The following is a 144,179-nucleotide window of genomic DNA, read 5'->3' on the forward strand; positions in this document are numbered from 1 at the left end:
ACTGCGACCAATTATAGTTTAATAATTAGACTTTAGGTACATAAAGGTCGGCCTACCTCTATAAACATATTTCATTTGGGATTAGGGGAATGAAATGTCAGCGATGAAATATTTGTCTCGTACCTCAGCTGAGTTGATTATGTATTCACCTAGTTTTGTTTGTTAAAAGTGAGACGATGTTGAATGTTTAAAGTGGTAATTTGACAGTTCATGAACTTTAAATGATTGATAACTTCCTGTTTGTAAAACATTTACGTAAACCTCTTTGTATTGCAATATAGAACTTAAAAAAATGATTTCCCATTAGACCAATAAAAAATATCAACTTTAACATGTATCACGACATCAATAAAGGTCATCAAATGCCTCGAAGAATAAACACATCGTACGGATGATTGTTTTTGTATCTACAGAATTTACGACTCCCATTGATCGTTAAATCAGATAGACACATACTTCATATAAGAATATAAGAATGTTAAGACGTCTATTATAACGACAAAACGAATGCAGTATATCCCTTGCTCTTTGTAAAAGCGGAAAACATGCAATGGTATTTGTTTATTATAGGCATATCGCTGAGATTTATTTGTGCACTTTTATCATTTCTACAGTAAAATGTCTGAATACAGGTATGAGCATAGTTTTACAATCTATATAGTTCAAGAACAAGCAAAATTTATTAGAAAAGAACTCGAATTCTATAGCTATAATGGAGACTACCGTTCAAGGTGGTTCATTGTTTGTACAGATACTTAGTCCTGTGTTTGGAATCGATCTTGTTATCTTGGTTTTTTAATGATTTTTTTTCATTTGTGTAGGAACACATTGATGTTACATTGTTTTAGAATTAGATAGGATTTGGCATGACGTATGACCTTGAACATAGTCCATGCTGCTATCTATATATTTCCACTAGTTCACATTCTGATAAATTTTACAACAGGTACAATAAAAATAACATTTATCAACACAGTTGTACAATACTAACTTTACAATACAATACAATCTGACAATAGGACAGCGATTACACTCGACGCTATTTAGAATGTTGCTACATATAGTAGTCAAAACTTGCCAAATCTTGTGATGATACTAAAAAATCCGAAAAAGATTAAAAAAAATAATAATGTTATAATGCAGTTTATACGTATTCAATTATATCTTTATATGTGTAGGTTGAAGCAAGTGAGAAAACAAGATGATTAATTTGTTTTTAAAGTTAACTTCAATTTCTAATTTTGCCTATTTCATAATTTATTGATAAATATTCTCATTAAATTGGACACTTGTTGGCTTCAATATATTGCCACTAAATATTCAGCACATAAAGTAAGGTTGTCACTAAATATTCAAATCAGAAAATGAGGTTGCCACTAAATGATCAGCACATATGATGAGGTTCCTACTAAATGTCCAACAATTATAATGAAGTGAATTTGACGTCGAAAATATCCGTTTAACTGGCTCCACGTCGCTAGTAAAAACTACATTTGCAATAAATCGTCAAAATGTCGGTGCCTATTCGTCAAATAACAGTACTGTTTTCGTTTACAAAAACAGACTTAAGGTGAAAAGAAGCATTCCTCTTCGTGGTATAGTTTGTAATAAAGAAAAACTGTTGACTGAATAATGATGCTCAAGTTAGAATTAAAGTAAAATAGGGTTAGTATTTATGCTTGTAAATGTATTATGTTGTTGAGAAAAGAAAGTAAAGAAAAATGTGTTTCTGAAAATAAATGTCATATTCACATGCACAAACCATTAGGAAAACAGGTAAATGTTGGCAATTTTAAAATGTAATATTATAACTGTTATTTACAAAATGATATAACTAAAAATATCCAAAGAAAGTTTACTTATTCATGATATATACTTTTGAAAATGTACATTTTGTGTTTTATCTTAGTCCTCCTCTTCGTCCATTATTGAAGAGGGTACAACAATGACATGACTGTTCATATATGGTGAATACTATTGTTAAGTTTTGCATGTTATTTAAGGAATACGAGCACTGTAGTTGAAGATTTGACGGTCGCAAATTCAGTTTTACTGAGCATTCAGAGTAAGTCTGAGTAAATATTGTGTGATATACGAAAATGTTTGATACGAAAACTTATCATCGTTTGTTTTTCTGTGGTGTTTCGGAACTACCTAATAATCCATTGCGGTTGATATTGCATTCAGTCATTTTACTGTACACTTGATAAAAGAAGAGAGATAAGTAAGAAATATATGAAAATCGTCGCCTTGTACTCCGCTTTTTCAGTGAGCAAACAATTATATTATATGTGTTGTTTCGGAGTAGAGACGTTTTAATTTCTGTTTTAAATCTTGTATATAATTGGAGTCTCGATTTCTTTAAATACATAAATATAAGGAAAACAAAGGAACACCAGGACCACTGAATTGCAACAAAAACAAACGCCAACATACAAAGAAATGAACTATTTGATAACAACTGCCATAGTTCTAATATGACATCGGTCAATTGCCATATTCCTGATTTGGTACACTACAAATTGAAAATAATGGTGGGTTGAACTTTATATGATACATTTGAATAAGATGGAGTTGCTACAGGTCTTATTAAAAATCACTTTATGAAGATCGATTTTGCAATATCGAGATGTTTTTAGTATTTATTAAAAGCTATATGGGGTTTGACTGATTCCTACCCTCCATAGGGACTTTTCCTGCAAAGTTTGCATTAAAATAAACAATGAAATACAATTACATTAATACACGACGAAACCATTAATGGTAAACATAATGATGATATTTCTAAAAAAATATACCCATCTCCTACGGATCAATAGTGAATCACCATATGCACGTAATGGCGTTTAATCAATCACAACGTAACTTTTTACACGTTTGCGATATATTTTACATGTAGGACAATGAAGGAGGTTATATTCATTTCAAGTTCATGAACTGTCAAATTACAACTAGAATTATTTGACATCGGTTATTTTGTAAGGTAAGCCCCCCCCCCCTCCCCAAAATTCAATCATTTTTGGGACGAAACAAGCTTTTCATTGTTAAACATAAGGTTAATTATATGTAGAAACAGTACAGCAGCGGCTTCATACGGAGTATATATCTCACAAACGATTTTGCTGGGCTTGTATTTCATATAATGATGTCCTTAAAAGATGGCTGAGATCACAAGGAAGCTATTAAACTAAGAGGTCCAAATGTAGCTTGAAATCATCCCTTCGTAAATTTTACGGACACCATTACGAGGTGGTTGTTCATTATGGATTAATAATGATTTCGGACGAACAGTCCTACGCAAATATTTTCATGGTGAAACTATAAGAACAAATTATGTCAACATCTTATGGTGTTTATGTATCACAACTAGTTCGTTATGGCCGTGGGGATCGTGTAGCTTAGTATTAAGTTTCTTTGTATTAAGTTGTTTTTTATGTACTATTATTTGTCTGTTTGTGTTTTTCTTTTTAGCCATGCCGTTATCAGTTTGTGTTTCATTCTATGAGTTTGACTGTCACCTTGGTATCTTTCGCTCCTCTTTTATTTAAGATCGCACATTGATAAATAGCGAATAACAGCGCTCTGAATTGACTTGTTAATCGAAACATTTATTTTATTAAAGTTTTACATCTTATGAGGCTTCATGATCTTGTTTATTCAATAGAGAAATCGGGGATTACTAAACACGCACTTGACATGAATTATATAAGTATAAAACTTGACATAACAATTTATAGTTGGAACTTCCTGTATTCACTTCATCGTGAAATCATGTTGTTAAATATGTCTGATGTTTCCACATCGAAAGTAATATACATATATTATTGGATTTTCTAATTTAGTATAAAATTGATAAGAGTTCCGCGGAACTCAGTGTCTCGCCTACATTTGTTGTTAGTCTCATGCTCAACAAAAAATTGGGAAAAAATTAATAAAAAGTTACCTCTAGATACTATCTTTTTATTGTAAGAAGCTTCCGTCCAAGTTTTGTAAAAACCCAGGATGGTTTATGAATCTTAATTATGTTTAAAAAAAAAAACAAAAGTCCGTTTGTAATATTACCTGGAAGAAAAACTAAGTCCATTTATAAGTAATATATGGAAAAACAGGAAATAAATGTTCACAAAAGAGATACTAGCTTTTGTTCATATATAGCTTCAAAAATCCAGGATAGTTAAAGAAAATTATATAAAAAAATCTAATCACAGAGTGAATGTAATGTTAACTAACAGACAAAAAAGTACACATGACACAACATAGAAAACTAAAGAAATATAAATCTCTCCTGGTCACTCATAATTTTCTATACAAAAAACAGATTTTTACGATTTAGAACATCATATAAACTACTCTGAAAATGACCTGCTTATTTCTTGTCTTTTCTTGAAGTAATTGAAATTGGGATATAAATAAGTAGTTCTTAAGTCGAAGTGGAAATGGCTAAAAGGTTATAAAAATATTTAAAAAAAAGTAGAAAAAATTGCCATGTGTATATAGCTAATTTCGGTAGTTATATTTAAAAAAAGAATATGCAGCTTTTCAGTTTTATGTATATATCGGATCTGAAGAGCTTGTTTTATGTTCACTACATCCACATCCAGGAGAAATATGTATTTGCTATAAAAAAAAAAAGAAAAAAAGCTTTTATGAACCAATCAATTACCGTCATCAGATGTGTGTTTTGTTTTATTGCCTTGTTTAATTAATTTTTCCCCCACTCTCCATTTTTCATATATGTGATATATAAATACATCAATGGTAAAAATTCTTTTATAGTACAAAGTCAAAGCTATTTATAAAAAGAAACATGCCCTCAGGGTACAAGCTTACACAAATTTATTCCATATATAAATATATACATAGATTGAGGCATCAATCTACATTGTATTGTTACTTGAGCTGTTATTAGTTGTTTGATTTTGTGTCAGTTCAATTTTCTACATATAACCCAAGAGAGTCTGGTAAACATAATGACATAGTTATAAACCAAGTCTCAGCGGTAACTACTCAGAACATTCTGGAACAATTGGAGAATAGTCATTTAAATTGTTCTGAATAAACTCATCAGAGATACCACGATTCAAATCTCATAATGCCAGACGTGCGTTAAACAAACGACAGTCACTGAATAGCAGGCTCCTGACTTGGGACAGGCACAGACATAAATAATGTTGCAGGGTTTATTATCACTATTTAAAAAAAACCGTATATTTAAAGCTGTCTATAAAGCTTGCTGATTTCAAGAATTGATTTAAACATTTACTGAGATGAATTCACTATTCCTTAATCATTTTCACTACTACCTCAAGAACATGTTGTTCAGTCGTTGTAGTCTGTGAGTGTGGTTCATATGTGTTTCTCTTTTTTTTATATATATTATTTAGACAGTTGGTTTTCCTGTTTGAATAGCTGTCAACAAGTCATTTTATGCCCCTTATAGCTTGCAGTTTGGTGTAAGCCACGGGCCCGTGCTGATGGCTGTACTTTGACCTATAATTGTCATTTTTCTATTCAATGTGACTTGGATAGAGAGTTGTCGCATTGGGCACGTATACAAATCTTATTTATAAGTATAGGTTTTAATTCAGTTTCTGTAATTCCTTTGCAATTTAACTTTTTTTTGACTCATTGGATAAATAGTTTTGATAAACGTGTTGATGGAGTTGATGTTAGACGATAATTGGCTGAGTTTCAGGTTCACAACCATTATAAGCTGACTGAATGTATCGAAATATGCTAAAAGTTGTAAGAAAATATTTTGGAATGTAAAAGGCACTTGAAGGAGTATTTCGTTTATTAAAAATGAAAATTTATTTGATAGCAATTAGAGAAAAATATTCTTGGAAAGTTACTCGTAGACTATCGGATTTATCGAATCTCGATAGTTGAATTATCAATTATACCATTTAGATAATCCTTATCTATAAATACAAAATGGTTTGCAGTGTGATATTTGTTATGTATATCTCTCAAATCTATGAATGGAATCAATTTATTTGGACAAACGGCGGTCGATATCTAATGTAATGATACTAAATATCTATATCATCTTTCAACGTATCTTGAGCATGCTATTACAAATACCGAGATAACTCCCTCTCTCTCTCTCTCTCTCTCTCGTTTCTCTTTTTTCGTTTTTATATTATTTAGATATATATCGGGTCTGAAGAGCTAGTATTATGTTCACGACAACCACCTCCAGGAGAAAGATGTATCTGCTATAATAAATTAAAAAAAGCTATTATGAACCAATCAATTACCGTCATCAGATGTGTTTTGTTTTATTGTCTTATTTGATTAATTTTTCCCCCGCTCTCCATTTTGAATAAATGTGGTATATATACATATCAATTGTAAATAATTTTTTTAGTACTAAGTCAAAGCTATTTATAAAAATAAACATGTCATCAGGGTACAAGCTCACATGAATATATTCCAAATATAAATATATACATAGATTGATACATTGTATTATTGCTTTAAGATGCTATTTATTGTTTGATTTTGCGTCAGTTCAGTTTTCTACATATAACCCAAGAGAGTCTGGTAAACATAATTACATAGTTATAAACCAAGTCTCAGCGGTAACTACTCAGAACATTCTGGAACAATTGGAGGATAGCCATTTTAATTGTTCTGATTAAACTCATCAGAGATACCAGGATTCAAATCTCATAATGCCAGACGTGCTTTAAACAAACGACAATCACTGAATAGCAGGCTCCTGACTTGGGACAGGCACAGACATAAAAAATGTCGCAGGGTTTATTATCACTATTTAAAAAAAACCGTATATTTAAAGTTGTCTATAAAGATTGCTGATTTCAAGAATTGATTTAAACATTTGCTGAGATGAATTCACTATTCCTTAATCTGTTTCACTACTACCTCAAGAACATGTTGTGCAGTCGTTGTCCTTTGTTGAAGTGGTTCATGTGTGTTTCTCTTTTTCATTTTTATATAATTTAGACAGTTTGTTTTCCTGTTTGAATTGATGTCCATAGGTCATTTTATGCCCCGTATCGCTTGATTTTCGGTGTAAGTCACGGACCAGACTGCCGTTATGACCTATAACTGTCAATTTTTATACAATGTGACTTGGATAGAGAGATGTTGCATTTGGCACGTATACACATTTTATTTATATGAGTAGGTTTTAGTCTAATGTCTCTAATTCCTTTGCAATTGAGGTTATTTTGACTCATTGGATAAATTCTTCTGATAAACGTGTTGGTGTAGTATGTAAGAAGATAGTTGTCTGAGTTTTAGGGTCACAACCATTATAAGGTAGCACTCCACAGTTAGAAAATAAAATTGGAAATGAGCCACAAAATGTGTTATCATCTCCTATTCCTGGATTTCTAATACATTAACCTAATTGTTTGTGTTGAACATGTGAATATGTATGTTATCAGAATCGTCCAGAGATTTCATTTTCAAAAGTTAAAAGGGTGAGAAAAAAATCCTTTTATGTGTATCCATGGCAACATTCGCATTTATTTACCATAAAATATTGCAAAAAGGGGAATAAACATGTCACATATCCCCCCAAAAGTTTGATCAAACTAGAATTTAATGCCTTTGAGTGATACCTTTTTAGAAACTGTTTTCATAAATCTTCTTTATGATAAAAAAAAAATGGGTGTCCTTCTCTTCATTTCTTTGTAAAATCTAATCACAAAGTTCGTGCGACAAAAAGTTGGAAAAAACATTACAATAGTTGCCGGACCAATGTATGGTATGGACATACAAATACGGACTGTCATACAGAAAACAGCCTATATTACATACATTATATGATCTTCATGTTCATATAAACCCAATACGAAGGTTATTTTAATACTCAGCAATCCAAAATGAATTTTATTGCACACTGGCTCTTATATTTGAAAAATCCACAGGGGCCAAAATCACTGGGGTAAAGCTGATGACCGTAACTGCATTCACGGTCATCCCAAGATGTCGGATGAAAAAATAGGTCAGTTTCTGTATTGTCTGTTAAAGTGTTTCTATATCATTTTCTTTACAAATCATACATTGAAACGATGTAAATTTATAAAAGAATCACTCGAAAATCACTAATTACTTCCGAGAAATGTGCATGAAACGGGAAATTCGATTTGAAAAAATCGTTAAGATGACCGTAAATCATAATCAAAATATTTTCAAGATGACCGTAACATAAAACAATGATGACCGTGATTGGTAAAAAGATGACCGTAACTTGTAAAGGATGACCGTAATGTAACGAAAATGGGTCATAGTTCATTTATTTTGATGTGAAATACCAGTTGTCTTTTCCTGTTAATTGTGTTTCTATATGTATATAAGTTTCTCCATAGTTGGAGCACCGTCTATTTGTTAAAACACCCCTAAATTTGGTATAGTCTTGATTTTCACCCCTTTAAGTATAATGGACCGTTCCATATGGTAGTATATAAGCCAGCTCAAGACAGAGAAACTTTGTCAGTTTTATGTGGACCGTTGAAGTGATAACATCAGGGATTATTTTCCAACTGGTAAGTAGAGTGAATTAAGTGATTCCAAAGGATATATAAATAGTGTTCGGATTTATATGTGAATATTGCAATAGTGATTGTGATACAATGTATAAAGTGAATCTGATATATATAAGTGGTTATTGTATTAATGAGAATACAAGGTGTATACTTGCTGGTGTTGCAAGTTGTAGTATGTGGAAGTGTGAATACTTCATATATTTGTATTAGTGAGAATACAAGGTGTTTACTTGCTGGTTTTGCAAGTTGTTATATTGTGAAAGTGTATTAGTGAAAGTGCACTGTGTTAAACCTTACCAGTTGGATAATATTCATTGTGTGGGAACTCAAAGGGATAGTTAGTGCGTGAGTTCAGCTGTGTTATATATATATTCCTTGTGAATTGAAACATTGTGCAAGTGTAATTGTGTCATTGTGTTATTGTGGTTAGTTGCAGACTAACAAAGTGATACTACATATTGGTGGACGTTGTAAATAGAAGTTGTATATATGTGATTTTGTGTTCATACGTTTTGTGTAATACTTACTTGATGCATGTTGCAAGGTAGTCTGTTGGTGACATGGTGTAATAAAGGGCCGTATGCATGTTGCATAATAATCTGTTAGTGACATTGTGAATAAATCGGTCTGATACATGTTGCATAGTGATTGCATAGTGACATTGTGTGTATATATTCTGTAATAAGGCATTGTGTGTATACATAGTGAATGAAGAACTTCACCCTGTAATTTAATTTATGTGCATTGTGTAGCTTATATATTTGACATTGTGAATTCATATAAGGGTGTGTTGATTGTTTTAAATAGGACAACTTGTTGTGGTGCAAATTTAAGTTGAACACTTGAAATCCTGATTTATTCAGATACGGATCCATTGATCGCCCGGTTACACGTTACAGTAATTTGTAAAGACTGACTGTAATTTATATAGGACGACCGTAACTTTTATAGGATGACCATCAATTCTAAGAAATATCCGTATTGTATTCAAAGCTTTTTTGTTGAGTTTGTCGATCTCAATAGGGGCTCGGTTAGCGGATATAAATATGTTTCATAAATTTCTTTTTTTAAACTATAGTATAATTGGCCATATTTAGGATTTATAACAATGATAGTAAATTGCATATTTCTCGTAAACAATGAAATATTTATTGATATCGACGTTAAAATTTTAACACAAATTTACAGCGATACGACGAAAATTTGAAGAAACATGAATGTGTCCCTTAGGCCTAGTACACGGATGCCTCATCTACAATATCATTTTCTATGTTTGGTGGACTATGAAAATGGGATAAAACTGTAATTTGGCATTAGAATTAAAAAGATCATTCCATAGGGAAAATGTGTACTAAGTTTCAATTTTATTTAACTTGAAGCTGGACAAACGGACAAACAAACAGACGAACGGACGAACGTACGCACAGACCAGAAAAACATAATGCCAATAAATGGAGCATTAAAAACATTAATAATACATACGAATATTTGGTAATCGAGCCCATGTGTATGGGTCCAGAGGAAGCAGATATATGCAGGCGGAAACACTTTTGAAATAGAGCAAAAGAATCGAAGCTCTGTGTTTATCGAGAAAGCGATAAAAGTTAACTGTAATGTTTGATATAGTAACAAAATTTTAAAAAGTTAATAGAAACAAATAAAACGACAATTTTTTTATTTTAAAAACACCATTTGCATGAGTTTTCAATGTATCTATTACATAGTAAATAAATGCAAAACAATAAGATATCAAGTCGACGACATGGTTCTTATCGGGGCCTTTTATAGCTGACTATGCGGTATGGGCTTTGCTCATTGTTGAAGGCCTTACGGTTACCTATAGTTGTTAATGTTTGTGTCATTTTTGTCTTTTCTGGATAGCTGTCTCATTGGCAATAATACCACATCTTCTTTTTTATATATAGTATCTATAAGTTGGATGTAGAAAATGCATAACCTCCGATTTTTTTTTATCACGGACGGAGAACATATCAATCTTTTAGTTCAGAAATTTTCGTGTCTGCCCTTCCATTATGTGAATCAAGAAAATATTCCCCAAAACAGGTAACGATTGTATCGAAAAGAGAAAAATCGAGTGCACCTTTTTATGTTAGGGCATGTTTGGGGTGTATATTTTGTCTTTAAAACGTACAAAGCAAGAGTATTTTATATAGCATCTCGCTTCAGATTCTATCATTATTATATATCAAAGCTACAGGTTGACTTTATAACGTAAAAAAATGACAGTACGAAAAGATGAAATATATGGGTCAATTGAGATACCTATCTAATGAATCACAAAAACAGAGTAGGTGTGTTCGAATAGCTATTTTTTCTAAAAGGACTTGACGACAGTCTTTTAATTTGGATGATGAAAATGTGTGTGTGATAACTAGGGTTTATAATCTTCAACCACTGAAAATGTTTAGTCTGCCCTTCCACGAAATATTTAATTAGAATTTTTTTAAATGCTTAAGAATTTTCAAAAATTCCATCTGACATCCAAACAGACAATATTTTTAAGGCAGCAACCATTTGATTTTCTGGGGGGGGGGGGGGGGGGGCTATGTTTTTTTTTGGAAAAAAAAGTTTGTTTCCAGTTTTTGGAGAAAAAAATAAATTGTTTTCGATCCTGAGAAAAAAAAATTGTTTGTTTCACCCTCAGCTGCCACTATATGTAATGCTAAAATAGAATGATAGAATAAAATAATTTGTCCAGAAAAAAAAAACCATAACTAATGCTCATTAGCTAATACTAGTAGATACATTTGTATTTTAAAATATAACTGACATATAACGATCGATCGTAATGGTGCTATGTGGATAAATTTATCAGCTTTCAAGAGCAAAATTGGCAGAGCGTCATCCCTACAATGGCTTCCATTTCTACGACTGTGAGCATGAACTGGCGTAATGGGGAGATAATTTTGAAGAAGTAGAATCCTGACTGTATGAATAACATTTCTGTATATATACAAATTGACAACGTTCCGCCTTGTGATACGCTTTTCGTACAATTCTATTTTAAGGATCTACTTTGCTGGAGCTCACCTTCACTAGATTATTCGAATGATATTTTCAAAATATTTCTGTTATTTTATTTGCACGACAAAATGAAAGACGATATAATATCAATGGGTGTACATGCAATTTTTTGGCATTTTTAAAAATGTGTATTATTATATGTCATTAAAAGGAATCCCAGAAACAAAAAAAAATCTTTTGTCGAGCAGTTGAAGGCTGTGCACCGCATGTCTTTTGGCAAATTCATTTTTGAACCCTCTACTGTAAAAAAGATACATATGGTAATCTTTGCATTCGAAGCACGTCTTATTTTCTTCTACCTATAGGATAAAACTTTCATATTAATATGTGTATACCAACACGATTAATCATTTGATACAAAAAGATAGTTATATAAATACGGATATTTCTTAGAATTGAGGGTCATCCTTTAAAAGTTACGGTCATCATTTACAAATTACGGTCATCTTAAAAGCAGTTACGGTCAGCCTTGTTATGAATCGCTGATTCTGTTACGGTCATCTCGATTGTGATTTACGGTCATCTTGGCGATTTTTTCAAATCGAATTTCCCGTTTCATGCACATTTCTCAGAAGTAATTAGTGATTTTCGAGTGATTCTTTTATAAATTTACATCGTTTCAATGTATGATTTGTAAAGAAAATGATATAGAAACACTTTAACAGACAATACAGAAACTGACCTAATTTTTCATCCGACATCTTGGGATGACCGTGAATGCAGTTACGGTCATCAGCTTTACCCCAGTGAAAATGCGAAACTACACTCCTAATTGTGGAGTGCTACCTAAGCTGACTGGATGTATCGTCATGTGCTAAAAGGTGTAAGAAAAAAATTTGAAATGTGAAAGGCACTTGAAGGAGTATTTCGTTTATTAAAAATGAAAATTTATTTGATAGCAATTAGAGAAAAATATTCTTGGAAAGTTACTCGTAGACTATCGGATTTATCGAATCTCGATAGTTGAATTATCAATTATACCATTTAGATAATCCTTATCTATAAATACAAAATGGTTTGCAGCGTGATATTTGTTATGTATATCTCTCAAATCTATGAATGGAATCAATTTATTTGGACAAACGGCGGTCGATATCTAATGTAATGATAATAAATATCTATATCATCTTTATACGTATCTTAATCATGCTATCAAAAAGACCGAGAGAAAAGGGTGTAACATATAAAACAAGATCTGTTGACTCTACAGGAGCACATGAAACCACAAATGTGTTTTGATTGGATATGTGCTGCTGAGTTTTCAGTTTACTCGGTTTAATGAAACGTTGCTGTCTCTTTGAAGTTTCTTATTTTTGCAATAGCATTGACTTATAATTTTGAATGTGTTTTTAGTATAGTTTGGCTTTCTTTTAAGTAGGTGCGAGCTATCGATGACACAGTGTATTATATTGTTTTATATCTCATTTTGTTTACTTGTGGTTTTTGCTATCTATCATTCCGTCATTCAAGATGTTTATCTTATATTGATTTTTATTCTAATTTTGATAATGTGTCTCTTATAGTTCAGTGATCGGATTAAAGATTAATATGGGACGGTAGAAGGTTATTTAAGTGGTGGGCTAAAGGTACCTCTCCTTGGTACCAACTAACATCCTGAGGTGAATTCGTATTATAAGGCAATATGGTGGAAATAGACAAACATAGCGTATTCATTACAACAGGAAGCTGATGACTTTTATGACTCTTTGTGTGTGATTTCTATTATCTTAGATGATTATTTGATAAGAATATAATATATCTGACAATATACTCGGAATTAATATATCATTTCATTCCTATATTTAGAATAACGATATATTTTTTTTCCGTATCGATCACGCACCTTGATAATAAAACTTAACCTGAGGCAAATCATGCTTACAATTGTTTTGTTATGAATTGTCAACAACAAATATGATATATGCTTTTATCATTAACAATAAAACAAAAAGAGTTAACAATATCAGAAGAAATATTACTTTCAACAAAAATATAGATTATACTCGTATGAACTGTTTGCCTGTAGCCAATTGGGAACTGTTGCCCGGCGCCTGTATTAAGCCCAGTTTTATGTCAATCTCTAATGTTATGCGTAGTGTGTTTAAAATATTTTTTTTGACTTTGTGTCCTTTTTTTTTTTATCTATGTCATGTATCTGTTTATTTTTTGTCTACCCTTTTGCTAAGATACCAGAATATTTGTCTGATCAGTATTTTCACCAATTTATGCCTTAATCCAGATTATGACATTTTCACCAAGTAAGAAAAATAAAAGATAAATTTATACCAACAAAAACAAATAAAAATAAAATTATTTACCATACACACTTTTATAAACATCCGGTTCCTCATTACAGTGTATTTATATAAAGGCAACAGTAGGATACCGCTTTTTTTTATAGTCATAAGTCGATTAATTAAAATCAAATCCGGGTTACAAACTAAAACCGAGACCAACACATCAACTTTAAGAGGAATACAACGGAACAACATAAACACTAAACTCCAATAAAAACAAACACCAACATTCGTAGAAACGGAGTATTTGATAACACCTGCAATATATATATGATATGGCATCGGTCGTGCATCAGGAATGCGACAGAAATTTTCAAGAAACTAAAAAGTTATCTAACATCTACAAAAAAGACTATTCCTGTCTGGACAAACACGTAAGAAAATCTTATAAACTTCTCTTAAATAGCTCCCGAACTTGAAAAAGGTCTTTTCAACTTGTGTTGAATTATTTTGATTTCAATGTGGAAATAATAATCGAAGCAAATAAAAGGACATGAATCCTGAAAACATTGGTTAGAACACATTTTTCTACCAAGTAAAAACAGATTTTCTTATCACAATGTGTAATTAAATGAACAGCTTTAAAGCTGGCGATGTTGAAAAACAGCATTTCAGAAGCCAAAACTTTCAATAATGAACAATCGAAACAAAAGAATAGTACCGTCACAATTCGGTTGCTGAATAAAAATAAACTCATCTTTGTAATGATATCTCTTGTTTAATCCATGCATGCTGAATGAAAATGATAACAAGCTTAAATATGATTATTTCAGTTGAATTACAGAAGTGATTCTTTCCGAGGAAGAGTACGGGGATGGATTTCTGCTGCGATGATTTTTAATGACAAGAACATTCCGTTCAACATTGTTTGTCATACACTCCATACTAAACGTGGCTTGTGGCTTGTTGTATCTGCCAGCATCTACAAAACATGAAAGCATATTCAAATTAGTAAGCGTAATAATTAGCAAATGATTATGAGGCTTCAATATTAATTGTATCTTAAAAGATCACCAGAAGACATTAAATGGTTTTACACAGACAACTTCTAAGTTCTCATATTGAAAATAGCGCATATTGATATACAAATGTAAACAAACTAGTTGACTGATCGGCAATCACATCTTCTTTATTATTTTTATAATGTGCATTTTTTCTTTGTTTTCCTTAATAGAAATAAGCAGATATGGCTTCCAATTGTTCTGCAGGTCGAATCAAAGATCTATAAGTGGTATTTCTAAACTCGATACTCTCTTTTATATGGTTTATCAAACTTAATTTCAATTTACTACTACAGTACTAGTTGGACAACAAGGATATCATTGTTGTTAGTGCATTAAGGTCAACATCATGCCCCATAACATTCGTCGTAATGGTATCTTGATATCTTTAGCTTGTAATAGATTATCTAATTCTAGATTGTTAATGAATTGTAGAACTCACAATATTTAAATTATCTAACTTTAGATTGTTAATGAATTGTACAACTCACAATATTTAAATTATCTCACTTTAGATTGTTAATGAATTGTAGAACTCACAATATTTAAATTTTCTAACTTAAGATTGTTTGGTGTTAGTGGGTTAGTGTTTCGTTGAAATACACGCTACACCTTTCTCATAATTCAAATCTTGAATGTTAGATTTATTTTTATTTATGGGTGTCATGACAACAAAAAGAAAATAAACAAATAACCCCATTTCTTGTCGATACGACTATAAAGTCCTATATAGGCGAATTAGTTTTGTGAGATGTTACAACATTTTTCATCTGGACATAGTTTTATTTCATTTTAATACAAGTACAAGAGGGCTAATTTGTCGACTTAATATAACTTTGTGAATGAGTAGACCGATTTTACACAAAATAAATTACTTCTTTATAACTTTTATCGCTATATTTATTTGAATCAATAATAGAAAGTAGGTCTATAAAAAAGTAAATTATATTTTCTTAAAGTCAGTTCTTCAAATTTAATTCATCCAATTACTGTTAATTAGGTACTGTTCAAGACTTTGCCTGTAGTCAATTAGACGTATAGTTTATATATTTTCAGAAAAATCAATTTTCTGTGAATGACTGTGAATATTGAATCTTACATAAAACTGGTGATCAATCTGAGGAGAGGTATTGGAACACGGGTTTACTTAGTTTAGTAATAAAGCTATATATATATATATGCTTATTTCTATCGAATAAAACATATATATATATATCTTTGTCTTTCTAGATTGGTTTATGAATAAATTTCGTGAAAGGTTAAACAAAGCATCAACACTGTGCAGTTCAAAATGTAGTGTATTTGGTTTTAGCTCTCTCTCGCTTTCTCACTTCTGTAGTTAATTACTTTAAAGTAGCCGTGTTATATTCTGTACATTACGTCAATTTAGTTATTGTTAATACATACATGTTTTTAAGAAATGTTTATTATATTTCAGATCGTATTGAACAGAATTTCGAAACTGTCTGATCGTCAATCAATGTTTTATTTGTTATTCAATTAGAAAACATTGCAAATATTCGACCATGAACATTCTTGATGACGTTAAATCTAGAAAAGCGTCGGACACATACACTTAAAATGTATTGTTTTTTTTTTAAATGAAGATTTTACAATCAACTGCTTGAAGCAATATAAAATGAAAAGCCACTTTATCCAGAAACTGTTCTGAGTATTGGGTCAACGTATGAATGCGAAAAAAACACAACTATTTGGGATTTTTGTTTAAATATTTTTGTCAACACATCTTAACCATGTCGTTTATGTGTGATGTTACACTATCTTGCCAGATAAGGGGGGAGATTTGGTACCATTAAAAAGTTTAAACCCGCTGCAGTTGTTTGCACCTTTCCTAAGTCAGGATGATGTTCAGTAGTTGTAGCTTGTTTATTTGATTTATAAGTGTTTTTTAATTCGTTTTTATATAGATTAGACCATTGGTTTTCCCGTTTGAATGGTTTAACACTTGTAATTTTTGGGGTCCTTTATAGCTTGCTGTGCGGTGTGAGCCAAGGATCCGTGTTGAAGACCGTACTTTAACTTATAATGGTTTACTTTTATAAATTGTGACTTGGATGGAGAGTTGTCTCAAAGGCACTTATACAACATCTTCTTATATCTACAAACTACACTATGTGGTTTCATAAAGAACATTAAAAAAAACTTTTTTAGGATAGCATTCCAATATGGAAAATAATGATAACAATATTTGATAAAATTTATCAAAATAACAATTTTTGGAAATATTTGAGTCTTAATTATTCTTTAAAAAAAACCCCGGAAATATGACATAATGATTGTCATAACAATAAGGTGGTACCCAACACCTTGATTAAAATTAATTTGGCTCGTTTAATTTTCATAAAATTTTGACAAAATATTAACTTTGACCCTTTGAAAAATATAAAAATTTCAGAAAACATGAACCAATCACTTTCTTGGAAAAAAATTTGTTGGATAGATTGCAGTTTGACAAACACTTATCTTGATCATTGAGAAGCTTAATATTTCCTGAACAATACAACGTGATTTTAACGTTTCACTGATTTGACAGAGTTATATCCCTGTAGTGTGAAGTACGTACCACCTTAAGGTATACCAATTAAGTCACTTTCTATGATTTTGTTTAGAACGATTCAAAGACACTATTCAAACTGAATATAGTATTATTTCATAGAGTAATATACCTCACTACTTATAGTGTATTTCATTTCTTAATAATTGCATACACCAACTTATGTGTCTATGGCAATGCTTATCTAAATATTTTGGAAAATGGTTTCTTTAGGTATCAAACTATGAAATATTTCCCCATATTTTAACTCTATTGCTTGTCGTAATTTCATACCACAAATATTTGTTCTATAATAACTTACAGTGTATGCATATGAAAAAAAAACTCGATTTATACATTAACCTAATTACATTTGTCATCTGGCCTATCGGGAATAGAGTATAATTGACCATTCAAATCATGATAAAAAATGAGGAGTGCGTTGAACGTAATATTTTTGAGAAAGCTGGGGATAATTATTACTATTAACATGATAATAAATCTTTTTCAAATCAAAAAGATCTTCATAAAACCAATAGTTGCTTATTTAAAATATATTTAAAAGTTGATTCTACAGTAAAATTTGAAACAAAAGTTAAATAAATGTGTTTATAAGTGCAAGTACGGCCACACATAACGGACGTCTTGCAGAAGGCTGGTCAATGTATCTGAGACTCGATAAACGAAATGACGATGTTTTGTACTTCTAGAATTTTAAAAAGTAAAAACAAGAAAAATACCTTAACGTACCACAGCTCAGAATCTTTTGGAATTCCCTTCTAAATTTAGCCGACATGGCATTATACAGGATAGGATTTATGGAACTGTTGATATAAACCATAACTCTGCAGAATAACAGGAACCATATGTCTAAATATTTTGTCTTGGCAAAGGAGTTGTATACCACCATTACACGATACGGAAGCCACATAGTAGCAAATACACTAACTATAACTATTAGCATTCGAACAACCTGAAAATAGAAAAAGACTTAAGTCTGAAATGTTTGTCTATTTGTATGAGTTATGACATATATTTACAAATAAGGTTATTATTATTGTTACAATATAAAACCATATAAAGAGGTAAAACATGCGTAGTACTGGGTACTTTTAAGAACTATTTTCACCTCGTCGCAGTCTGTCTCAAGTCATGAACCTCAACAGTGGCTATCTTAGCCCCATATATAGATTGCCGAAGCCGTGTTTTGAACAACATTTTTTGTTTAGTTTTAAGCTCTAAACCTTAATTTCTTTAATTTAATTGGCCTTCCATCTATTCTCAATCGAGTGTCATTGGTAAGTCTTATAAATGTGTATATGAGAAAAACAGAAAAATTAGAGTCAGTGAGACAAATCTCCACACGAGACAAAAAGGCTAGCAAATATATATTCACGTACGGCCAAGAACAATGAGCAAAACCCATATCGCGTAACAAGCAATACAAAATCCAAAAAACAAAAAAAGTAACAAAATGTCAAACAATTCAAACGATCAAACTAACGGCCAGATGTATATACAAAACAATAAATGAAAAACAAATATGATATGCAGCAACAACTGATAATCATTAAATTACATTTTTGTTACTTGGGAGAAGTACATACAAAGTGTGGTGGGGTTAAAATGGTATCCTTGTTGGCTTTTCAGTTCCAATTATTATTTAAAGAATCTTATACTAGCAGTTAAATCTGTTGTAACATTTCGAGGCGATATAGATATTATTCATTTGCACTAGACAGTGTGTACGTAGGCAGCTACAATAATAAAATAAAACCAACCAAACACAAACACAATAAACTAGAAAAGACATGTACCAAGTCATATGGTTTTATGACATCCGGAGATTAATAATGACAGCAAAATGTTATACTTTTATGTATTACTAAGAATTGTTATTGTTGCTCCTATCAAACATTACGATTTAAAATACCCATTTATGAACATTAAGAAAAAAATACGCACTAATATGACAATCATTTCAGTTTCAATTATCATTATAATTCATCAAGAATGTCGAAATAAACATCCCTGAAATTACTTTTGTATGTGACTGTTCAGTGCCAATACTATGATGGTCCATCGCCTGTTGCTTCAATAAGACTTACATTTTTGTATATTGAGTGATGTTTTCTGGCGGTCAGTGTATATTGACCTTATTTTGAAATCTTTATTATTGTACCTAAAAGCTTGGAATATATGGCTAACATTTCATAAAAAATGTATTCAATTCATGTATTGCATTTTTTTTTTAAAGTTGAATCTCCTTATTATTTGAATTCTTGCGTTTTGAACTATTTAGACAAAAACCATTCAATAGAAGTTATTTAACCAACTGCTGATTGATTCATTAAATCGTGTTTCCACCACAGCATAGCTGTTTACATACAGTAAGTATATTGTCTATAACTTAACCATCAAACTGTTGAATTCTACAGAAATCATCAATCTTTCAAATAAACATATTAATATTTTTGTATGGTATGCACAATTTGTACGCGAATAAACGCATTCGTATCATGTTTCTTTTGTAATAATAACTTAAATGTTACCACTTATGTTATATAGCAATACGACATAAACAGATACCCCAATATTAAGTTTCATATTCATTTCAAACAAAGGTATCTTTTATATCTGAAGAGCACTTAAGTATTCATGAAAATTACAAGGAATTTGAAAGCAGCTTGACCATTTATATACCATTTATTGTCATTATATTATAATTGTATTCTCTGATACATGTACTACTGTTCTCTTTTGTCATTTGTTTTTTTCTCATGTTATGTAAATAGATATGTTCCCCATAGCAAGTATTTTCTTCGTCCAAGTAAGGATTCCCCAAAAGTAGAAAACAAGTATCCTTCTATCAACAATATTTAGTAGAATTCCAATAGAATACAGATTTTAAGACCAACCACGCTAAGGATCTATTATTCTTACTCTACAACATATTGTACAATCAATTGAACCAACTATTCATTTATATCATGATTATTTCAAGTTAAGTTGTTTCGATACCGAAAGCTAACCCAAGATGAATTTTTTTTAACTATTTACAGCACATTTGTCTTATTAATGAAAACAAAGAAAAATTAAAGAAAGTAAATAGAACAGCACAATTTGATAATAATTGCCTCGATGTGTTGATATCATGTTAAAAACTATCTTGTGTCCATTGTTTGTAAGAGTAGGCTGCAAATTTCTATATTAGAACGTTAACGATGCATTAGTCCCTTTTTCAGTATATTGACCTTCCTTCAATTAAAGGTCGCACCTATCTTGATATGAAGATCGGAAAGTCTGGTGATAACCGCAATCGCTAACACACTTTTTCTAAACCACTCCTGAGAGACAACACACGTGTTAACTGTAGTAATTACAAATTATTGGTATTTGGTTTTTCTCTGTGAACAGCTGATTACCATAATCAGACGCTTTGATTGCATTTTCAGAAAGAATTGTCATGATACAAAGAAATCCCTATGCGTTCGACTTAATATCTTTGTCATTGTATTCATAGGATGACACGGAATCGAAATGAAGCAATTAGATGCCTAATAGAGACTGATGTAATCACAACGATAAATTACACTCTTTTCATCAATTTATCGTGCATTTAATTTATTGTCATGGAATGTGGTTGCCGGAAGTGATTAAATGTCTTTAACTTTTCCTGCGAAGTGTCAGTCATATGAAAATCCCATCGTTAAAGTGCACTTTAAATTGTTAGATATAATAGATATATTAGCTATTGAGACAATTTTCTGAATTGATGTAATAAGGATTTGAAAGACAGCGCGACAATTCATTCTCCTTTAGATAACATAAGCTACTTCGCATTTCATGACAGTCGACAACACGCGAACAAGTGAATCGCATTGGATGATTTAATCATTACACAATATTTCTTTTAAAGTGAGAATTTTTTTTTTTACTCGTAATAAATAGTCGAGTTGTAGTTCTAAAGTGCTAAGCAAAAAAGCTCAAAGGTCATGGAACAATGCAAAATGGCGCATTGCAAGATTGTATAAATATTTAGACAAAGCAATTGTGTTGTTTAAGAATGAATATAGTTGATGTATGGAGATCATTCATTGATAACACGTTTCTTTTAAAAACAATGGCATATAAAAAGCTGTTCTGTTACTGGTTTCAGAATTATGGTTAAAGTTAATAATCAGACAGAGTCACAGAATAAATAGTTCTTTAGATTCTTAGATCGATCTATGATGAGCAGGTACTAAAATAATCTAAATACGAATTTTAAAATTGAGAATCGAAACGGGGAATTTGTCAGCGACAACTCGACTGAAAACAAACAAAAAACAGCCCGTGTTTAAGACTGATCAACTGGGAGATCGAAGAGATTTTGTTAAACTAGGTATTTGTAAGAACTATGTGATATAACTTATCAAGTGTCATGAAAGTTTTTACTATAATTGATCGTTTGACCTTACAGGGAAATAGCTGTTAGGTAAAAATCGTACATATGCAGTGTAATATGGTAGTAAAGTGGTGCAAACTTTTATATGTCCTTTAACATCCAGTTGTCGATTTTTTAAAACACTTTAAACAATGCGCTAAATTAATTTCTTGCGTCTGAAACGCTATTCTGGATTTATTTTCATCAGATTGAGATAGATAGATCTCTGTAAATTTAAATAATAATCATAAGACTGCCTTTTTTGCATGTAAAACTCAAACTCATACTAATTTGAAACTACAAACCTTCGGAAGTCTTATTTTTAAAGGATGTCATATTTCACCCGTAAGGATAAACGTGAAGTTAAGATATATATACCAGGAATGTAAAAATATGTTTAAAACATTGTTCATCAGTAAAGAAAAGAAGAAGAATGCTAAGAATCATATAGGGATCCTAAAACTGAAAAAAATAATCCAAAAACATTTGTATTCCCTCAAAACTGCTGAATTCGTTTTTTAATTACGAATTTTGTTTTACAATCTCACCTCCTAATTATAGACATGGATGCGGACTGATTGTAATTTCCGTCCTAGATACATATTTTTTTCTATTAGTTGTTATTGTCTTTGCACTAACCACAATTAACTCCGAGTACTAGTACTTTCAGATCTGTAGTTAGCACTCGACCAAGTACACGTCGACGTCCACTTTGTGTTTTTGCTGAATGTATTTCTATTTGTATCCATCTGATGAGTTCTACTGATTTTTTTTTAAGTTGGGTCTTATGTTGTACTTTTACACCTTTGTCACATAATAGGGGAGGGTTGAGAACATGTTTAACCCAATTATATTCTTTATATAAAGGCAACAGTAGTATACCGCTGTTCAAACTCATAAATCCATGGTAAAAAAACAAAATCGAGGTAACAAACTAAAACTGAGGGAAACGCATTAAATATAAGAGGAGAACAACGACAAAACACTACAATGTAACACACACAGAAACGGACCAAGCATCAGACAAAATCCCACGAGAAAAACAAATATAACATTAAAACCAAATACATGATTTTGGGATAGACAAGTATCGTGACACGTCTTATCGCAATGTGAATTTACACTCAAAATTAAGAGAAAACATACGACGCAACGTTAAAATGTAACACACACAGAAACGAACTATAATAGAACAATGGCCATATTCCTGACTTGGTACAGGACATTTTTAAAGAAAAAAATGGCGGGTTGAACCTGGTTTTGTGGCATGCAAAACCTCCCCTTTCATAGCCATGTGAAATATAACATTAAAATGACAACTCAACACCACAGGACTACAATATAAATAAATTGGAGAATACAATTGACAAAAAAACACACGAACAACAGCAATCAAAAGGCAACAAGTTGAAAATTTTAATACGTCAGAAGTGCATTTTATCCACACAAGATCCACCAGTGACGCCCAGATACAAAAGTTTGAAAGCCGAAACAAGCACAAAGTCGAACAGCATCGAGGACCAAAAGATCAAAAAAGTTGTGCCAAAAACGGCCAGGGTTTTCTGTTAGTTACCAGAACATCCTTATTATTTAGAATGATTTATACTTTTGAAACAGTAAATTTATAGAATTATTAAACAGAAGCTGTACATGATAGAACTGAAATATTAACTAATTACAGGAAACAACTGAAATGCATTACATAACCAGACATTTGCAACACAAAATGTAGACACATCCGAACAAGCCCAAACCCCAACGCCAAGTGACGTCATATTTGAAATTGTAAAAAATGACAAAAAAATGATGACGTCATTTGAATTTGTAAAATAGATCATAAATGTCTGTCCCTAGTTTTATGTCGGGGCATTTAAAGACGACCACACGTTATGGGTTTTCTCATTGTTGGAGGCCGTGCGGTTGCGTTGCTTGTAATTGCCAATAATCGCTTGCATCAACTGCATGTGTACTTTGGTGAATAATTATCTCATTGGCAATTCTACAGCATTTTCTTATTTATTTATAGTTTTGTGTTTCAACGTCAAAAACATGTCGAAATTCATATCGAACATTGCCATCTCTAAGCATCATTTTTGATGAAATTGAATAAGAGTCAAAAAGTTATCCGTGGTAAAACCCTAAAAAAAGACATTTTTTTAATGAATTAATTGATAAGGCTTATATATAAACATTGACAAGAGCTCAAAAGGGTCTACTTCTTTCAGATTTGCTTTTACTGAAGTTGTGTACCATGAAAGATATAATTTAACGATATACATACTGCTATCTGAAACCCTGTTGTCTTGTGAACATGTGAAGAAGGTTATTTGGTATTAAACTATCAAAAACCTAAAAAAATATTGTTTTAAATAATCAAAAGTAAAAGTGCTTTTTTTATTTATCTTGATAGTTCCATGAAGGTTTTCAAAGATGACATATACAACTTTCAATTGAAAACATACTAAAACCAATTCGCCCGAGATAGTATTCGAATATAAATGCTGAGGTTATATTCAAATTTTCAAAGATTGATTTTTCACTTAAACGGAATATAGTTTTGTTATGGTCGTTATTATATGCTTGCCAATTGCTAGCTTCCATCGAACCGCCATTTCATGTTGTCAACAATAACTAGTGATAAGATCTTTATCCTTACAGCTTTCAACAATTCTTTACTTGGATAATTTATAGTTTATACTTTTAAAAGGCAACTTTTATAGAAGAAACGAATCGGAACTTCCATATTTAATGATGTTAACGATAAAATGTTCCTTTCACTTGTCCCTTAAATAACTGTAAAAGTGAAATATTTCAGTACTAATTACTGCTTTGAACACCGTTATACGATTGTTGCCTTTATTGAAATATATCCAATACAGCTGATGACGTAGATTGAAATTTTACAAAGACACTCCTTAAAGTACAGTTGAAACCTTTTTAATTGGAAACAAAGTTTCACAAAAGTTCAAATAGTAAGCACTTTAAACAAGAACAACACATGTTTTGATATTAAAGCATGTGTTTACTGTTACGTTCAAAAATAATTTTTTTTTTTTATATGGACAAGATTATCTTCTATATCGATAATTGCACTTATTTATCAAAATTAAATATCGTATACCATTTCTATGGAAGAGAGTCCACAAATCAAACAACAATGTGCAGGTTATTTGTCAAAACACGAAAACAAAGCTGTATATAAATTAATTAATAAGTTACGAAAGGAATTTCAACTATCCTTTGAACAATTTTAAAAAATCATGAAAAAAGTCAAACAAATTAATTTCAGGTCTGAACATTTCCTGAAACAAGGTAGTTCAACCATATATGGATCAATTCACAAATTATGAGTTTGTACAGTTCAGTTTTGAGGCGGTGTTTTTTCATAGAATATAAATTGATATGTAAGCACCTACTTTTATACTATATCAGTAAATTTATTACTTGTTTTTTTGTTGTACAAAATTCATTCATCGAGAATTTATGTCTTTTTAAACGAAATATTAATTACAGTGTTTCCTTTTGTAATATCTGTAAATGAAGATCTGATTGTCCTTCAGATTAGAGAAAACAATCTATACGGTTTTATCCTAATGATGGAGTTATTGATCTGTCAGAGTATTACAATAAAGTCATTAGCAAGGATGAATTAAAGACCAAAACATTTATCAGGGTTGTAATTCAACGAACCTTTCAATTAACAGAAACCCTCAAGTCTTTACTTATCTATATAGATATTGTAATTTCTTGTACTTTTCTAGACCAGCAGAAAAACCTTTAATAAGTTTGAATGTCCGTTTAACTTTTCTGTATGCATAACTTCATAACAATGTTTGGTCAGAATGGAAATGTCTATGTCGATGTTACGTGTTGGATGGATGTAATGCTTTCTGCACGTTCAAGAAACTTTGCATCAACTCTTTAAATAGTTCTTTTTAGGCAATGCAAGATGTATGCCCAATCAATAACAACCTTATTGTCGAGTTCTAGTATAAATTTAATGACCTTTACCCAGGTTGTTCCCTCTTTCAGAACCTACCCCTATTGCTTTGATAATTTGTTCGAAATAACCGCAAAAAAGTACATCACTCTAACACGCTCGCCGCAAGCCATTTGTATCTCAGTTGAAGCATCCATTAAGAAACAGCTCTAAGTATTTCTTTTGATTTATCAGTCATTTAGATAAGAAAAATGTGCAAATAACTAAACAATTTTGGTAATAATTTTGTTTCTAAATAACAATTTTAGGTAGACAATTTATAATTACTTCCGTTCTATCACATTTCAGACCAGAAAAGGAACCACATGGAATAATATAGGATATTGAACTTGAATATACATCTTATAAAATGAAAATGTACTACATAACTTCCAGGAATTGAAGAACATCACGTAAAGATAATAAGGGTACCGTTTATTTTTCTATAATGATTTTTCAGCCAATGCATTTAAAAATGTATATTGAATACAGTGCACTTTGAATTAAACCAAATTATCTCGTAGAGGAACTTTATACTTTCAAATCGAAATTCCCAAAATTGGTCACTTTGTGTGCATTGTCTAATAACTACAAATACATTATTTTTTTTCAAAATTCTGTTTTAACAAAATATGTTAAGACTCCAATCAATATTCAAGACAAGATATATTAACTTCAATTTAAATCTTAACTATGATATATTTTATGTTTTTTTTTAGAGACCATAACTTTATTTAAACAATTCTTTATTTATTATTTTTTTTATTGATATCCAGACAGGGGACAACATTCGTTTGAGAACGCTGATTAAAAAAGTGTCCTATATCTCTTTCGCCCCTCTTTTATATCATAATGCTTTTTGATCATTGGTCGCAGTCATGAAATGTCCATAACTACAAGCACATAACCTAGACATTAGCAATCTATGGAACAAGATTTTAAACATAAGCACTAATATATACGAGATATGTTTTACATATATATACATAAAGATAATTGGATAATTTTCTTTATTGTATTTCCAGAAAAAAAAACTTATTCAACAAATTACTACTAATTCCCGTGCCTTAGATTGGACTTTTTTTGTTACTTTTTTCATCAATTAATCAAGTATTGGATTTGAATTCTAAGTAGGTATAATGATGATTTATAGACAGGAAAGTATCCGCCACGTGTAACATGCTAGCTACCATCTTTTTCACACTTGACATGAACAAGAAACATTCGAAGAGAATCAATAGTGTTTCTGATTAAACAATAAACTGTCTTAGAGGAAATTAAATCAAAGCAGTGAATGTGTACAAAAGAATATGCACATTGTAGCAATTTTGTTACTCATTAACACAATTATTTGTCAGTTTATTTTCGATTTATGAGTTTGACTGTCCCTTTAGTATCTTTCGTCCCTCTTTTATATCAGAATCGAGAATTAAAGAAGTGATAGGACAGGTTCCAAGTGTACTTATAATGGCATGAAACACCATTTGCACCCATTTGGACAAACTTTCAAATGTTCGTAAGGATACCAAGGTATTGGAATAATACAACTAGTTGGGTAATTATTTTTCAGGATACTTATTTTTCATGCATCATATTGCTCTTCAAATTGATTTTACTACATGCATATATAATGCTGTTATTTATATATTTAAAGAAAAGTGCACAAAGACTCTCACTTAAAGACCCAGTAATCTTGTTTTCAATCATTTATATAAAGGGACAAATACAAAGTATATGATTTTCTTAGTTAGTAGTCCAACTCTATCTCGATTTGTTTTATTTTTTCTGTCTTTTTGTTATTTTTAATACTACAGAATACGAAATTACAGCATGCAGTTAGAATAATAGACAGGAAATGTTAACGATCAGTTTATTAGTTTGATTAACTTAGAATAAAATTTGGTAAAAAAGATATTTATGACGAATTTGAAGAATCAAAAATACGACGTCGCTTTAAAGTATCCAATATAATTTAAACAGATTAATGTATTCACCTATTATAAACAACGGTAGCTTCTTTTGTATTTATGTAGGATTATATCAGCTATTGCAGTACATAATCCTCATTATTGTTGGGGGAAGCCAAAGCGAGCAGTGAAATTGACAATCCTGTTCATATGCCAAGAAATCCATGCTCAATTCTCCGGTGGTTCTTCAACGGCACTAATTAGTAGTTGAACATTAATTTCGATATCATTCAACAAATTAAATCTTGACCTTCCTGAACCTGACGATAAGATCACCCCCAGTTTTTTGTGGGTTCGTGTTGCTTAACCTTTAGTTTTTGTGTAGTGTTTTGTGTACTATTATTTTTCTGTTTGTCTTTTACTTTTTTAGCCATGATGTTGTCAGTTTATTTTCGATCTATGAGTTTGGCTGTCCCTGGTATCTTTAGTTCCTCTTTTAGAACACGGCCATTTTCAAAATGGTAAATATTTGTCATTGGTATAGTTAACTCTTAGGGGTGTTAGCAAAATTGCAACGGCGGCAATGTCTTGGCATGATTTAAATTGAAGTCAAAGGCACTTGCCACGTGCATGGTTTATACTAACAACCTCAGTGTCCAGAGTTTGGTGTAACATCAGATGGACTATTTAGACAAGAAAGTCATCAACGTCTCCCATAAGTATAGAAATGAAATGAATAATTCTAACTGACCATGTGCCATCATTAACGAAAACGTAGAAAGGACAAACCATTTATTAATCATACAACTTACCAAGATCTAGATAAAAGCCTTATGCACGAATCAGCTTTAAAAAAAATTTAAATGATATCGGGACTTACCATGCTAAATAGAACATTTTCAAATAAAAAATCAATTTATCATAGAATAATTGCAAATTGAGGTTTACTCAAATCGATTTTCTAAATTAATAAGAAGCTACTGAAAGTTACTTTTCTGCGTCCAATCATAGGTTTCATCATATAAATTATATAAACATTTCATTCACATTTGTTTGAAATAATGGAGATAATTACCAACGTCCGGTTAAAAAAATGTCACTTCCGGTCTCATATGAAAACTGTATTTACTGAGAATTCAAAAACATATGATATATATAAACTCATCATAGATACCAGGACTAAATTTAGTATATACGCCAGACGCGCGTTTCATCTACAAAAGACTCATCAGTGACGCTATTTTCTTCTTTTGAAACGTTATTGTAAACTAAGTTGAAGTACAAATCAACAATCCTTAAATTGGTATATTTGTTGGGCAATAACTACTAAAAAATGTCATTAGATTGTTTTATACTAACCGTAATATATATTCACCACAACAGATTAAACAGTTTGCACTAGCTTTTTTTTAGATAACTATTTGAAGTGTCAGAGAAAATGCAGAAACTAGCGAAAATCAAATTGAGAACATGACCTTCACCTTTGATATTGGTCTCATTTTCATAGGGTGACTGTGGAATAGAAATATGGTCACTTGGTCTTCTTCCGACTTGCAGTAAAACGATTGCCAACGTAGGACGTCCGTTTGGCTGTGTGTTATATACATGTTTGCCAGTCAGAGGTCAGACGTTAAAGCCATTGCCACGTGTAAAGAGAGTGTCACGATTTTTGAACGTTAAGAGAAACCCTTGAAACAACTCTTTGAGGGACCGTAGGTTTTTCTCCTATCAAATATACCCTTATTTCCAGTGGCAGTTCAAATCATCATCTCGGATAGCCTCTATTACAAGACCTACCTACTGTATTTGGTGTTAACTTGTACTCGTCCTTAATTCGTCCTTAACATCCATGATATATTTGCCTCTGGAAAATCAATCAACCAAGTTAGGACACAAGGGCATCAAATAAAAAGATTTTCTAGCGTATAAGGTCTTCAACAATGAATTAAACCACTCATGCATAGCAAGATTTAAAAGGAACTTACGTGACAAATGTTTAAAAATTTCAAACAATAATCGAAAAACAAAATTGATATACACCAAACGATAACCACTGCATACCAGGCTCCTGACTTTGGACAGGCAAATACATAATGTTGAGGGTTAAACATTTAAGCTGGCATCCAACATATTACATTTGTCAACTGTGTTAAGTTTATATAGTAGGTATCCATTTATTCTTCTAATTGTTTTTGGTAAGATATGCCATTTTCTTTATAAGTACATGAAGCACTACAACAATACATTATTCAAGTCACATTTAAATCAATCTGCAAGAACATCTAACCTTTTAAAGACACAAAGGTCAGAAAAGACTAAAATTGTACGAACGTGATTTTATTAAATTACTTCTGCTGTCTTTGATTGTGAATTAAGATTACACAAGAAACCTTTATTCCACTATAAATGTTAGTAGCGGAAATTGAATTTTCTTTACTATGATCCCAGACAAATTCTGATAGACAAGGATTTACGGTTTCATCTACATAAACGTGACACATACCTTAAAATGTTTCATTTTCTACAATACGTAGGCGACAATTAGATATCATTAGGACAGATAAAAGTAATTATCACTAGCATTACTGTTTATTTTTACTAATTAATGATTGTAATGTAGACTTTGACTGCTAGACTTACGATGATTTATGTCCAAAATGAATAGAATTTGTTTTAATTGCTTCTTTACATTTATCATTTGTTCAAGCTATTAAGAGTGCAATTATATTTTTTCCCCGGAAAGAAATAGGCGAAAGTAAACAAAGAAGAATATATAATAATATGTATTTTTTTACAAAAATTTAAGGAAAAAACTAGCTTTAAAAAATAGATTAATATTTTTTTATGACCAAAAATACAGCTCTTGCCATTCCGTTGTGTATTTGTAACTAAAGATGCAACCTCTTCCCTTTGCATATGTTCTGAAATATCATAAAATATAAGTACGTAAAATCTCTACATATTTTTGTCAATTATTAAAATGTGTTAGGATGGTTCAATGACAATTGTGGTTAGAACTGTCGTAAGATAGCCTTGTTTTACACCCTTAGTCATGTCTTAGACTCGTACTAAGAAAATCTTAAATAAAGTTCTAAGATATCTGAAGAAATTTCATCGTATACTTTCATTAAAACAACCTCTCAAGTACACCATCTTCATTTTTAACAATTACCAAACACAAATTATGTAAACCTACCTTCTTAGATACTGGTAAAATATAAATTCCTGCTTGTAACCTAAATGTATTCAAACCAATTAAAAAGGGACACATTTTCGAATGGAAAATAAAATTAATGTTGAGGAAATATGAATAAAAAGAAACACACCCACATTTTCTCTCTGCTGGTCGTACTATACTAATCAATTTGTGTTAAATTATAATACATTAAACCAAAAGACGTTGGTGTTAAAAATCGCAATTTAATATAATGATAATTTTCAAACATGTTGATTTTAATATTATACAGATGCTTCCAATGGATTCTAGATCAGTTAACTTTTATATGCTAAAAAACTAATAAAGTACATCACACGAAGGATTTCAGTTACATTAGGCTTATCAAAAATACTATTTGATAAGGATTTAATTTTTTTTGCACTGTTTACATAAACTTTTGACCATTGATTCCCCATTTTCTTTTTATAAATCTTTTACATGGATAATGATAAGCAATTTGTTAAAGTCTTATGAAATTTTAATTATTTTTTAATAGTTTTTGAGAACTTAAACTTGTCCATGATAAAGCTATGAAAAGTCAAGAGAGAACCTTTTCCCGTCCAAATTTTAATGGCTTATATCGCCTATCAATGAATACTTTTGTTTTAAAAAGCTGATTTTTGTCAAAACTCAGCAGCTAACTCCTTTGAAAAACAGTAAAAATAATCTTAAGGAGACATACCAGTATATAGTTCGCATAGATATAAGAAGATTTGATATAAGTGACAACGACACACTTCTCCATCCAATTCACAATTTGTACAAGTAAACCAGTAAAGGTCAAAGTGCGCTCTTCAACACGGATCATTAACATGTTTTAAAATAATTCAAATACTTACTGACTACTCAAGAAAAGAAGATCACTGTTTCTAGAATGCATATTAATATGATGAGAATGTACAAAAAGATCCATACTGTTTTATCTTAAAGAAAGTCACACTTTTACAGATTGATTCCTATCTAAAAATTAACAATAACGTCAAAACTTTACGACAAAAAATATTACATGAAATTCTGAAAGGTAACCTTAAGGTAGCGTGGGCATGTAGAGTATATATATCTCAGTTAAGAAGATAAACAAGGGTTTGCGTTTCCTGTCATAATTTCCTTCATAGAAGATTGAAGGTTTAAAAAGGATTTGAAACCCGGTTTCAATTTAGTAAAGTAAAACATATGGAACTTAGATCTTACAAAGCTCTATGGACGCCATCATATTTGTGTGATCGATGACCAAGTTAATGGTTGACATATCGTCTGCTACTAAAGTGTGTCATCAGCAACTGTGTCTTTTGACCAACAATTTACTTTACCATGAGCAGCACGACATATATTAATATTAGAGAGCAGAAACAACCTATAATTCCGGGGCACCTGAGCACATTTTCGAATTCAGAAAGTGAACCGTTTTCCATTCTCTTAAAATATATCTATGCATATTTTTGTCAAGGCATTCTCTTAATTATGCCATACACATTATTCACTTCAGAATTACTGAACCGCTCAATATTCTTGGAAAGTAAAGACGACTACTTAACTGCCCTTTAGCGTTATGCAAATTTTCCCGTTTATCCGATATTATTGTAGTAGCTTTCTATCAGCCATTTTGATATTCACGTAATCATTATTTCTTAAACTAATGAAAGCTTAGCGTTTGGATATTGGAAAATTGGTTATACAACTGCACATTTCAACACTATGATTTGCTTTGGTTTATTTTAACGGAAACAATTTAAACGTTGATAAGAAGCCTCAACGACTCCACATACTACAGTTACACAACGTTTATACTGACCGCTAGTCTTCCCTCGGACTATACTATACAAGAGTGACCCCACCCCCTTACAGCTGCAATAGAAGATCTAACAACAGAGGGTATTCATGAGTGCACTATCCAACAATAGTGTACCCTAGAAATAAAGGCCATAGACACCAGTCAAGTGTACATGGTTTTAATTGCATATATTTCGGAATGTGTTATCTTTAATAAATAACAAAAGAATTGCAGTTTCATTCTTCGTCTAGTGGTAGAATCAAGTCCTTAGCATGGCAAAAGAATAACAAGAATAATAAGACGATGGCATACAAAGTCATGATAACAAAAAATGATAACACCAGTTCCTAAACCAGTACACAAAAGGATGGGTTAATTGTTTACAAAAACAGTACGAATCATGTGTATAGCCATTTAGATAACTTTTTGTGTATCTAAAACACTCATTCAGCATCATTATTCACAGGTGAAGTTAAGGTCGTTATAATGATAAAGTAAGGCCTAAGTATAAATCATTGCGATCAAAGTAAAACAATGGACCAGTTTCCATCAAGTACTAACACATTATTCTAAGTTATCTCTTGAATAATAAACCTCAGTTTCATCTAAAGCTTAATGTATATAACATTCTAAACATCATAAAATCAGCAAGTGTATGCTGTCAGTCCTAATGATTATAGTCTTTATGTCTGTATTTGATACAATGATTTTCATTTTTTTACACATGTAAAATAACAGTTACAAGACACTCTTAGTATCGAGTTGTATACATATTATATAAACTGAAAGCTACCAATGGTCTGTACAAATTTGATGATACGGTAATAATGATAAAGAAATCATATTCATTTCCATTTCCATCGATCGAATTAGAATGTTCGTCTCAATTTAAATTTCTACTAGTGTTATTTGAACTTCACAGCTAGACCATCGTTATTCCTTAAAAAACGACTATTTTAGAGAAAGTAACGGAATTGTCTAAGCATCAAGAGTTATTTGTGCCAATTGGAAAGTTGTGTTAGTATATTGCTTTGCATACTACATTTTGTAATTGGTAATATTCTTATAAAGCCAAGACAAACATGTAAAACGTAATTTGTATACATTTTTTATATTAAACTATGACTGTTTGATATTAAAATGTATTTGTTGAAAAGAAATAAAACGATTGAGAAAATAATCTTATTGAAATAAAGAAAGGAATGTGGCATTTACGTCGATGGGACAATAATCCAAACGACAAAAACAAATAAGAAAACTTTCGTCTTCAACAAAATAAAATGTTTGATTATGGACCTGTGGCTAGAATAATGGAGAAGGTATTTTCAAAGACTTTAATAGATCTGCATGTCTTACTTAATAAACTCATCATAGATACCAGGACTAAATTTAGTATACGCCAGACGAGCGTTTCGTCTACAAAAGACTCATCAGTGACGCTTGAATCTAAAAAAGTTAAAAAGGCCAAATAAAGTACGAAGTTGAAGAGCATTGAGGACCATAATTCCTAAAAGTTTTGCCAAATACAGCTAAGGTAATCTATGCCTGAGGTAGAAAAGCCTTATATACACTAAAACCTATTGTAAAAATGCTTATTTATATGACGCTACTACTCAAGCTCATTGATTAGGATTTAATTCTTTTAAGATAGTTAAATTAAAACAAAACTAGTATGTCGAACTTTGATCTATCTTCATGGAAGAGTCAATATTAATTGAATACAGTATATTTCGATTGGAATTATAATTATGGCATGTCAATTTTTGAAAGGATTGCTTTGTAAGCACCCGAGAAAACACATTGTTTTTCATGCTTGCTTTCAAAAGTCATAGTGAAGATTTGTTCTAGCGGTTCGAATGCCAATACCTCATGATACGTTCAAGATGTCTCTAATATTTGATTAAGCGGTTTAAAAAGCAAGTTTTTGATAACGCTCCACCATTATTGAAAAAAACAACCATTTCGAATCGTTGACATAAATTAATGCCAATCTGGATGCTTTTTGCTGGTATAAAATAATTTTTGTTCACGGAAAATATATCTATAGATGTAGGAAGATGTGGTATGAGGGCCAATGAGACAACTCTCCCTCCAAGTAACAATTTATAAAAGTAAAACATTATAGGTTTAAGGTACGGCGTTCAACACGGAACTTTGGATGACACCGAACAGTAATCTATAAAGGGACCCACATATTACTAGTGTAAAACAAATTACTATGTTTGTTAAAAGAACCCTAACAATTCATTCTGTTAATTATGCCATATACATTGTTCCCTTCAGATCTATTAAACTTCTCAGTCATCCTAGACAGTAAATACGACTACTTAACCGCCTTGCAGCGTTGAGCATACTTTCCCGATTATCCGATATTACTGTAGTAGCGTTCTAATCAGCTTTTTAGATAACCACATCTTCATGATTTCTTACACAAGGGAAAGCTCAACGTTTGTGTATTTGAATTAGTTATGCAAAAGCACATTCCAACACAATGATTTGCATAGGTCTTTTTTTAACTGAAGCAATATAAAGAAGTGGAAAGGACGATCAACGTGCTGCAGGCAAACAACGCCTATACAAACCACTAGCAAATCAGAGAAGTTGTGAGTACTCATACTTCCCTCTGAATATACACGAGTGGAACCACTTCCCAATAGCTACAACAAATTTTAATATTAGAGGGATTCGAGAGTCCATTATCCAACAGTAGTGCAACCAATAAATTTGCAACATAGATAGCAGCCATGTGAACATAGTTTTAATTGCAGATCTCTTACTAATACTATTTCAAGAAGAAGAAGAAGAAGAAGAAGAAGAAGAAGAAGAAGAAGAAGAAGAAGAAGAAGAAGAAGAAGAAGAAGAAGAAGAAGAAGAAGAAGAAGAAGAAGAAGAAGAAGAAGAAGAAGAAGAAGAAGAAGAAGAAGAAGAAGAAGAAGAAGAAGAAGGAAAAGATATACAATGCCATGATCAGATGAATAAATTTGAAACGACAAACACCAGTCCTTAAAATCCAACTCAAGTGTCCTTGTTTATTTTTGACAAAAACATTACAAATCATGTGTGTAGTCGTTCATAGAACAGTTTTGTGTTTAAAACACTCAATTGAATTATAAGGTCGTTACTATGATTAGGTTCTATCAAAGTAGAAGTCATGGGAATTAAAGTAAAACGATGGACCATACAAAATTATCCTTAGAGAAAGTTTGGCGTAATCGTCGAAGGGACAACAACCCAACAACGAAACAAAAGATTATTGTCTTGAATAAAAAGAAAAAGAAAAATTCACTATGGACTCCGAGTTGGAATACTTGAGCAGATCTTTGCAGAGACGTTAAACAATCTGCATATCTTACTGAATACATAGTTCTAAAATTTGTGATTTTTTTTTCCTCGATATATTTTATTCTATCGTCTAATGATCGTTTTAAGAATTAAAGGACAAGTTTATTTGTTGTTAGTTTATCTTATTTTCACGAGAGCCTATTCAAAAAAGGCTTTTATGTATGACGCTTCTTTTAAAACTGAGTAATTTCGATATTAATCCTTTCGAGATAGTTAAATTAAAGAAAATATTTATGATATCTAACTTAAATCGATCTTCATCTGAGAGTCGTAAAAGTTCAGTTATTCAAATCTCTTAAATTGGAAAGAAGAGTTTTGGCATGTAAATCTCTGAAATAACTACCCCGTACACACTCGAGATAACACAGAGTTTTTTCATGTTTGTCTTCAAAAGGTATAGAGTTTGTTAACGGTTCGAATGATCACATATGATCGCAAGTTCAAGACTGTCTCTAGTATTAGGTTAAGCGGTTTCCTTATCTAATTTTGGCAACGCTTTACATATGATTGATGAAAATATGTTGATTTAAAACATTTACATGTTTGCTAATGTTGAAGTTGTTTTTGGTACAACAACTGTTTTGGAAAATATATCTATGTCTGTCAGGAATATCATCACAAGGCATTCTGTTAGTTACACATTGTTCACTTCAGAGTTATTGAACTTCTGTATCTTAGAGGAAAGTAAAAAAGACTACTTAACCGCCTTGCAGCGTGCATACTTTCTCGTTTCTCTGATATATAATGTAGTAGCGTTCTAATCAGCCATTTTGATAACCAGATTTTTATTATTGCTTAAATTAGGGAAAGCTTTGCATTTGTGTATTGGATACTTGGTTATGCAACCTTACAGTTCAACACAATGAATTTCATAGGTTTATTTCAAATGAAACACTTAAAAAGTAGACATGACAGACAATGTCAAAAGAAAAATAATAAAACGAAAAACAGCAGCCCTTAAAACCCTGAACAAAAGGCGTGGTTAATTTTTAGAAAACACCCACTACCAATCATATATTAACAGTTGGAAATAAGGTCGTTATTATAAAAGAAATAGTCCACAGTAGAAATAATAGAGATCTGAGTAAAACAATTCATAGATATCCTAAAGGACTACAACTCAATTTCAAATGATCTATAAAACTGTTATAGTCCTCTAAATACAGCATAAAAAATACCAGCTTATATTTAAGGCAATGTAGAATGTTAACTGGTTCTTATGTACATATAAATTTGATTATAGAGAGTTTACTAATGATGGTGTTTTTTTTACACAAGTGTAGAATGGAAGTAAAAATTCGAGTCAGTCATTTTTTTTTTCAATTTCAATTTCAAAAACTCAACAAGAAACGACATTATCTACCAGCATGTTTAGCTTAATTTGTTCCTTAACAAATGCTCTACTGACTAAACGTATCTATTTAACATTATAGTGTTGTTTTACTTTCACCTAGTACATCCTTGATAAGATAAATATATCAACGAACAACATAAATAATATGAAGTTTGACCAGGTCTTTCAATGATGTTTATTAGTATCAAAGAACTTGGTTTTGTCTTCAAATTGCTGTGTACAATCAAAATATATAAGTCATAATATCTATATTACTTAACGTTATTCCTTATCAAGTTATCAATAATGTTTAAATCTGACATTTTACCAAAGTATGATAAAATTATTAACATTTTTATTAGAAAATCTTGTTTATCTAACACTTTTACTTAAAGGTTAAAAGCAAAGATGAACTCGGGAACATAAACATTTTATTACAATTTATGACAAAAATCAGCAAAGACCCATCGAATCAACATCTGATACACAATTTTAATAATACTTTTAGATATTTGGATGATATTTTGGCTCTCAATAATGACGACCTCAGTATGTATACTAAAGAATTTTTTTCCTGTTGAACTTACTTTAAATAAAGCTAATACTAATAATGACCACTGCCCTTTCCTCGATCTTGATATCTATGTCATTAACGGAAAGCTTAATACTAAAATGTATGATACAAGAGATGATTTTTCATTTCCTATCGTTAATTATCCATTTTTAGATGGTGACGTTCCCTTGTCACCATCTTACGGTGTTTATATATCTCAACTTGCACGATTCGCTCGTGTATGTAACAATGTTTTAGATTTAAACGAGAGAAACTTATGTATCACTGAAAAATTATTACACCAGGGTTTTCGATATCACAAACTAGTCAAAACATTTACTCAATATAGATCATCATGCAGACTTTTTATACGTTCAGGTATTTCACATTCAATATTTCATGGAAATATTCTTTATAAAGCACAAACATGTCAGTATTCACCTCAGAAGCTATCAAAACCTTTAAATAGACTTATTAAGAACGGGTATAGTTACGATACTGTTGTCAGGTCATTAAAGGTAGCATATTTTGGCGTTAATATTGATTCACTTATAGGGTATTTGCATCGGAACTAAACTTATTTATTTAAAAACCAGTTGTTGGCATGACACGGGTTATGTTCTTCTCATATATGTAATGATGGTATGATACTGAACCCTCGCGGGAAGGATTGTGCCTGATAGTCATATGATGAAGACATAATCTTTCAATCAGTTTAATTGAAGTCTGGAGCTGGCATGTCAGTTAACTGCTAGTAGTCTGTTGTTATTTATGTATTATTGTCATTTTGTTTTTTTTTCTTTGGTTACATATTCTGACATCAGACTCTTTAACTGAATTTTAATGTGCGTATTGTTACAATGTATGCGTTTACTTTTCTGCATTTACTAGAGGTATAGGGGGAGGGTTGAGATCTCAAAAACATGTTTAACCCCGCCGCATTTGTGCGCTTGCCCGATTCAGGAGCCTCTAGCCTTTGATAGTCTTGTATTATTTTTAATTTTAGTTTCTTGTGTACAATTTGGAGTTTAATATGACGTTCATTATCACTAAACTAGTATATAAGTTTGTTTATGGGCCTGTTGGTTGTTGTTGCTGTTGTCTTCTCTATGGTCGGGTTGTTGTCTCTTTGAAACATTCCCCATTTCCATTCTCAATTTTATTAAAATAACAGGATCACAGCAACGAATTTTAATACACAGTATCATGACTTTAAAAAAGTTCAATACAATCTTTTTTAAAGGTTATTGAACGCTGTTTATTTAGATCACAGATAAACAATTACTTACATCAATCTTTAGTTTACTGCATTGCATACAAATGTTTATGCTTTTAGTTTGTGGCTTCTCATATGTTTTTCTTTACACAGAAGTTTTTTGAATAAAAACATTCTTTATGATTCTGTTTTATAAGTTATCAAAACTACAGTATAAACAATGTTGAAGAATTAATTATAATGATTACATATTTATCAATAAAAGAGGATGTGGGGTTAACATTAATGATCTCACAACACTAAGACAAAGATTACTTAAAATACGTTTTAAGATCATGAATTCAACTTTATACGGATTGATAACTTAAACTGGAGATAAGAAATCTGTCACATTCATCTTCTATTACAAATTCATATTACTAAAGTCACCGTACTTTGACAACTTCGTTGAAAGAATGTCACTTTTATAGAGAAATAAAAAGGATACCTACTCATTTTTGTGTAATTAAGATCGTTTATTGTTAACATATTGCCTTCCTGTAACTGTTCTTGAACTTATAAGAGATTATAAGAAAATAATGATTCAAATCCGATTAAACAGTTAAAATAAATTTATTGATGCTTTGAATTTTGTGCGATTTCTACATTTTTTTTTTATGGAAAAGGTCGCCAAGTTTTAAGTTATCTCAACACGACCGAAATTGTGATAAATACTTTCCGGATCCTTGATTAATGGCAGGTGTTTTTTTTCATTCTTCTACATAAGCTCCAATATGATGTATGTCCCATGCGAACTAAGGATGCTAGTAAAGACATATAATAGAAGGGAAACACCTGATTATAGTTGGAATGACACTTGCCGAAAATCAAATCATCCAAATGTAACAAATGTTATTAATAACACTGAAATCAAGAACCTTATTTAACATAATTGATTTATGTTTTGTTTTAGAAACTTTATAATATGTATCTGTATTTTTTGGCATGTAATTTTAAATTGAAATGAAATTTACATTGGCGGACAAAATCAAAGACAGTAATAATTCTTGTCAGTACTAAACCAATTGACTATTGTATACTCGAGACAAAGGTTAGCTATATATAGTTATGAAATCGTACCATGTATGTGGTAACAATTAGAAACTAATCAGGGATACATTCATCAATAAGTTGAAATGAACGATTACACGCATGACTAAGTGTTATTGTTTTGTCACAATAAATTTTATTTGAAATCTTGACGTTTTCAAATTCAAAGAAATTTTAATTCCGTTTGCACTTTGAAGGCTACTTGTTGTCGTTCTACGCCTTCACAAAAGTGTAAAAGACATGATTAATGTTTAAACAGATGTTTCTTTAGATTTGAAAATGAAAAAAATACGTCATAAATTTTGTACGCCCGAAGCTTTTTTCTGAATTTATTTTCAATACTTAACATATAACGACAATTGGAAATACAAATGTATTTGCTCTTATTGCATGTGTGTGTATTTTTATCATTATATGAGTTTTTAATGTGGTTATACATCTCTTAAGACATTCTTGTTTATTGAAATTTTGTTTAGACCATCCAGGGTAATTGTATTACCCAATTAACCGTTCTATTTCGATGATTGTGTGTTTGTTTGTTTGTTTTTGTTTGTTTGTTTGTTTGTTTGTTATGATTTAAAAATATTACGTTGAAGCAAATGAGGATATAAGTAAGACTTTATATAAGAATGTAGTTATCCCTGTACAATATCGTTGCAAAGAATCCCTTTAGCATCATTTGTACTCGTCTTTTTTATGAATACTGACTTTGATATATCTTTTAAAAAATCTAAGTAGAGCTGCACTAGTCAGATGCATTTACACGTATGATATAGAGAATATTTCACAAGAGAAGCGTGAAATTAGAAGCAAAGTTTGATTTGAATGTTCATCAATATGTAAAATCTTCAAAAGAACATGTTTATCTTCTTTTGTTGTTCTGTGTCAGTCAATAATGGTTATATCCAGTGTTAATATGACAACATATGAACTAAATGAGATTGATTGATATATTGCTTGCAAAGCTATCTTCAGCTGAATGATTTCATGTCTAAGGAAAGCTTTGTAATATTGAACGTTTAGTTGTAATTTCCCACGAGGCAAATCATAAGGTTTGACTTTCACATAATTGTTCAATCCTAAAAAAAAACGAGATATGAAAACTACAAAGTGTTACAGCAGGAAATTCATCTGCAGTTTTGATAAACATAATGGTTTATAATGAAGCAATTTGTAGTAATTAACGAATTTATTGTCTTGTTTTATATTTTCGTTTGAAATTTTGTAAAAGTATATTTTTGTTTTACTGGTGACAAAGGCGATTTTAACTTGATTTATCTTCCGACTAATTCCGAGTTCTTGCTATTTAGACTGTAACAGAATAGATATTTCTTTAACATCATCTGTATTGATGATATCATGTCACTCAGTTAATCACATTTCAGTAAGTTATTGCATATCATTTATTCAACTAGATTGGAGATTGAGAAAACTACATCAACTGATCAAGATACGTATACCCGGTTTCTACCCTTAGGGGTCAATTCATTTGTCTTATAATGTTAGTCTATTTTTATATTGAGCGCACCTATTATACTGTGTAGCAAATACGCATTAGATAGCAAACGACCTAATCTTTATGTTTACCTATTAAAAAAGCTCTACGATAAATGAACAGGAGATAGAAAAGGAGGATCCAATCCCGAAGCCCAAAAGAGACCAACACATCATGGGAAACAAACGCTATTAAAGGTGAAAAGGTAAAGTCCTGAGATAAAAAAATAAATAGATTAACAATGAAAAAAAAAGATTGAATCTTACATGTATGCTTATTCATTAAATACAAGTCGTTGATTCTTCCATCAACAACCTCCATACTATTCACATGCGGTTATGTTTACTACAATACGAATATTTCAGAGATAAAAGAACTTCCCGTATTAAATTTGGACCTTAGAGTTGTTGATGAAACATATGAAAAATACCACGAGGAGCAATCAAAATCACTAGTTATTGAAAACAGACAACACCATATATTAAAAAGAAACACAATGACATCACAGAGGACAGACAATAATGTGCCCCTTGAATTGGTTGTTCAATTTCGGTTACACAATTTGCATTTGTGGCGTTGCTAATGACACAGGAGTATCCATTTATTAGTCTCAATGGTGGTTGAGCACATTATGAAATCAACGAAAATTTGTTTCTATCAAAGCATTCTGTATTTTTCATTATATTAGTTATTGTCTCAGTGACTGTTCTTTGACTCTTTTTCTGTCATTTCGAAACAGTAACGTGTAGCGAAGACTGGAGGCGTTACAAAAAGGTAATTTTAAAAATAGTATTGGTAAAACAATGACTGATATATAATAATTGAATACTGTATGTTTATTATCCATTCTTTCAAACTGTATGAAAGAAATGCTGGTTTAAAAAGTAAAACGTTCCTCAGATGATTGCTAGGCGGTATCGTAATCATAATCTTCTATGAAAACATTATTAATATAAGTCGGTTATTGTCCTCGTGAGAAATAAGGCAATAATGCTCAGATACATTTATCTATGTAAACATTTGTGTAATTTTATTGTTTGCATGATTTCTTATCTCTTTTGTAAAACATATAACAAATTCCTTTAAGGAGAGTAGACAATTTTTTTTAAGGTGCACTCTTACATTAAGGAGGGTCCTTTTCCAAGCTGTTTTCTACTGCGTTATATTTGCGGACTCAGAAATCCAATCAAACAGTATACCGGTATTGGAAACAAACATTGGAATATGTTTATGATTACAACTTTGGCATTGTATATACACATACAACATCAATCATCAAAGTAATGGCAAAATTTAAAACTCACTCGACAGGACAATATACTTAATATATCTATAGAAAAAAGATTAGTTACGTGAATCTAAGATAAACACTGTTGATTATTTTTACTAATATTATATGATACGTATATTTAAAGTCTATGTTATACCATTGCTGTCTTTCGATAAGATGAATATCTTTTTTTTTACGTTAGAAAAAACTGATATTTACTGAGGCCAAGGACGAAGTCATATGAGATTGTTTTTTAAAAGATCAACTGAATCTCACATTTAACGAAAAAAAACAGGCAGACATTATGTCATTTCTTATTTTGATACAAAAGGTATTTACTGCGAATAACTGTTTCCATATCAATGGTCTTTTAAACATATTGCAGTGATTATACTTGAAACGGCAGGTAACATTTGTCGGAGGAAATATTACTTCTTTTTCTGGTGATATTATGTATTATTCAAATCAAATTCATTTACTTGATAAAATATTATCAATATGGAATAATTTTCTTTGTTCAAAGTTCGTGATAAAAGAAAATTAGCCATTCCCCCAATCATAATCATGATAATACGTTTTCAAAGTAGTTTAAACTTGTCGTATTTCATGGTAATAACATTACATCGAACTAATAATAAATCTGACATTTCCGAGTTTAACCTCAACGGTTCTTATGCTTAATTGTTATAGCTATATACAGAATATTGTATAATGATCAGGCAGTCACCAACACCACAAGAACACAAATTAATTAATTAAACAAAAAAAAATGATTCATTCTTGTTGATAGAATGTGATGTAATATTCATTGAACGTATTGATAACTTAAACTATTTTAGAGAAGAAGATTTATAAGCTGACAAAATCAAACAAGCTTATTTCATTGCAAGATAACGTTGCTTTACCTTAACAATTGGAAACCCTATAATTGTCAATAAAAAATTAATTGGCGGATTTTGAAGAATCAAGAAATATTGAACAAGAGCCAATTCAGTTGTGATATCACATCAACGCAACACTAATATTCTACAATGTTCTTAAAGAAGTTTTACAAGTGTTCAATCATTAGTAAGAAGATCAAATAAGTTTATCGGGAGTAGTTATATTATTACAGACTCGTGATGTCAATGGTCGCTAAGAGTCCATTTGGATATAATGAGGAAGTTATTCAAAGTATAATCATGGTTATGAAGTAGTTTAATTCAATGGGAGAAGCTTTAAAGATTTTAAATCATGCTAACATGTACTGACGATTATTTTACTTTTCTATGTCGAAGTCGTTATCCCTTTCTGGTTATGGTAATAGGAAAGTACTCATAAACATCGGAGAACTTTTACTTGATACAAATGTTTCCATATCTAAAAAACCTAAAACATGATCTTACACTATTTGCTAGGTCAATGATTGTTATCAAACAAATCTTAAATTCCGTTCTCGTTGTTCAAAAGTTGAAGATATATTTACTTAAAACTAACGATACAACTTTTTTTATCTTTGAAATCATTTACATTGTGCTTCATAATTTTAAATTCATTGGCACTTTCTTGTAAATATATATTTGTTGGTCAGTTGGGTTAAGTTAGCTAGAGATAGAGAAAAAAAATGGCAGAAACATTCCACTTCCAAAAGTCAAATACGAAATGATAAAAATAATGTTTGCCATGTAGTTATTATTCTAGAGTGAAGCCATACAAATATTTCTTGTAGGCTTAATAAAAAAAAACTATAAATCTGTGATAACTGACCCTTTAATGACCCATAAACAGCCCATTGTTTTAGTTTTTGATATTGATTCATGTATCCAATTACTTATGTGTACTCATTACGACTGGACTGACACTATAGTAAGGTTTATGGTCACCATCACAATGGGTTGGTCAATATAATGTGATTGTGTCTTAACAAACTAGTGAGGAGTTTTTCGCAGTTTTTGATATCTAGATACCGGAATAGTCATCTAAATTGTAAATTTACCGAATGTGTCCAATACTTTATAGAAATATGTTTCCTTATTTGATATGTATTTGTTGGGTGGTGCAGACATTACAGGATATGTTTTCCTGGTACACAAACTGGTTTGGTTACAATCGGAGTTTAGTGATTCCCTCCTGTTTTGGTTATTTGAAATAAATTCATGAGATTTGATCATCAGTAAAGTATTGGTGTGTCTCATCTTATGAAATTCAAAAATGAAAGTTTTTTTTTTGTTTGTTTTACTCTTTTAACCCTACTATTTTGATTTAATATTAAGCTATGATTGACCATATGGTAACGTCTTCTTGTTCATCATCGTAAATTTGAATAACATGTATTGGTCAACCTCTTGTAAAAATATAAAAATAATTCGTCAGTCAATACGGAAAGTCAGGTTGTTGATGCACAGGTCAAAGTTCAAATTTATATTATATAATCAATACGTCATTAAACATTTATACTCAATCTAAATATTTCAGAATAATTTTGTTCGTGCTTACAGAATAATCCTCTTATCTCTTTCTGACAGAGTCTAGGATTGCAAGAGGCATTTTATTTTCTTAAGTTATTGATAAAGTGAAGATAGTAATGTCTTAGAATACAGATATAATTGAGAAAGGAAATGGGGAATGTGTCGAAGCCACAACAACTCGACTATAGAGCACAACAGCCGAAGGCCACCAATGGGCCTTCAATGTAGCGAGAAACTCCCGCACCCGTAGGCGTCTGTCAGCTGGTCCCTTAAAAAATATGTATACTAGTACAGTGATAATGGTCGTCATACTTAACTCCAAATTATACACAAAAAACTTAAATTAAAAATCATACAAGACTAACAAAGGCCAGAGGCTCCTGACTTGGAACAGGCGCAAAATTGCGGCGGGGTTAAACATGTTTATGAGATCTCAATTCTAGCCATTGTACAAAAGTAAACGCATAACAATACGCACATTAAGATTCAGTTCAACAGAAGTCCGAGTCCGATGTCAGAAGATGTAACAAAAGAAAATAAATAAAATGACAATAATACAAAAATAACAACAGACTACTATCAGTTAACTGACATGCCAGCGCCAGACTTCAATTAAACTGATTGAAAAATTATGTCTTCATCATATGAATATCAGGCACAATCCCTCCCGTTAGGGGTTACGTATCATACTTTCATACAATATATGAGAAGAACATATCCCGTGTCACACCAACAACTGTTTTTTAAGTAATAATTTTTCAGTAATACATAAATTTCTCTCGCTAAAATTTAATACGTTGTTACATACATATATGCTGTACACTACATGTAGTTTTGAAATAACTGGTAAACGCAAGTATACATTGGTAACCTATTGTTTTTAAATGCATAAAAACTACAAATAGAAAAAAAGCTTGAAACTGTGAATCCAACATTAACGCTACACCGTTCAGGAAAGATGAGACAATACGTCCATTTGTATAAAAATAAAACAGATGGATCGTTATTTTCGCTTTGGATGAGTACATTGTAACCTTTGAAAAGTTCCATAAAAACGAAGATATAGACCAAGATTCATAGCTATATATTCTACTACATTTGTATACATCTTTCTAAAGATCTTCATATTTTCAGTCTAAACTAAAAGATTTGATAGACAGCGTAATATTTTAGTTTATATTGACACTTCAACAGACTAAAAATTGATAATTGAAATGGAGGAATATGCCAAAGAGACAACAACCCGAACAAAGAGCAGATAACAGCTCAAGGCATTTTATTTTCTTAAGTTATTGATAAAGTGAAGATAGTAATGTCTTAGAATACAGATATAATTGAGAAAGGAAACGGGGAATGTGTCGAAGCCACAACAACTCGACTATAGAGCACAACAGCCGAAGGCCACCAATGGGCCTTCAATGTAGCGAGAAACTCCCGCACCCGTAGGCGTCTGTCAGCTGGTCCCTTAAAAAATATGTATACTAGTACAGTGATAATGGTCGTCATACTTAACTCCAAATTATACACAAAAAACTTAAATTAAAAATCATACAAGACTAACAAAGGCCAGAGGCTCCTGACTTGGAACAGGCGCAAAATTGCGGCGGGGTTAAACATGTTTATGAGATCTCAATTCTAGCCATTGTACAAAAGTAAACGCATAACAATACGCACATTAAGATTCAGTTCAACAGAAGTCCGAGTCCGATGTCAGAAGATGTAACAAAAGAAAATAAATAAAATGACAATAATACAAAAATAACAACAGACTACTATCAGTTAACTGACATGCCAGCGCCAGACTTCAATTAAACTGATTGAAAAATTATGTCTTCATCATATGAATATCAGGCACAATCCCTCCCGTTAGGGGTTACGTATCATACTTTCATACAATATATGAGAAGAACATATCCCGTGTCACACCAACAACTGTTTTTTTTTAAATAAATATGTTTAGTTCCGATGCAAAGACCCTATATGTGAATCAATATTAAAACCAAAATATGCAATATTTAATGACCTGACAACAGTATCGTAACTATATATCCCTTGTTAATAAGTCTGTTTAAAGGCGTTGTAAGCTTTTGAGGTGAATACTGGCATTTTTGTGCTTTGTAAAGAATATTACCATAAAAGATTGGATGTGAAATACCTGAACGTATAAGATGTCTGTATGTTGAGTTATATTTACGAATTATTTCCTTATACCGATGATAAAATTTAGTAAATGGTTGAATAGTTTGTGATATCGAAAACCCTGGTGCAATAATTTTTCAGTAATACATAAATTTCTCTCGCTAAAATTTAATACGTTGTTACATACATATATGCTGTACACTAGTTTTGAAATAACTGGTAAACGCAAGTATACATTGGTAACCTATTGTTTTTAAATGCATAAAAACTACAAATAGAAAAAAAGCTTGAAACTGTGAATCCAACATTAACGCTACACCGTTCAGGAAAGATGAGACAATACGTCCATTTGTATAAAAATAAAACAGATGGATCGTTATTTTCGCTTTGGATGAGTACATTGTAACCTTTGAAAAGTTCCATAAAAACGAAGATATAGACCAAGATTCATAGCTATATATTCTACTACATTTGTATACATCTTTCTAAAGATCTTCATATTTTCAGTCTAAACTAAAAGATTTGATAGACAGCGTAATATTTTAGTTTATATTGACACTTCAACAGACTAAAAATTGATAATTGAAATGGAGGAATATGCCAAAGAGACAACAACCCGAACAAAGAGCAGATAACAGCTCAAGGCCACCAATGGGACCTTAACACAGCGAGAAAATCCTGCATCCGGAGACGGTCATCAGCTGACCCCCAAAACATGTGTTTTAGTCGACATTTCAGTGGATAAAGATTGTGCATCTCTACTTGACGACTTTTTCTCTTTCAAAATGTATGGGATAATCTACATAAACAAACAGAAAAAAGAACATATTGCAAAATTTTTCAATTTTGCTTTCAGACATATTCATGATGTTCAGTCAATCAATAATCCTCAATCAAGTCAGTTTTTGCTTTACATTCATCCAATTGAATTTTAAAAAAACCTACTAAAATTAGGAATTGATTCTGTATTTTGATCCATGCTATTGGCATCCATTATAAATAATAACTTCAAAATCAATATCCAATCTATGACATTATAATGATTTTCAATTGTCAACCTCCCATTTCTCACCAGTAACACACTATTCTAGTGTATGAATTTTTCGAATATCAACTGGTCAACTACACTCGTTTGTATTCACAAGTTCCAGACTTCAGTAGCAGTGTCGTTCGGTTTGCACAAAAAACTGCTTCAACATAGTATGAGAAAAAATACTGAAATCGACCCTTCATAATATTTATGATCATTTTCAAAAGTGGATGACTGGTAAAATATGTTTGTGTCTCAGTTAGTTGTCGGCATATGTTTGCAGTCTTAGATCTTTTAATACCAGTATATATAATCAGTCACTTTACAATAGCAACCGCTGAATTCCTATCATCATATCCTTATATGCATTTCCGGGTTGGGGATTTTCTCGCAGTGTTTAAAAACCATGGGTGATATTGGAATTTTATTTGCTGTTTGGTCGGGTTGTTGTCTCTTTGACAACTAATTTTCACAAGCTACTTTCACTGTTTATTGATTTATAAAATGCTAGCATCGGAAAACTGATGTTGTCTAATTTTTCATTAATGAAACAAAATCCTTATATAAATCAAAATGATTGATGCTTCAATTTTCTAAAACATTTTATTTTGTTTACATTAAAGAGAAGCAGAAAAATAAGTACACATGCAGAAATGAATTTAATTCTAGTAAATCATATTTTATAGAAGTAATCAATTCTCGAACCAAAATGTACGTTGTAGAGTTAATGTAACGGATTAAAAACTAATTTAAATTGGAAAGGAATAATGTAATATTTGTTACAGATTTCAAATAATTTTGTTCACCGATTATTGATATTTCAATTTTCCACAAGAAATATATCAGATTATCAGAACAGTTTTATCATTTTAATAAACTAAGGATCAATAACCTTTGATGATATCTAAATAGAAATCTTTCTATTTGGATTACTTTAATTTCAAACTGTGATTTAATTTGTTTTCCCTGAAATAAATAGTGCTTGAAGAATTTTACTAATATTTGAATCGTTACAAAAGCAGTACATACGTAAAAAAAAGAATAATAAATAGATATATACTACATAAATAGTGTAAGATATTATGAACATAATTGTGCAAATCGTGATTCAAGCATGAAATTTGGTATATTGGTGGACTTAATGATCATTTAAAAAAAAATCAGCTGCTGGCCATAATTGTTTTTTCCAAGATGGCCACCGCTCATTTTGAAAATGGCGTAATATCCAATTGGTTACATTTCGTTAATCTTTTGAAAGCTGTATAATATGTATAATCCAATGTAAGTTTTGATAAAACTTAGATAACAGTTCCTACAGTATGAAAAAAAACAATACCTACATGAAGAAAAAAAGTAACTTCCGGTCCCAAAATGACTGCAAAACGTAGAAAATGTCAATTTTATCATTTCAATAAACTTAACAAGAGATATCACTGATTTTGTACAGTTCAGATGCATATATAGTTTGTTTAAAACGACAGGTTGCTTATTTTATAATTATCTGACAGTTACCAATACACAAACATGTGCACGCGAACAGTAGGCCAGAACGGTAGCATTTACAGTTACCAACACAGCTAAACGGGAGCATTATAATTATATAATATCAATATAAACATTTAATCAGAAGATCATAAATTGCGTTACACTCTGTTCAGATATTGTTTATATCGTGGTATTAAAAACAATATGATGAAAAGAAAATGTCAATTAACTTGTCCGATTGATTAAATTTTCATATTTCATAGGTACTATTCGCCGGAAAATCCTGATTATTTGATTAGAAATAGACACTTAAGGATGTACTTAGGTGAAATTTAAAAAATCAAGAAATTAAAATTGATACTACATTTTGAAAGAGTACCAGTTAAGGAACAAAATAAGCTAAAAATATTGATAGGTCATGGACCTCCTTTTCGAGATATTTGAGTTTTTATAAAAAGCGGGAAAAGGCTGACTCAGACTTTTACCTTACATTTGCATTGGTATTATTTGGGTCTCAAATCCAAAGAACAAAAATTAAGAAATTGCTCAAATTTTGGAAAATGGCCTTTTATGAGCTATTGAAGTCTTTTATACAAAGAAAAAGGGGTGTTATGCGGCAAAATATTTTACCCTGTATTGATGGAAAAATACCAAGGAGTCGAACATTTGACACCAATTTCCAAAACCTCACCTAAGTACATCCTTAAAGGATAAGAATGAAACATTAACTTTGGAAAGGCTAGAATTTGTATTTTATAAGACAAGACTAGTGCTTTTCTGACAGATTTATTGAATTATAACAAACGTTCAAAGATTCTGTATGATTTGGTCTTTGTATCTTCGACACTCAAGGTAAATGCTGACATTGTCTAGGATTGATAAAAACGTAATCAATGCAAATCTATTGACTTTGTGGTTAAGTTTTATTAAAAAATTAGACAATTGCTTTCTTTCATTAAAAACATGTCAATTGCCTGCAGCTTTGTCATTTAATGTTTCCGTTTAGTGTTAACTAATTGTTTTCCCTTGTTTAAGAATCTTGCTGATTGTAATTTGAGATTGGACGTTTTATACTGGTCCTGTGGGTAAAACGAATTCTCTTTAAAGTTGTTCATTAATAGTTTAAAATCTGTTTGTTCCATAACGCATTTTACTATCTTCTTTATCTTTATACACACTTTAATCTACTGATAGTACGTTTTAAATGCATTTTTTTGTAAAAGACAATGAACTACTTTTGAACTCTTGAATATGATATATATCGAAATTAAAAGTATTGAGGAGTAAATGTATACGGAGACAAATGTCAAATGAAAATCATATAAAAATATAGAAATATGTGAAAAATAAAGGCGACAGTAGTATACCGATGTTCAAAACTCATAAATCGATAGAAAAAAAAAACAAATCCGGGTCACAAACCAAAACCGAGGGAACGCATCAAATACAAGAGGAGAACAATGACACAACATTAACATGTAGCACACACAGAAACGAACTAAGCATTAGACAAAATCCGATGAGAATAACAAATATAACATCAAAACAAAATACATGAATTTGGGATAGACAAGTACCGTGATACGTCTTATAATAATATGAATTCACACTTGAAAATAAGAGGAAACAAACGACACAAAAGAAACACAACAACACACAGAGAAACGAACAATAATATAACAATGACCATATTCCTGACTTGGTACAGGATATTTTTTAAAGAAAACAAATGGTCGGTTGAACCTGGTTTTGTGGCATGCCAAACCTCCCGCTTTAATGGCCATGTTAAATATAACATTACAATGACAACACAACATTACAGGACTACAATACAAATGAATAGGAGAACATAGAAACACGAATAATAGCTACAAAAGGCACCAGGTTTGAAATTTAATACGTCAGAAGTGTGTTTCGTCCATACAAGACTTACTAGTGACGCCCAGACACACAAGTTCAAAAGCCAAAACAAGTACAAAGTTAAACAGCGCTGAGGACCAAAAGTTCCAAAAAGTTGTGCCAAAAACGGTTAAGGTTTTCTGTTTGGGATAACAAAATCCTTATTATTTAGAATAAATTTTACTTTTGCAAACAGTTTTATAAAATGACTATAAAGCAGATATACATGATAAACTGAAGTAACTAGTTACAGAAAACAACCGGATACATTACATAAACCGAAATAATCCAACATAATAAATAGACACACCCGAGTTAGTTAAGGCCTCAACGCAAAAAGTGACGCAATATTTGAAATTATAAAAAAGGCCAACAAAAAAGGACGTCACATTTGAATTTCTCAAACAGCACACGAAAAATGACGTCACATTTGATGGAATAAAACTATCTATCAAAAATAAGATAGAAATAGGATGGATATAAGATTGTATAACAATCGCTACAATAAGGCTTACCAACAAATATCTATAACATTTAAAAAAAAGATTGTCAGTCAGAATTCCCGATACCTCTAGAAATATGCGTATGCCTTTAAAAATCCCCCAAAATGGAAAATACTCATAAAGAATACATCATAAATTGCTTGCTTCAGAAATTAACATCTCGATTAATCTTCATCAGAAATGATCTCAGTTATACTGTTATCTTCTTCTTATATCTTAACCTCAGAACTGAATTTCATATTTTGAAATACAAAATCCCAGTTGTATAGATTTGCATAAGAGTATAACTAATACGTTTAACAGAGATACTAAATTGAACAACAAGGTGAAAACTGTAATGTAGCATAACAAAATACAGAACTCCAAAACAAATTCAAACGAATGAAATATTACTCCATATTCCTGACTTGCAACTTTTGCTCAAAGCTCGAAAATTGGTTCCAAAAAAATAAGAGTACTTTCACTGTATTCGATTTCGTGATTCTGCTAAGTTATGCATACTAACCCAAAGAAAATATGTACTTCATTGAACAATCAATACAGAAAAAATCAATAAAAATTGATATTTTAGAAATTATCATGAATTTGGAATATTTACACACCAATATACTATATCGCTAGTAAGTCAACACATATAATCGCACAACCAGTTTTAAGCCGTTAAATAGTGTTTTGTCGATTTTGTTCCTCACGTAGATCTTTTTTGGGGCCGTTTGTTTTTTTGTTTAGGACTTTGGAAACAAGACTAAGTAATTTATTTGATATTGACTTATGAGTCAACCAATTATAAGTAAAAACAAATTAAAAGATATATGAATGAAGATATACGGGCCATCGGATCGCCTTTTCATACGATGCAATACCTTTGAACTATTGATATCTCCTGATTCGGTATTAGAGATAACTAATTGTATGTAAGATATAATGTTCTATATGAACGTTAATACCACTGTCATTGAGGTTATTCTCTAAGCACAACGTAATTAATTTTATGATTTTGAACATGTAAATGCATTACTTGCACAGCTTGATTGTATTATGTTGAAGAAATCAAATGTATTTAGCCGTCATATCCAGTAACGATGTTCACTATAGTTCCCGAGTTAACCTCTTCAGGGAAAGTAAAGATTTGTGATATTTAAAAGAGTCACAATTAAATGTTATGTCAAGCAAATAAGACATATATTATATTGTCTAGATTTCGTTGTGGCTAACTCACACTGCATTACCGAAACAGATGTAAAACAACCCATAGAACATGAAGTAATTAAATCGAAGATGGCTTATATATATTATTTAATAACACTTTGCTTTGAGATTGTAGCGATGTTTCATTTTTTTGTATGATAAGAAGATATCTATTATCCTAGGTTAAATCAGCGTATTTTTGTGATCACAAGTTATATATGCTGTTAGAATAATTAGCCCCCACAAGTTATTAATGAGTATGCACTTTTCCAAACGCTTTGAGAAGTGATAAAAAGCCAATTGATAATGTAATATTAATCCCTTATGCAATAAAGATAGTAAACCTTAGATAACTTAGTTATATTGGTAATAAGAGATCAAAGTCATAGATATAATACACAAACAAGACTAACATAACATTAATAAGTTCAAAAATAAATGTAATAGTACCTACAGATTGTTGAATTAAGAAATCTGAAATAAAGGTAACTTATAGTTAAAGAATATAATCAAATGTACTTTATATATTGTAAAAGAGTAATGAAATTCTGACGGATTTCGTTTGCCAAGGCGGTTTCTCCGGAAAATTTTGTTGAATTACCGTAACAATCAAAACCAAGGAGTAAACAAAGAATCATAAAACCAAAAGATATGTACATCAACAGTTACAAATAATAAATAAGAACCACACGAACTCCACTAAAAAAAATAGGAGTGAAATCAGGTGCTCCGGAAATGGTCAGCATTTCCCTTACTGTATACGGCACTAGTCGTGTTATTTCTTTGTTCAGTTCGGTAATGATGGAAGGTTATTATGACTGACGAATATCATTCAGTATATATTTTCTCTCCCTGTGAACATATGTATGTCAAACCCTTCGTAATTTTTACGGACGCAATCACGAGTTGGTTGACCGCTATGGAGAATCCATTTCAATGATGATAGCGTATAAAATCATAATGTTGTCACTACAACACCTTCCCCTTTTCACGAATGTGACCTACCAAATTTGACTTTTTACCAGATTTGTACTGACATGAGCAACACAACTAGTGCTACGTGTGGAACATGATCCGTTTACCCTTCCAGAGTACCTGGGATCACACCATGTTTTTGGTGGGGTTCATGTTGTTTAGTCTTTAGTTTTCTATGATGTGCATTGTGTACTCTTGCTTGCCTGTTTGTTTATTCTTTTTAGTTCTGGCGTTGTCAGTGTATTCTTTATTTATGAAATGTCCCTCTGGTATCTGTTGCCCCTCTTTTTTTATTCAAGAAACATTAATGAATAAACGCATTATAGATACCAAGATAAACATTTACGAATAAATACTACATGGTTCTTTTTAAACGCCTACAATTCATCGTTAATAATAAATGTATATAGATTGTTATCTGAAATCTGACCGATGTAATGTTTTAATATTTGTCATGGAATACTTAAAACGTGTACTGTTCATCGTTTTCAATTGATTTGATATTGATTAAGATCCTCAGTTAGGTTTCGTAATAATCGGAAAAAAACCATTCCTAATCTTATTTTTGTTTTCAGAATTGGTTGTAAAGCTTAATAAATGGAAAAGATGCGAGCATAAAACATTTGTTGATTTCTTTGCATTATTTGATAAGATGTCACATAACAGGTCGGACGACATTTGTGGATCTGTCTGGAATGACATTCAGCTAAAACAATGGAGTAAAGCAATTTTAAGCAGTACACACATACTGTTTTGAAGCTGTCAAAACAATAGTAGATAAGCACTTTCTGAGGAATACAAACCTTAATCAGACAATGACAACAGCTTTTATCTGAAAGGAATAATCCCAGATTATTTGGAAATGCCAAGAAGATTAAATCTCATAATAAAAATATAAAGAAACCTGAAGTCAATATAGCTGTTGTGATAACATACAAGATAGTCATTTTAGCGTTTTTGTCATGATACAGTTTGTAGAAAATCTCTGGTTTTCTGGAATGTTTCTCGAATGTTTCTGGAATTGCCAAACACCGGGTATATTTGAAACAAACTGGAAAATAATCAGTTGATGACGTTTTTTTCTATAATGTTTATATATCACAAAAACACTTTTTGACTCTTTTCATTTGAGGAGAGCAGATGGGGTGGTGCACGGCATGAGGTCGAAGTAATGTTTTTTTTTAAATATGCGTTAAATATTTATTGTTTTCATTTTAGACTTTAAGTCATTTTTCAGCTAAGTAATTGCAGTAAATGTTGATTTCATTTGACAAATTTAACAGTTCAGTCCAATGAAGACGCCTTCATTTCTACTCACGCAGTATTTATATATGGTAATTGCATGACGTAAATAAGGTATTAATCTGAACTTTTTATTCTATAAAACTGAGGGAATGAAGCCATATAATAAAAATTCTTAACATGTATTTACAACGAAGCGATTAACAGTTTTATTTCAACTATATTCACCTTTGATGATATGATAGTAGTAATGTATATTTATATCATAAAAATGCATAAAATGGAGGTTAAGACAATAAAATCATCTTTGCCTAATTCTTGGTAGGTTATATAAGGCTCAAAGTCAATTACAACCTCTGTTAACTTTATTCTGCAATTGAAAAACTTTAAAGGGATAAACATTCTAAATGCAAGAGAATATTTGACTAAGGTAATATTGATTAGTGGTTTAATGATGTATGTAAGAAAGTCTGTTCTTACAAAACCTATGTATATCGGAAATGTTGAATCCAATACTCTTGTGTTCCTATTTGACATTTCTAAATCTATAGCATTCTGGTTATTATTTTCAAAAGCGTAAACGAAAAACGTTATGTTTGGTGTACGAAATAATGGACAAGAAAGTAATGACGTATCGTTATTTATTTTTTTTAGTTTACGAACAATGAGATAACCCATAGCGTTGGCTTCGAGCATCACTGATGAGACATGGATTGTCGAAATGCGCATTTGGTGCCAAACAAAAATGATACCAATTATGTTAATACAACTTTAAACATTATGATAAGGGGTTTCATATTTTAAGTTCTTATCTGCATATTTGTCTGTTAATGAATTGAGATTTTTTTTACAGATTTTAATTGCTCTGTTTTGTAAGGACTGTTTTTTAAATTTCATTTCATTTTTAGTTTTAACTTTTCGTTGCTATGACTTCTTCTAATTAGTTTGAATAACACTCGAATATATTTTCTGTAAGAAATATTTTACCAGTGGAGTGTAGGTATTTCTAGACATGTTCAGATTCTTTAATATTCTATGAAGTAACTTTCAATTGACAATTATTTTTCGTGATATCATTTTAACAACATGTGAATTTGTCTGATAAAATGCATTACTCATAATATAATTGAAATATTTTGTAGCTGGCAGTTTTACTGATCTTAATTTCCGATTCGAATTGTAATCTTATAAGTGTCAGATTTAGTCAAGATATACATAGTGTCCTGCATAATTAAGGCTCATTTTTTTAAATCATATTTTCAGATCAGAGACTTGACTAGTTATTGCCGTTTGTCTTATGAGAATATTTCATATATAGATTAATTAGATTGATATTTCCAATACTATTTTACAGAAAAAATAAACATTTAAATCATAAGTATTATATTCTTGTTTTAAATTTTGTCGTTTGATTTCATGATTTTTGTTTTTAATCCTACCTTCTGCCAAAGAAAGGAGTAGGTCCAGTAGGACCCGTTTTTTATTGAACAGTTGAATGCTTCTGCTACAAAAATAGGGGCTATTTTGGACAATACAATGCACATATATCGGGTACTAGCACCATTGAGTCATGCTAAATTACTGAAATCTTCACAATTCTAGCATTTTAGTTAAATTTTAGACGGTTTTCGTGTAGAATGAAAGTCGCCGCATTCGTGTTCATCCTTAATATTGAAATGTTAGTTGTATTTTATGATAATACATAACATACATAAAGGTCGAGGATGAACACGGATGCGGCCACTTTCATTTTTGACAAAAAACCATCTGAAAAGTGACATTTTTTGACATATTTGGTAGATTTTTCATATTTGAGCTTGAATCGGATCGTTTTTAATGAATAAATCAGTTAAATTTTTTCGCATAAACTAATTGATTCAAATGACACAGACACTTAAGTGTTTATAAAGCGGTCGAAATCTTTCGTCAGTTGAAACTGAAATTTGAGGCCAAAATCGGTCCTTACCGGACCGACTCCTTTACGTAAGTCAGTTGATGGAAATTGCTATACCCAATATGTTATTACCTTCATTTCGTGGCCTACTGGCTGAAAAAATAAATTTAAAAAAAAAGATACCGAACTCCAAGGGAAATTCAAAATGGAAATTCCTTTATCATATAAGGATTATATTCACTATAATAAAAAATAACTAGTATTTGAACAAAGACAAACAGAATGGCATGTAGACACTCCACAGTGACAGACCAAACACATAAGTCCAAATGAGAAATTTGTGCAAATTGGTAAATACGATAGTCATTTATACCTTGCTGTTCGGTCTGAGTTAAAGCTTTGAGTTGAAGGTCGTACTTTTACCTATCATTTCTTACTATGTATACATAGTTACTTCTTGGAAGGAGAGTTGTCACACTGGCACTCATACTACAGTGTCTTATTTATATAGACATGCGTTTTAAGATCAACTTTTAAATTATTCACTGTAAGGATTGAATGTAGTCAAACTAATGTTTCCCTAATTCTGCTAACTATACAACTAGTTTACTTCTTTTACATGTTTTATATATAAAGGTTATTACTATGCTACTTTTAGTACATAGTTGGATCCATTGAATTCTAAAATATGCATTGTACCCAAATAGTTTTAACTAAAAGACAATAGTAGAATGATTGGATTATATATCTCAAATTTTATCATTGGAAGTCACGATGATAAATTGTAAAAGTTTTCCATACTCTTGACATTTATCGTGGAAAATGTCAAGCTATGCGTGTTTGCTAACTTAGCGAAATGGGCAATGATCTTAGTCCCTTGATATAAATATGTCAGGATTGATGGTATTAGATTATTACATTATTGGCATGAAATGTATATTCGATGTGATCAAATACGCAACTGTGTCATATGTTTAACCGAGAACATCACGAATTACCTCACTACGGTCGACAGTTAATAGACAATCACCTTACGCTTGTCAACACATATATGTTTGGTTTATTCTTTGCTGATTTTGTAACCGAGTTAAACACAAATGACCTTACATTAACACCTTCTGTACGACAAAATCAGTTGAAATTGAAAATGTTTAAAAAGCTATGTGTCATGTCCTTTCGTTTTATTTCTCTTCAAAGCGTGAATAATATATTTGATCAAAAATAATTACAAAGTGTTTTATACAATCTTTTATACAAAAATGTGTTTTCAATAAAATTTTCATTGACTAAATTAATCTTATTCTCAGATATATTGTCTCCAATATTCCTTCTGCTAAACTCCCTATTAATAATCACATGGAACTTATGTTTTATCGATCATTTGCTGTACCTGGTTTAATCTGCCCTTTTCCAAAAATGAAATTTCTGTTCCAAGTCAGGAATATAACAGTTGTGTTCTTTTCGTTTGATGAATTTTAGCTTGAATTGATGGGTCTGACGTTTTAATTTCTCTTGGAGTTCAGTATTTTTGTTTTGAGGATGGTATCGATAAAAAATTAATATCTTAAACAAGTCATTTCTAATAAAAAAAAAATGGAAATATATCGGTCAAGTAGTATAAAAGATCTGAGATAAAAAAAAAAAAAAAAACACACGTCACATGACTACCCCAGTGCCGATAAAAAAGTATATACGTCACGTGACCATTAGATGTGTTAGTTTTGAAGTTGATATTTACCTGTTTCTGAATTGAAATTTCTCATTCTGAAAATGACATTCGTTATTTCCGGAATAACTGATCACCGTTCAATAGTAGAAATACTTATATTTAAAGATTGCAACTGAGAAATGTCATCATTGAAGTTAGAAATGTCAACTTTTTTTTCAGCTGAGCGATATCAAATTGAAACCAAAACATGTTTACTTGAACTAAGAGATTAAATTGAACTGAAAAATGTCTTTTAGAAATGAAAAATGTCTGTTTGAAATGAAAAAAAGTCCACTTGAAATAAAAATATCAACTTGCAAATGAGAAATATCAAATTTGACAAATGTTTGAATTGAAAAAAGAGTTCGTACTGCTGTAATACACATTGCGTAACAAAATGGTGTCAAGAAGTTGAATAAAAGTCTTTGTTTAAAAATATTCCAATATTTTATAATTATAAAAATGTACTCAATACATTTGTATAGCTCATTGATAATTAAATTACGTATTGACTATATCTACATATTTAATAATATATTGATCAGATTTATCAAGAATAAGATTAATCAAGTCATTTTAGTATGTCACATGTAGAAGGTTTTCATTTTATCAGTATAACATCACTGCATCTTTTGTTGAATTTAAGAAAATACAATTTGATATGATAATAATTACATTAATAAAATAATTATTGTATGTCAGAAACAGAAATTTTCCATTTTATCAAAGTAACACCACTGCATCTTTGTTAAGTAGAGAGAAAATACAATTTGTTATCACAATGAAAAGCAGTTAATAATAATTTCAATCATATTTGAAATGGCGAAAGATACTAGATGTTTAACTTTTATGTCTTGATATTTTCTTAAAATGTAAACCTTACAAATAAGCACAGCAACCATATCTTTTTTCAAGACCTGGCTGTAAATTTTGTAATGCTTTATCCTTGGTTTTATATTTTCTAAATTTATCAATTTCCTTGAAATATGAAACATAAATCTATACAATAAAAACCAGGACAATTACGCAATAGCTCTGTTGCTTTATGTTTAAACGCTAGAATGAATAGTGCATGTTTCAGAACTTATAGAAAATGAAAATTTTACGATATTTTCAATACACATATCTATATATTACGCAACAGCTAGAAGCTGTACTTCTAACTGAATTTTATTCTGATAATATTTATTTCAAAATTTATTGTCAATACATGTACATGAACATAAACATAAGTGTGTGAGTGTGAATCTGCACTATAACACTATTTGTGAACTTTGGTAGTTGAATGCTATGCGCATGGTGTACAACATTTTATGCATGTAAAAGAGTGTATTATATCAAATCCATCACATTAGTACTACAAAGTTGTTATACCGATTTGTAGTACATAAAAAAAAAGTTGATAAGTAGAAGCAGTGTAGCCTTTCAACGGTTCTCATTTTTGCGTTCAAAGGAAGTTTTGATTTGTGGCAATTGCACGTTAACATTCCGAATGGAAATGGCGATGAATTGGTTCAGTCCATGCAGCCAAACAGCGCCCCCACATCATGGATCATAATGCTGAAGGATGGAAGTTTATGTAATCATACGTTTATCAAGTCAACTATGGATGCATTTCGAAAGAACCCAGTTCTTTTTATCAGAAAATACTTCGTCGAAGAAATATAAGGCATTTTATTTTAGATATTTGATAGTCTCTATTATAAGGCATTGTATGACTATCTAAATAATACGTATTTCAATAATTGTTGGTCGAATAGTGTATAATCACCTTTTTTTCAGTGCACAAGTGCACTGATGTTAGTCTAAAACGATAATTTTAATCTTAGAAGGATCTGAAAGGTCTGAGCAAACTATTGTTCAGTCATTATCATGTTACAGGGACATCTCAAACTAAACCACTGCGTTTAATTAATATGGTTCCGACATTTAGCTTGCAGAAAATTCAATGCTTGGATATAAGAAGATATGATACGAATGCCAATGAATCAACTCTCCATCAAAGTCACAATTTGTAAAAGTAAACCATTTTTAGTCAAATTACGGTCTTTATCACGGAGCCTTATGGTCACACGGAACAGGGCTCCACAAATGACTTATGTAAAACCATTCAAACGCGCAAAACCAACTGTCTAACATATATGGTCAGGATTTAATGATTAAACTATAAGAAAACTAAAAAAGACCAAAAATTAAAATCACAAAAAGATGGAACTCTGAGGAAAATTCAAAAAGAAAAGTTTCTAATCGAATGGCAAATTCAAAAGTTTAAACACACCAAACAAACGGGTAACAACTGGCATATCCCTGACTTGGTACAGGATTTAACCTTTTTTTATACTGAGCTATATCACTCACTTGTATGAAAGTTGCATTAATTCCATTATATTGACAACGATGGGTGAACCAAACAAACAGACATAATGGGTAATAATAACATTGATTTTTTTTTATCTTTATCACTATAAAAACAAACAAATATACAAACAGACATTTACCATTTATCAATTATATAATGACGGAATGTAAAAATACAGAGTCATTAAGAAAATGCAAATACTAGCAACTCTGTAAATAGTAAATTTATCATTTGTTTAAGGGAATATATGAACTGTGAGAATCAAATTTAATATTATAATGTGAAGTTATTACAAGATAATACGAGTAATAGATGATTTATATCTAAATTCATTTATGATGAATTTCATTCTGTAAATATGCTTTACAATGTTTTTCAAAACAAAGTTATTTGATCAAAATAATAATTTTCTTCATATTTATCATATACATGCATCAAATCATCATTAAATAACCCCTGTTTAAATAGTCGTGTAATGAAACTGTAACATTAAATTTAATCTACATCAATACCATCATGTGATACGATATTGGTACTTTTTCATCTAAAACAAGATTGCCAATATCGTATTTCGTGTTTACGTCTTCTTTCTGATGAACGCAATGTAAGTGTACTTTTAGAATAAATATGCCAAATGTACTCCAAGAAATCATTTGTCATTATCTGTAATCATAATGGTTAATTTTTTTTGCCTTATCAACATTTCTCTGTTAAACAGACGGAGATGAAACTTAACGAGCCCAATTACCTAGTTATTAACCAGAATTATAACAAAGCTGTCATATTTACAATAAAAGCCTGAACAATCAAAGACCAAAAACCTAAGACAATCTGATGAACACAGACGCTGATCTAAATACTCTCCAGTTCGATAGTGTGTTTGAAGTTGATTTACAGTATATGTAGCCAGTTTTATTGTTATATTATAGTTCTTTTATGTGTGTGTAACATTTAAGTGTTGTGTTTCTGTTGTGTCGTAGTCCTCATCTTATATTTGATGCGTTTCCCATAGTTTTAGTTTGTTACCCGTGTTTGGTTTTTTTCTAAATCGATTTATGAATTTCGAAAAGCGGTCTACTACTGTTGCCTTTATTTATTGCCGCGAATGTGTCGAGTTATTCAAAAGATTCCTAAACATCATATCATTTACTCGGTTAACATAATCATATATATACCTGTTATCTTTGATGAGTTTATTTTTTACCGGTAATTGAAATTATTTCATTTTATCAATATCAAAGAAATAGGGTTTTCTTGAACAAATTGCAGGTTACATATATTGGACTGTTAACCGATTGGGATAAATCGAAAGTTGTGTAATCGCCATACAAGACAAAGTCTCATTACGTTTGTTAAAGTTTTCTATACATAATTGTTTCGAGATGTGTTATCTTTCAGTATCTTTTTTTGTTGTCATTTACTGGTAGTAGATCTCAATTTATTGTTTTAGATAATCGCCTATCAGTATTGCCCTTCTTTTTTCAAAATGAATTGAAAATCTTAGAAATAAAAACGACCAACTGGTAAGGGATGTTATTAAATTTCATGTAAAGATATGTTCACGTATATATGCAATATTAGCTCAATGTCAGAAAAATGTGAACTTTTTTGTATGAGGCTGTGAAACTTGGGAAAGTCGAGGCTATACCGAATACAAAATAGTTTATATTTTTTTTTTGACATCGACCAAATATTGCTTTTATACTGCAATTTAATTTAGTGCATTCATAACTATTCAAATTGTAATAAACTAATTTCCAACTTGTTTTCATCCCTTAATGAACCCCTGCCTGTAAAAAAAGTGTTCCATGATGAAATTGATATTGCATAAAATATAGCTGTGTTACTATATTTATACTGAACACAACTAGTTGCAGTATAATTATTTTTTAATTTCTTTATTTTGGTAATTTTTGTTATCAGCTTTTGCAGGCAGCAAGAAAATGTTGATATGTTGTTATCCGTTTGATGCGTTTGAACACTTGGTTCTTTTTGTTTGATTGCAGTTTTTCCTTTTTTTATTTTCCTTTTCGGTATTGTTGTTATTTTACTTCAGGAGCAAAGTGGTCAAAGAAGTTGAACGGCTCTACTACATGCTTGTCAACACGGATATTGTGGTTACAAAACCCACACGTGCCTTACATGTATGTGCTAGGATTTTTAAGTATTTTACTGAAGGTAGGTAGTTTTAAACATGTTTTATTTGCTAAATTAAAAAAAAAAAAATAATACACAAGTAAATCATACTTATGAAGTCTTCTCGACATTACAATATCAGTATATTCATAATAAGATTATTATGAGAACGCATTAAAAGCAAACATGGGAGTGTATACAACCATGCTATAAAGAATTAAGCTGCTGGTTGATATATTACAGAAAGGTTAAGCTTGACAGTGCTTCATTAGAAAATCTATAGAGCAAAAAGTTGTATTGCATATACATCATGCTAGTTTGAAAAATAAGAGGCGAAAATTCAAAATTGATAATCAAATTCTTAGATGGAAAATAATAAAAATATCATTAAAAAAATCATGAACGACCAAAATGCCAAAAAGAACCCAGTAAAAATTATGTTTGGAATACTGAAGAATGGTGATCAACGAAACAATCCTTATGTATTTATACATCATACGAAATGAAGAAAAAAAAATCATTGCGGAAAATTACATTTAAATTGTAATCACTTTTCTCATGCCTCCTTCATTTAATACATTAATCATTGTGTGTCCGATTTAAATGAAAAGTAGTTAAGATTTTTATTGCAAAAAGTTATATTTTGTCTGAGCCGAGTTTAGTGTCATCAGATTATCTTATGAAATAATCATCAGCAACTATTCTTTTGTGAGTATCAAACTCTTATGAGACAGTATACTGTATAATATCAACGGTATCTCGAAATCATACGACGCGTAATCATTTAAAATAACCTTCTTTATGTTACTGTATCTGTTCTCTGAAAACAATCTATACAAAAATAGCACCCTTGATCTAGAAAAACATTTACAAATATATCCAAATGACATCAAGGTTAGCATACTACTACTGTTTCAACTCCCTCTGGAAAAGTTTACCTCATATGGATTTTACTTTTCTAAGGTCTTTTTTTGTCATAAAAGCCCTTCAATTATTTCAATTATGTTGTTTTAGATACATCTTAGGTTTTAAATATTTGTTCTTGATGCAGGTTAATCCAGAAAACTGCTTCGAACGCACGAAATGAATAGTGTATTGTTTTAATCTCTCTCGAAATTCCAGTAAAAATTTGAAATTCATACCTCGACTAGAGCAGGTGGGTGGACATTATGTTGTGATTGATTTTGTTATTAAGACAAACACTAAACGGTTTATTTGCAAAATACGTCTGTGTTGTAAAACTTTTATTAAAAAAACTGAATCGAAATAATTCGTTACGAATCACATTGGTTCACTAAATATTGGTACCATCAATTTGATATTGAAAATGATATAGATAGCATTGTTCGTGTACCCATCTTTTGCATTATCAATGAATGTGTCTAAGTCTATGTTTCTATTAGCTACTCTTTGAATGGAAAAATGAAATAGAATATGGAGGAATATGGTAGTAGAAAGATAGATCTAAATCGGAAAAAAATGTTATCTGTCTGAGCGTATTTATTTTTTCTTTGAAAAATGACGTAAACAAGACGACATTGATATCCAAATAAAAAGTAAAATCACAAAAATACTGAACTCCTAGGAAAATTCAAAAAGGAAAGTCATCAATCAAATGGCAAAATAAAAAGTTCAAACACATCAAACGAATGGATAACAACTGTCATCTTCCTAACTTTGTGCAGGCATTTTCTTATGTAGAAAATGGTGGATTGAACCTGGTTTTATAGCTAGCTAAATCTCTCACTTGTATAACAGTTGCATCAAATTCCATTATATTGTCAACGATGCGTGAACAAAACAAGCAGACACTATAGATAAAAATGTCAAAAATAGGGGTACAGCAGTCAACATTTTGTTATCATCTTAATCACTATAAAACAACAAATGTAACGAAGAAGAATTTAACATCCTCATCCAAATAAGTGATACTGAATCCTAGTTCGTTTTTTTACACATGTCACTATGGTAAGGATGGAATTAAAAGATAAACTAAATTAACACCACTAGCTCTAAATGTTATGGTTTTCCATGTGCACAATTATTGTCTTTTAACCACATTTATGAAAAACGTAATGTAACTCAAAAATAACTTTAAAATTGGACAAACAAAGAAAACTAATCAAATGAATCATGAATTATACCTCTAAAAGTAGAAGAGGTAAGAAAGATACTACAGGGACAGTCAAACTCATAGTATGTAAGCGTAAACAAATATTAGATATGGAACATGTATTTCAAAATGTACATCTACATTTTTCACTCAAAATGAAATTCTTAAAAGCAACCACTTATATATCCAATAGCCATTTTAGTGCGAACTCTATATATATATTGCGTCTACATTCAGCTCATGAGCAAACTGTTTCTTGTTTTTGTGACCTCTTATAACAATTCACCTTAAAACAATATATTATTTCAGTGGTGCAAAGCATCTATAAGGTGGTGAACTTGTGATTCATACATTTGTAAAATCCAGTCAATTTGCTGAAAGACGTGTTCTCCAATGTTTAATAAAAAAACGGCTGTCATTTAGGATGTTGTCTGTCCCTTAGTTAAAAAGTGAATTGGATGATATAGAGCGTTAGTACGGAGCCCCGATAGGGACATACAAATAAAAAAATATATATTGTGCGCACAAGTTAAATATATTGTGCGCACAAAATAATTTAATGTGCGCACAAAATAAATATATTGTGCGCACAACTTAAATATAGTGTGCGCACAAGATAATGTAATATGCGCACAAAATAACATATTGTGCGCACAATTTAAATATATTGTGCGCACCAAAATAATATACTGTGCGCACAAAAGAAGTAGAACATTTTTCAGTTGACCATGACCTCATTTCATGGATCATTGAACAAGGTTAAGTCTTCGTGGTTAAGTAGGAATCTCAGATACCACATGCAATAGTTCTTCTATATTTGGTTGTATGGAACAATTGTAATGTCTATATGTCCACTTAGCAAGTGTCATCTGACTTTGACCTCATTTTTTTACTACATTAGATAATGCCTGTAATAAGTCAACAATATAACAGTTGTTATCCATTCGTTTGATGTGTTTTGACTTTTGATTTTGCCTTTTAATTTTGAACTTTCCTTTTTGAATTTTCCTCGGAGTTCAGTATTTTTGGGTTTTTACTTTTTTCAGGGTTGAGTGGACCGGCAAAGTAAAGTTATGTTTCGGTCTATTTCTCGGATACTATAAGCATTCAGTAAGTTATATTTGGTGTATGGAATGTTTATTTGGTGTAATTGTCTTTCTTGCAGTAATAATCTGACCTCGATCTAATATTCATGGTTCATTGGTCCATGCTATTTTATTTTTGTTTGGTCTGTTTTTCAGATACTATAAAGAACAAGTGAACTATATTTGTTTGGTGGAATGATTGTAAGGTATAAATATTTGTCTGGTTGGTATTAACTGACCTTGACCTTTTTATGATTATTGGTCAGTGATAAATATCTCAGAATTGGTCTATGTTTTAGATACGATAGTAAAGGTATATTTTAACTATAATATTTAATGTACAAAATAATTATAAGGCGCGCGTGTCGTAAAGGTATTTTTCTAAGATTGTATTTTCTATTGGTTAACTAAGATCGTTGCTTGCAATGCTTGTATAGCCTATATTGCTGTCTGTAGGAGTTTATCTCGACTTGCCACCGGGTACATTGGACACTAAATCTTAATGGTCATTCAATGTAATGCTTGGGGTATAAAATTCCTTTTTTACTTTAACATAAATTCAATTATGAACACAAGAGCAGGCGAGACGTTTCAGTGTGTTAACTCTTGTTTGTTCAGTATATCTTTGCAGACTTATATATGAGCAGACAATTGTATGTGTATTGTGTGTGATGATATCCTAGACTAGGGAACATGATTTCCATTTTTTGCAATTGAATTTAAGCTAGCTACCAGTATTCGAACCGCGATACTTTGGTTTTTTTTAACTAACAGTTTTGTGTCTTTTCTTTTCTATATTTTATAAATATATACATTTTCAACTATTTTTACACGTTTATCATTTTTTGTGTGTTGTTTTAGCTTTTTTATAGTTTTGTGAATTATTCTGGTTCATAATCATGTTTAAAGAATGACATTTCATGTTTGCCTGTTTCAAGTCAGGCGTCCGTAATTCAATGCTTGCATCAATACCCGTCTGTTAAATTTGCTTTCGTTGATTGTATAAAATTGAGAATGGAAATGGTGAATGTGTCAAAGAGAGAACAATCCGCCAAAACAACAACCAAATCCCGAATGCCACCAATGGGTCTTCAATACAGCTAGAAAATCCCGCACCCAAAGGCTTGCTCCAGCTGGCCCATAAACAAAATATGTACCAGTTCAGTGATAATGGACGTCATACTTAACTCCAAAATATATAAAAGAAACTAAAATCTAAAATCATAAAAAATTAACAAAGGCCAAACGCTCCTGACTTGGGACAGGCACACAAATGTGGCGGAGTTAAACATGTTTTTGGAGATATTAACCCTCCGTTTATACCACTAGCCAATGCAGAAAAAACAAACACACAGCAATCAGCACAGTAAAACTCTGTTCAAAAGAAGTCCGTGTCCGATGTCAGAATAGGAATTAAACTAAAACAAAATGATTATGATACATAAATTAACAACGGACTACTATCAGTAACTGAAATTCCAGCACCAGACCTCAATTAAACTGATTGAAAATCTATAGCTATGTCTTAATCATATGAATATCAAGCACAACCCCTCCCGTTAGGTGTTGAGTATCATACCATCATAAAATATATGAGAAGAATATAACCCGTATTTGTATGAGCTATTGTGTATATGTAATTGCCTCATTGGCAATCCCACCAATAACGATCAATCTCGCCCAAGTTTTTAAATAGAAGATAAACCAAAACGGACCATATTTGGAAAACATGAATCATAATTGTTTTGTTTGTTTTCAAAATATTCCACTGAGGAATACATTTTCATTTACTATTCCTAAATTGATTTGTAACATTTCTGTTTCATAATGTATACGAACAACATTCTGTAAAATTGTCAAACGAAATCGATTATCATCAAAAATGGATGCTAGTGACCTATTGTCCTCTCTTCTATTAATCAGAATGAAACTTAAACTTGACTTGAATGTTTGTACACTACTCTTAAAAAATTTCAATCATAATAAGCATACTGTTCTATGTCGAGAGCTTGTCGTTCAGTGTTTGTTGTTTATTGGTGTGGTTAATATCTGTTTATCGTTTTGTTATAGTAATTTTTGGGCCTTTTATAGTTTGCAGTTTGGTGTGAGCCTACGCTCCGTGATGAAGACCGTACTATAACCTATAATTATTAACTTTCAATAAAAGAATCTAACTCATAAAATTATGACTTTGATAGAAAGCTGTCTCATTAGCACTCATATTGCATCTTCTGATTTATATATGTACTCAGTTTTATCTTTAAATTATAATTACAACTTCATTGTGAATTTCTTAAGACTTATCACACCATCACATTTCAATAACGAACAGTACATTTTGGGTCAAAACGGTACTTAATCATGATCCAACATAGTCATCTTTTATAAAGATATTGTACGTGTACTCAGTTTTCAGTGGACTGACTTGACTTACTCTTCACTTTCACAATGATATCTTAAAGTTTAGACAAACCACATAATTCATTTAAGTTGATGACACTAAAAACTAATCATAATCTATAACCAAAAACATTTATCATAAATAGAGACGGATGGTGACGGACGTAAAACATTTAGATATAATGACCATCTATATCGTCGACTGGGCATAACAAAATCAAAGTTGTGAATTGAGCAACATGTCAGTCTTGTGCCAATCAACTTAAACAAAATCTTGAGATTTGCAGACATGAAGTATAATGCATAAGAGCAAATAGTAGTTTTAAATTTGTTACAATAAAACACGTAAAACCATATTATCAAAGTCTACATAAGTTCGATAGTGTCCTCACTCTATTGCGAAGTATGTTTCAAACCGTTCCAATAAACACTGATATAATGTGGCAGCTTCAAACACATCTGTTAATATACCAAGTTTCAGACGAAATACACGTAACTTATTTAGTATTCGTGTTTATATTTAAGTTGTGCACACAATATATCCGTACTATGAGATAAGCCGTGACACCTGGATTTTTTTTTAACAATACGCACGACAAAAACCAATATAAAATTGAGAAAGGAAATGGCGAATGTGTCAAAGCGACAACAACCCGACCATAGAGCAGACAACAGCCGAAGGCCACCAATGGGTCTTCAATGTATCGAGAAAGTTCCCGCACCCGTAGGCGTCCTTCAGCTGTATATATATTCATTCATTCTTGTAAAAAAATATATGTATTCATTCTTGTAAAAAAATGCTTGTTTTTTCATCAAAACGACATACTGGAGCTTTTATCAGATTGTTAGTTCAAAATGACCATTTAAGATTTAAATTCGAGTCACTATTTTTGTCATTATGATAAAGATACAATAATTTTATTATAATTGCCTAGTACTTTTCTTCTCTTCTTCTATATATTTGTTCTGATAAGTTTGATACTAAACAGTTCATTTTCAAAAATGTTATTGTTGATTTTACTGCTTGTTCAATGTGAATTCATTTTTTACTATCCCAGTTAAATATTTTCGTAGATTTTTTATTCATCCAGGATAACTCATGTACAATACATTCAGAAATAATACAAAACGCAAATATAATCAAGATGGCGAAAAAACTTAAACTTAGTATTTATCAACATTTTTGGAAAATTCTGGTGTCGTTAGTATTGTCTCGTTTCTAACGAAAACTCTAATTTAGATAAGACAGTAACGAAAATCCTAAAATAAGCATACTTATCTAATGTGTTGCATTGTTATTTATCTAAACTATAAATATTATACGACAGTGAAGAAATTCTAAAAATGAACCTTAAATATTGAATTTTGTATCGTTTTTTTATGATCCGATGCAAGTGTGGTGTTTGCATGGGTTAAGGATGCGATTTCAAAAGTTCATAGACAGCATATGACGGTTAAATTATTCTTTTGCATGTTTATTACTATTTGATACTTCAAGCATTTGTGTCTGAACTTGCATGGCATTCTTTATTGAAATATACACATAAACCCATGAAAACTAACATTTATCCGTATATGATCATTTAAAAAAGTACACACTAATATTACAGTTATGTCGGTTTCAATTACCTAAGCATTTTGTATTTGCATGTTTATAGCCAGAACTATGACGTCAATCACCTATTGCAGACCAACCACGCTACAGATATATTATTCTAGCTTTACAACATATTGTACAATCAATTGAACCAAATATTCATTTATATCATAATTATTTCTAGTTAAATTGTTTCGATACTGAACAATAATCCAAGATAAATTGTCCATTTCTATATACAACACATATGTCGTATTAATGAAAACAAAGGAAAACAAAAGAAAAGAAATAGAATATAATAATGAGATACTAAAAGCCTCAAAGTGTTAACAGTGTGTTGGAAACTATATCTTGTGCCTATTGTTTGTAAGAGTAGGCTGTACGTCTATGATAGAACGTTAACGATGCATTAGTGCCTTTTCCAATATTTTGACCTATCGTCAATTAACGGTCGCACCTATCTTGATATGAAGATCGGAAAGTCTGGTGATAACCGCAATCGCTAACACATTTTTTCTAAACCACGCCAGAGAGACAACACACGTGTTAACTGTATAAATTACAAACTATTGGTATTTGGTGTTTCTGTGAACAGATGATAACCATAATCAGAGCTTTGATTGCATTTTCAGAAAGAGTTGTCATGATACAAAGAAATCCCTATGCGTTCGACTTAATATCTTTGTCATTGTATTCAAAGGATGACACGGAATCGAAATGAAGCAATCGGATGCATAATAGGGACTGATGTAATCACAGCGATAAATTACACTTTTTTCATCAAATTATCGTGCATTTAATTTATTCCATTGAATGTGGTTGCCGGAAGTGATTAAATGTCTTTAACTTTTCCTGCGAAGTGTCAGTCATATGAAAATCCCATCGTTAAATTACACTTTAAATTGTTACATATAATAGATATATTAGCTGTATAAAAACAGAAATGAGACTTTCCTGACCTCCATTTGTCTGAACTGATGTGATAAGGATTTGAAAGACAGCGAGACAATCCATTCTCTTTTAGATAACATAAGCTACCTCGTATTAAAAAGACGGTCGACAACACGCGAACAAGTGAATCGTATTGGATGATTAAATCGTTACACAATATTTTGGTGTAGTAAGAATTTTGTTTTAATAAATCATTTTATTATTTACTCGTAATAAATAGTCGAGTTGTAGTTCTAAAGTGCTAGGGAAAATAATCAAAAGGTCATGGAACAATGCAAAATGGCGCATTGCAAGATTGTTTAAATATTTAAACAAAGCAATTGTGTGAATGAATTCGGTTGATGTCTGGGGATCATTTAGCGATAACACGTTGGTTTTTAAAAACAAGGGCATTTAAAAGCTGGTCTTTTACTGGTTTCAGAATAATGGTAAAAGTTAATAATCAGACATAATCACAGAATAGTTCATGTCCTGTATTTAGATTCCTAGGTAAATCGCAGGTACTATAATAATCCAAATACAAGTTATAAAATTGAAAATCGATAAGGGACATTTTTCAGAGACAAAAAACAGCCCGTGTTTGAGACAGATCTACTTGGTGATCAAAGAGATTTTGTTTTACTAGGTATTTGTAAGAACCGTTTAGTATAAAATATCAAGTGTCATGAAAGTCTTTACTATAATTGATCGTTTGACTCTTCATTGAAAATAGTACATGTTATATAGATGACTAAAAAATCGTACATAAACAATGTAATTTAGTAGTACAGTGGTGCAAACTTTTAGATGTCAATTAACGCTGAGTTGTCGATATAACATTTTTCACAATGTGCTTAATACATGTTGCGTCACTGTTCCATGATAGTGGAGGTTTGAGAGCTGACACTCATGTTTAACCCAGCTATAATCTTTATAGGCCTGCCCCTAGTTTTATATTTTTCATGTCTAGGCATTTAAAGACGACCACACGTTATTGTTTTTTCCATTGTTGGAGATCGTACAATTGCCTGTACTTGCCTATAATTGCTTACATCAACTGTATGTGGATATTGGTGAATATTTGTCTTATTCATAAAGATACAGATAATGACGTAGATTGGAATTTTACAAATACACTCCTAAAATTACAGTAAAAATCTTTTAATCGGAAACAACGTTTTACAAAAGTTGAAATAGTAAGTACTTTAAACACGAACAACACATGTATTGATGTTAAAGCATGTATTACATTCAAAAATAACTTTATTGACTCATATGGACAAGATAATTATAGATTATCTTTGATCATCTCAACGAGAATGATTTTCTCGCTGGGGCCGGGACGGCGAAATCGAGAAAGGCAATTGATTTGAGATGACCAATGATAATCTGTTTATCGCTATTTTACCTATGACGACGTTGTCAATTGCATGTCAATTTCGTTAGCAACGCCTGCTTAGTTTCTAGCTATAATTATCCATCTCAATCCTGTAGCATGATATGAAAAATTATCACAAAAAAAGATCAAAGGAAAAATGCACAAAATAGCGATAATCTTCTATATCCATAATGACACTTATTTATCAGATTCATGTATCGTTTACCATTTCTGTGGAAGAAAGTAAACAAATAAAACAAAATAAGAGTATCGTGATCAGGCTATTTGTCAAAACATTGAAACAAGAGCTGTGTATAAATTAATTAATAAATTGAGAAAGGGATTTCAACTTTCCTTTAAACAAATTTGAAATCATGAAAAAAAATAGAAACAATCAGGTCTGAACATTTCTTGGAACAAGATAGTTCTAATGTTAAATTGATCAATTGATAAATTAGGAGTTCGTACAGTTCAGTTTTGAGGCGTTTGTGCCATAGAATATAAATCGATTTGTGAGTACCTCCTTTTATACTATTTCAGTTGATAGATTAATTACTTAAGGGCTTTTTGTACAGAAGTCATTAATGGAGAATTTATGTCTTTTTAAACGAAATATTAAGTACAGTGTTTCCTCTTGTAATATCTGTAAATACAGATCTGATATCGATTGTCCTTCAGATTTCAGAAAACAATCTATACGGTTTTATCCTAATGATGGAGCTACATGTATTGATCCGTCAGATATTACAGTACAGTCATTAGCACGGAGGAATTAAGAAAAGACCAGTTCATAAACATTTATCAGGGTTCTAATTCAATGAACCTTTCCATTAACAGGAAACCCTAAGTCTTAACTTAGCTTAATAAATATGTTAATTTATTGTACTTTTCTTGTACTGTAGAAAATACCTTTAATACATTTGGATGTCCGTTTAACTGTGTTGTATGTATAAATTCACAACCATGTTAAGTCGGAATGGGAAATTTTACTCAGAAAGGTTATTTCTATACCATTGTATTCACAATGGTAATCGGAATATTCCGATGCTACGAATAGGCTGAGAGATAAGCTTTCTGTCCGTTTATCAACCCTTGTATCAACTCTTTCTTAGATGGCCTGCTACGAAAAAGTAAGATGATCCAAAACAAAGTTTATAATAAAGTTCCAGTATCAGAAGTGATAGGACAGGTTTCAAGAGTACTAATAAAGGCATAAAACACTATTTGCACCCAATTGGAAAAAACAATGTAATAAGAAAATAGCAAATGTTCATAAAAAGACCAAGTGATTAGAAAAGAAAAACCTCTTTGGTTAGATTTTCAGGATACTTATTTTGCATCATATTGCTCCTCAAATCCATTTTACTACATATAAAAAAGAAGATGTGGTATGATTGCCAATGAGACAACTATCCACAAAAGACCAAAATGACAGACATTAACAACTATAGGTCACCGTACGGCCTTGAACAATGAGCAAAGCCCATACCGCATAGTCAGCTATAATAGGCTCCGATAAGACAATGTAAAACAATTCAAACGAGAAAACTAACGGCCTTATGTATGCAAAAAAAATGAATGCATATATAATGCTGTTATTAAAATATGCATAGAAAAGTACACAAAGACTCTCACTGCGAAACCAAGTAATTTTGATATGAATAATTTATGTCCACTCCCAGTTGAGATATGTTTTATTTTTTTCTGTCTTTATGTTACATTGTATTTAAGTATAAATACGTGCCGTTTTGGAAACAACAGAATACGAACCATGAAATTGCAGCATTCACTTAAAATAAAAGACAGGAACTGTTAACTGATGAGTTTATACGTTTCATTAACTTAGAATACAACCTGTTTAAAAAGACTTTTATGGTTAATTTGAAGAATCAGAAATGTATAAACGTTACTTTTAATAACACTCATGCTGTTTTAGTATTCAATGTCATTAAATAAGATCTATGATTTTACTTATGTTTGAATATCAAAGAAAAATAAAAGCAACCTATAATAATCCCTGATTTTGACTTTTGTATCTATAAAGGATAATCTCAGCTATTGAAATACAGAATCCTCATTATTGGTGATGGAAGCTAAAGTGAGCAGGGACATTGACGATCCTATTCACATGCAAAGAAAACCTCGCTCAAAACTCCGATGGAACTCCTACAGCACCATTTAACAGTTGGAGATTTGATTTTATTTAACAAATTAATTTTTGAAGTACTATTTTAGGGGCAATAACTGCTAAAAAAAGTCATTAGTTTGTTTCGGACTTTCCGTATTATAACTTAACAGTTTGCACTAGTTCATTTATATATATTTTTAAAAGTGTGAAAGAAAATGCAAAAAACGTGCGAACATCAAACTCAGAACATGACCTTGACCTTTGACATTGCCCTCATTTTCCAAGTGTGACGGGGGAATAGAAATATGGTGACTTGGTCTTCTTTCGACCGGCATGAAAACGCTTGCCACTAGAAAATCAAAGTTAGGACACAAGGGCATATAATAAAAAAAGACTTACTAGTATATAAGGCCTTCAACAATGAATTAAACCACTCATGCATAGCAAGATTTAAAAGGTACCGACGTGACACATGTACATTTGTATACAATTTTTAAACAATAATCGAAAAACAAAATTGAAATACAGCTAACGATAAAAGCTGAATACATTTTGTACCAGGCTCCTGACGTTGGACAGGGAAATACATAATGTTGTGGGTTTAACATTTTAGCTGGCATCCAACACATTTGGCAACTGTGTTAAGTTTAAATACTAGGTATCCTTTTTTTTTTTTGGAATTGTGTTTGGTAAGATATGCCAATTTTCGTTATAAGTACATGAAGCACTACAACAATACATTATTCAAGTCACATTTAAATCAATCTGTAAGAACATCTAACATTCTAAAGACACAAAGGTCAGAAAAAACTAAGATTGTACGAAGTTCAACGTGATTTCATTAAATTACTTCTGCTGTCTTTGATTGTGAATTAAGATTACACACGAAATCTTTATTTCCCTATAAATGTTAGTAGCGGAAATTGAATTTTCTTTACTATGATCCCAGACAAATTCTGATAAACAAGGATTTACGGTTTCCTCTACATAAACGTGACAAATACCTCAAAATGTTTCATTTTACTACCATACGTAGGCGACAATTAGATATCATTAGGACAGATAAAAGTAATTATCACTAACATTACTTTTCATTATTACTAATTAAAGATTGTAATATAGACTTTGACTGCAAGACGAACGATGATTTATCTCTTCTGATTTTTCCAAAAATGAAGAAAAGTTTTTTAATTGCTTTTTATAGACATAATTCGTTCAAGATGTTAAGAGTGCGAATATACTTTTTCCCGAAAAGAAATAAGCGAAAAAATAGAAAGGATAGGTAACAAAAAAGAAAATAATTAGATGTATATTTTAGTCAAAAACTTTATGAAAAAAGAAATTAATATAGTTTTTGTTTTGACCGACAATGTAGCACATGCCATTACCGTGTGCATATTTGACTTGAGATGTTACCCCTCCCTTTACATATTAATTCTGAAATAGAATAACAAAATATGAAATGAAATTTGTACATATTTTTTCAATTAATTGAATGTGTGAGGATGCTCGTAGGATACTTGTAATTAGAACTGTTCTAAGATATCTGTGATTTACATCTTGAGACATGTCTCCGACTCGTAATAAGACCATCTGGCAACAGGATTTGAGATTGTTTTCTATTGATATACTTTTTGCCTGTCGTCCAATAATTATTTTTAAGAGAAAAAAGGTACAAGACAACTTTTGCATTTTCAAGTTATAATTAATGCACATGAACACATATTGTGAAAATTTATAATACAGATTCTAAAAACAACTTCGGTGATAACGATAATAATTCTTTCCAGATTTTCGTTAAGTTTAAAAAATCAATCATGTCTAACTTAAATCTATCTTCATTTCAAAGTCGTAAATGTTCAATTATTGAATTCTCTGAAATGTGAATGAAGAATTATGACATGTTAATCCCTGGCATGATTGTCCTGTAAGCACTCGAGAAAACTAAGAGTGTTTATCCTCTTTGTTTTAAGAGTCTCAGTGAAGGATTTCTTACGATTCGAATTATCACACATTACAGTACGTTCAAGTGGTTCTAGTTTGGGCAGTTTCCTTTGCTATTTGTTGGTAACGATTGCAAAACACAGATTTGGAATTATTCATGTTGAGATTGATTGAGATGCTCCTTGCATTCATATACCAATTGAGGCTTTCCTTTCGACGTTTTGACTGAATTTATGCTAAGGTATGAATAAAAAAAAACACAAACACTATCTTTTTTCTGCGATCTGGTCGAACCATTCCAATCAATTCACTATTTACTAAAGTGTTTAATTACGTGGATTTAAATACTTTAATGCTTCCAAATGCTACATGTATCTAGATTAGTACGCTAACTTAGAAACATTAAAAATGTAACAATGAACATCACACGAAAGATCGTTTAATTTTGAGGTACTTTCAGCTAGGTTCGATGTTGTTTGGAACGAATGAAATAGTAGAAACATATTTGCAAATATAAACATTGTTCCAGTCATGGTGGCGAAACTTGCGTTTTCCGGTGATGTAAAGATTTTCTAATGAAAAATATAAATATTGGTATGACGAGAATAATGAGACCGAATTAGTATCAGCTTGTGACATACACTTTTGTATCTACAACCAATATTGGAAATATATATATATAACCATAAATTTTACATTGAAGAGACATACCAGTATATAATACACGTGTTTTTAAATAAAACAGACCACTCATGTATAGATGTTCACTGTTTTTAGAATGGATATTATTTTGATTAGAAGATTCATACTGTTTCGTTGAAAGGCAGTAACACATTTATGGTGTCCATTGTTGATGAATAATAACAACTTGACTCCTATCTAGAAATTGACAATCACGACTAAAATATACGACAAAAACATTCCTAATTGAAATTTTTAGCAGTAACTTTTCAGCAGCATGGTCATGTGAAATATACATGGCATATTTATCTCAATTAAAAAGCTGCTTTAGCAATAAGGGTTCAATATGGAATAGTAAAACATATGGAACATTTTGCATATTGTCGTTTATTTTTGCTAATAATCATGTGTTGTCCGATCTTGTTTTTTTTCTTTTAGACCTATGCTTTTTGATTGCCATGGTCTTTACGTTTTAAATATTGATGTGGTTCATATTCCCATAAAGTTGGCTACTGTTATTAAGGTTATGGTAAATGTTCATTGACTTAATATTAGAACTCAACAGTCAAGTTTTCCATTTCTTCTTCTTATATACAAACAAAAGAAGGTTTTTGCATAGGCATACTACTTGGGACCTCCGAAAAGGATCATTTTTATTTCGATATCAGAATATTAACAGTTTTATTTTCTTGGTAAATACATCTCTCTATTTTTGTAAGGAATATTCTCACACAGTATTCTGTTAATCATGCCATACACGTTGTTCACCTCAGATTTATTGAACTTCAGTTCTCAATCGTCTTGGAAAGTAAATACGACTACTTAACTGCCTTTCAGCGCTTTGCATATATTCCCGACTATCCGATATTATTGGAGTAGCGTTCTGTAATCAGCCATTTTGATAACCACGTCTTCGTTATTATTTACACTAGGGAAAGCTCTGCGTTTGTGTATTGGAAAATTGTTCATACAAATGCACATTTCAACACAATGATTTGCATGCTGAAATGGTAACGGTTTCGAAAATGATCTTCTTGAAATAACGAAAAGAAATGAGGCATTTACATTGATTTGACAACTACACAACGACAAAAAAAAATCATAAGACTATCGTCTATATCAGAAGAAATAACTTACACTATTGACCTGGGACTAGAATAACTCAGGAGATATTCACATAGACTTTATAAGATCTGCATGTTTTTCTAGATAATAAAAAACAAATAGGACCATGTTACCTTGTTGCACTAAAATTTGTGTTTTTTTTTTGTTCACTCGATATATTTGTTTCATCGTCTAATGATTCTTTTAAGAATACAAATCCAAGTTTTGTTGCTTTTAGTTTATATTATATGCCTAATGTCTAAATGCTTAAATATATGACACTATAACTCAAACTTGGTAATTACGTTGTTTTTAATCCTTTCGAGATAGTTAGATTGAAAAAATATTATATTATGTCTAACTTGAATATATATCTTCATGTAAGAGTCCTAAATTTCATTGAATTCTTTAAAATGGGATGGAAGAATAATGGCAAGTTAATCTTTAATAGGATTGCCCTGTTAGCATTCGAGAACACACAGATATTTTTTTTAACATCTTTGCCTTTAAACGTTCATAGTGAAGGTTTTGTTTCCAGGTTCGAATGCTCATACGTTATGCAACGATCAAGAAGTCTCTAGAACTTGGTTAGCGGGTTGATAAGCTAGTTTTAGGTAACTCTTTATCTTTGATTAAAAAAAACAATATACAATTCGAATAGTTTCCGTAAATGCTAATCTTCGCTTTTTTCTTGTATAGACGTCGCGTACTGTGTTGGTGTTAATTTTGGTAACATTAATTTGACGTTATTTTTCATGCATTGTCTAAATAACGTCGTACTTATTTCATTTCGTGCAGCTCACAGCACAATTTATATGAGCGGTTTGCTTGACTTGTTAAGTATAGAACCAAAAAGCAAAAGCACGAATATTTCGTAAAGAGCAGTTAGATTAAAACAGGTAATTAATATTACAGAGAATTAATATAACTAATATTTATTAATATAGTATCCCCTTGGAGCAAAGATATTTTCACTTTCTTTTTATTGTAACTGGAAATACTCATTCTTTTTTTTAAACTACTGTCTTTTCTGTTGCTTTCTTTTAGCCACTTTTGATAGTTTCTGGATAAAAATGTTGAAGCGTTTATTGCAATACCTGTTTTGGTTGAGTATCAATTGTTGAAAGCAAATTCAAAACTTACAGCAACAAAAATAATCTAATCTTATTTGCCGACTGCATATACAAAAGGAAATCTCATTTCAACAGTGAACAGGTAAAACCGATACAGTTATTAATCTTAATTAGTTTCGATACAAATATGTTGAGAAATTGTATAAAAAAGATTCATAAAAAAAGTTATGGTTTGTATGAGATATTTGCCACGTAGGGCACAACATGTCAAATTATAGAGAACTTAACGTTAAAACGAATAAAAATGCATGGTGCGACATTATGACTAGACAAAAGTAACCGCTGACTGTGTTGTGTATACTTTCGACATATCGTAGAAAATGGGTTCAAATAAATCACTGAAATGTATATTTTAAAGTTATATAGTATTTTTTTGTGCTACTATAATTTCAAAAAATTTCCCCCACCAAAACTGTAGTATATGACTATCCATATGTGTCTAGTCAAAATGTAAAAAACGGCGTTTTGTGACATTTTGACTAGACACAAACAAAAAGATCACGTTTACTTTCTTTTTAATAGTTTCCCTTGAAACTTCTACATATTTATTTTAATTCACTTAAAAAACATCTTTACACGTTTAAATATATTTAAGATCGTAAAAAAGACCGCAAATGCCGATTGTTTTTCATTAGACACTTAAGAAAGACGCCGAAACGTCAAAAAACGGCAAGTGTGACATTTAAACGGACTTAATACAATTATGAATTTAGGACATAATTTAAACAAAGTTTACTAAATGAAGACTTTAACCTATAATGGTTTACTTTTTAAATTGTTATTTGTATGGAGAGTTGTCTCATTGGCACTCACACCACATCTTCCTATATCTATAGAATATTTTTTATGTATTGTATAATTTTGACAGAGGAAGGATGGATATGTAAATAGTGATTTGGGTCTGCAGCATTCTTTCGAATGTTGAAGAGCTCTTTATTAAATGAAAAATTTGGGTTTTGTGACAGAAATAAAAATTTCCAATAATTATAAATTCTGCCACGATACTTTGAAGTATTGAAACAAAACATTTTTATTTTTTGACCTTCTTATATACGGAATAAAATGATATACTATTTTCGGAATAATCTATTTAAATTGTCACTCTTAACTTATCTCGTATCCATATTTTTTTTACTATTTTAGGCTTGGCCACAAAACGAAGTGAACTCTTCGTTCTCGTCACACCTGTCCAGTTCACGTTTACGTCATAAATAAAGCATACGCCATTAACATCAAAGACTGTTCTTTTTATGGATATAACTTTTTTTCATATACATTTAAAAAATGACAAGACTAGCTTCAAAGCAACGGGGATCATATTTTGCGGTGTCACTTGTCCACACGCACAAAATCAGTTATTAGGGATCATTCGAGTTACACAATGAAAAAATGTATTGATTTTAAGGCATATTCCATTTCAACTCTTAATGACGCATATGTTCATGTATACATGTATATAGTTATCAAATCCGAAACTTTGAACAAATGTAATAGAAGCGAACTGGAAAGCCAAACTTCGTATTATCACCAACACCGTACGCAAAGTCATAACAACTTTTTTCGCGGAAAATATACTGTGGATTCATTATTATTCATTAAATACCTATTTTCGAGGATTTCGTGGGTACATGTGAAGCACGAATTCAAATGTCCAACGAATAATAGATTTGTCTTAGGTTTGTATGTAGAATTCGGCAAAACCACGAAATCAAATATAAATGAGCATGCACATTTTCTCAATCCACGAAAATTAGTACCCACGAAAATATATGATTTATGTCTGTGAAAAGCATTCTAACAGTGCATTCCGTTAATTATGCCATACATATTGTTCCCTTTGGAATTATCGAACTTCTCAATCATTTTGGAAAGTAAATACGACTACTTAACCGTCTTTCAGCGTTATGCATTTATTCCCGTTTATTCGATATTACTGTAGTAACGTTCTAATCCGCTATTTAGATAACCACATCTTCATTATTTCTTACACAACGGAAAGCTGTGCGTTTGTGTATTGAAAAACTGGTTATTCAACTGCACATTTCAACACAATGATTTGCAAAGGTGTATTTTAACTGGAACATTAGATAAGACAGATAATGTCAACAACAAAAAATGATGAAACAACAAACACTAGTCCTTAAAAACTTGCTTGCTAAAATTTTTAACACCTAACAATACGAATTATACGTGTAGTCATTACGATAACTTTATCGACAACATATTTGTTGAGTTTTGAGGTAGACTTTTCCAACGAATTGTGGGCATTCCAGAACTAGAAATTAAAGAAACAACAGACACGGCTTCCTCCGCCTCATTTTTAGACTTATACATGTTATATCTCGAATTTGACTTACACTGTCATCTCATTACCAGAATCTGTGACAAACGAAACGATTTTAGTTTTGAAATTATAAATTTCCCCCACCTTAGTAGCAATATACCAACTTCACCTGCATATTGGATATATTTTCCCCAACTTATTCGATATTCAAGAGCTTGCAGCTCCTAATTAGACTCTGTAAAACGTCACCAGTGTCTAAGTAGAAAGTTGATGAACCAGGGGTATGTCAAAGAACGTCTCGTCCTATTTATAAAAAAGTTCATCGGAAGGTACTAAGACCTTGTTGATAAATATTCCGTATCAACTTCACAAATAATACATGATGGTCTTGATGTATAGATTCTGCGTACTGATGTTGTTTATCATCTTAACAACGTGTTATATTGTTCTTTCGTTTGTCTTTGTTCTATTATTAATATTACTTTTACTGTTGGATTGTTTTATGTGATATCCATTTAACGTGGTTCGGTACTTAAACATCCCGTCGATGTGTTTGTACTATCTTTCATTTTTTTGCTGGTGTGTTTTGTATAAAGTAAAATCACAAAAATACTGAACTTAGAGGAGAATTAATTAGGAAAGTTCATAATCATTCATATATGCAACTTTTTGTGTTTCTTTGGTTCTTATAACGTGACTCTGAACTTTAAAAGATCCCGTCAATATGATATTGTTCTATTATATGTCATTATGATATATTTCAATTATGAACTAGAAAGTACGTTGAACCACAAACTTCAAAATTATTCAATCGCGTAGTGGAATGAACTATTTGTGGATTCTTATAAATTCTTTTGGACTATTTTAAATCTTGGTCTATTTTTTAAATTAATTCTTTCATACTTTGATTTTTTAACCCTGTATGCTAACATTGTCCATGTGAAAGTTTTAAATTGTTTGTATATACATTGAACGACAAATTTATGTGACGTATAAAATTTTCTGACGTCAGACACGCAAATCAATGAATGTGTTTCTATTTTTTTTTTTGTGTTCTGTTAAATTGTTCCTTTTAAAATTGTTACACGATGATGACTGCTGTACCCATATTTTGACTGTTTCATTTATTATGTCTATTTAGTTCACACATCATTATAAATATAACGGAATTTGATGAGACTGTCATCAAAGGGAGGGGGTTAGCGCTTTAAAACCAGGTTTAATCCACCATTTTCTACATTTGAAAATGCCAGTACCAAGTCATGAGTATGACAGTTCTTGTCCATTCGTTTTTTATGTGTTTTGTCGTTTGATTTTGCCATGTGATTATGAACTTTCCGATTGGATTCTCCTCTGAGTTCAGTATTTTAGTGATTTTACTTTTTATATGTTTAAAACACTCATGTAGTATCATCATTCACAGAAGAATCTTATACTTTCATTATGATAAAGTTATGCCAGAGTAGAAATCATGGCTATCAAGTTAAACAATTGACCCGTATCCCTTCAAATACAATACCTCAAATTTAAGTTATCTATAAAATTGTGACAGTCCGCTTATAACAACATTAAAAAAAGGCCAGTTTTGTTTTAAGACAATGCAGAATTTAAGTGGTTGTTATAATCATATGAATTTGATTTTACAGCGTTTACTCATGATGGTTATTCATACACAAGTGTTTAGCGGAAGGAAAAGTCCGAGTCAGCTTTTCTCAGCAATGTAAATTAAATAAATCTAATATCTTGAAAAGGAGTTCCATAATCTATCAAAGGTTATAGCTTAATTCGTTCCTTAACAAATGCTCTTCTGACTAAAAGAATCAATCTTAAATTTTAGATTTTTATAATTTCACATAAGTACACCATTGATATGATAAATATATGTATAAAAACTTCAAAGATTACGATATTTGTCTTTTTAATTGATGTGGGTCTTTTAGTGTGTGTTTTCAATATCAAGGAACTTCCTTTGTACACTCAACATTGATTAGTCGAATAATTTCTTTAACACTAAAAGATATTCATTATCTTGTTATTAATTATATGTTCAAATCTGACAAGGAACATGTTCTTTTTATAGAAAATCTGGTATATCTAATACATTTACTGAAAGGTTAAAAGCAAAGATGAACTCCGAAAAATAAACATCAAATAACAGAATATCAGCAAAGAAATTTATAAAACAGTATCATGACTTTAATACAGTATATTTCAAAGGTCATTAAACCATGTTTATTTATTATATAGATAAATAATTACTTTCGTCAGTCTATATCATACTGCATTGTATATAAATGCCTATGCTTTTAGTTTAGTGGTTTGTCATGTCTGTTATTCTTTACACAGACATAACTTCAAACAAAGACCTACTTTATGATTCTGTTTTATAATTTCCTAAAACAACATAATTAACAATGTTGTACAATTTATTATAAAAGATAAACGAAAGATACCAGAGAGACGGTCAAATTCATAAATCGAAAATAAACTGACAACGCTATGGCTAAAAATGAAAAAAGGCAAACAGACAAACAGTAGTACACATTACACAACATAGAAACCTAAAGAATAAGCAACACGAACCCCACCAAAAACTAGGGGTGATCTCAGGTGCTCCAGAAGGGTAAGCAGATTCTGCTCCACATGTGCCACCCGTCGTGTTGTTTATGTGATAACAAATCCGGTAAATAGTCTAATTCGGTAGGTCACATCCATGAAAGGGAAGGGGTTTGTAGTTACGACGTAAGGAACATATCCGATATCATTTATGAAACAGTTATTCCATAACGTTCAACCAACTCGTGATGACGTCCGTAAAATTTACGAAGGGATGATTTCAACTTCACCATTTGGAACTCTTGGTTAAATAGCTTCCTTGTGAGCAGCAACCCTTTATCATGAAAATCATGATAGGAAATGCAAGCACGAGAATCTCGTATCAATTGGGAGATATATACCTCGTATGCAGGTACGTCTGGAATGGTGCTACTAAGAAATGAAAAGTTCACAATTGGAAAGCTGAAATCATCTCTTTTGTTGTAAAGTTTTATTTTCAAGGATTACATCATTATCAATGAAACAAGATGTGGGAATAACGTCAAGAAGATGACAACTATATACTGAATACTATCCGCGCAATTTCTTACTATTTCTAATTACTAACTCAAAGTGGAGATGAGGTAAAAAAGCAAACTTAAATGTATCTGTTACAGTTTTCATCTATTACAAATTCATTTGAAAATTAATATCAAGATAGTCATCGTACTTTGACAACTTTGAGTCATTAAAATCGTTTATTTTTAACATGTTGCCTTCCCGTAACTGTTCTTGAACGTTTTAGAACAATGGTAAGACAATTCATGATTCAAATGCTATGAAACATTCAAAACGTCTTTTCTTTTTAAAAAGGGCACCAACTTTTAAGTTATCTCAACCTGACCGAAATTGTGTGAAATACCTTCATAAGCTACTGTATGGTGTATGTCCAATGCGAAGAAAGGAATACTAGTAATGCCATATAAAAAGACGGGAACACCTGATTTCAGTAACAATGACACTTGCAAAAAAAACCAAGTCATCCAATTGTAACAAATATGTTATCAATAACACAAAAATTATGCACCTTATTGAACGTATTTGACATATGTTTTGTTTAAGAAACTATATGATATGCAGCTCTATTTTCTTGGCATGTAATTTTAAATTGAAATGAAATTTACTTGGAGGACAAAATCAAAGAAAGTAATATTGACAAGGATGCCAATACTAAACAGAATGAATTGAGACAAAGGTTAGCTATATATAGTTATGAAATCGTAGCATGTACACGATGAAACTAATCAGGAAAGCACTAATCAATAAGTTGAAGTGAAAGATCACAAGCATCACTTAGAGTTATTGTTATGTCACAACACATTTTATTTTAAATCTTGACGTTTTCAATTTCAAAGAAAATTAAATTCCGTTTGCACTTTGAAGGCTACTTGATGTCGGTCTACGCCTTCACAAAAGTGTATAAGACATGATGAATAATTTATCAATTTCTTTTTAGATTTGAAAATGAAAATAACACGTCATAAATTTCGTGCGCCCGAAGCTTTTTTCTCGATTTATTTTCACGCTCAATACTTAACATATAACGACAATTGGAAATAAAAATATATTTATTCGTCTCATTGCATGTGTATTTTTTTCATTATATGAGTATTTATTGTGGTTATTCATCTCTTAAGACAGTCAAACAATATTATTTCAACAAAGATTCGCATATAAGCATATTATTCTACCGACCACACTAAATATATTAGATATTCCTTTCTGATTCGTTCAGTTTTTAATTAGCCCTACTGCTCATTTGAAATGAAAAATTAAACTCACTAAAGAATCGAGGTATAAACATTCGAAATCATTATCCTCATAAAATAAATATTTCATGAAGCCGTTAGTTTTCTCGTTTGAATTGTTTTACATTGTCATTTCGGGGCCTTTTATAGCCGACTATGTGATATGCGCTTTGCTTATTGTTGAAGGCCGTAAGGTGACATATAGTTGTGAAGTTTTGTGTCATATTGGTCTTTTGTGGAGAGTTGTCTCATTGGCAATCATACCACATCTTCTATTTTTATAATCATTGTAACTGTATGAAGTAGACAGAAATGAATGTTACAATCCGATAACGAGGAATAAAAGATACAAGTCACTATGTTAGTAATGCAATGTACCTACTTAGTTTGTGGAAAAGGGGGTCTATGAAGTTTTTTTTCTGTTTGTAATGACATTCTTATCGCGGGAAAGTGATTACTTTATTCATCATTTTTTACAAAAGAACTTTCTTTTCAGAATAATATTCTCTTGAACGGTAATACTTTTTTTTCTAAACAGAGAATCGGGACTTAATTCTATACTACCTTGACCCCATTGTGATCGACGTAGATTTATTAGATATCATCACTATTTGTATCCGTTGATCATATGAGTAAAAGGTATATGTGTAGCTTTAAAAAAGTAAGGACTGACATGAAGAGATCACGAAATTTTAATACACTTAAATGTAACACGATAACGAATATCAATACGTGAAGGTATGATTTCCTATTCAGGGTGAATCAATAAGGTTTTCAAAATCCTTCACGCGAATGTGTTCAATATGGCTTGTTTAAAAAGTGTTACGAAAATTTTTACATTAAAATTCATGTCACATGTATGATAATTTCCCTTTATTGTAGCGATAAATTAAGAAAACTTCACATTAGTTGTTTCAAAAGTTAAAATGCGCGTCGATGATGATTTTTGGAAGACCAAACAAATATGGAACAGAGGCCATTATTGTATACCTTGAATCTCATTTCATTGAAACATGTATCGTATGTGTTGATTTTTCGAGGAAGGGTCACCTCGCTATCTGAAAGAAAATAACTCAATATAGGTATATAAATGTCAGATGATGCATATTTAAGGATTTTCTTGTCGTAAAACGAAACGAGGGGTGTGATTGATCAATAGATAGACCTCCTTACGGTTGGACTTCCATTTGATTCCTGCTGATACCCCTCGATGTATTCTACCACAAGAAAAACCTAAAAATATGCATAATCTCTAATTGAAATTTTATTCAGACCGTTCAGGTTAATTGTATCACCCCATTTACCGTTCTTTGTCTATGATTGCCTGTTTGGTTTTGTTTGTCGGTTTGTTATGATTAAAAAATATTGAAGTAAATGATTATATAAGTAAGAGTCTTCATATGGATGTATTTTTCCCCGTCAGTGTCGTTCATCATTGGAACGAATCTCTTCAGCATCATTTGTACTCATGAATTCTGACTTTGATGTATCTTTTAATAAATGTAAGTAGAGTTGCACCAGTCAGATGCATTTACACGTATGATATAGAGATTAAATCACAAAAGAAGCGTGAAATTAGAAGCAAAATGTTTTTTGAAGGTTCAGTGAGGGAACATCAATATGTAAAATCTTGAAAAGAAAATGTTTGTCTTCTTTTGTGGTTTTGTGTCAGTCAATTATGATTATACCCAGTGATAATATGACAGCATATGAACTATATGAGATAGATTGATATATTGCTTTCAAATCTATCTCCAGTTGACTGATTTCAAGTCTTAGGAAAGCTTTGTAATTTTGAACGCTTGGTTGTAAGACTGATTTCATGTCTTAGGAAAGCTTTGTAATATTGAACGTTTGGTTGTAAGACTGACTTCATGTCTTAGGAAAGCTTTGTAATATTGAATGTTTGATTGTAAGACTGATTTCATGTCTTAGGAAAGCTTTGTAATATTGAACGTATGGTTGTAAGACTGATTTCATGTCTTAGGAAAGCTTTGTAATATTGAACGTATGGTTGTAAGACTGATTTCATGTCTTAGGAAAGCTTTGTAATATTGAACGTTTGGTTGTAAGACTGATTTCATGTCTTAGGAAAGCTTTGTAGTATTGACCATTTGGTTGTAATTTCCCATGTTAGGAAAGCTTTGTAATATTGAACATTTGGTTGTAATTTCACATGTTAGAAAAGCTTTGTAATATTGAACGTTTGGTTGTAATTTCCCATGTTAGGAAAGCTTTGTAATATTGAACGTTTGGTTGTTATTTCCCATGTTAGGAAAGCTTTGTAATATTGAACGTCTGGTTGTTATTTTCATGTTAGGAAAGCTTTGTAATATTGAACGTTTAGTTGTAATTTCCCACGAGGCCAATCATAAGGTTTGTCTTTCCCATAATTGTTCAATCCTAATAAAACAATATATGAAAACTACAAAGTGTAACATCAGAAAAGTCATCTACAGTTTAGATCAACATAATGTTTGATAATCAAGCAATTTGTAGTAGAGATAATTAACGAACTTATTGTTTCGTTTTATATTTTCGTTTGACATTTTGTAAAGTATATTTTTGTTTCACTCATGACAAAGTCGATTTTAACTTGTTTTATCTTCCGACTAATTTAAAAATGTTAAGAATTCTTGCGATTAAGACTGTCAGAATATATATTTCTGTGACATCACCTAAATTGATGATATCCTGCCACTCAATCATTCAAATGTCAGTAAGTGGTTGCATCTCATTTACCCCACTGAAGTGGAGATCGAGAAAATTACCGTACCTGATGAAGATGCGCATTTATTGTCGACAAACCAGGTTTATACCCTTAGAGTTCATGTCATTTTTCTTATAATGCATGTCGATTTTTATTTTGAGCGCAACTTTTAAACTGTGTAACAAATTCGTAGACAATAGCAAACGGTCTAATCTTTATATTGACCTTTTTAAAAGATGTATAATAAATAAACAAAAGATAAAACAACAGAGGATTCAATGTCAAAGGCAAAAAATGACCGATTCATCATAAAAAAAACGCAATTTGACGAGAAAAAGTAATATTCTGAGATATAAAAAAGAAATTAACAATAAAAAAAGCACAAAAGACTACCAAATGATTAAAACTTTCGCTTATACATTAAATACAGTTCCATATACCATACACTTGCGGTTATGTACACTACGATACCTATATTTCAGAGTTTAAAGAAATTGTGAAATTCCCGTCTTTAATTTGGCCTACAAAGTTGTTAATCAGAAACATTCGAAAATACCAAGAGGAACAATCAAAATCAATAGTTATTGAGAACAACACCTTATATACAAAAACAAAAAACAAGAATGTCCTTCCCTTGAGATGGTTGTGCAATTACGGTTACAAAATTTGCATTTGTGGCGTTGCTATCCAGTTATTATTCTTAATACGTTATAAGGCTCGAATGGTGGTACGTTATGGTATGAGAGAAAATTGGTTTCTTTCAAAGAATTCTATTTTTTCAGTATATTAGTTATTGTCTTGGTGGCTGTTCTTTGATTCTTTTTCTTTTTCTTTTTGGTTTTCTTGTCACTTTTTTTTGATAGTATGTTTATTCTTGTATAGTACTTATGAATAACTTCAGACTGTTATAATTATTAGACAAAAATTAAACATATTAGGTGTTGAGGGACATAAATGATCTAAACAATCTAAAAATCTAGTACGACTAGTTTAAAATCTTTCATTTCGAAAAACAAACTGTAGCAAAGACTGGGAGCGTTGTAAAAAGGTAAATGAAAAATCGTATTGGATTCATTGATTAATTTTTGGTTTTATAACGCCACTTTTAAGCACCACATTTAGGCTATTTCGTGGCGGCCAATTTTTATTGGTGGAGGGAGCCAGAAAGCCCGGAGAAAACCATCGATCTTCGATGGGAATACTGCCAAACCTAGTCAATTAAGATTGGAGTCGAGTGCACCCGCAAGGACTAGTGAATTCAGTAGTAACTACTTAGAACAATTGTATTGGAAAAACAATGTCTGATACATAATAATTAATACTATGTATCTATTATCCCTGCTTTTATTCTTGTTGAAAGAAATTCAGGTTATAAACGTAAAACGTTCCTCAGATGATTTTCTAGTGCTATTGTCATCATAATCTACTATGAAAACGTGATTAATATAAATCGGTTATTGTACTCATGAGAAATAAGGCAATAATGCTTAGATACATTTGTTTATGTAGAAGCATGTTCGTCAACATTAATTTAATGTTTTCCTTTGTATAAACTTATTTTTCTTGATAAGCTAAATACAAAAAAAGTATTCCGCCCAGGAGAGTTGAAAAAAAAGAAACCCCAAAGCTTTCTATCAACGGGTACTATTACATTAAAGTGTGTACTTTTCCAAGATCTGTTCTACTATTTGTTTTTTCGGACTCTGATATGCAATTGAACAGTATACTGGTATTGGAAGAAAAAACATTGGAACATTTTTTCGCTGCCAATTTTGGCATACAACATCAAACACCAAAGTAAATAAAACAAAAAAATACAACCCAAGTAACTCGACTCGACAATATACTAAATGTATCTACAGAAACAAAATCAAATAATAAGATATACACTCAAGGCAAACATGTTTAAAAATCCTATGCTTACTAATAAAAACGAAGTAATGTAGCCAAATCCGGGCAAGGAATCAGAGATGTTTATGAGGGAGAAACATTTCTTAATTCTAAAAAAAAATCAAAAATTTGTAACGGCAAATATTAATAACATAAAATCCGTATTTTTTATGCCAGTACCAATAATTTTCAAATATCAATTGTCTTTTAAACATATACAAGCTATAAGCATGATTATACGTGAAACGACAGGTGACGTTTGGCACTGATAATATTACTTCTGTTTCAGGTTGATTAAAATTCAAATTCATATACTCGATAGATTAATATCAATATGGAATAATTTTCTTTGTTCAAAGTTCGTGATAAAAGATAATAAACCTTTCCCCTCCATCAGAATCATGATAATCCGTTTTCGAAGTAGTTTGAACTTGTTGTATTTCATGGTAATATCATTACATCGAACAGATAATAAATCTGACTAATGTCCGAGTTTACCCTCAACGCTTCTTATGCTTAATTTTTGTAGTCATATACAAAATATTGTATAATGATCAGTCAGTCACTAACACTACAAGCACAGAAATTAATTGAAAAAAAAGATGATTTATTATTTTTGATTAAATGTGATGCAATATCAATAAAACGTATTAATAGCTTGAACTATTTTAAAGTAGAAAGTTTATAAGCTTACAAAACATGCAAAATCAAACAAGTTTATTTTATCGCAATTATGCGTTACTGTATCTTAATCATTGAAAACCCTATAATTGTCAACAAACAAATAATTGGCGGATTTTGAAGAATCACGAAATATTGAACAAGAGCCAATTCATTTGTGATATCACATCAACACAGCACTAATATTCTACAATGTTCTTAAAGAAACTTCACAAGTGTTCATTCATTAGTAAGAAGATCAAATAAGTTTATCGGGAGTAGTTATATTATTACAGACTCGTGATGTCAATGGCCGCTTAGATTCCATTTTGATATAATGAGGAAGTTGTTCAGAATATTATGAAGGAGTTTATATCAATAGGAGAAGCTTTATAGACTACAGATCATACTAACATGTACTGAATATTGTGTTACTTTTCTATTTATGAGTAGTTATCCAACCATCTAATTATGGTAACTATATAGTACTCAGATATCGACGACATTTTACTAAATGCCACTATCATGCACCCAAAATTGCTTTACTTTCTATTTAGAAGTTGTAATCAATAGTCTGGTTATGGTAATGAAATAGTACTCATAGAAATCGGAAAACCTTTACAAGATACAATGGCTTCCATATTTAAGAGTTCGTAAAGACTTAAAACATGATCCGACACTATTTTAAGCAGGATCAATTATTGCTATAAACCAAATCATAAATCCAATTATTGTTGTTCACACGTTGAAGATATGTTTACTTAAAACTAACGATACCCTTTTTTCATCTCTGAAATCATTAACATTGTGCTTCATAATTTTTAATTCATTGGTACTTTCTTGTTAATTTATATTTTTTTAAAGTCAGTTGTCAGGTTTTAGATAGCTAGAGATTGCGAAACTGGCAAAAACCTTCGACTTCCAAATCTGAAATGAAAAACTACTGTTTGCAGTAAAGTTATCATTTTATAGTGGAGCCATAAATATAATTCTGGAAGGCTTAATATACAGATCTATAAATCTATGATAATTATTCCTATGATGCACCACAAACAGCCCAATTTTTTAGTTTACTATTGATTCAAGTAACAATTTACTTATTTGTACTCATTACATCTGGACTGGATACGGTAAGGTTTATGGTCACCATCACAAATGTGTTGATCAATACGATATGATTGAATCTGAATATGATTCGAATACTAGTATTAAGAAACCGGAAAAGTCATCTGAACTGTAAATTTACCGATTTTGGAAAAAGTCTTTTGGTATATTTTGCCTTATTGGGGATGATTGTTTTGTGATGCAAACATGGCAGGATATGCTTTCCGTGTACGCAACCTGGTCTCGTTCTTATTGGATTTTAGTGATTCCCTCCTTTTTGGCTTATTTGTGATTTGATTATTTGTCATGAAAGAAATTCATGAGATTTGATCATAGGTTAGGTATTGTTGCTTCTCATCTTATAATATTCAAAAATGAAAGTTTATTTATTGGTTTTACTCTTCTACCCAAATATTTGGTTTTGTTTTAAGCTGTTATTGACCATATGGTAGCGTCGTCTTATTCATCATCGTAAATTTTATTTTTTATATGTATTGGTCAACCACTTGTAAAAATATGAAATTTCATATTTTTACAATTAGTCAATATGGAAGGTCAGGTAATTGATACACAGTTCAAACTTCAAGTTTTGTATCATATAATTATGTCACTGTACATTTATACTAAATCTAAATATTGCAGAATAATTTTGTTCGTGCTTACAGTATAATCCTCTTATCTCTTCCTGACAGAGTCTTGGATTGCAAGAGGCTTTTTGTTTTCCTAAATTATTGATAAAGTGCTGATAGTAATGTCTAAGGATAGAGAGAATACATGATTTACAGTATGTTTGAAATAACTGGCAAACACAATTAGTAAATAATTTTTTAAAATGCATTTAATCAACTGTGAATCCAGTATTTGACGTTACACTATTCACGAAAATTGATTTTAAAGAAAAAAGACAATACGCCTATTTGTACAAACATAAAACAATTGGATCATTATCTCGCGTCTTTCAACCGAATATGTAAACTTCGCTAAATTCCATATAAACAAAGATAGAAACATAGACGTCTGTCTAAAGTTCCTTACTATTTTCATTTACACTAAAAGATTTAATCGACAGCATGTTTTTAAAGTTTAGATTAAATCTAAAACAACTGCATAAAATAACGTTAAATCTCAAAAATATTGAACTCGGAGGAAAATTTAAAAAGATAGGTACCTAATCAAATGGCACAATCGAAGGCTCAACACACCAAACTCATGGATAACAACTTTCATAGTCCTGACTTGGTGATGTAATGAGCTGATGTGTTCCCCTCAGTTTTAGTTTGTAACCCGGAATTGTTTTTTCTCAATCGCTTTATGTCTTTCGAACAGCGGTATACTACTGTTGCCTTTATTTGGTACAGACATTTTCGTATGTAGAAAATAAGCTTATCATAGAAAATGGTGTATTCATTCATAGCTAGCTAAACCTCTCACCTGCATTACAGTCGCATCAAATTCAATAATATTAATAACGATGCGTGAACAAAACAAACAGACACAATTGGTACAACATGTCAAAAATAGGGGTATAGCAGTTACTATTGTTTTATCATCTTTATCAATATAAAAACAAACAAACTTCAACAAAGTTATAAGAAAGAAGGACTGAAATCGACACTACATAATGTTTACGATCATTGCCAAGAATTGAGTGACTGATAAAATATGTCTTAATTAGTTCTCGGCATATTATTGCAGTCTTTCAATACCAGAATATATAATCTGTCATTAAACAATAGCAACCAATTCATTCATATCATTATACCATTAAAATGTATATGCATATCCGGGAGCGGGATTTAGTTAAAAGACCCATTGGTGTCATTGGACTTTTTTGGCATTTTAGTCGGGTTGATGTCTCTTTGACAAATTATTTTCACAATTATAAGCTAAGTTTTATTGATTTTTGGAATGCTAGTATCGGCAAACTGCCGCTGCCTAAGTTTTCTTTTATGAAACTAAAGTCATTACATTTATCAAAATGATTGATGCTTCAATTTTCTAAAAATTTTATTTTGTTTACATTCAAAAGAAACAGAAAATAAGTATGCATGCTGAAATGAATTTAATTCTTGTAAATCATATGCTATAGGAATAATCGATTTTCGAACCAAAGTGCACGTTGTTGAGTAAATGTAACGGATTACAAACTAATTTAAATTGAAAATGAATAAATAATGTAATATTTGTTACAGATTTCAAATATTTTTTTTTAAAGTTGTTGATATTATAATTTTCAAATAGAAATATCATAAATACAGATTATCAGAACAGTTTTCATCATTTTAATATATTATTAAGAATCAATAACCTTTCACGGTATCTCAATAGATAATATTTCTATCTTGATTACTTAAATTTTGTTTTCTGAACTAATGTCTGCTTGAACCAAATTACTAATATTTGAATCGATACAATATCAGAGCATACGTAAATAAATAATGCCAATTATTACAATAGAATATTAAATAGATATATACTACTTGAAGAAAGCATTATAATTCTATATATCAATATATACATTTAATTAAAAGATCATAAATTTTGTTACACTCTCTTTAGTTGTTGATTATATCGTGGTATTAAAAACAATATGATGAAAAGAAAATGTCAATTAACTTGTCCAATTGATTAAATTTTCATATTTCATAGGTACTATTCGCCGGAAAATCCTAATGATTTGATTAAAAATAGACACTTAAAGGATAAGAATGAAACATAAACTTTGGAAAGATTAGAATGTTTTATTATAAGGCAAGGATATAGCTGTTCTAAAAGATTTATTGAATCATAATAAATGTTAAAAGATTCTGTATGATTTGGTCTTTGTATCTTCGACACTCAAGATAAATATTGCCATTGTCTAAAATTGATAAAAAGTTAATCAAAAACCAAGACTGCAAATAAACTGACTTTGTGGTTAAGTTTTATTAAAAAAAGACAATTGCTTTCTTTCATTAAAAGCATGTCAAATGCCTGCGGCTTGACAATTTAATATTTCCTTTTAGTGTTAACTAATTGTTTTCACTTGTTTTGGAATCTTGCTGATTGTAATTTGAGATTGTACGTTTTATACAGGTCCTGTGGGTAAAACGAATTCTCTTTAAAGTTCTTCGTTAATAGCTTGAAATCTGTGTGTTCCATATCGCATATTACTATCTTCTTCATCTTTCTATAAACTTTAATCTACTGATAGTATGCTTTAATTCAAATTTATTGTAAAAGATGATGAACTAAGTTTGAACTCCTGAGTACGATATATATTGAAATTAAAAGTATTTAGACGCAAATGTGTTCGGAGACGAATGCCAGATGAAAGTTATATAAAAATCATAGTTTTTAACCAACCCTGTACAGTACGTCAGTATTGACATGACAATACGGTTATTTGAAATTATGATTTGTTGTTATCAATTCTAAAATTATTTAAGATAAGGTCTGGATATTCATTACGTATTTCTGACCATGTTTTTGTCATAATTATGTGTTGTGTTTCTTTTGGAAGATACAGTTCTAAATATGAACAAGAGCAGAATTAAGGTTTGAAAAAGACGAAGGGAATAGCATGAAATACAAAAGGATTGAGTTTTGGGAGTCGACTGGGTAGACGTTATCTGCCCCACATGCACCGTCTCTCGAATTAAAACTCTGTCTAAATGTCACAATTACAAATATAAGAAATTTACAGATCAGAAAAATATATTCGTATCGTGGATTCATTTATATTTACGGATACTAATTTTCATGAATTACGGAGAATTCTAATTTTCTTGAATACTCTGAAAGTACCTTTATTCGTTGGGTAGCACATTTCGTGGATAGATTTATCCACGAATTTAACTGTCCAACGTAATATGACTATTGTAGTCCAAATCAAGGCATTCTAAGATATCCATAAAATTGTGAAAGGAAATGGGGAATATGTCAAAGCGACAACAATTGAAGGCCACCAATGAGTCTTCAATGTAGCGAGAAACTCCCGCACCCAGAGGCGTCCTTCAACCGGCCCCTTAAAAAGTAGTATACTAGTTCAGTGATAATGAACGTCATACTAAACTTCGAATTATACACAAGAAACTAAAATTAAAAATCACAAGACTAACAAAGGCCAGAGGCTCCTGACTTGGGACAGCCGCAAAATTGCGGTGGGGTTAAACATGTTTATGAGATCTCAACCCTCCCCTATACCTCTAGCCAATGTAGAAAAGTAAACGCATAACAATACGCACATTTAAATGCAGTTCAAGAGAAGTCCGAGTCTAAAGGTTTTGTAAGTTTTTGAGGTGAATACTGACATTTTTGTGCATTGTAAAGAATATTACCATACAAGATTGGATGTGAAATACCTGAACGTATAAGATGTCTGCATGTTGAGTTATATTTACGAATTATTTTCTTATACCGATAACATTAAGTAAATGTTTTGACTAGTTTGTGATTTCGAAAACCCTGGTGTAATAACTTTTCAGTAATACATAAATTTTTCTCGCTAAAATCTAATACGTTGTTACATACACGAGCGAACGTACAAGTTGAGATAGATAAACACAATTTGGTTTGACTAAAATTGATACTTGCATAGAGACTAGAGAATTCTTCGAATATCAGCAAACGCACTATAAACTATTATACATGTACATTTTCAGGCATATTCAACAACTCAATCTTTTAAATAATCTAAACAGTACGACTTTTAACTTTATATTTATCATAGTAGGAAATAACAAAAGTCAAACTTCCGGTGATAATATGCGATGTTGGAGTGTTCATTTTATCTCAACATAATTTTGTCTGACAATAAATGATATTGGGCTTTCTTTTAATTACACCAGAATTAGTTGCACATTTGAAAGTACTTTTGTGGAAATATTTCATGAAACCGTTTCCTTTAAGTGACATGTTAATGGCACAATTACAACGTTTGATGAACGTTTAATAATATGTTTATCATTCAATTTCTGGTTAATAAAGGTCGTTACTTCTGATAACACTTCTGCAACAATTAAAATTTGGACTTTACAATTTTTATCGAGACAACTTATTAGCATATATAAATTTGCTTATTTCTGAAACCTATTATTTTATTATAATGTACTATATGAACGTTAATACTACTGTCGTTGAGGTTATTTTCTTAGCACAACGTAATCATTTTTTTTATTTTGAACATGTAAATGCATTACTTGCACAGCTTGATTGTATTATGTTGAAGAAATCGAATGTATTTAGCCGTCATATCCAGTAGCGATGCACACTATAGTTTCTGAGTTAACCTCTTCAGGTAAAGTAAAGATTTGTGATATTTAAAAGGATCAAAATTTCATGTTGTATCAGGCCAATAAGACAGATGTTATATTGTCTTGATTTTCTTGTGGCTACCTCACATTTCATTTCACAATACCGATACAGATGTTAAACAACACATAGAACATGAAGTAATTAAATCGAAGATGGCTTATATATATTATTTAATAACAATTTGCTTTGAGGTTGTAGCGATATTTCATTTCGTTGTAAGATAAGACGATATCTATCATCTCAGGTTAACACAGAGTATTTTTGAGATCTCAAGTTATATATGCTGTTAGAATAATTAGCCCCAAAAAGTACGTAATTAATATGCACATTTCCAAACGTTTTAAACAGTTATAAAACCTCAAAAGTTATAAAAAGTCAATTGATAATGTTATAGTTATCCTCTTTGCAAGAAAGATAGCAGCCTTTAGATATATTATATTGGTAATAAAAAAATCAAAGTCATGGGGCTAATACACAACCAAGACTTACATAACATTAATAAGTTCAAAAATAAATGTAATTACACCTGCAGATTTTTCTAGAAGGAATTCTGAAATAAAGTAAACTTATAATTAAAGAATAAAATCAATTGTACTTTACGTTTTGAAAAAAGTAATGCACTTCTGAAGAATTGTGTTTGCCATGGCGGTTTCTCCGTTGGTATTCGTTGGTATTCTTATCTCCTCTTAAATTTAAACGGATCCCATTACGAGTTGGTAAATTGTTATGGAGTATCTGTTATCAAGGATAATAACGGATATGTTCATGAAGTCTTACCTACAATGCCATCCCTTTTATACGAATGTGATCTACCGAATTATACTTTTTACCGGGTTTGCACTGACATGAGTAACACGACTAGTGTCAAATGTAGAACAAGATATGTTTACCCTCCCGCAGCACTTGGGATCATTCCAGGTTTTAGTGGGGTTCATGTTGCTAATTCTTTTTTCTTTACATGTTATGTTTTGAGTACAATTGTTTGTCTGTTTGTCTATTTCTTTTTAAGCCCTGGCGTAGTCAGTTCATTTATTTTTGATTTATGAGTTATAACAGATACCAGAATAGACTTTACGAATAAATACTACATGGTTCTTTTTAAACGCCTATAATTTATCCTTAATAATAAATGTAGATAGATTTTAATCTGAAATTTGACCGATTTGTCATGAAATACTTAAAACGTGCACCATACATCGTTTCCAATTCATAAGTATGCGTTTTTACTCCTAAGAAAGTGCTTATCTGCTATTGTTTTGACAGCTTCAAAACTAAGTGTGTATATTGCTACAAATTACCAAACTTCTTGGATTAAGCTTTGTGTTATTCCAGAAAGAGACACAATAATCGTGCGACCTATAATGTGACATCATATTAAATAACGCAAAGAAATCAAATTGACGTTGATAGAGTCCCTAAGTAAGGTTTCATAATTATCAGAAACATTCATTTCCTAATCTTTATATTTGTTTTAAGACTTGGTTGTAAAGCTAAATAAACGGACCAGGTGCGAGAATAAAACATTTGATTTATTTGCGTTATTTGATAATTTCAAAAATTTCAAAATCTAACGCATTATGAGTATTATTTTCAAAAGCGTAAATGAAAAACGTTGTGTTTGGTATACTAGATAATGGAAAATCTAGTAATGACGTAATCGAGCATCACTAATGAGATATAGATTGTCGAAATGCGCATCTAGTGCAAAAACATTGGTACCCTTTTTGTTATTACAACTTTATACATTATGATAAGGGGTTTCATATTCTAAGTTCCGAATTGCATATTTGTCTGTTAATAAATTGATTTTTCGGGAAAAATTGTTATGGTAATGTTTAATGTTTTTTTTAAAGGTTTTTTCAAAGAAAACTTTAGACATTTGGAAAATCAATAACATATTTGTTGCTTCTGAAATATTGGTTCCATGCATTCTTCTTATTTTCTTACCAGAAATTTTTGTCACACGCTCTGATCAGTATATATTAAATGGACAGAAAATTGCGAGTTTTGAGAATATAGAACGCCTATCAAATTGTATTACAAAATACTGCCTTATAGTTATGGTGGTTATTTTGAAAACGACTATGTAGAACAAGTGATAACAATTAAGTTAGTATAATATTATGGGACGTCTACATTCGAATACACCGAAAGCGTGTGATTTTATTTGATTTCTGATTAATATGAAATACTGTGGTTATTTACTGTTCGCAATCGTGTATAATTTCCTCGATATAATGAGTACTGTCATTTCAATTTAACAAAGCTGAACATACATATCTACAATTTGTATGTTTTAATTTAATTTTGCATTTAAGTCAAGAACATGATATTGCATTAGGTTTACTTCAAACTACAATACTCTAAATATATAAGAGTGTATTCGTGTAAACAGGGATGAAATGACTCTACAATAAATTGAATTTATTAACAGACGTACAGTTTATTTAGTCAAAAGTGTTGGATTTAATATATATCTCATAACCAAGTTTCGTGTCTTACCCAATAGACAAGAAATGTGGTAATTATTTGATTTAAAAAAAAATCGAATCAAACATCACTTTATTGTGCATTTCCTCTTAAGGGATTATTTTAGCATTTTTTTGTAATTGTCTTTATAATTTGTAAACCACGAGAGTACATGGTAGTTTTGATATAAAAGTTCAAAGCTAAACAGTAAAAGATTTTTTTACCAGATGTATTTATTTTGATATAGCTCTATATGACTGTGTTCTTTGAATTCAACGTTGTGGTGAATTCATCAGTTTTTCAAGAATTCTGCTCAAAGAGTGCTAGGAATGTGTCAAATTTACAGTGTTAAATGTCACACTGTTACTTTAAAAAGAAGAACAGCAATAAAAGCGATGTTCATGTACTTTTGGTTTTCATTGCTACACAAGAACTGATTTTGTATAAAGAACGGAAACCCCATATATATTCGATTCATCATATTTAATCGTTTAGTGTTTTAGACGGTGTATATTTGATTTTACATTGTTAAGTGACAACTAATCTATTTTACTTTCATGATAGGATAGAAAGGTGATGAAGTTAACTGGACATAACCATTGGATAGTTTGTATTTTTGAAAGTACTATTTACTATAATGACTATTCATAATATATGTAGAAGGTTGATCTAACATGTTAAACCCAAATCCAGGTATGAATTGTTCTGTTTTAAATATTGTTTATTTCATCTTTCGTTTTTAAACTACTCACAGCTTTAACACTCGAATACATTCTCTGTAATAAATAGTTTACCAATGCAGTGTAAGTATTTCTAGCAATGTTAGGCTTCTTATTTATTCCATGACGTACCTTTCAGTTGAAAACTATTTTTTGTGATAACATTTTAACAACATGTGAAGTCTTTTGATAAAATGCATTACTCATAATTAATTGACACATTTTGTTGCTGGCAGTTTTACTGATGTTAATTTCCGATTCAAACATATATCTAATAAGTGAAGATTTAGTCAAGATAAATTGCCCTCGATACTTCAATCTCATTTCTTTAAATCATATTTTCCGAAGACAGACTTGACTAGTTATTGACGTTTGTGAATGAAAATGAGAGGTGGCGTGAATCAGATGTGGATAATTTCAAAGATCTTTTAGAGTACATACAATCTAACTCTCTTTCATCTTGTAATAGTATTATCTTGGCTTTTCTACACTGTATACAAGTATTCCATATTCCAAACTAAAAGACAGATTGAAAGAGTTGGTATTGCTTTGTTTCATAAATAAAGAATGGCCAACGAAGATACAAGTATCTTGTCTTAGGAAGTGATAAATCCTACTTTGTAAAGGATCACTCCTTGATTGACAACATATTTGTTACGTTCGGAGGACGGAGTGTTACTGAATAATCTTTTTGAGACGATATGCTCGTCTAGCGCGAATATGAAATTTAAAAACCTCGTATATATGATGAGTTTACTTGACCTATAATGTTGAAATCTTAAACTTTGAACGTTGGTGAACTAATGTTTCCGTAATTTTTTTTATTTATCAATCTAGTTTACTACTTTTACATATTTTGTAAGGCAATAAATCGTGCTACTTTTATAACACGACACATTTAATTCAAAACTATGCATTGTATCTAGATATTTTTTATTTGAAAGACAAGAGTAGAATGATTGAATTATGAATCTAAATTGTCATCACTGTGAGTCACGAAAACAAACCGTATAAGTGTTCCATACTCTCGACATATTCATGAAAATGTCAAACTATGCATGTTTGCTGATCTAGCGAAATGGACAATGATCTTAGTCTGTGATATGAATATGTCAGGATTGATGTCATTAGATTATTAAACTCGTGGTTGAAAATGTTTATTCGTTGGGATCAGACGCGCAATTGTGTCATATATTTTAACCGAGATCACAAAGAATTACTGCACTATGGTCGACAGCTAAGATACTATTACCGTACGCTTGTCAATACATATATGTTTGGTTCATTCTTTGCTGATTTTGTAACCTATTTTAATACAACTGACTTTACATCAACACCTTCTCAACAACAAACTCACGACAAACTAAATTGACCTTGAAAATGTTATAATAGCTATGTGTCAGCTCCTTTTGTTTAAATTCTTTTCAAAGCTTGTGAATAATATGTTTGATCAAATATAATTACAAAGTTTTTTATACAATCTTTTATACCTGAATTTGTTTTCAATCACTTTTTCATTGACCAAATTCATCTTATTCTCAGATATATTGTCTTCGGTATTTCTTTTGCTAAATTCCTTATTAAATAACCACATGGAACTTATGTTTAATTGATAATTTGCGGTAGCTGGTTTAATCCACCATTTTAAAATAATGAAATTTCTGTTCCAAGTTAGGAAGACAAGTAAAACAGTTTTTTTCTATTCGCTTTGTGAGTTTTAGCTTTGAATTAAAGGAACTGGCGTTTTGATTTTCCTTGATGTTCAGTATTTTTGTTGTGAGGCTGGTATCTTTAAAAATATTAATATCTTAATCCAGCCGATAATAATAAAAAGAATGTAATTATATCAGTCCAGTAGAATACTAGTTCTGCGATAAACGCAAAATCAATCAAAACATACGTCTCGTGACCATCCCAGTCTCATAAAAATGAAACATCTTTCACGTGACACCCAAGTTCCATACGAAGCATTTGTTTTCAAGTTGATATTTCCCTGTGTCTGAATTGTTATTTCTCACATTCAAATTGACATTCGTTATTTCCGGAATAACTACTCGACGTTCAAAAGTAGAAATACTAATATTTAAAGATTGCAAATGAGAAATGTCAACATTGAAGTTGAAAAAGAGGGACGAAAGATACCAGAGGGACAATCAAAATCATAAATCGAAAATAAACTGACAACACCATAGCTAAAAATGAAAAAGACAAACAGACAAACAATAGTACACATGACAGAACATAGAAAACTAATGAATAAGCAACAGGAACCCCACCAAGAACTAGGGGTGATCTCAGGTGCTCCAGAAGGGTAAGTAGATCCTGCTCCACAAGTGGCACCCGTTGTGTTGTTTATGTGATAACAAATCCGGTAAATAGTCTCATTCGGTAGGTCACATTTATAAAAGGGAAGGTTATTGTAGTTACGAGGTAAGGAAAATATCCTATATCTTTTGTGAAACGGTTATTCCATTCCGGTCAACCAACTCGTGATGGCGTCCGTAAAATTTACGAAGGGATGATTTCAACTGCACCATTTGGAACTCTTGGTTTAATAGCTTCATTGTGAGCAGCAACCTTCTATCAAGAAAATCATGATAGGAATTGCAAGCACGGGAATATCGTTCCAATTGAGAGATATATACCCCGTATGCAGGTGCTGCTGGAATGTTGCTACTTAGAAATGGAAAGTTCACTATTGGAAAGCTGAAATCATCTCTGTTTTTGTAAAGTTTTGTTTTCAACCGACCCTCATTGTCAATTTCTAGATGTAAGTCAAGATATGAGGCCGACTTAACTGTATCTGTAGTATCCTTTATCTCTAGTTCGACGGGATAGATGCGTTCAACATAGTCACATAATTTTGAATTATTTAGTGAAAGTACATCATCTTTATAGCGGAAAGTAGAGTTAAAGGATATTTCTAACTTCTTATCTTTGCAAATGTCAACTTATTTTCAGCTGAGCAATATCAAATAGCAGCTAAAACATGTAAACTTGAAATAAGAGATTAACTTGAACTGAAAATGTTTACTTGAAATGAAAAATGTCTGTTTGAAATAAACAAAAGTCAACTTGGAATAAAAATATCAACTTGCAAATGAGAAATGTCAAGTTTGACAAATGTTTGAATTGAGAAAATGTAACAACAGAGAGTTCGTACCGCTGTAATATACATTGCGTAACAAAAAGGTGTCTGCAAGAAGTTTAATATAAGCCTTTGTTTAATGATATTCTAATGTTTTGTAATTATGAAAACGTACTCAATACATAGTTATAGCTCTTTGATAATTCATTTACGTATTTACTGTATCTACTTATCTAATAATATATTGATCAGATTTATCAGAAATAAGATTAATCAAGTCATTACAGTATGTCACATGTAGAAGTTTTTCATTTTGTCAGCATAACATCACTGCATCTTTTGTTCAATTTATAGAAAATGCAATTTGATATAATAAGAATTAATCAAATAATTATTGTATGTCAGAAACAGAAATTTTACATGTTATCAATATAACACCACTGCATCTTTTGTTAAAATGAGAGAAAAAACAATTTGATATCACAATAGAAACCAAATAATAATAATTTCAATCATATTTTAAGAGGCGAAAGATACTTAATGTTCAACTTTTGAAATGTCTTGATATTTTCTAAAAAGAAAAATTAAACCGTAAAAATAAGCACACTAACCATCTCTTTTTTTTCAAGACTTCGTAGTTAATGTTGTGATGCTTCACCCTTGGTTTTAATTTTTCGAAATTTATCAATTTACTTGAATTATGAAACATAAATCTATAAAATAAAAATCAGGACAATTACGCGAAGATCAGTTGCTTTATGATTAAACGAAAGAATGAATAATGCATGTTTGAAAAAAAATTAAAAGTAAATAAAATTTCACGATAATGTCAATATACGTATCTATATTATATTACGCAACAACTTGCAGCAGTAATTTTAGCGAAATTTTAATCTTATGATTTTCACAAGCATTTACAAATTTTGTTTAAAATCTATTGTCATATAAACATAAATATATAAGTGCGTGAGTGTGAATTTGCACGATAACCCTATTTTAAAAAAAAATAAACAGGGGGTGAGCCACATCTTGTAAATTCCATAGTAACATTTTATACATTCCTAACGCAAGGGGAGGAACTCTCGTGTTCCCGCGGAAACCATTCGTAGTCTCTCTCTCATGATCGTGTCGTCTACAGGCGAAGTCATGCAGTACAGACAAACAATACAAGACAGATTATTTGAAACCTGACTGGAAGTCCCACTGGGAATTGTTCATCGACAAAACAGCATGAAACGTCTCCCTGATATTTTATTTTGTGTATGGTAGTTAAATGATAAGCTTATGGTGCATAACATTTTATGCATGTTAAGAACTGTACTATATCAAATACCTTAGTATTACAAAGTTGTTCTACCGATTTGTAATACGAAACATTGGGTGATTCACATAAAAGAAATTGAATAGGAGAAACAGTGTAGCCTTTCAACGGGTCTCTATTTGCACCCAAAAGTTGCACGATTTGTGGCAATTAAACGTCTTCATTTCGAGTTTAAATGGTAATGAATTAATGAATTGGTACAGTCTATAAAGCCAAACAGCGCCCCCACATCATAGATCATAATTCAAGACGGATGAAAGTTTATGTAATCATACATTTATCAAGTCATTCATTGGTGCAATATGAAAGAACACATTTTTTTTTTGTTAGAAAATACTTCGGCGAAGAAATATAAGGCATTTCATTTTAGATATTTGATAGTCTCTATTATTAGGCATTGCATGACTAAATAAATAATACGTATTTCAATAATGGTTGGTCGAAAAACGTATAATCAGCTTACTTAACTAGTGCACAAGTAAACTGATTTTAGTCTGAAACAATAACGTTGATCTTAGAAGGATCTGAAATGGTCAGAGCAAAAGATTTTTCAGTCATTATCATGTTTCAGGGACATTTCAAACTCATCCATTGCGTTCAATTCAATATGGTTTCGACATTTCGCTTGCAGAACATTCAGTGCTTAGATGTGATAAGATATGGTATAAGTGCAAATGAGTCAAATCTCTAGCCAAGTCACAATTTGTAAAGATAAACTATTATATGTCAAAGTCTTTATTACGGAGCCTTGTTTCACACAGAACAACATGCTATAAGAAAACTAAAACAGACCAAAAAGTAAAATCACAAAAATATGGAAACTCCGAGGAAAATTCAAAAAGAAAAGACTCTAATCGAATGACAAATTCAAAAGCTCAAATATACCAAACAAATGGATACCAACTTTAAAGTTCCTGACTTGGTACAGTCATGTTCTTATGTCGAAAAGAATGGATTAAGCTTGGTTTTAAAGCGAGTTAAATAACTCACTTGTATTACAGTCGCGACGGGTGAACAAAACAAATAGACATAATGGGTAAAACAATATCATTGTTTTATTATTTTAATCACCATAAAACAAACAAATATATATAAAACATTTACCATTTATTTTAAAATTATCCAATGAATAAATGTATAAGTACAGAGCAACTAAGACAATGCAAATACTAGCAACTCTGTAAATAGTGAAATCTATCATTTGTGTAAGGGAATAAATAAACTATGAGAATTAAATTTAATACTATAATGTGAAGTTATTACAAGATGATACGAGTAATAGAAGATTAACATCTAATTTCATTTATGATGAATGACATTTTGTAAATATGCTTTGCCAGGTTCTTCTAAACACAGTTATTTAATCAAAATGATAATTTTATTCATATTTATCATATACATGCATCAAATCCTCATTAAATAACCACTGTTTAAACAGTCGTGTAATGAAATTGGAACATTGAAATTGAATCTACATCAATACCATCATCTGATACGTTATTGGTACCATTTCATCTAAAGCGAGATTGCCAATGTCGTATTTCTTGTTTACGTCTTATTTCCGATGAACTCAATATATGTGCACTTTTGGAATAAATATGCCAAATGTACTCCCAGAAATCATTTGTCATTATCAGTAATCATAATGGTTAAATAAACCGGACATATCCATGAATTCTTTAGTTACCTTATCGCCTTTTCTCTCTTAAACAGACGAAGAGGAAACTTAACGAGCCCCATTACTTAGTTATTAACCAGAATTATAACAAAGCTGTCATATTTACAATAAAAAGCCTGTACAATTTAAGAACCAAAACTTAAGTAAATGTAATGAACAAAGACGCTGATGTAAATACTTTTCAGTTCGATAGTGTGCTTAAATTAGCCAGTTTTATTGTTATATTATAGTTCATTTCTGTGTGTGTTACATTTTAGTGTTGTATTTCTGTAATGTCGTAGTTCTCCTCTTATATTTTACGTGTTTTTCTCAGTTTTGGTTTATTACCCGGATAATTTTTTCTCAGTCGATTTATGAATTTCGAACCGCGGTATACTACTTATGCCTTAATTTATTTCCTCGAATGTGTCAAGTGTCGAGTTATTCAAAATATTATTAAACTCCATATCATTTACTTGGTTTACCAATTCATTAGTATACCTGTTATCCTTGATAACTTTCTGTTTACCGGTAATTGAAATTATTTCGTATTATCAATATCAAAGAATAAAGGGTTTTCTTGAACAAATTTCAGGTTACATATTTTGAACTCTTAACCGATTGAGATAAATCGAAAGTTGTGTATTCGCCGTACAAGACAAAGTCTCATTGCGTTTGTTAAAGTTTTATACATAATTGTTTTGTGATTTTTATCTTTCTGTGCCTTTTTTTAATATTATTTTGTTATTTACTGGAAGTAGATCTCAATTGCTTGTTTTAGATAGTCGCCTATCAGTATTGCCCCTCTTTTTTTCAAAATGAATTGATAATCTTAGACATAAAAACGCCCGACTGGTAAGGAAGGTTATTAAATTGTTTTGTCATTTGATTTTGCAAGTTGATTATGGACTTTCCGATTGGATTTTCCTCTGAGTTTAGTATTTTTGTGATTTTACTTTTTTCCATGCCTTATGCGTGGACATATGATTGCGTATATATGCAATATTAGGTCAATGTCAGAAAAAGGTCAAATTCTTTTAGTATGAGGCTGTGAAATTGAGGAAGAGCGAGGCTATACCTATCCTTTTCGTAATTTTGTGCCGAATACAAAACATTTCATATTTCTATGACATCGACTTTTATATTGCTTTTATACTGTAACGTACATAAGTACATTAATAACTATTCAAATTGTAATATACATTTCAAACTTGTTTTTATCTCTGTCAGTGGAAAAAGTGTTCCATGATGTATTTGATATTGCACATAATATAGCTGTGTTACTATATTTAGGAAATACACACAACTAGTTGCAGTAGAAATAATTTTTAATTTCTTTATTTTGGTAAATTTTGTATCTTTGAAATTGTGATCAGTTTTTGCGAACAGACAGAAAATGTGGATCTGTTGTTATTTGTTTGATGCGTTTGAACATTTGGTCTGGCTATTTGATTGCAGACATCTCTTTTTGTATATTTCTCGGAGTTAGGTATTGTTGTTATTTTACTTTTTAATATAACTTATCATGTTATTGTTATTTATACATACATTATCGTCATGAGCCGAGTGGTCAAATAATTAAGACGGCTCTACCAAGTGCTTGTCAACACGGATATTGTGGGTTCAAATCCACACGGGCTTACATGAATGTGCTAGAATTTTCAAATATTTTACTGAAAGTCGATAGTTTTACAAATTCAAATGACGTCATTTTTTTGTCATTTTTTACAATTTCAAATATGACGTCACTTGGCGTTGAAGTTTAAACTTATTCGGATGTGTCTACATTTGTGTTGCAAATGTCTGGTTATGTAATGTATTTCAGTTGTTTCCTGTAATTAGTTAATATTTCAGTTTTATCATGTGCAGCTTTTGTTTAGTAATTTTATAAATTTACTGTTTGCAAAAGTATAAATTATTCTGAATAATAGGGATGTTCTGGTAACTAACAGAAAACCATGGCCGTTTTTGACACAACTTTTTTTATCTTTTGGTCCTCAATGCTGTTCGACTTTGTGCTTGTTTCGGCTTTCAAACTTTTGTATCTGGGCGTCACTAGTAGATCTTGTGTGGATAAAATGCACTTCTGGCATATTAAAATTTCAACTTGTTGCCTTTTGTTGGCTGTTGTTCGTGTGTTTCTTTGTCAGTTGTGTTATTCAATTTATTTTTATTGTAGTCCTGTGGTGTTGAGTTGTCATTTTAATGTTATATTTCACATGGCTATAAAAGAGGGAGGTTTTGTTGCCACAAAACCAGGTTCAACGCACCATTTTTTCCTTTACAAATGTCCTGTACCAAGTCAGGAATATGGCCATTGTTATATTATAGTTTGTTTCTGTGGGTGTTACATTTTAACGTTGCGTCGTTTATTTTCTCTTATTTTTAGTGTAAATTCACATTGCGATAAGACGTGTCGCGGTGCTTGTCTATCCCAGATTCATGTGTTTGGTTTTGATGTTATATTTGTTGTTCTCGTGGGGTTTTGTCTGATGCTTGGTCCGTTTCTGTGTGTGTTGCATTGTAGTGTTGTGTCGTTGTTCTCCTCTTATATTTAATGCGTCTCCCTCAGTTTTAGTTTGTTACCCCGATTTTGTTTTTGTCCATAGTTTATGAGTTTGTACAGCGGTATACTACTGTTGCCTTTATTTATTTGCTAAATCTGAGAAAAATAGATATACATTTTTAACACAAGGAAAACATACTTATGAAGTCTTCTCGACGTTACAATATAAGTATATTTACAATAAGACTATTATGAGAACGCATAAAAAGCAAACAAATTCATCGGATATTATACGAGGTATATATTTAAAAAAAGAAAAAAGCAACTCATACTTTTCTATGATGATGACTAAGTTTTTGATGACAATGATCGTCCAGTATCAAGAACACTTCATAAAATTATAATAAACACTTGAACGTTTTAAAATAAGGACATTTTTGTCGGTAGTTTTCCTCTGAAGCATTTCCTTCACCAATTGAAAAAAAATATGCCACAACGAATTAACACAAAAGTGCTAAACGTTGTGTTCTTATCAAATCACCAAATCCGTGTTGTGATTTTAGATTTCTCTGACAAGTTCTTTTCTTAATGAAATGAAGTTGCTATAAAAAGTTACGTTTGTTGTATATGTATATTAAAAAACATGGTTATGTGCAATTCCGATGCTACATCTACTATTAATATTTTTTGCTATTTGTTGGTTTATATATGTAAGCATATGTTACAAGCAAAACTTTTATTCATAAAAGCTATGCAGGACTATGACAAATAAGCTATATTTTGGAAGGTAATAATCAAAAAGGATTCTAGCATTGATGTGTCTTACATTACAACTAAATGTCGAAAATAAAACTTTGGACTATATATTGACTTTTAGAAAGCAAATATAACCAAACAAAACTTATCTTCAGAACAACAAGTATTGCATTACTTCCCCTATGAAATATAGTTTTAGATATTTGTTACAACTAATGAAGTATATAGCCTGTCAAAAATTGCAATATTTCAAAACGGCATTTGTCAAGACAAGATAAAAGTGATAGTAGTGTAGTTCTGAGTTTATTTTTTTCTTTGTACATGCGTCTAATCTTGGCTGATTTATTTTTGATCATTTAAACTCGTTTCTTTTGAATTATAGCAGCTGTCAGTTTTTCTTTTGATATCTTCTTTTCAGATTTATGTACTTTTGCAGCTTTCATTATTAAAAATTACTGTATAGAAGTAATGACAAGTCCTTATGATAACAAAATGCTATCATAAAAGAGGTCGCAACATGAAACATCAAACATGTTTATGAGTAACTTTTCAAATATTGAATATTATTGTGATTTTATGGTCTCAGAATCAATTGTATTGAAATAAAAGTTGTTTTGACAATTTTTTCTTTGGAGTGTATACAACCATGCTTCAAAGACTTACGCTGCTGATTGATATACTACAGAAAGATTTAGCTTGACAGTGTTTTAAATCTATTGAGCAGAGAAGATTATAAATACAATTTTAATGCATATACATAATGCTAGTTTAGTAAATGAAATGCGGATAATTCAAAAGGGATGGTCAAAATATTGGGGAAAAAAACCGAAAATATCATGGCAAAAATCGAAAAAGAACTAAAAGCCAAAATGAACCCAGCCAAAATTATGTTTAGAAAACTAATATATGATGACCGAAGTAACAGTCCTTATGTTTTTACGTAAGAAGAAATGAAAAACAAATCATTTCCGAGAAAGTTCATTAAATTGTCACCACCCTTCTCATGCAACTTACATTTAACATGTCTAATAAATTTATCATTTTGTATTAGAATTAAATGATAAGCATTACCTTTTTTTTTGTAAAAGGTAATAAACTGTCTGAGCCGATTTTAATGTGTGAAGATGGTCTTATGATATATCCATCAGATACTATTCTGGATAATACAATATACCAAGATGTTTTTGAATATCAAACTCTTATGAGACAGTTTGTATACATATTACCGATATCTCGAATTCGTTAGCCGGTTATTCGTAAAAAGAACAAAAGTAGTATTTGTCACCCTCCTTATGTTACCAGATCTAACAAAACTTATACTTTTTTTTATAAACAAAGTAGCACCTTTGAGCTAGAAAAATATAAACATATGTATCCAGATAATATCAAATTTAACATACTACTTAAGTTGATCTCAGATGGATTTAGCTATTTTTAACGTCTTCTTTTGTCATAGCTGTTCAATAGACCACTTCCGAGTTCATTCGTCACCGGAAAAAAACTCGTCAATAATGCGCGCCTTTGTGACGTCATTTACCAGATAGAGGGGATCGCCTGTATCCTTGCACTAATAGAAATAATGTGTGTTCTGTATGTCATTTATCACTATTCCCTAATGACAGCAGTTCTTATTTACAATTATGAGATCTCAATTTGCTGAATAATTTGTGCTGTATAGCATCATAGTCTCCAACTACTCGCTCAATATTGAAACCAAAGTTTTTGACGGAAATGCACTGAACTCGAAAGTTGTCTATTGTTTCGTTTCTGATACATCGCAGGCTTTTAAATATTCATCTATAAGCGGTTAAAGCTTGTCTGTATCATGCCTGGAGAGATACACTTGATGTTTAAATAACATCGGTTCACAAAATATTCACCTTAATTGTACTATCAACTTGATATTGAAAACGATTAGATATCATTGTTCATGTGCCCATACATTGCATTAGAAATGGATGCTTCTTAATCTACGCTTCAAACAGTTACAATTTGAATTGCATGAATGAAATAGAATATGCATGAATATGGTAGTAGGAGGATAGATCTAAAACGAAAATAAATATTATATGTCTGAGCGTATTTATTTTTTCTTTGACAAATGACGCAAATAAGACGACATTGATATCCTATATAAACGATACTGAATCCCAGTTCGATTTTTGCACATGTCAGAAGGAATTAAAAGATAAACCAAGATAATACCTCTAGCTTCATATGAAATGGTTTTCCATTGTCTGTTAATCATATTTCTGAAAAATGTCTTGTCAAACCAAAATAACTTTTAAAGAAGACAAACGAAGAAAAACGAATCAAATGAATCAAGAATAATACCTTTAATAGGGAAAGAGGGACGAAAGATACCAAAGGGACAGTCAAACTCATAGATAAGTTTATGTAAGGTTAAACAGTTTTAGATATGGAACATGTATTTCAAAGTATACATCTACATTTTTCACTGAAAATGAAATTGTTTAAAGCAACCATTTATATATTTAATAGCAATATTGGTGCAAACTTATGACGAAACTGGTCCTTGTATTTTTGACCTTTTAAGGTGGTGTTCTGTAAAATGCAGTCAATTTGCTGAAAGACGAAATTTTTTCCAAAATTAAACAATACAAAGGCTATCATTTCGGGTGCTGTCTTTCCCTTAGTTAAATAATGAATGGAATGAAATCGAAAGTATGAGATAACTGTGACACATTGAATTTGTCAACAATACTCACGACCAAAAACATATCTATATGAATTTTTGTAAACAATGCCTTGATATTCATCAACACGACACACTTGACCTGTTATCAGACAATTGTCAGATCAAATTGACCAACTCAGACTTAAACTCATTACGAAGTGACTGTTTTCGTCATTATGATGGAGCTATTATAATTTTACTATAATAAATTAGTACTTTATCTCTTTTTTTTATATATTCGTTCTGATTATTTTCATACTTAACAGTTCATTTCAGAAAATGTTATTGTTGATTTTACTGTTTCTTCAATGTGATTTCATCATTTACTTTCTCAGTTATATATTTTCTGAGATTTTTATTCAGCCAGGATAACTCATGTACTATACATTCAGAAATAATTACAAAATACAAGATAATAGAGATGGCGTCAATACTTAAACTCAGCATTCATCAACCGATTTTGCATATTCAAATTTACATTTTAGGAAAGTTCTGGCGCCGTTAGTATTCCCTCTTTTCTGTTTTTACTCTAATTTAAATAAGTAAAGGAATTCTAAAAATAGGCCTGAATAACTTATGTGTTGTATTGTTATTTATCTAAACTATAAATATGACACAACAGTGAAGAAATTCTAAAACTAACTTTAAATATTTAAATTTTCTAGTTTAAGATTAATACATGTGACGTATTTGTAGATGACATTTAGTTGATGAAATACACGTAATAAAGATAAATATGTTACTTTTAAACGAATCAAAAAGTCATTTCATAGAATTAAACGCCATAATTAACGACTATTGGTCATAAATATTTCTATAAAAGGAATCCATTTAGAAAAAGAAGAAATAAGACATTAATAACCCGTGTTTTTTTTCAAATTCTGATCACTTCTGTCTTAATATATTCTTTTTATTGGTATACATAAGATGCTTTTCATTTGGTTATTGTTGATGTTTGTCTTACGTTTACACCGAAGTTGAGATATCAAGGATGACAAAGGTTATTTTTGCATTTTAGTTTCTAATTGATAATCTGCTTTGTTGAAAGACTTTCAGAAGAATAACGAGTTTGAATATAGCTTCATTCAAACGTGCATAGCAAATGAAAAGTGAGTATATAAGGTAGATTAGTTCTCAGCAACGGAAAGTATATTGTGTACTCTATAAATTATTATTATGTGTAGAGTCTGAATTCTTATCAACTGTGAAATTATGTTGCTTTCTGAAATCATCCCAAGGAATAGATTCATCTCTCTATTTAAACATACAAACGACGGCAGCAGGTCGATATTATTTTTCCCTCTTTTCCTCGGAGTCATGGGGTACAACTGTAATAAACCTATTTATTAAAGATTCTCGGAATAATATCGAATTAATTTGCTTTCTTTTTAGTCGACTTATCTTTTCTTCCTCAATAATTATATTTTCTAACAGAAATAACAAATCCTGTTTGATGACTGATCAAATTAACTTCATTCATGAAAGTTTGTTCCTTTTCCTCATTTTAACAACAGAAAATAGGAATAGTATTAATATAGAAATTCAGTTAAAATGTTTTACAATATAACAACCTGGTTATAGTAGTCCGTTGTGATTTTCTTTCTGATTTTACTCAAAGTAAATGATATGCATCATAAATTAAGATGTATGTTTTCCTACGAAGGATTTGTTATTTCTTTATTTGCAGTAAAAGTTTCCTCTGTCAAATATCGAGTATGCCTTCGGAATATACAAAATTTTATCAAGAATTTCAATAACGGCTGGGTACCAGACTAAGTCCCACTAGGCTCATACCGAACAGCAAGCTATAAAGGGCCCCGATTTAAATAGTGTAAAACAATTCAAACAGGAAACCCAATGGTAACGGTATACTCTATATAAAAACAACAGAAATGCTAAACACTACAGGTATTGTGCTCTGTGTATGCGATTCAGAATTTTATAAATACAATTTCAATTGTGTTAATCTGCACCTTATTCGTTATTCTAATTATTTCCTAAATAATAGAAAAATTGTCTGATATGATTACTTTTCCCCATAGATTAGCTATAAAATGATAACTTAGACTAATGATAATAAAACTTTTAAAAGGAAGATACATTTTACATTTATTCATAGGCATTACAATTGTTTCAAAGTTTGCACCTCAAATTAGCAAGACTGTAAATTTCTGTAAGTCGTGACAACAATAATTATTGGTACGATATGCAATGACGTATTCTATAAGTATCGTCACAGTAAACCCACGAATAAAAAAGGAAGATCTTCACACTTGTTTTCGTAATTGTCAAAAGTCATCTAGGGCGTTTTGTACTAAACAGTTTTTTACAACACGGTATTATTAGTATATGTACTCATTTACGTACGTATAGCTTCAAACATAAACGTGCACATGAGTAACACGACGGATGAAACATGTGGAGCAGAATATGCATACCCTTCTAGAACACACGAGTTCCAACCCTGTTTTTGGTGGAGAATTTTTTTTACTAGTATTATGTGCTTTCAACTTTTAATCCACCCCCCTTGAAACGACATTTAAGAAACAGGTAGATACCAAATTAATAATATCAATTACTGCAATCGTTGAACCACACAATCGTTTTGTTTTTGTGTGATGGTATTCCATGTTAATGTATACGATACAATTTGAGCCAAATTGGTCCTCAAATGAAATTTCATTTAAACTATCTCTAGTTTCCATATTCAAATTTTAATTCTATATATACTTCAACAAACTCATGCATTTTAGTATAAATTTACCGTTTTCCTTGGTTACATATCTATACAATAACAGTGAATTGAGTGTATCAATGTATTCTTCAAGTTTAAAGCTTTCTCTCGCTAGGAGTTGTATCATGTCAATGAAGTTTTTGTGCAGATTTTAAAGACAATTGTCTTGACCTTTAATGGTTTGTTTCCAATTCGTCCAGAATAAGAAAATATATAAAGGAAGACAGAAAACAACGACCGCGTCAATGAACTATTGGCTGCTGGTTTATACGGGTATAACAACAAAATGTAAATAGCATAAAGGAAAACAGTGTACAGAGATACAGACACATTAAAATTAACCTTATAACATTTACATTGGAGACCAACAAAACATGTTATAATTTGTTTTTTTCAGTTATTCATTTCATGGCAATTTATTGCATCTGGGACTATCAATGATGTATGCAATTAATTCATAAAATTCATTTAATATGTGACAGGTTGCTCATTCCTTCATTTCTTCACTTTGCATCATATAGTATTTTTTATACAAGCTGCGTAGTATTGTCTTTTCGTTTTGTATGTATATTGATAATTCTGACATATGTTTATAGTATTGAAATAATACGCTATTAGTTTTCAAGATAACACTATTATGCTGATTTTATCTTGTCAGATAGACTTGTAATATCTTTGAAGCTTTTTTTCATATCCTAAGTTTTGTATTGAGTTATATTTTGTTACAAATCTATAAGTATTGATTTATACATTTTTTAACAATAGAAATATCAAATACTATAACGTTGAAATATACACTATTATCTGTTCACTGTCTTCACTGCTTGCTTCATTTGAATTTGCTGATATTATTTTTTAAAGCATATGGTTTAAAATTTACATATTTACATGTTAATAAAAAGGGGATAAGGTATGAATGCCAATTTTAATGTGAAAAAATACCCATTATTGAAAAACAGGACGAGTCGTATCATGTTTCCTTTAATAAATATTATCAATGAACGTATTTCGACCATTTATACTTTACTTGCATTTTATAAAGTACAAAGAAGTCCCAACAAATTTGATCTATATCATGTCATATAGAGGCATTCTACAATCGTTGAATTTATTTGTATATGCTGTCTTAATACTGAACCAGCAGAACAGCGTGTTTGTAAGATATCATTGGTTTTGAGTGAACTATGATTTTGAGAGTTGTCTCATTGGCAATTATAACACATCTTTCTTTAAATGTTACCATTCATATACATAAAAAAGAGTGTCGAAAAATACCACAGGGGCTTTCAAACTCACACGTCGAAAATAACCTGACAACGCCATGACTTAAAATGAAAAAAAAAGACTAAATGACAAACAACAGTAGACAAAGCACAACACATAAAACCAAAGACTGAGCAACACCGACCCCTAAAACATTAGGGTAATTTTTGCGTGATCTGGCTGTGTTAGCATATCCTGCTTCACATAGAACATCAATATTAAACATGACAAAAGCATAATAATACCAAATAACTACTATCAACAACTCGCAGCATTGTAAAGACGCTTGTATGGTTGTGTTCTTTTGTTTTATTTTTGTCGTCTAGAAATGCAGTTACATCAATATATACATGTATATTATATTTCCTCATATATGCAATTCCTATTTTGTTGATGGTCTATACATGTAAGATATGCAACATCAACTCGTTTGTAAAGAAATGCAAGCGGGTCTCATTTATAGCGAATTAAATTCTGACTTTTCTATAACAACTGTGGTCATACTTCATTTTTCAGGGGTATTGTTTTTGTTATACTAATATTTACATCTGGCAATGGTTGTAAATACAATTTTAATCGCAGTACAAGTTAATAATTATCAAAGATACCAGGCTTAATATATAATACGTCAAACTCACGTTCATTCGACATAAGACTCATCAGTGACGCTCTAATCAAAATAGTTAGAATGCCAAATAAGAACAAAGTTGAAGAACATTGATGACCCAAAATTCCCAAAAGTTGTGTCAAATACGGCTAAGGTTATCTATGTCTGGGATAAGAAAATCCTTGGTATTTCGATTATGAATATAATTGGACAAAAGTACTCTAAGGACTTATTAGTGTTCTATATACTTTCGCTACATTCACAACAAAAATATAAAGCACTAACAAAGGAAGTGCCACTGTCTGATTGATACTTGCAGAAAACGCGCAAATGATTTTCTCGACAAAAAACCAATATCAATTTGAGAACAGTATAGCTTGAAACAACAACAATTTAACTTATGTAACAATGTCCTCAATATGTTCATTGTTATTCAGAATTCCAAGTAACTCTAAAAATGTTACACATTTTAAAATAATTTCAATATATTGTAATTTGTTTTCTTATATAAATGTGTTAAAATCAACTGCAATATTCGTAATATATATCTTGTATAACAAGCAGGAGATTCAAAATAAAAGAACAAGCTTTCGTGACTTAGAGAAAGCGTAGTAAATATTGCATACAATACTATAATCAACAAGGAGCTTTGTGCTTGGAATCTTTGATTATTTTAAAAGCTGAGTATATTAAATTTACTTACCTGTTTCCTAGAACTTGTTGCCGATCGAGCATGCGATGCGTCTCGATGTTGCCCCCCTCGTACTGAGGCTATAGTAGTTCCAAACAATATTCTTGCAATTAAGGCATACAGGATTGCAGCAATACACAACGGAATTGCATAAAACACGATTAAATCCGCTAAATAGTAAACATTATACTGCTCTCTTTCAAGTCGGAAAGTACAGATGCTTTTGTCACCTGCTTTTATAATAATTGTAAGACCTAGCCACGGAGAACAATACAAGATAGAAAATATCCAAATACCACAAATAATTTTTTTGGCCCTTCGTATAGTACACATGCGTTGTGCCGTCATAGGATGGCATATTGCTATGTATCGTTCTATTGTGAACGCTGTTATGGATAGCGATGAGGCATCAACTCCTAAATATTGCAGAAAAACTAAGATAGAACACATTGCTCTTCCCCATGGCCATTGTTGCATCTCAAAGAAAGGTTCAGGAATCGCAGGCAAAGTAGCTGAAAAAAGCACCAAAATATCCGCTACAGCTAAACTTATTAAATAACAGTTGGTAGGAGAACGCATTTTCCGGCTTTTTGAAACAATTATCACTACCAGTATATTTCCGAAAAATCCAACGAGAAAAATAATAATTCCAAACAAAACGGAAATAATTTGATATATTTTGGGATAATACATTGAATTCGTTGTGCTCTCGTTCTTCAGTACTGACAAAACAATCGATTCATTTGTTTTTTCATTCATTTTCAAAAATGTGTTGACGATAGATTGAAACTAAGTCACTATTAAAGATAATTGCACACTTTCATTCATGAGCATTAGAAATCATATAGTAGAACCATCCCTCGCTTTTTAGCCAATCAATACAGTTATACGTATCAATTGACAGTTACAATAATAAATCATTGGTGACGTTTTATCGCCTTAGATTATATACTAATAACATGTGTTGCTACAATTACACAGCGATTAAAATCTGCTTCCTGATCTTTGAAAGTGGAGATTTCTTGTGGATTTACATTACGCGATGTGAACAATGTAAATTTTATATTTGATTAAGAAACAATGATGAAGTGTGAGACAAAATTATTGCGATACGATTCAATTAGATCTAATTTGCAACAGATTTTTAATGGAGTGGAGTGGATGTGTTTTTTAAATGTGATATATTTTAGTTATACACTGTCGTTAAAAAGGATTCCTCGATTTCATATATTGAAGTTTTTTTCTGAATGTATTGATGATTTTCGGAATATAATTAAAGTCAAATTTGCAATCCATCAATGCTAAAAAATCGCGTATACGAGATACAAAATGTAGTTTGGTCTTCAATTGAATACATTGCTTTACACGAAAACTACATATTTTATGTCAAGTACTAAACTTCAAATGTCTTAATTAGGCATAAACCCTTTATAAAATCTTTTAATAACCATAGTTCCATAATTGTCCTACATAATAATATATGATAGACTGTATCCAATCAGTAAATAAAGACAATACTTAAAAAAGATATTTAAAGAAATGAGATGAGCGTTCAGACTTTTTCAGAGTTTCGGCAAAAACTAACTTAAAACCGTTTCAGTTTGCATAATTATCGTGTGATTTGAATAGAAATTTAAGATGATACATTTTCTTCGTGTAATGTTTAAATGAAATAATTGACGAATTTGAATGATTGTTGATTACTTTACGCCCGGACACCAATTATTTTTATTTATGTTCATGACAATAACAAAAAAATACAATAGGTATGTCTTGTAATAGAAGATCGACTGTAAGGTTGGTTGGGCAATTTGAAATGCCACTGGGACAAAAAGGATATAACGGATTAGGACTGAAATATTGCCTCTCAAATAATTGGTGCAATAAATGATTTTAAGACAGACAGACAGATACCATAAACTTATTGACATATAAACATGTCAGCCAGAGTTTGAGCTTGTTTTGCTATATCTATAAAAACAAGATTGACGAAAAAAAGGTCATTTATTCAAAATCATAAAATGCAAAAAAATACAATTTGCAAATAAAACATTTGACATTTGACATAAAAGTTCATAATTAATATGCAATTATAATACATAATTGATATGCAATTATAATACATAATTAATATGCAATTATAATACATAATTAATATGCAATTATAATACATAATTAATACGAAATTACATCAACTAAAATCATATCAATTGAATAAATGACAAATAATAGCAAAGGTGGGGAGAAAAATTTGCCCAACTAAAAAAAAAATATATATTTGCAAAACTACTTGTAAAGATAAATAAAGGGAGGTTTGCGGGTGGGAAATTTAAATTTCACGCAATGTTTTAGAATCACAAGTTATCAAGACGAAAGTTAATAATAAAAGGAAGTGCACACATGGCACGTAAACTTGTATTGACCCCGCAAGATCATTGACCAATAAGAAGTAAGTAATCCACTCACATGGTTTTCTACACGTAAAAAAGTGTTATACAATTTAGACAATTAATCAAATAGCAATGTTATACAAATCTGACCCACTGGTCACTTCAGAGACATCGAAAAATTTACAATATAAAGTTCTCATTCTTTTTATCCGTTAAAGCTATAAAACTACAAAGTTAATCTTCCCTGCTGTCTTAAATTATTTTATTCCGCTTCTTAATTAGTAAATAAAATTGGTTATATACATTTTATACCTGCGATATTGAGAAGTAAGTATAATTATTGTTTTCGACTAGGAGTAATTTGTGAACTAATACATATAACATCCGACAAGCGTGTCGAACGGGTACAACACTGGGTTAACATTCATATGATATTTACATATTCGCTTCATAAATATGCATTTAATTTTGAAACTGGACTTTAATCAGCAATTTATTATTAAGCTTAATTATGAAGTTGTGATTGGTTTAACGCCACCACAATGTGTCCGTAGGGTACAGCAGATTTGATAATGGGATCATGACGTCAAGTCTAGTAATATGTATGGTTGTATTTCAATGTTTTTTGACAAACATTGGCAGTTAAACTACGTGTATGATAAATTTGACATACTTGCTACTAACCTTCTATGGATCCACTGAGTGTTGGTACAATCTATGGAAGTACAAAATGTAGACAACGAGTGTCGTTTAATTGGCGCATTACTTTATAATAGAAGTTGAATTAACGTATTTTGCTACTTATCGACATTTTTCTATATATATATAAATTATATTATAAAACAAAGGCATTAACGAATGTAACAAAACAGAGACAAAAAGAATATCAATGCATGGTTTCTAAATAGGAAAAAAAAAACAACCTTATAGTGACGTATAATGACAAAAATAATGTAAAACAATTTATAAGAAAACAGTGACCTGATTTACAATTGTTAAACAACTTAAAGTGTGTAAAGACTACATATAAATTAAGATGTATATGTTTTTGTAGGGGGAATATACGGGTCTCATAAGTATACAAATGCGGGTGTATGCCTTTGAAAGTTAAGATCTGATCAGTAATCTTTTAATGTCGTTCAATTGTCTAATGTACATTTCTTTTGTCTCTTGTATATTCATATAAAATGAATTTTAAAGCCATCTAATACGTTTGCTTCTTATATTTCATCCTTATTTAAGCTCGACTCCCCATATGGAATAAACTGACCCCATATATATCGTATTAGGTCACAAGCACACCGTGTAACGAATTTATCTTACCGACTGTCTACACATGTGGCATTTAGACTATCAGCCTATCAAAGTGGTTATTTAATACTGAGTTTTAACATGTTTAAGAACCTACCTTCATTTGTCTATACACAAAAGATGCCAACGATAACAACGTGTAATTTTTATATTGGTTTTATGAATGTGTTCCAATCGTTCATTGTCAGTATATTCGTCCGTTTAAAACTTTCAGATTTCTTTTTTGTTTTGAAAGGGAAGTAGCTCCTTACTAACCCCATACTGTTGCTAACCGTATATGGTAACTAACCATGTATTTTTAGGGCAACCTTTACCAAATATATATAGTCACCACATGTAGTCCGTTTACAAATCATATCCCAATAAATCTATAGGAGGTAAGATAAATGTTTCTATTCCCTCCTAATACATGCACATATATTATATTATTCATCCTTAACCGTAGTTATCTTTCTCTTATGTGGAGCTTATTGTAATGTCTACCTTCACTACCTATGGTATTTAGGATTTTGTATTGAGTGTTGTGCATCAAAATATGTATGTGTTTTATTAAATGCATTAATAACAAACTATTCATCCTAAATTGACGATCTATTCAAACAACATCTGATCTCAGAATCGTCAATAAGCTTTCGTGATTAAACGTGACAATTTTCTCATATGCTGTTAACACTGATTTACGAGTAATATAAACAAATTGGCGACACTATAAAGTAACAGTCTCTGACTGAAACAATTATAAATATCTTAAATATCTAGGATTTTGTATTATGTTAGTTTCTGTTTCCGTTATTTTTGTGACGTTGGACGATTGGATTCAAAATACAATTAGAGGAAATACCTTACAAAGAGAACGTTGTAAAATGTACAAAAAGCGTGATGTCTCAATTTGTACTTGAATTGTTTTTATATCTATCTTGTAAATGTGTTTTTGCTTCTAGCAAGCACGCCGCATTTCATATGTCTTAATAGATTTGATTTCTATCACTTTTATATTTTAAGTAAACATTTCACAATGTTCAGGTTAAAGTTCGATCCTTTTAATAAACTTATTCAAACACAGATCAATCATAAGTAAAATTACATTTATTGGAAAGAATTGGTACGTTTAACCAATAACCCATAGTGTAGATCTAGCTTCACGCGCATTTTATTCTCTAAGTTTATTGTCATTCAGATATTGAAATCCGAAAAACGAAAGTCAATTCAGAAATGACTTAGCGCAATAAGTATCTAAATTCCTTTTATACACTTTTAAAATATCATTAATTTTGTGTTTTCATCATAGAAAGGAGTTAAAAACAATAGTGAGAACACTCACTACATGCAGCACCAAGATAGCTATCTACCGACGCTTTTCACTCATTAAATTGATAAACAATACATTTACCTATGATAAATTTGATAGTTTGAACCTGTTACAACCACTGCTGATTAATAAATATCAATAATTAGTTATTTGTCTAGACGTATTCTTTACAAGACGTTTTCATGTTAATAGGATAACGGTTGAATATTATGACATCATGTACCATCTTGAAACAAATGAACATTTTACTTTCTTTATATATAAATATACACATGTATGCGTATAGTTTAAAATTGATTGAGGCTCCTTAGAAATAAAGGAGTGTGCAAGACTCACTTTTCTTTTCAGAACTAGTTCAATAACTCGTTTAAGGAGTCCTATGATATAGGTTGCTTTTTTTGTCATTTTTCATAAAAACCTATCACTGTAGCTGTATACAGAATACTGCATAATTCGATATAACATTCTTATTGTTATGTATCTGCTTGTTGTTTTAAGGCCATGTTATTGTTTTTGAATATTGGACATATGATTTTTGATTGTCCTCTGGATACCTTCTCCGCAATTTCACATATCATCTAGCAAGTAAGGCGAAAATAAACATATACATATCAAATTGTGTTTTCGTGAAATCATAAGCTAAAGCAACAAAAGTGATGCAAGTATTATGATAAACTACTTCATTTTAAAAGTATTTCACAAGCTGTTTGATGTGTTTGAGCTTTTGATAATGCAATTTGTTAAGGATCTTTCTGTTAAGAATTTTATTTGGATTTCGATATTTTTGTTATTCTCCATTTTTCAAATCAGCCTTTGAAAAATGCATCATGATATAATTTAAATTGAATAATATCATCATCTATACATAACAAAGAAATATGCACGAATAAAGTCACGTGTCTGCATTCATTGCATGTCCAAGAAGTAAATTGGCGAGCACTGTATATACCAATTACTCCAGTGCATGGCAATGATTTGATACAATGTTACTACTCACTACTGTAATTGTGGTTTGATTTGAAGAGTTTTTGATTTGTGGGATGAACGTATTATGCTACCCTGTGATTAAAGTAATGTAATTGTGTGTTATCCTTTAGTAGCGACAGTTGGAGAACGACATCTCACTGCATGTCATTAAAGCATTCCCAATCTAAACAGAGACGATTTTATGGAACAACGTTAGTCATATCCTCACAAACAGCTTATATTCACCGTACTGGATGAGGTTGTCTACCAGGCCATGCAAATAACTGTTTATAATTGAATCTTAAGTATACAGCTACAGCAAATCAGACAACATCAATGGTTCTACGAGAACAACTATAACAAGGAGAGACAGGGAGTCTTTTAAAAAACACATGAAAAGATAGGAGTTTAAAAAGGAAGTATTAAAACTCGAAAACAAACGGACGGTGACCTATCGTAGTTAATTTCTGTATCATTTAAGTCTCTTGTGGAGAGTTCGTCATTTTCAATCATACCGCATCTTCTTTTTATATTGACAATTTTTATAACAAAAAATAAAAAAAAACAAAAACGACAATAAAGAGAAACAACAGTACACAAAACAAAACTATAGGATGAGCAAAAAAACACTAACAAAATCAAACCCCTGGCGACGAACCCATGTACTCTAGAAAGGTAAGCAGATAATGATCCACAAATGTTACCCAAAGTGTCGCGCGCGTTATGAATAAACTCGAGGATGATTCTTAATCGGCATTCATATTCTAAGAAAAAAGGAAGGGATTGCAGTTAAAGATGTAATATATCCGTCGTCATCTATGAAAAAGATATTCTATAACGGAAAGACCCTTGTTAAATAGCAAAATCAAAAGCTCTAACAAATCAAACAAATGGAAACATATTCATGTAAGTAGATTTAAGTAGATTATTAACAGAGTAATTCTTAGACACCGCTTGTCCCGTATCGAACCCTGCAACATCTAGAGACGAGCAGTCAGTATTATTTTCTCATTGGAACATTATGTTTGAAAGGATACGAAACAAAAATTTTTATATCACACTAATATGATTATGTTTTTAAAATGTTTGTTCTATAAAATTTGTTAAAAATTGTAAAAATGTTACACCAATTTACATCTCAAATTATTTTATAATATAGTTATAAAAACTCTTCCTTGAGAGAAAAATTAAAAATGTTCAAGAACTTAGATCAAATATAGGATCATTATTTGAATTATGCTGAGAAACAAAGTTATGTTATAAATTTACTGTGTTCAAACGAACATAATACATTTATGTGCTAAATCTCTCCAGATTTTTGTAAAGCATACATACCTCAGCACATTCAGATATGTACCTTTATACGATAAAGGCATAATAGAAAACTAAATACATATTTAGGTACTGTTAGGCGCAATGACCATCTCAATTTTAATAACTATATGTAGATCCAGAGATCACAATAATTTTGATATCAAACCTCATTAACAGTTCATTTTTCGAATACGGAAACCATGCATCTACGAAAACAAATCCTTTATAAACATCACACAATCTCAATTTGATCAACAATACCGGTAAAAGACAGCAATCAAACAACTACACAATATATACAAAACACATTATTTTTTTACATACAACTTAAATACATTAAAAATCGATCATATTTATTTGCGAAACAGTATGAATGAAATGAAATGGTGTGTGTATGAAGATGAGAAAACTCAACGATAGACACAGCACACACATCTTTATTTACAAATGTTAACAATAGACAAATGGCTTAAGATTATGTCAAATTTGTGTAAGATTATTGTAAATTTTTATAAGTTAATGAGCTGAATTAGCTGTATATTTCCCAATATATTAAGTGGAGTGTAACTGGGTTATTAAAAAGAAGCTAAGGCTCTTGGTGAGATTTGGTAAAAAATAATATTTGATGGAAAAATAGTATTATATTGTTAAAAAAAGTATGTCAAGTTCTTCTATTGTTCAGAATCAAAACAAACTACCAAAGAAAATTATCAAAGATCTGCTATCAAATGATTTTAAATAGCAAACATTTAAATGATATTTTACAAATCAATGTCAGATGCGGTTCATGAATCAATGTCGTGAAATAAATATACAACAGGGTAACAGTGTATTTTTGATATATTTAAAATCATTATTTTACTCTCGACAACTAGCGCAACAAAGATAACTAAAGAACATCCAATAAAAATCAGAACAGGGAAAACAGAGCACGTTGTTTCTTTTTTTATTATTCACCAACAGTATTACTCGCTGTTAACAATTACTCCACTGACACAGCTATCTCAGTGAAGGTCCCTGTTTCATTAGTACCAGAAGTTCAGGGATTCCTCAGGTAGATAAACTGCATATTGTTAGTCGTTTTACAAAATATTATATATATAACATCAATAGATAAATAGTGCTATTCCAATTATATTAAGTAAATATATCATCTGGCGTAATTTGCGGAATTTCATAATTCATCCGAGTTTGGGATGATTTCTAACTAGTTATCGGTTTCTAGGGAAAACGGTAGTATTTAATTTTCCCAGCATTAGGTTGGCCTTTTGTGTACCCAAGGCAGGTGAAGGAAGTCAAATTAGGAGCGCTGTGATTGGATGTAAGGGTACAATATATTTTTTATTTATCTATGAATAACTGCAGTGTGTATATTTACAATATAAATTTTGAAACCTATTGAAATATTTTCTAGAGAATTATTCGAAAAGACTTGCAAAAATTCATAAATTTGGTGCAAAATGACGGTGGGCATGGATAACATAAACAAGCTCCGTTGGAAGTTGGTCATGATACTATTTGGCTTTAATTTTTAAAACAGAGTAATAAAGTACTAACACAACATATAACTGTTTTATCCAGGTTTTTATCTTAAAAAGTGGTAAATTTAGAAAATGTTAACATTGTCGCTAATGGCAGAATAAACAGTACCGTTTTCCCTCTATGTGTTTCCGGATAACGTTTTTCTTCATTCAATATCGAAAAAGATTGTAATTATCTTTTTCTACATCATTATTTAGGTAAGAAAGCTATAATTTGAAAGAATAATAGTCATACGGTAATCAAGGAACAACTATGCTGTGTTTTTGTAAGGTATAATACCTCGTACCAGATTATGTAAATATTGTGATGTCTATCAAGCATCATAAATAAATACAAAATTAGATAATAAATTAATTAATACATTATAGTCAACTGTGTAAAGATGTTAATATCAGTAAAAATACACCTACTTCATGTATTTGTAGTACCTCCGAATATATTTATGGACCCATTTCCCATGTTATAACAGGAGATCTTAACATCGTTCAAGACCGAGAGTTAAAATCATTCCTCAGTAAAGGACATAAATATCGTCCCCCGTCAATTATTAATTGGAATGAGTGTCGTAATATCATTCACGACTCACTCCATACTTACTGTATGAAATGGATAAAACGGGAAAAAGCTGACAAAAGATCTGTAGAATCTTTTTTTTTAATTCAGTAATGAAGATAGTTGATATACGTATCCAACATTTTAAAGAACATTTTACTATTAACAATAACCACAAAAAACCTATTTCTCGTATCAAAGATAAACTAAAAGAACTAGCAAAGAAATTTTTTTTTGTCCTGGCCGATAAAGCTGCTAATAAAATTATTATTGTTTGACGTAAATTTTACATTGAGGTTCTGAAAACAGAAATCACCAATTCACCAACATTCCAACTGACTCCATTTTCAGAAAACGACATCTGTAACAAACATAAACTTTTAGCTACCGCTTTACAAGCAGAGCCAAATACAAAAAAAGTCCCAACTATGTACTGGCTTCCGAATCTACACAAAACACCTTGGTACCGTTGATTTTATTACTACCACTGGGTCGATGCCTCTGCTGGTGGACTATTAGTCCCCGAGGGTATCACCAGCCCAGTAGCCAGTTCTTAGGTACTGGCATGAAAATACGATTTTTTTTGTGTTATTAAAATTTGCTGTTACAAAATATTAAAAATTATTATAAATTAAGGAATGTATCTCCCTCGTGCAAAGTTCTGATTCCCTTCACGAATTTGGCTATACTTTTTGGACCTTTTGGATTATAGCTCTTCACCTTTTATATAAGCTTTGGATTTCAAATAGTTTGGCCACTGAAGAGACATGTATTGTCGAAATGCGCATCTGTTGCAACAAAATTGGTACCGTTGATTTTATTACAAATATAGATTTATTTCGTCTTCAAGCCATTGTTCCACTACTAAATTGTCTATTCTTCTTACCAGCACACTTGGTACAATTAAAAACCTGATAATAAATTGTTCAAATAAGGCCTTCGAAAATAGTGGAATTAATTACTTTTGGAGTGTCAAGAACTCGTTGGAAGTACTTGATAAATTGCATGCTTATATTGGTGATTTTAAATCTGTTCAAAGCTTTGATTTTTCTACCCTGTATACCACATTGCCTCACATTTTCATTAAGAAAAAATTCACACAACTAATAAAATGGGCATTTAAAAAGTCAGAATGTGAATATATATGTTCAAACTCTTTTAGGTCATTTTTTAGTAGCAATAAACAAAAAGCTATGTCAATTGGACATGCTTTGATACTATATATGCCCTTGAATTTTTACTAGATAACTTTTTTGTTCGCTTTGGGGATTCCGTTTATCGTCAGATTATCGGAATTCTAATGGGGACTAACTAACACGCAGGGTGTCGGCGATTGAATTGGACCACCATCTTGTCGCTTCAAGGTAAGAACTTTACTTATTATGCCAGTTATATGAGGGTTATGATTATACAAAATAGTCCACCAAAGACTATATAAAGTAGGAAAATAAATGAGCCATCGCTCAATATTATTGGTTATCTCAATTTTGCAAACACTTCGATACCAGTTTTAGGAATTGGGTCAACATGCAGGATATCGGCAAAATTTTTCATAACAACATCTTGATTATCAAGAACCACCTACTTTATCAACAAATGAACATGTCCGAATTCTTTATTGTACTCGGCAAAATACTTGTTACTCACAAATATCCGTCATTATGGTCGAAAAACGTCTTATTTTTAAAAAATGAAAAAAGGATGTCGGCAACACATCGAATATCGAAGGATGTCGGGGACACACTAATATATTAACAATGTAAGTGTCCTTTGATTATATCAACCATAATAAAGATACGATAAAAAAAAAGCAACAGGATTAGTGTTCCTTCCTTGCTTCCATTTCTTGCACTCAATTTCAGGATTCAATTTTTGTAAATATTCGAGAGAGAAAAAGTTTTAGAAGGTGAAAGTCAGATTTCGTTTCAGTTAAGCCAGGGGTCTCACAGGGGTCAATTATTGAACCAAGTCTTTTTATTTATAAATTAACTGTTTCCAAAATTTTGAATTTTTTTAAATATTAAGGCTTATCTGCCTCAGGCATAGATTACCTTAGCTGTATTTGGCAACACTTTTAGGAATTTCGGATCTCAATGCTCTTCAATTTCGTACTTTATTTGGCTTTTTAAAAACTTTTTTGGATTCGAGCGTCACTGATGAGTCTTTTGTAGACGAAACGCGCGTCTGGCGTATATATAAAATTTAGTCCTGGTATCTATGATGAGTTTATTTTATACTATATATATATGACATTTCATCTGGCCCTACATATACCGGGTGTTTGGTAAAGGCAACAGTAGTATACCGCAGTTCGAAATTCATAAATCGAGAAATAAAAACAAATCCGGGTTACAAACTAAAACTTAGGGAAACGCATCAAATATAAGAGGAAAACTACGACACAACAGAAATACAACATGAAATTGTAACAAACACAGAAACGAACTATCATATAACAATGGTAATTTTCCTGACTAGGTACAGGACATTTTAAGAAGAAAAAAAATGGTGGATTGAACCTGGTTTTGTGACATGCCAAACCTTCCACTTTAATGGCAATGATAAATTTAACATTAAAATGACAATATTACCTGACAGGATTATATTAAAAAAAAATGGGAAAAAATATAGGACAGAGAAATACACTAATAATAGCTAACGAAAAGTATCAGGTTTAAAATTTTATACGCCAGACGTGCGTTTCGTTACATTTTTACTTGCAGATGATACCGTAGTTAATTTGGCTTTTTAATCGAACTTTCATGTCTCTACAGTACAAAAAGATCTCATGGGAAACTATGCTGGTAAAGGCATTCCACCCAGACAATTATGCAATGTCATCCCAGACACCAGATTAAAAAAGCAATCTTATATAACTACACTTTGTTCAACCACACATTAGAATACGGAAGAACTGCAGGAGCAAGTGCTATCAATTCTTGCAGTTTGTCATTTTTTAGGGGGATCCTTTATTTCATGTTCCATTTCATGTACAAAATGTAACATGTCGTTTTGAAGTTGATCTACAAACAATCGTATGCATGGCCCTGTTGGTCCTCTATCGTGACATTTGCTCAAGTCTACTGGCGGTTTTGTTGAAATTTCTCCAGTAATTGACATTGGGGAAACTTAATATTTTTGCCAGGCGTTTTTATTTTGATGACAAATGAGGATTTGCATGGTTTTGATTTTTTTACAGGTGGCGATTTAGTTGGCGATCTGGTCGGCTGTTCAACATCAGATTGTATTCGCGATCGTTTCCGCCTGCACAAGTTTAAATTTGATTTGCACCTTGTCATGACCATTAGTTTTAAATTAGATCTAGTCACATGTTGAATAACATATGTGTTAAAAATAGTATATATTAGTGTGTCCCCGACATCCTTCGATATTCGATGTGTTGCCGACATCCTTTTTCCATTTTTTTAAAATAAGACGTTTTTCGACCATAATGACGGATATTTGTGAGTAACACGTATTTTTCCGAGTACAATAAAGAATTCGGACATGTTCATTTGTTGATAAAGTAGGCGGTTCTTGATAATCAAGATGTTGTTATGAAAAATTTTGCCGATATCCTGCATGTTGACCCAATTCCTAAAACTGGTATCGAAGTGTTTGCAAAATTGAGATAACCAATAATATTGAGCGATGGCTCATTTATTTTCCTACTTTATATAGTCTTTGGTGGACTATTTTATATAATCATAACCCTTATATAACTGGCATAATAAGTAAAGTTCTTACCTTGAAGCGACAAGATGGTGGTCCTATTTCAATCGTCGATACCCTGCGTGATGACGTAGATTCCCCCCTTGTAATAATAATAATGTTTTTTTCATGAAATTTTAGCCACTGATTTTCCCAAATAACTTGTTGGCGGATTAGTCTGTAGGTTTTGGGGTATTTATTATTTTCATTATTATTTTTATTCTTAATCCAAACTTTGATTATATCAAGATAAAACTCTGGTAGTTCTTTTATATCTGGTATTGAATTTATACTATCCAGATTGTTTCCAAATTTGTTTAAATAACATTTTGCTATTACAGTCCAGTTTAGGAATGGCATTGCATTTAATCTTTTAATCCAACCTATTTTTATTGTTTCTATGTATTTCTCTCAATAAATCATTTTAAATCCCCCATTTATTTTGTCATAACTTAGTACAGAAAGTTTAACTTTTTCTGTTTTGTTATTCCATACAAATTCATATATCATTTTTTTTTAACCTGGTTTAAATACTCTTTATCTTTATATACCAAGGCTCTTTACAGGTATATTTGTCCAGTTAATATTTTCATGTTTATCTTTGCTGTTTTTTTGCTTTCCAAGCCAAACACCCTCAGTTTTAGCTCTGTTTAATTTCAAACCTGACAAAGTTCCAAATGTTTCAATCATATTAAGTGCTTTTGAAATGTCTTGTTTTGTTCTAAGAAAAATAGTGGTATCATCTGCTAGTTGACTAATTTGTAATGTGTGAGTTTTGCCATCAAGTTTAATTTCAAAGCCTTTGCGGTCATGATCTTGTCAGATCCTACATGCTAAAATTTCAACACCAATTACAAAAATTATTGCACTGCATGGGAACCCTTGCCTTATCCCACGAAAAATGCTAATAGGTTTTGAAATCCAACCATTGTTTATAACTGAGCTTTTAATATAAGGATATAGATAAAGGCAACAGTAGTATACCGCTGTTCAAACTCATAAATCCATGGACAAAAATCAAAATCGGGGTAACAAACTAAAACTGAGGGAAACGCATAAATATAAGAGGAGAACAACGACACAACACTACAATGTAACACACACAGAAACGGACCAAGCATCAGACAAAATCCCATCCCATATAGAACTTTAATCCATTTCAACATTGAACTTTTGAATCCAAATTGTTTTAAAGCTAAAAACATGAAATCCCACTCTAAAGAATCAAAAGCTTTTGAAAAATCTAAGAAAGTAGAGCCTCCTATATGTTGAATTTTTCTGCAAAATCAATGATATCTTGAATTTGTCTTATGTGATATCCAATATATCTATTTATATATACCCATTTTGATCTCCATGAATAATTTGTGGTAATATTTTACTAATTATTTGTGCTAATGACTTAACTACAATATTTGTATCTACATTTAGTAATGTTATTGGCCTATAGTTATCTAAAGATAATGGGTATTTTTTTTTTGTGTAGAAGGGAAATAACTCCTTTTTTTTGTAAATTAGTTAACTCCCCCTTTTCATATGAAAAATTAAATGTGTTAACAGCAAATTCTTTAAGATCTTGTAAAACTCTACACTTAACCCATCAAGGCCTGGGGGCTTTATTAAGTTTCATTTTAAATAGAGATTCTGTGCATTCCTAGATACTTAATAGCCCTTCCATCCTTTCACTTTCTTTATTGGTTGATTTATGATCAATTTCTGTATTCATAATGTAATCTTTAATATAATTTATGTTAGGGTTTGAACTTTTGTATATATCGTGATAAAATTCTCTTTCAAGTTGCAATATTATTGAAAGATCTCAGTGTATCTCCCATTTTTTATCTTTAAGGGCTGTTATTGATTTTTTTGTTTGACTAGCTTTTTCTAATCCTAAAAAGAATTTTGTATTTTTCCCCCTTCTTTAACCCATTTAATTCTTGATCTTATTTGTGCCCCTTTAGTTTTCGCTTTATATACATTACTAAGTTTATTTTCTTATTTATTGATTTCATCATTCAAACAGGCAATAACATCTTCTTGGCATTTCAAATTTATACATTCATTTAATTTTTCAAGTTTATTTTCTAAAATGTTTATATCTTTTACATTATTTTGTGCTTTCCTTGTACAGAATGCTATAGTATAGTCTCGCACCTCTATTTTAAAAAGATCCCATTGAAATTCAATGTGATTGGTTAGTAATACTTTACATTCATACTGTTTTATAAGTTTCTTAATTATGTTTTGATACTCATTATTTTCTAACACTATTATTTATTTTAAAATATCCTTTTCCTTGTTGTTGTGATCTACAGTTTATCATAAGATATATTGCTTGATGATCTGTATGGGTTATAATGGCTGGTCTGTTGATTATATTTGAGTTCGTATTTCAGGACAGGTTTAAGAAAAATCAATTATTGATGCTTCATTGCTGTTTTTTTTTTCCTTCTCCAAGTAAATTTTATTTTTTGCCATGTATTTCTCGCCATATATCACTTAACTTCTGCCTTTTTATTAAAGATTTTAAACTGGGTACAGCTTTTTTTTCTTTAAAGGATTTTTTTGACATATTATGCTTGTTGTCTATATTAGTTAAGGTGTCATTCATGTCTCCTCCTATAATGACCATTCCTAAGCTATTTTCAGTTATAACATCTTTAACTTTTTTTTAAAGAAGACATTTCTTTTTTGGGGTATATTTGGTGCATAAATATTTGACAAAGTATATATATACTGTCTTTAAATTCATTATTTAAAAGGATTAACCTGCCTTCCTCATCTTGAAATTTATCTATAAATTTACAATTTGTCTCATTATTTATGAAGATTGAGAATCCTGTTGATTGTGAGGTTCCAAAGCTGTGATATTGTTGACCTTTAAATTCATATTCTAAATTTATTTTTAATTTGTCTGTAAAATGACTTTCCTGTACAAAAAAATATGTTACATTTTTTATATTTCATTCACACATATAATCTTTGTCTTTTCTCTTTTGCACCAAGACCCTGACAATTTAAGGAACTAATATAAACTTTTTTTGTCATAATTTTCTTGTTCAAATTGATATGTGTTAAAATACTGGCATGTTAACATATTCAAGCTAGCACGTTATTTTTGTCGGACCCCTTAGTTCTACACAGCTTTGTAGATTGAGATGGTGTTTTTAAATCTTGAATATTTATATCATATGTGTGGAATGATTGTTTATCTGTTAATTTTTGTTATACTTCTAGACAATTTTTCTTCTAATGATGAATGCTGTGTGCCTCGTTCGATAGCGTCTGTGAAACAACATGACTTATAAAAGGTATAGAGAAGGATCGATTTCTATATTATGTTTTAGATAATGTTGTATGCTTTTGGTTTCATGGAATTGTCAGTTTGTGTTCGATTTAGGTGCATGAATTTTCTTTTGACATCTTTTGCCTGTATATTTGTCGAATTCCATATACAATTAACACAAGCTGGTGCAAACATTATTAAGTAATTATGGATTTACAGATTCCATGAGAAAATAATTAATCTATTATGCATTTCTCAAATCTATCATATTTACTTACGAGGAAGAATTTCAACGAGAATGTTTTAAATGAAAGTATGCAGATCTTAGTAATATCCTTCATATGAGACTCTTTTGAAATATGAAACTAGAGTTAGCTCTAAAAAAAAGTGGTTTGTAATTTTAAAGAAATCTGTAATCAAAAGATTTGACAACTTAATAAAAAAAGTTAAAAAAAAGTTAAAGAAATTTGAACTACTAATTTTCTGTTTTTCTTATAATTTTAATACATATATTTTGCATCTTATTTTGTTATTTTTTTTTATGCAAGCAAGAACAAGTTCAAAAACATATGGTATCAACAGTTCTGAAAAAAATAACTGTATAAAATTTTCAGAACTAAAGTTGAAAGTAAACATATGGTTGATAAAATTTAAGTAGTAGAATCAAAAGTAATATCACAAAAATACTGAACTCCGATAAAAAAAAGTCCATAACTAAATGGCAAAATCAAATGCTCAAACGCATCAAACGAATGAATAAAAACTGTCATATTCCTGACTTGGTACAGGCATTTTCTTATGTAGAAAATGGTTGATGAAAATGGTTTTAAAGCTAGCTAAACCTTTCAGTTGTATGACAGTCGCATCAAATGTCTTTCCTGTGAGTAGTTTCTTGAATATTTAGTTGTACGAATATAACACGTGTTGGAGTCACAAACTACTTATTTCTGTTTTTCACAAATAGACATCACCGAAGCAACTTATCAGTGAATTTGAAATTGTCATTAACAATTATATTGCTGCCCGTTATAAAGCATGAACTGTGTGTTATATGGGAGATTTAAGTCCATCTTTGATTTAGTGGAGTTCGCACATTGCATTGAAAACACTTTCGTTTTCTGTGTTGTTATTCGTAGACTTTATGTCTTTGTCAATTTGTACTTGGCCAATATGATTACTGTTTCTCTTCAACCAAACAAATTGTATTTCGTTCCCCTGTGTGTATCCTTATTCTGTTTAAATATATAAACTGAAAAAAAAAGAAATTAAACAAAAATTAAATGCTGTGAATCAAATTACTTGAAAGGGTTACCATGTTGATATACATTATCTATGTCAGAGACACAAGAGAAAAAGGCTACATCAAATGGCTAGGATATCTATCAAAAGGCAAAAATGATGTGAAGTACAAAAATGATCGAAAGATAATAAGATTAAGCTTGTGAATCAAAACACAAATTCATTTTTTTTGTAATATAGAAAACACATTTACATCATTATTTACACTTTCCTTTCATCAATGTTAACAACTCTCTGTATTTGAATCTGGAATATTCTCAAATGAATAACATGTATACATTAAAGAAAAAATGAGGGATGAAACATCATTTATAACACTTTCATGACTTTATTAACGATTGAAGAATGATGATAAAGAATACAATCGAATATAACTATTCATTTAAGTTATATGATTTCATTTGATCCTATACATATCTGTAAAACATACAAAAAATATATAAATCTGAACAAAAGGTTGTTGAAATGTGTCATGAATGATCATAATGAACCCTCATTAAGAATTGAGTCTTTTGATGCATTTTAAACAAGAAATCAACAATAAGATAAGCATGATAAGATAATCTAGGAAAATGTATGAAGTGTAGCTTGTTATTCAGCATATGTCTTTTGTCTTTAAAGGGGCACTACATAAATTATAGCTGTAAATTTCATTTTCACCGATTTGACTTAAATTCACATATTTGATTTATAACTATGCACATAGTTATCAAGGGTACCAGGATTATAATTTAGTACGCCAGACGCGCGATTCTTTTACAAAAGACTCAAAAGTGACGCTCAAATCAAAATATTTATAAAGCCAAACAAGTATAAAGTTGAAGAGCATTGAGGATCCAAAATTCCAAAAAGTTGTGCCAAATACGGCTAAGGTAATCATTTATACAAGTTATGAAAAGTCTAAATTATACAATTAACAGGGCATGGGATTGATAATATATAGCTTCGTTTCTTGTATATTTTTAGTCTAGACGCCATTTAAATATTTAACTATTAAGTTGACCCGCAAAAATCATATAAGCGTTGTAAACATAAATATAGATATAAATGGTATATACAAAATTGATGCCGGGTATCTATGATGAGTTTATTTACAACCACTGGGTCGAACCACTGCTGGTGAAGATTTATTACCCCCAGGGTATCACCAGCCCAGTAGTCAGTACTTTTGTGCTGACATGAATCATCATTGATATGGTTATATTTATAGATTAACTGTTTACAAATTTTTGAATATTTGAAATACTAAGGATTTTCTACCTTAGGCATAGATTACCTTAACTGTATTTGGCAAAACTTTTAGGAATTTTGGCCATCAATGCTCTTCAACTTCGAACTTTTTTTGGCCTTTTTAACTTTTTTAAATTCGAGCGTCACTGATGAGTCTTTTGTAGACGAAACGCGCCTCTGGCGTATATACAAAATTTAGTCCTGGTATCTATGATGAGTTTATTGATAATCTCGTGCAATTATATATTTCTAGGTCTGTTTAATTTCATTTTATAGATAAACAAATATATGTTATTCATCGTTTTTACCTTTATAGGAATATATTTTTTTGTGAATCGAATCAGTGAATCACATGATTTACCTTTGTTTCACTTTCAATGATGACATTCTTGTCTTTCAAATAACACGATGCATGCGTTATCCACATTTAAATACATTTGTAACGGGTTAAATTGAATTTCTCATGAATACAGATTGACTAAGGTCGAATTATTACCTTGCAAATGAATACTCATCACCAATGTTTCATAGTTTATTTCGACAAAATTGAACCCTACTGGCTGCCATACCCAGCCATTACAAGTGATGGAAAACAGTTTCTTATTCCATGATATAATTATTTAAAAGGTATTGTTTTCCAAATGAATCTGATTTTGAATAAATCAGGTTATTAATTGATTTTTAGCTCGTCTATAACGTCTCATATAACCTGAAAAACAAGTTTCATGTATCTGTATGATGAATTATTTGATGTACATTTGATTAAGAAAAATAACTGGCCTTTGTTTCGACAGAAATGTGGTTGAAAGACTGGTAAACTGTCAGGTTTTTTTTTCGAAAGCCATTAAATCACGTATTTATCTTATTAAAGAAAGTGATTGTATTTAATACATTTGCTACAAGAGAACTCTCAAACGAATTTACAATCTGGTTGCGTTATGCAGTTTGTTTTAATGACTTGTTTCTTAAAATACTTATTTACTGGAAACCTAGTTGAAAAGATGTTTCAAGTTGTATTCAACGATGTTAAGTCTGCCATCTACAACCAAGCAGAGCCTTTTAGTATTTGGTGTAACCAATAATTGCTGACAATTAACCATTTCTGGTGATTTCAGATAGCTAGTGTTAAATTCTTAAACACGAAATAGTTAAAAAGATATCATTGAATAGATAGAATTTAATTTTCTTGGTATACTTGATAAATGTTCTTTGTCATGGCTTAAATCCACTTTTTTTTAAAACTCTGGTGGAAAGATATCTCATTGAAAATCATATACACATGTTCGAAAAACTAAGGATTTTCTTATCCCAGGCATAGATTACCTTAGGTGTATTTGGCATGCTTTTTTGTAATTTTGGATCCTAAATGTTCTTTAACTTTGTACTTGTTTGGCTTTATAAATATTTTGATGTGAGCGTCACTGTTGAGTCTTATGTAGACGAAACGCGCGTCGGCGTACCTAACTATAATCCTGGTACCTTTGATAACTATTTACACCACTGGGTCGATGCCACTACTGTGGACACTTCGTCCCCGAGGGTATCACCAGCCCAGTAGTCAACACTTCTGTGTTGACATGAATATCAAAAATGTGGTAATTTTTATAAATTTCCTATTTACAAAACTATGAATTTTTCGAAAAACTAAGGATTTTCTTATCTCAGACATTTAGCACACTTTTTTGGAATTTTTGATCCTCAAACTTTGTACTTGTTTGGCTTTATAAATATTTTGATGTGAGCGTCACTGATGAGTCTTAGTTTGACGAAACGCGCGTCGGCGAACTAAATTATAATCCTGGTACCTCTGATAACTAATTCCATACTTTTATTGACAAACGCTAATGTTTGATGGAAAAATACTTAAGCACTGCTTATAAAAAAAGAAAATGTTGTATTATTGTCAATGTGACAACTCTTTGTAATAGGCAGAAATGACACAGAAATTAACAAATATGGGTCACAGTATGGCCTTTAACAATAAGCAAAGCTCATACCACATAGTAAGCTATAAAAGTCCCCGAAATGAAAAATGTACTAAACAAATTAAACCAGAAAACTTACGGCTTAATTTAAGTATATAAATTTGTTCATGTGTATTCAAAGGAAATAGATGTTTATGTATATTGATATAATGTATTGGCTATAATCATGAACATTTATTCAAGGTGTCTTTACTTTCTCGTTTTAATTACTAGTAATATTTAAAGTAAAATATCCTACCTGTCTGTCATGTTGAACGTAAAACCTTAAATATTTTCAACAGTTACCTTTAAATAATAATATCAAAAATAATATATCTACATACTTTGTTTGGTTTAAACTTGTTTTATTCTAGTGTCACTGATAATTCTTCTGTAAAAGATACGTGCATCTGTCGAACAAACCTTTAAGCCAGACAATTGTAACGAATCTATAGTCAACTAATACCGTCCATCAATAAATAATAATTTAACGATAAAGATTACTGGAGACTTCCACCAGATTGACTTAAATCGACATCACCAACCAATCTTTACGTAACATGACCCTCATTGAAGATACATGAAAAGGATCAAAGACTTTGTCAATGTCTGATTATTTTAAGTTTCACAAAGTTTTCTATAATTGATTTCTATCAATATTCCACCAAATCTGCTATTTTATATCTGTTCATTTTTGTTAATGATGAAATGTGTAAGATTTAATTGACAACAACCTTTTAAGGAACAAATAATCCCAGTACTATACACTTTGGGTGAATTCTGAAAGCAATAATATCAAAATTGGGTCTAAATATCTAATGCTACGGACATATAAGGAAGATGATTATAAATTAAAGCGTCGCATTATTTAATTGAAGTAAGTCTGTGTGTTAATGCTTTGCACCAATTACATCATTAGGGCACAATATGATAATACTGAAATCAATTAGTGTACTGTAATTACAGACATATGTGTAATGTTATAAACTTTAATGGCATGATACGTGTAGGACCTAGATAAACAAAATTTTAATGCATTTCAAGTTCAAGAAATGTCTGGAATTTGATTTAGTTGGGTTAACATCATTTCAAGGTATAATCTAAACATCGTTATGAAAACAAATCACACATTGTACTTTTATCTTCGAAGAAAAAACCAATACGTCATGATTATTTATAACGAATGGACTTTGTCAAAATTCATTTAATAATAAGAATGTTTAAAAAAGATTTGTATTTTCTCAGACGTATTATCGAATAAGACATATCAGTTAATTGAAATGAAACTATTTAATCTTCGTGTATATGGAACACAATATGTCATTATTTAATATTTAGAGAATAATTCCAACGCACTCAAGAAATATCAAACGTCTGAACACAGCCATATTGTATGAAAGTATAACGATAATAACAGAAAACATGCAGATTATAATGTTTTTTTCTTTTCTAGATGAAAATTATTAGTTACCTGAGCTCAAGGCGACACTAAATTCCATCCATTGCATCGATTGTGTAAAAAGGCTGTAAATACCAGGGGAGCAATCGGATATCATAAAAGGCCGGAAATATCAAGGGAGCAATAAAAAGTCGTAAGTTGAAGTAAAAAAAACAAATCATGAGTCTATAAAATAGAACTGGTGGCTTTCTGCTGTTGTTTGCTTTTTGGTCGGGTTGTTGTCTCTTTGACACATTCCTCATTTCCATTCTCAATTTTATTTGAAATCAAAACCTAGCAACGGAAACTCATAACCTGCACTTATTTTGGCACTGTCTTGTTGCTCTGGGGATGCAATTATTTGTGATAAGTTGCATTTATTTATGTCATAATCGACGATTTTGACTATGACAATCGGGATATATCAGTTGTCATTTGTGAATCAGATTTTACTCCTTAGAGTACAATAAAATCATGACGAGTTAGTAAAATTTCCAAAGGGATAACCAACATATAGGCACCGTTTATAGATATTTACGTTTTTTGTCTACTTGTTTTTGCTGATGATAATGAACTCGTTGTCAGCAATTACATTCTATAATGAGTTGCTGACCGCGTTCCACTTCAGATTCAAAAGCATTTTTGAAATATATTGATAATATTCTAAATTATTAAATGATGTATTATTTAGTCTTTATAATCCTGGGTACTAATGATATGAAGATATTTAGTTCTTTCTTTGAGGTTAAATCAAAGACAAACTTCGCCGAAATATTGTATTAATCCCGTTACTACAGTCTATGTTAATGTCAACTTGTTTCCGGTTTCTTTACAATAAGATGGCTTACTATGACATTGTTTTTACAGAAGTCACATTGTCAATTATCTATTGTCTGACATAGTTTTTATGTCAATTAGGACAATCCGTGATATACATCAGGTTTATTGACATTTACAGGTACGATATATCTTCAATACAGAATGGGACTGTTAGATTGTAAAGTGAAACAATATAGAAACAAAGAATACCAAAGTCTTTGAAATCAAGATATGTTCGATGCCTATTCGAAGAAAACAATTACACATAAGGGTATCAGTGAATCTGAGGATCATCAATTTATCTATCAAGTGTGCCTATTATGTATTACAAGCATAAACGCTTCTATAAATATTATCATTCCATGCAACTACATCATTGTATCTAATTTGAGGTTTATTGTTTTCATGTTCAGCAGATCAAGAAAATGAACAGAGACGTTATGTTGTTAGCACAAATAACTTGGTATTCATATTTTACTTAACATTCACTGTATGCTGAAAAAAGTTAAGACATAAGTATACAACTGTTTAGGTGTCATATAAAACAACTGCAAAACGACACAATGCGAAATTTAATTGTAAGATTGATATGACCCTCTTATATCTATGATGATCGCTGACTACTGGGCTGGTAATACTCTCGAGGACGAAACGTCTACCAGCAGTGGCATCGACCAAGTGTTGTAAAAAGTTATCAAAGGTACCAGGATTATACCTTAGTACGCCAGACGCGCGTTTCGTCTACATAAGATTCATCAGTGACGCTCATATCAAAATATTATAACTTATATAACGACATAAGAGGTGATTTCAGCTTCCAAATTATGAACTTTCCATGAGTAGCAACATTCAAGCAAGGTCTAACGTGTATAAGGGGTATAATTCTCCCAATTGATACGATATAGCCCGTGCTTGTATTTCCTATCATGTTTTCTTAGATAAAGGGTTGCTACTCACAAGGAACCTATCAAACCAATAGTTTCAAATGGTGAAGTTGAAATAATTCTCTTCGTAAATTTGACGGACGCCATCACGAGTTGGTTGACCGTTATTGAATAACCGTTTCAAAGATGATATCAGATATGTTCCTTACGTCGTAACTTCTATCTCTTTTCCTTTTAATGAATGTGATCTATTGAATTAGACTAATTACCGGGTTTTGTCCAACACGACGAGTGTGTGGAGCAGGATATGCATACCCTTCCGTAGCATTTGAGATCACTCCCCAGTTTTGGTGGGGTTCGTGTTGCTTAGTCTTTAGTTTTCTTTGTTGTGTCATTTGTGCTATTTTTTGTCTGTTTGTCTTTTTCATATTCAGCCATATGGCGTTATCAGTTTATTTTCGATCTATTCGTTTGACTCTGATATTTTTGGCCCTCTTTTCAAAGTAACAGAGGCGCCGTAGAAATAAAGGAGTGTGCAAGACTCTTTTCAGAACCAAGGAGTCATACGATAGATGTAGTTTTTTTGTCATTTTTCATAAAACATTTGGCTGCGGCTGTATACAGAATAACGTATAATTCGTGATACAGTTCTTATTGTTATGTATCTGCTTGTTGTACTTCAGGCCCTTTTGTTGTTTTAGAATATTGGAAATATGATTTTTTATTGTCCTCTTGATAACTTCTCCTGCATTTTACATATCATTCAGCAGGTAAGGCGAAAAAAGACGTATGAATATTAAATTGCGTTTTCGTGAATCATTAACTAAAGGAACAACAGTGATTATGCTAAACTACTT

General features: G+C 30.9%; 1 protein-coding gene across 2 annotated transcripts; it reads right to left on the reverse strand.

Annotated features, from left to right (window-relative positions):
• Window positions 1-14,559: 14,559 nt before the first annotated feature.
• On the reverse strand, window positions 14,560-120,139 carry LOC139523200 (thyrotropin-releasing hormone receptor-like). Of its 2 annotated transcripts, none has more exons than XM_071317018.1 (3): window positions 119,320-120,139; window positions 18,167-18,389; window positions 14,560-14,783 (listed from the first exon to the last, which is right to left on the reverse strand). In XM_071317018.1, exons 1-3 carry the CDS (start codon window positions 120,064-120,066, stop codon window positions 14,626-14,628), a joined length of 1,128 nt encoding a protein of 375 aa, XP_071173119.1. In that variant the 5' UTR covers window positions 120,067-120,139; the 3' UTR covers window positions 14,560-14,625. The 2 variants fall into 2 exon arrangements, with proteins under 2 accessions (XP_071173119.1, XP_071173120.1); XM_071317019.1 differs by having other exon boundaries at window positions 18,157-18,389.
• Window positions 120,140-144,179: the final 24,040 nt, after the last annotated feature.

Source organism: Mytilus edulis, chromosome 5 (genome assembly GCF_963676685.1).
Source record: "Mytilus edulis chromosome 5, xbMytEdul2.2, whole genome shotgun sequence".
Classification (NCBI taxonomy): Eukaryota; Metazoa; Mollusca; class Bivalvia; order Mytilida; family Mytilidae; genus Mytilus; species Mytilus edulis.

Bases quoted from the DNA above. Each gene is read 5' to 3' on its own strand.
- LOC139523200 (XM_071317018.1), bottom strand. From the start codon at position 120,066: ATGAATGAAAAAACAAATGAATCGATTGTTTTGTCAGTACTGAAGAAC. The intron at 18,390-119,319 runs GTAAGTAAATTT...TTCTATTTTCAG, and splicing joins CAACAAGTTCTAGGAAACAG to GTTGTTCGAATGCTAATAGT. The intron at 14,784-18,166 runs GTACGTTAAGGT...CATGTTTTGTAG, and splicing joins CCAAAAGATTCTGAGCTGTG to ATGCTGGCAGATACAACAAG.